Source organism: Telopea speciosissima, chromosome 3 (assembly GCF_018873765.1).
Source record: "Telopea speciosissima isolate NSW1024214 ecotype Mountain lineage chromosome 3, Tspe_v1, whole genome shotgun sequence".
NCBI lineage: Eukaryota > Viridiplantae > Streptophyta > Magnoliopsida > Proteales > Proteaceae > Telopea > Telopea speciosissima.
The window spans coordinates 67,358,792-67,502,970 of record NC_057918.1 but is presented as its reverse complement, the minus strand read 5'-3'; the positions used below and the strand labels follow the sequence as shown (position 1 = coordinate 67,502,970).

The window sequence follows — 144,179 nt, the reverse complement described above, 5'->3', positions numbered from 1 at the left end:
AGCAAATATTTATACAGCCATTAAACCTTTTTCTGAACACTATAAAGGCGAAAGTTTTCTGCCACCCATGGAGGAGGGTTCACCCACCATCCTAGGGTCTTAATTACTCTCCCATGCCCCTCTACAGTACAGGTCTAAAATACCCCCTCCCACTGTTCCCAATGCCATACCAAGGCACTGACACCCATCAGCAAAGGAATTCCTCCATTGCCTAACTTAAGATATAATTCATACTCAGTATATCATGTTACCTGGGTGATAACATAGTGTGTGCCAACAGAAATCCCTAACAATTAAGGCTTTCAACTCCTATCTAAAATCAACAAAGTGTGGCCTCCACAGTATAGATTTTATGGAGCAGTACACAGTACACTGTACACATATGCATATGGCAATGGCCATAATAATTATCGTGGCCTAATTATTAAGACAATGTAGAATACCAAACACTATATATAATAGGATGATACACTGAAATCTTGCATCAATATACAAAAACAAGAACTGACAACAGGATTTTCAAGAACTGGAAGGAGCAAGGGGGAGGGCATAACATTAAAATTTTTTATTTTTTATTTTTAAGAAAAGGCTTGGAAGCAAACATTAAGGAATGCGTGTACCGAGTCAGTCATTAGACAACAAAAATTAAGGCCATGAAACCCTCTCATTAAAATCTCAGGAAGCCTAACGCACATTAAAAATAGAAGGAAAGGTATTACTAAATTCCCAACTACATATTCAAGACTTTCAGTTCAGCCATGTATACATTTCCAAGCAACTAACATGTTTTTCCATCAGCAAAACAGAGGGGTCACATGACAAACCCTAAAGTGGTTGATTTGGGGGATATTTTTGTGTTTCAGTAGATCAGTAGATATCAGAATCATCAAAATCGTCCTCGAAGGCGTTGAAAATATCAGAACCAGCGAGCTTGTGATCGACATTGAAGGATCCCTCCGCCAACAACTCGAACGGGTCTGCATCGTCTACATCTATCGTCAGCGTGGATCCGTCATCGTCGAAGTCCCCATGGAAATAGGTCCGCAAGGGCTTCATCTCACTCTCGTCTCCTCAGTCCTCAGTGCTCACGCAGAATCCTGTTTTTCCTTCCGAGCAAAAGAGCGGGAGAAACAGCAGCGACCAACGACCTAAATAAAACCATAGAATAAGGCAAAGTCCTAAGGTTTTTAAAGGATGTTGTTCTGTTCGGTTCGGTTCGGTTCGATTTGGTAGATAGAAAATGAACCGAATCATTATTAAACGGTTCCAATAACCCAAATTGAAACCAACGATTAAAGGTTCCGGTTAAGCCGTTTTTAACTGGTACACCTTTTTTTTTTTGGGTACAAATTAAACGGTTTTGATAGATCCTCTTGCAAAGCGAATTTTTATCGTATGCGGTTCCCTAGTGCCTCTCACAAGAGGGTGGACCCCACCCGAGCAGAGTGTTCAATTAGGTGCCCTGGGTGGGTCCCACCTCCCTCTTGTGAGAGACACTAGGGAACCGCACCGGTTAGGGAGCCGTAGACGATAATGATTCCTTGCAAAGCAGGTTGTGCTGTAGTTATTTTTCTGAACGGAAAATTATATTCCAAATATGTAGCGAGCACACACGAATTAGAAATTCGAGGAGTTATCAAAAGGTTGTCTCAAGCAAGGCGATTAGAGATCACAGTCGCTACCATTTGGACTGATTGTGAGGGAATAGTGGAGATGTTGCAGCAAAGAGAGGAAGAATGGTCGTGGGAAATTTACCCTTACTTGATGTATGTTAGAAATTTGGAAGATCAGTTGAAATGTATTAACGAGGAGAAGAAAATCAGAAGTATGGTTTCAGTAGCTCGCCATTTAGCTAGGAAAGCTATAATAAGTATAAGGGAGAATGTTCTCCGTGCCGCAAGGCAACCTGCGCCCAGGCACATGGGCAACATGTGCAGGGGCAGAGTGGTCATTGCACCCACCCCATGTGCCTGGGCGCAGGCTGCGTTGTAGCACAGAGAACAGCGCCCCTAAGTATAATATTTCATGTTATGTAGATGATGCTTTACCTTAAACTTTACTTTAATGATTTTTTTTTCTTTTTCTCATAAAAAAAAATTGGGAAAATGTTCTCTGTGGGGGAGACACAAGCCACGCCCAGACACTATTGGGGGGGGGTGGTTTAGAAATGACCGCCCACGCCTCCCATGAAAGGCAGAAATCCCACCGCCAAGATGCCAGTACGTGCTCTCATTGGCTGTTGCACGTGTGTGGTCCCTATTCTCTCCCACAGAGAACACTCCCCCAAAAAAATTAAATAGTTTTATCAATTTCAATTTTGTTGTCAATTCAAGTTAATAATATTGGGCCCAATTTAGAATGAACTAATTTTTTGTTGGGCTAAAACTATGACATTTAGGCCCAAATTGTGACTTAAGAAATAAAAAGAGATTACATTAATTTACATGATGCAAATTCACTACAAAACACTAGAAAGTGCATATATAATGCTAGGACTAATCGGATTTTAATGGATTTAGTATGTATAATTGACTCAATTGCATATCGGTTGTAATAGATTCAAAACCAAACCGAATCTTTTAATAACGGTTTTACTTTTAAAACTAAAACCAAACCGATTAGTAAATGGTTTATTGGTATCGATTTAAGATTCGATTTAGTTTCAGTAAAAGCTTTGAACCCTTTTTGTTCATGCCTTGACCGGAACCAAACTTGAGTAGTCCTCTCCTTTGAACCAAACCGATTTAGTGAACAAGAATGTAGAGGAAATGCTATCCTTTACCTCTGGCTCTACATTTGTTCAATGTCTTAGAATCCCATCCCAAATCTTTAGATGATCTCCCAATGGATGTCATACTATTCTCTCAGACGCAGCCTTCTCTTCTGGTAAAAGGCAACGACACTAGGAAGCATTATTTTAAATGAAAAGAAGCTACCTTCTTGTTTAATAACGGACCATCAGTGTCCTACTTCTGGTGAAAAGTGAAAACTACTTCTCATCGAACACTTAAACTAGCTTTCACATATCAATGCATTTTGAGTTTATATCATTGAACAACAGAAGGAAGATCAGAGAATCAAGATTCTTATTGTTTTTTAAAACATTTTTGCTATTTTACTTAACTCAGTTTTTAAGTGAATTGGCTTTATGGTTTTATTAAAAAAAATAAATTAAATGTTCCAACTCTATCATGGCTCGGGTAAAAATGCTAAGACTTATTTTCTTAAACGATTTATGACAGAGTGTCGTCAGTTTTTTATCCTAACCTAGTCTACACGACGCTTGATCAGGTTTTCTAAAATTTTGACTCGACTCAGAGGACTCGGCCAAGTCAAAACCCGATTTTCCAACTATGCATCGAGGAGCACACCAATAAGGTGTGACAAAATGGTATCGTACATTGGAGGGCATTGAGGCAATTTCATATGAGGAAGAGAGAGGTAGACATAGAGGTGCTAGTGTACCCTGCCCCATGCCAACAATTCAGAGAATCTTTTCCTATATTTCATAATAAAAATCTATATTCTACAAAAAAAATTAATAATAATAATAAAAAAAATCTATGAGATCTCTGCCTAGTCTCTTGGCCCTTGCACCAGTACCGGGCAAATAAGTGCACATGCAGAGGTATCGGCATGGATGAAATTTGTTATTCCAAGGAGGCTGTTGTGGTAATTTTGCACACTCAGTGTCTAGGCACATGCTCCACGAGACTAGGCAGCGTTTTTTTTCCCCAAAAAGGAAAATTACTTAGATCCACTAGATAAGAATGGAAATTACAGAATTAGTAGGTTTCAATTTTGTTTTACATCCACTACTTTCAAAGATATACCTAATCCCCAAAGTTGGTTAGTATTCGTGCCACATTAGAATAAATAAAAGAAAACTTTCAAAATTGTCCCAACCTAATTTAACTGTTTTAAAAACTGCAAAATCCAATGAAAGTGAACCTTACTTGTAGGAATATAAATCAAAGAGATTATTATCAAAGAATAAATAAAAATAAAGCTATAACATCGAATCTTAATTGTTGGAATAGAAAACAATAGAAATATATTAAAAAATAAAATAAAATAAAATAAAAAGAGGATGGTTCACCAACCCCTACTAGGGTTTTAGTATGTTCCAAAATACCCTCCCAATGCCTATTTCCTCCTTCTCTCACCTGCGGTGAATGGGATCTCATTCACAGTTGGTGGCAGGAAACTCGATCATAAAAAAAGGAAAAAAAAGGTGATAGAAACAATAAAAAATAAAATTGCGCCTCTTTCCCTCCTATTTTTCTAATCGTGGTTTAAGATTAAAATAGATTTTTTGGGCAATTTTGGAAGTTTACTCTTATTTTATTCTTACATGACATGACTATTAACCAGAATTGAGTAAATCTTTTCAAAATCGAAAGTAGTGGCTGTTAAACAAATTTGAAACCTATTTATCTTCTAATTTCCATTTTCATCTAGTAGTTCTAAGAAAAGAATCATTTTTTCAGGCAGTAGCCTGATCTACGACCAACCTGTTCCTTCATCATCGGCTTGTTGGAGTGCCGGAGAATCTGGTACTAGCAATCCTAGAGGAGATCCGAGAGAAGTAGGAGAGGAGAGGGTAGGGGTTGACATTCGATTATGCCCTTAATCATTCCAAAATCTAATAGGATAACGGGAGAGCATTCTCCTTGGAGCAGCATAGGAACCATGTGCACGAGCACATGCTGGCATCTCAAGGCGGGATTTCCACCTTTCATGAGGGTGGGGCGATCATTTCGCCCTCCTCCCAACTGTGTCCGGGCGTGGCCGGCGCCCCAAGATCATTGTTTCATTACCTTGATTAAATATAAATTAGTTCTTTACCAAAAAAAAATAAATATAAATTAGTTCTTTACCCAAAAATTAAATATAAATTAGTTCCTTACCAAATAAAAATAAATATAAATTAGTGGAGGTCCAATGCTTGCAATGATGGGATGTGGGAACGATGAGGAACGCCCGTAGCCACGCTATTTCCGGGCCTGCAGCGACACGTGGCAACAGTAGAAGGGGGGATTGCCCAAATCTCTCATGGCAAGGGGTTCAAGGCACACCCTTCTTAGTGATCAGTGAACACTAATCAGTGAGGGCACCCATCGCATTATTGTATAACAGGGAAAGAAGGGAAGCAAAGCGACGAGCGAGAGATAAGGAGTCCTTGATTTCTTCCATGGCTACTCAAGGGCAAGTCATCACTTGCAAAGGTACTTTTGCTCTCTCTCTTTCTCTGTCGATCGCTCTTCTTTTTCAAGCTTTGTATATCCGATCGATTAATCGATCTTTAGGTCGATCTTAGTTCTCTGATTGTTCATTAATTCTGTTTCTTTGATTTTGACTTTTGATCTGGTTGTACACAATGCAAATGGTAATGATGAAACAGCTGCGGTTTCATGGGAACCCAACAAGCCACTGGTGATAGAAGATGTGCAGGTGGCTCCGCCACAGGCTGGTGAAGTCCGAATCAAGATACTGTTCACTGCTCTCTGCCATACTGATGCTTACACTTGGAGTGGAAAGGTATTACATTTTTATTTATTTTTGTTGTATCATTTACCTAATCGATACTTTGTTGGTTCATCTGCAATCACGTTTGATTAATCCATTCTGAGTTTTTTTGAGGAAGCGCATTTAGAACTCAGCATCATTCGGGTGAGATTTTGTACGGATTGGATTGTTTTTTTGAGGGGGGGGGGGTGTGTGTGTGTGGGGGGGGGGGTACATACGGACTACTGTTGAATGTGTGTTTGTGTGTGTCGCTGAAAAGCTAATTTTGGCATCTTAAGAAGCCAATTTAATTTGATTTGATATCCAACAAGTGAATGAACCCAACTCACCTCAGACATGGTTTGTGTAAGTAATGCCCTTGGCAGGGATATTTATTCAAGTCCTCATAGTTTTAACAGAATTTCCTCATTTTTAGATCATAGGAATTAGTTGCTAATTTTGTTATAAATATCCCAATTTATTCTCTTTAGTCTCTTAAAATTTTACCCACATGTGATGTAACCCTCCTGCAGAGGCAGCAATGATTTGGTATTACTGGTGAATTTGAGTGAGTTCCCTAAAGTCAATGTGCTGCTAAAGTTCTTACATTTGCCTGTTGAACTAAGGTTGTCCTATTTGTCACAGTGGCTAGACACTGATGTATTAGTTTTAAATTCGGCAAAGGAAAAGAAGAAAAAACTGGCATCAATGATTTGGACTTTGGAGCATTTAAGCTGTTTCATGTTTACATTTTGGGGTGTCCCCCCATTCCCCCTAAATCCCTAATCAGAGAAATGGCAATAGAGTGGGCCAACTACTAATGCCTGTAAATAATGCATAATCTTGTTTCCTTATACATCAAAATAGCTTACTATTGCTTGTTACTTATATTTAAATCTTGTTAAGAGTTCTTCCCTATATTCAAGTTTCTAACTATCTACTAATATCTGAAATAAATACATGTGTAAGTTCCTTATACATCAAAATATCTTAGTAATTGTATTTATATCCTGTTACGAGTTCTGCTCCATATTTTAAGTTTCTAACAATCTATGATAGCATTACTGGCAGTTAGGACATTCAGTTTTGCATGCAATACTCTTCCTTGCTGCAGTAGAGCTTGATTCAGAGTAGCAAACACTTCACTTGTGGAACATAGAATGCAAAAAAGGTTAAGTTGGTTTACCAAAACATAGAAAATGCAACAGAAGTGGAAGTGGTGGTGGTGGTGGTGGGGGACCTTGAAATGAGGAATCCTGCTAGCATTTCCATTATTTCTGGCATTGAGTTTTTATTCTTTCTTTCCACTATTTAAAGGTTGTTAATCACATTTGCTCTGCACATTTCCCCACAAGTATGCTTCTTGCTCTGGTATATGATTATTTATCAAATCTAGTCTGGTTTCTCTTACATTTTCCTTGCTTTTTAATTTTTTATTTTTTGATGGGTTCTACTGTATGTTTTCTGGAATTTGATTCTTCTGCTTTGCAGGATCCTGAAGGGCTCTTCCCTTGCATTCTTGGTCATGAGGCTGCTGGGTATGTACACTATTCGTATCACATGGCAGATTCATAATTTTGAATTATTCTATCGTGGGTGGTAAATTGAAATTGAAATTTTCCACAGGATTGTAGAGAGCGTTGGGGAAGGTGTGACTGAGGTTCAACCTGGGGACCATGTAATACCTTGTTACACTGCAGAATGCAGAGAATGCAAGCTTTGCAGATCTGGAAAGACAAATCTCTGTGGCAAAGTGCGGGAAGCTACTGGAGTTGGAGTTATGCTGAGTGATCGCAAGAGTCGGTTCTCCATAAATGGTAAACCGATTTATCATTTCATGGGAACCTCGACATTCAGTCAGTATACTGTTGTACACGATGTTAGTGTTGCAAAGATTGATCCAAAAGCTCCTCTGGAGAAGGTGTGCCTACTTGGTTGTGGTGTTTCTACAGGTGAGCCATGTGTCTCTGTTGTGCCATGTCAAGATGTTGATATTAACTGCAGAATTTGTTTTCCATGTTCTCAAGGTCATTTCTTGAATTTTGAATCCTTATGCCTTCTAGAAAATCAAGGCCAAGCTATTAGGTCTCCTTCTCCCTCCCTTTGGTGCCTGGCTAAGCCGCCAAGCTATTAGTTCAAAGCTTGTCATTTGAGATTGTCCTTTATTTCAACCTGGGAAGGATGAAAGTTCCATCCCATCATATTGGTAGTAGGTCATTATATCTTTGGTGAGTTGGCCTTCTTCCCCCTCTTGTTTGTGGGGTGGGGATAAGAGAAGCTTTTATCTGTCAGTGTTTTGTTTTAAAATGTTTTGATTGAGTATTAAAAATGCAAGCATGAATATAAAATATTTTCTTTTTTATATTGAAGGAATAAAAAATAAAGGCATAAATATTGGTTCTTATAGTAATATTTCCTGATTTTTGTGTTGGTAGTCTGGTGTTGGGTTTTCTTTTTCATGTAATATCTTAATCAGTCTACATTTTATATCTTTGTCGATTTTAATATATTTTCTATTTTCAGGTCTGGGAGCAGCTTGGAATACTGCAAAAGTAGAACCAGGTTCTATTGTTGCTGTTTTTGGACTTGGGACTGTTGGCCTTGCAGTAAGTTGTCCAGACAAAGTGACAAACAACTCCAGCTCGTATCATGATCCTCTGCTGACTTATGAATTGTTCTTTAATTTTTATGTCCATAGGCTGCAGAGGGTTCAAAAACTGCTGGTGCTTCTCGAATAATAGGCATAGATATTGACAGCAAAAAATTTGAGAGAGGTACATCTTCAATCCTTTCTACTTCTTGATGGCTTGGAATTCGTTTCTCAATGGGTTGGCCTAAAAAGTGCTCAAATCTGTGGTCTAATGTTGACCTGCTACAAATTTATCTGTGATTCTTCTTCATGTAGCTTTATTAAGTACAATCATGCTATTATTGCAGGGACTATCTACTTTAGTGTTTGGAGAGATGTTAAAATTGCTTAGTGTAGGTGATCTGATCCAATATTTTATAACCTGGGATCAGACTAGAGCAAAATAACCTGGTTTGTTCCGCTCCTAGAGCTGTACATACACATTCACAGATTGGGCCATTATATTGAGATCAACTTAACTGTTAAGCTGCTGAGTCAGAACTTATTTGTTTTGTGTCTACATGTCACCATGGCTGCATGCTCCGCTTTGCCATGTGGCAGAAATGGGTGGGTCCATGTTATAGACCTGACACTCACCTCAATGCTCAAGTTTCAGCCCAAACAAGCTGGGGAATTATCTCAGAAGTGAGTACAAAGTGCCTTTAAATTCTATTATAGTGAAATGACATTCTTTTAATTTTCAACTCACTTTTAACCCCTTCCAATGTTTGTTTAAGGCTGAAATTTGACCACTGAGATGATTGTGGGGTACTCTATCATCCACGTCCATCAACATATTCCAATTTCCATGTGGCAAGGAGAGACAAAAAAGTGATGGCATTCTAAATGCCACCATTGATTGCATTTAGGATGCTTATTTGGTTATTGCATTCTTGAGGGCGATGAAAAATGACAAGTAGCGGAAGCTGTTTAATGATTTCCAATGAGAGATTCCCAAGTTGTCCAAGCTCGTGGATTTATGTGATGATTGCATTTTTGGTGCTTGTATGCCAAAATTTTAAGAGACAGAAAATGGATATTCTTATATGTTACAAAATTGGAATTTGGAAATCACTCAATGTGAAGTCTTGCTGTATTGAAATTTATGCTTGTCAATCTGGCAAACAAAACAAATTCCATTCAGACAAGCCTGTCATCTAGATGTGTTTGCAGGTGCTAACTTTAGCGATCATACGAATTAGCCGACGCTAGTAGGTTTTAATGATCAGGAAGTTAATGTTCTCCTATTTCTGAATTCAGAATAGCAGAAAGACCGTTGGAAGGGTGGCCACTCCAGAAACCCTCTTAACTTTTACTAATATTACGTTAATCTCCTCATATGGAGATATCAAGTACCTTTTGTATGTTGAATGTACGGATACCTGCCAATTAAGGTCATGGGTTTCACTGAGGGCCCCAGCACAGACACACATAGCTCTCCAGGAAGTAGCCTTATAGTTTGTTTCTATCACTTGCCATTTCCAATGGATGTGGTGCTGTTTTCTGAGCGTGGCTTCATTCTAGGGAATTTTTTGTAAGATCACTCGCTTAATAGAGAGAACGCTAATCTTTTCCCTTGCATTGGGTATTTGAAATCAACCCTGAGATCCCTCAAGTGGAATCATATCAATGATTCAACGTTCTGTCAAATGCTTGTTTTTTGGATAATTAACTTGTCATTTTAAGCTTTCTATTTTTTCAGCGAAGAATTTTGGAGTTACAGAATTCATCAATCCAAAGGACCATGATAAACCAATACAGCAGGTTATTGTTGAGCAAACTGATGGTGGTGTTGACTATAGTTTTGAGTGCATAGGAAATGTCTCTGTGATGAGGGCTGCTCTCGAATGCTGTCATAAGGTGAGTTATCACCAGAGGGTGGCACATTGTGGTTTCATTGATGGTTGGTTAGTCCTATTATCATCAATTTTAAGACATGCCTAATTTGGTTGGGAACTTGCAGGGTTGGGGAACATCAGTTGTAGTTGGTGTTGCAGGATCAGGTCAGGAAATATCCACTCGCCCATTTCAGCTCGTCACCGGACGTGTTTGGAAAGGAACAGCCTTCGGTGGTTTTAAGAGTCGTACTCAGGTTCCTTGGCTTGTTGACAAGTACATGAAGAAGGTATTGTCTGTGAGATCCCTTAATCTTTTGGTGAGCCATTTAGCGTGTTAAAGAAAAATGGGCCCTCAAATGAGCTCTTCTCATTTGTGGAACTATCAGTCACCTAGGACCATAGTTATTAAAGCTGAACCACTTAAGTGTCAAGTTGTGGTTTCTTCTGGTTTAAATGAACGGCTATGCCAAAAACCAGGGTATGATGTTGGTGGGTGGTTTGTTCCAGTCTAACCTGGTTTGGTCCAGTTCTTAAAACATTGCCTAGGACTTCCTACTGTTGATCAGACATTCATCAACGCCTTGTTCCCTGCATATGTGGGAACAGAGCTGGTTTTACCAGATTATGAATTGTAAATGTGGTGATTTCATCCCTTTTCTATTTGTTTTGACATAAAATGGATGGAAGCAAAACTAGGCAAGTAAAATTTTTTATTTTAGGGTTTGTTTCATTGAAAATTAGTGGGGATGTAAAAATTATACAGTGGGAAGCCCACTGTTTTATGCCCAAAAGTTATAAATTAGAGTGGTGAAAGTCAAATATTTTCACGTTCTTATTTACTTGTGGACATTTTTACGTCAAAATGAAGAGAAGAGCCTTATTTGTTATTCCCTCGTCTCTTTGCATCCTATAGGAAATCAAGGTTGATGAGTACGTCACACACACGTTGACACTTGCGGATATGAACAAGGCCTTTGATCTGCTGCATGAAGGGGATTGCCTCCGCTGTGTGCTTTCGATGTTTCCATGAGGTGATCGTCCATTTACTACTATGATATTTTGGAGCTTTTGCGTGTGGTTGCAAGCTGCTCAATCCTTGAGCAATCGTTGTGTTCTTCTGTATGAAGTTCTAAATGGCTCATTAGAACAAATTCTTATAAAACATAAAATGTTCATCTGGAAAAGACAATGTCCTTGTCATTTTTTTTTTGTTGTTGTCTTTGGATCAATATGATTAATATCTTTTGTCTTTGCTAATTGCCCCACCCACCCAGCTCAAAAAATTTGAGAAACGTTGTAGTTAAATAACTAGAACACTCTGTGGATGAACATGAAATTGATTCCTTCCATGTCGGTGTCATATGTACTGAAACTTGGATGGTGAGGTAGTCCAATATGAAATGGTTTGATATCAGGTTTGAGGTAGTCCAATATGAAATGGTTTGATATCAGGTTTGCAACCAAAGAACAGCTTTGAATCCTGTACCAAAGTAATTTTGGAGTGGAAGGATTCAATCGATCAGGAAAGCGCTTTTTCACACTGAGGCTGATGGGGGACTCCACAACTCTACAGCCAAGTGTGAATGGAGTGGACCTCGCATGAGTCTTATGCCATATCTTCTGATCGTTCAAACTTACATTCAAGACCCAACCGATTTCTGCTGTGTCTGGAAAATTTGAAAACTCCAAGCCACCAACTCTCACCCAGCGAGGCAGAAGCATGAGAAATTGACTTCCGTATGAGCAAGTTTTGATTGTTCAACAACACATTCAATTTCGTCCCAACTTCCAAAGTCAAATAAAGCAACTTCTAAATGTAAATGGCCCTTTTGGAGGCCTGGGCTTGATGACTTTTGCGTACGGTTTCCAACTTTGACTGCCATTGAATTCAATGGAAGATTTATTGTCCTCCCCCATCTTCTTCTTCTTCGGATGATTGGCAAATGGCACGAGGGCACACAGCCCAATAAGAATTCAACCGTACATTGTTTGAATTTCCAGGAACAATCATTGGGACCCATGTTTTTGTTGGAGTGTAGACCCCAAAGTACGTTTGGGAATAAGACCTTTGGGCAACTAATCCTTAGGAGGGAGGATCTTCAAAGTCTAGGCCCATAGGCCATGTGGTATTTTATAGCAATTTTATTCGGTTAATTTCTGGTTGGAGTAAGTTTTCATATACGGTCCTGTAAGCATGTACGATCGTGTCCTCTCTCACAAAGAGTTGGAAAAGTCATAAACACCCACCTATTAATTAATGCCTTGTAAGCCGTGTATGAAAACTTTCCCTTTTCTGGTTTCAATCATAATATAAGTGATATAGAAGATGATATTCCACAAAAAACTTAAATAGGATCATTGTTTTAGTGCATGGTATCGGTCACTTGAAAATTGATATGATACCGGATCGGTATCAGCAAGGATTGATCATATCGAACAAATTTACCCCTGATTCTCATTTTAAAATGGGTTTTGACCATTTTATCCCTTGTCTGTATTGTGTCAGGAATATAGTATCAGGATCGATCACTTGCAAAATCGATACGTATCGCTCGATACGAGCGATACAATATCGATACCGATACCGATACCTCAAACCATTAATAGGATGGATGAAGTGGAGAAGTGTGTTTACTTTAAAACTTAAAGGAAGATTTTATAGAATAGTCATACAACCGGTTATGATTTATGATGCAAAATGTTGGAGGTTAAGGAACATCATGTAGATAAACTTAATGTTGCGGAGATGAGGATGTTGAGATGGATGTGTGGCAAAATTAGGCAAAAATAAAACAAGGAATGATCATATTAGAGCTAATTTTGGGAGTGGCTTCGATACATGAGTAATGGATGAATAATGATTTGATTCAGATTGAAGAAACTAAAAGAACTAGGGGTAAACCTAAAATGACCCTGGGAGAAGTATTGAGGAAAGCCATAAATAGCTTGGACTTTGTATCAAATATGACTTCGAATAAAATTGATTGGAAGGCCCTCCATGTAACTAACCACATTTAGTTGGGATAAAGTTGAGTTGTTGTCGATCTAGGTTTGCCCTGGTGGTTCGTTGCTCCCTTGGGAGAACAGCATTAGGAACTTGATTGGTGGTTCAAGTCTCCTTAGCGATACCTAGTCCACATTTAATTGCTTTCCAAGAAGTGTAGCCTATGGGTCCCCTCCTTGCCTCCTTGTGGGGCCTTGATGGCCGATCGGCCCTTGACTTGCACAAAAAAAAAAAAAAAAAAGTTGAGTTGTTTAGTCTGTTAATTAGCATTATTATGAGTGCATCAGTGTACCACCATTCAAATTGACAATTTTGCTTATTCTATTTTGATGTTTTGTACAATCTACATCTACAAAATTTTCCAGAGGATCTTTGATGATGACACTCCTGCCATCAAGAAAGTTGTTACTTGTTAGCCTTCCAAGAACACCCCAAGTATGTATACCTATCAAACCATCAATTTTTTGTCGGTAGTCGAAAAAAAATGGCTTATCTCCCAAAAAAAACATTTGAAGTCCTTTATTTTTCACCATGTGGCATTTCATGCATGTCTACAATACTTTTCAATTTTGTAAATCTGAATCATTGAAAAGCACGAATAATCCACAAAATCCATTCTTTCCAAGTCATCAAGAATCATCTATTAATGATGATAAAAATCCTCTGCAGTGCGCACTGCATTGAGGCTTTGTGAATTCGACATGTGAATGCGGCGACATCCAACGGTGACAAGCTCGATAGAAAAAAAAAAAAATGCAATCGAGCTTGCACCGTGCACAGTCAGATCGGTGCACTAGAGAGGATTTTTATCCTATGGATGAGTGATTTTCATTGACTTTGATATTTACATGTGGAAGGTTCACACAGGTCCAATTTTACACAAATGAACAGGGGAGGTTAGACCTTACCTTCCAACAAAGGCTATTTGTCAACCAAAATTTCAGGCCATTTCCATTGGCTCATGAACGGACCTGATTGCATAAGTAAAAGAGCCATTACCATTGGGCCATTGGCCCATTCCATGCTCTTAATTCAAGACAGTTAACCTGTTAGTTATTTTCTGTTAAATGCAGAGATGGGGAAGGTTAGCTGGAAGCAGGGGGACCAATGGTACCATGCCCACTACTACTGCCTGTAGTCCTGAAGCAGAACTTCTCTGCAAACCAAACCTAAACAAGTACGTGTTGGATGTGTTGGACAAATGCAATCATCTCAACCATCTCCAGCAGCTACAAGCCTTCCTTCTAACCCTTGGCCATGGCCAGACTCAGTTCTATGCTTTCAAGCTTGTTCGGTTCTGCGCCCTCACCCTCTCCAACCTCAATTATGCTCGCTTCATCTTCGATCACCTTCACTCCCCCAATGTCTACCTCTATACGGCCATGATTACGGCCTACGTGTCCAAACCCGATCACAAATCGGCACTTCTCTTGTACCGGAGTATGATACGTCGAGGTCGTTCTAAGCCTAATCATTTCATCTATCCCCACGTCTTAAAGTGTTGTTCGGAGATCTCTGAAACATTGGGGACTAAATCAATACATACCCAGATCTTGAATTCGGGTTTTGGTGGGTACCCAATTGTGCAGACTGCTCTGCTTGATTCGTATTCTAGGACATGTTCGGACCTCGGAACTGCACGGCAGTTGTTCGACGAAATGGGTGAGAGAAATGTTGTGTCTTGGACGGCTATGATTTCGGGCTACGCGCGGCTTGGGCAGATTGGAAATGCTGTTTCGCTTTTTGAAGATATGCCTGAGAGAGATGTTCCATCCTGGAATTCTGTTATAGCAGGTTGCACTCAGAATGGTCTGTTTCCGGAGGCCATCTCACTCTTCAGAAGAATGGTTAGTCTTGTGGATAGTGAGGAGAGGCCGAATCAGGTTACGGTTGTGTGTGCACTGTCAGCTTGTGGTCATCTTGGCATGCTTCAGCTAGGTAAATGGATCCATGGATACATCTATAGGAACAGCCTCGGCCCCAATTCGTTTGTCTCAAATGGTCTTGTGGACATGTATGGTAAATGTGGGAGCTTGAAGGAAGCAAGAAGGGTTTTTGATGAGACATCAGATAGAAGCTTGACTTCTTGGAATTCGATGATCAATTGTCTTGCTCTTCATGGGCAAAGTGAAAGTGCAATTGGCGTGTTTGAGGAGATGATTGGGTGTGAAGGAGTAGTGAGACCTGATGGTATCACCTTTGTTGGATTGTTGAATGCTTGTACTCATGGTGGATTGGTCGAGCAAGGTTGTGATTATTTTGTTTCCATGACTCAGGATTATGGAATTGAACCTCAAATTGAGCACTACGGATGCATGATAGACCTTCTTGGTCGAGCTGGTCGGTTTGAAGAAGCCATGGAAGTTATCAGAGGGATGAGGATTGAACCTGATGAAGTTGTTTGGGGTTCTTTGCTTAATGGTTGTAAGATCCATGGTCATATGGATTTGGCTGAATTTGCAGTGCAAAGACTGATTGAAATCGATCCAAATAACGCTGGTTACGGTGTAATGTTGGCCAATATTTATGGAGAGTCAGGTAATTGGGAAGAGGTGAGGAAAGTGAGGAAGTCATTGAAGGAAAAGGGAGTAACAAAGACACCCGGATGCAGCTGGATTGAGATTGATAACCAAATCCACCAGTTTTACTCTGCTGATAAGATGCATCCTGGATCAGATGAGGTATACAAGATTTTGGAAACTTTGGTTGGTTTATATTAGCTCAAAATCTGTTGCACAATACCTTACAGCTCCACCATCAAGACTCCAGCGAAATTAAGGATTCTTCCCCTGTTTGTACAATGAATTGATCTGGTGATTTCAGTGTAATATGGGAAAAGAATAAATTTTGAATTGGTTTTCTGAATACTTCAAATTTATTCCTTATGACAGTGAACTGAGATGAGGGGCTACAACTCCATACAAAATTTTTGAATTTAATTCTTTCTATTTAATTGGGACGAACTCAAATTGTTTAATTGGAATTTACAGAGAGAAATCCAACCCATTATACAAGAGAAAGAGAACAACCAGAGTAGTAGATTCTCTCATGATAAACCAAATGAAATAAAGAGAAAAGGGTTTTAGTAAGGACCAATTATCTTTACAAAAGATGAAACACCACCACAAGTCTTTCACTGTCACAGTCCCAGTGTTTTCTTGTCGCCATTCACTGCCATCATAACTTTAGAAAATCAGAGAAGTCCAAAGGAGTTATGGAGCAGCCATGTTCATTCCCCATTTCACACCACAGAGACAGAGACGACATACATGAATCCATATCTCATACAATATCTCCATCTACCAATCAAAACAAAAGGGTAAATTGATCCAAAAAAAAAAAAAAAACTAAATGATTTGACAATCAAACAACTTGTGATGATCCATTGTTAATGGTAGGTTCCACTTTTCTCAACATGAATCCCTGCTTTGACATCGGATCTTCCTCTTCGTGATACACGTAAGCGAAACCACCGTGCCTGGTCAGATCCATTCCGGCCATTTCGTCTTCTGCAGATATCCTCAACAGCTTCAATCGATGCAGAACATAGAACAGAGGACCCATGGTAACACTTACCCAACCAGCGATCACTAGAATCTGAATAATGTGAGCAGCCAATAGCTTTCCACCACCACCCATGAACAACCCATAAGGCCTTCCTTCCGCATAAACCTCATTAACGTAAGCTTCCCTCGCGAACAGTGCCGTGAATATGATCCCCCACGTCCCACAACCTCCGTGCAACTGCGCTGCTTCAAGTGGGTCATCGTACTTAAACTTCTCTGCAAGTTTATTGCAACCAATCAAGACCCAAGCGGACACGAACCCACAAATAATCGCTGCCCATGGCTCTACAACAGAGCAACCGGCGGTGATCGCTGCAAACCCACCCAAAAGCCCATTACAGACGTCGATGACGTTCCAGTGACCAGTCATCAACCGTTTCCCAAACAATGTAGTGAGCGCAGCCGTACAACCTGCCAAGGTCGTCGTCACAGCCGTTCGTCCCACGGCGCTCCATTGACCGTAGTATGTTCCGCTACTGTAAGGCTTCATGATTTGCAGAAACGAACCTGGGTTGAATCCATACCAACCGAACCAGAGCATGAAGGTACCCAGAACAACAAGAGAAGCACTATGGCCCCGCAAGGCTACAGATCGGCCGGCGTGGTCGAACCTGCCTATACGTGGACCTTCGATGAGTGCTCCCCAAAGACCTGCAACCCCTCCGACCAAGTGAACGACGCCGGAGCCGGCGAAATCGATGACCCCAGAACCGAACAATAAGTTATCAGTGTTTAAAGCACTAGCCCAACCATCGGTGGACCAGATCCAGTGAGAGACAACCGGGTAGACGAAGCCCGTGAGGAAAGCAGAGTATATAAGATAAGCGACGAATTGGGTTCGCTCTGCTATGGAACCACTGGTGATACCGGCGGCAGCGATGGCAAAGGCCCACTGGTACAAGAAGTGACTGTAGTCATAGCCTTCGGTGGGAAAAGTGTTCATGCCGAAGAAGTGACGGCCGATGAAACCATTGGAGGGCTCTCCAAACGCAAAGGCATAACCAAAGAGATAGTAGAAAAGGCCACCGGCAGCGGCGTCGAGGACGTTGGTGAGCATAATGTTCATAGTGTTCTTGGCACGTACGGAACCAGCGCAGAGCATGGCGAAACCAAGTTGCATAGAGAAGACGAGGTAAGCGGAGAAGAGAAGGTATGTGGTGTCGATGGCATAACTTGTATCATTAAATTTGTTCTGTACTTCACCAAAGAGACCACATATGTAGTCTGCCGCGGCGGTTGAGTTGGTGGCTCCGGCGAGATATTGGCCTAGCGCAGCCGCTGAGCAGGTCAGAGGTGTTGCCATTGTAGAAGAGAGTAGAGAGAGAGAGAGAGAGTTGAGAAATGTTTGGATACTCTTTCTCTCACGGGACTATTGCCAATTGGGGATCCGATTCCCATTCTCTTCTCTTTATAGAGAGCGAGAAAGAGTGAGATGTAGGACAGAAGGATTTGACCGTCTCTCATGGTTGTTGACTTCTCTCCTTATTAGTTGTAGGTTATAGTAGTATCACCAAAAAAAAAGGTTATAGTAGTTTTGGAAAAGCACGGAAGGGTAATTTGGTAATAATGTTAGCGATTTTGGTGTTTGGGTTTTCTTCCAACTCTGCTTTGATTGGTTATTATTCGATGGTGGATGGGGGTACAGTAATTTATGGAGACGTGGGTCCCACATAGCTTGTGTAACTGTTGATTCGATTTGAAAATTCTGGTAATGTTTTGTTATATACTCAAAAAAGTATGTTTCCGATTTACTCTTAACAGTCTGAAACCAAACAAGACCCAACAAGATTCAATTGAGATCATAGAATCAAACTTGTGCAATCCCAGCCTTACACCTTGTCATCTTTGGTGGAATAAAGGTTTTAAAATCTGGAATGGGACCCACTGAATCAACCTCCATTAATTTTGATGCGAATTCGGATTGGAATTGGTCAGTATCTTTTAAAAATAGAAATCCTCGAAAATAAAATCCAAAAGAAGAATCAAATATTTATTTTTATTTTAAAGATAAAAAGGTAAGTTTATTATTTTTTTCCAGATTGAAAAAAAAAATTTACATTTATAATTGATTCCAAAATGGGTTTTTATCGATTTCCAATTCGAATCAGTCGATTTCACCGATTTCGTTACAATTTTTAGATGCATTTAAGGATGTCAATTTGGGACGAGAATCGAGAACCGTCCCAGAACCATATCGCTAAAATTTGGTACCAGATCATCCCATTAATGAAATCATCTCGTTAAAAACTACACCGCGTTTGGTTTCATAAATTTGTGGGAGCATGTATTGATTTTGAATGGGAATCTCTAGATGGACTTTCTGTGGATTCATATTTTGGAAAAGATAATCTGTTTGGTTCCCCTGATTATTTTGTGAATCTGAAGATACATGCCCTTTTATACTTTGTCTCAAATTTTTGTTTCAACATGGATTTCACCTCATGAGGTGAAATCTTAAGATTTCACTTTTTACACTAAAATGATGAATCTCTAGATTTTATAAATCTTTGGAAGGTAATTCGCTTTTTTCAACCAAACAGTTTTTTAAAATAAGATTCATGTGTCTGGAAAATTACATCTCACAGAATTAGGCAACCAAACACGGTTTAAGGTTCTCTCTTATTCTACCAGCTTTAGAACTGTTTAGGAATCGATACCATCCCATCCAATTGATAATCGGGATCGGGACCTAGATTCGGTCTCGTTAACTAAATGGGACGATACAAGGATTGACACTTTTGGTACTGATACCGGTACAGACCCATCCCGAATACTGGGAACCGTCCCAGCTCCCAAGTGACACCCTTAGATGCATTGACTCCATTTTAGGGGGAAAAAAAAAAGTACATTCATAATTTATTCCAAAATGGGTTTTTATCGATTCCAATTTCGAAAAAACCGATTTCGATTCAATTTTTAGATGTATTGACTCCATTTTAGAATGAAAAAAAATTTACATTCATAATTTATTCCAAATTTGGTTTTATTGATTTCAATTCGAATCAGCCGATTTTACTGATTTTGATTCAATTTTTAGATGCATTGACTCCATTTTCAAACGCGGTGAAATTTTACCTATACCATGCCAGACGAAAATTCACTTGACACTAGACATAGCTGTCCTATTTCTTCTCTTATTGAAGCCTTTCTGATGTCAACTCTATGTCGATCTGGCTGATTCGTATCGGTATTGATGAAGATCGATACAAATCCCTGATCGATCCCGTATTAGTGGATCAGTACTCACTAGTAAAAATGAAAAAAAAAAAAAAAAAAAAAAAAACTAATTTTTTAAATAAAAACATAGCCAATCCAAACCGATATGGTTGATCCGGATTGGTCGATCCTGACCAATACGATCGATCCAGATTGATATCGGTCTATCCATATCGATATCAATTACTAAAACCCTGACCTTCTTTTGAATTGCTCATTGTCTTATTCTTGAAAATTATTTTGCCTTAAGTTAATATTAAAAAAAAAAAATAAAAATTTATATATCATTATTGCATTAAGTGCGTTATATTAAAAAAGGTCAACCATTGGGATGCAGGATCCAATCGACAATGTTGGATTCGAACTTTAAGGGTTTTGTGAAATTGTTGGATCAAACAACAAGAACATTATTTTCTATCTTCAAAATGATTGTTTATCTTCGTTTTTGCAGATTCGACTATCAGTAACATGTACAAGTACAAAAAATAGTTATAAGTATAACAAGATTTTCCCCTAACTAATTGTCAGGTCAAAAAATAGTATTGGGTTTACACTTTCAAACATGAGTTGTCTCCCTTTAAGTTAGGAGAAACATGGACAAAAATGGAAAATGTACAACGTCTACACCACAATTAGACCAATTTGGTTTTGGAAATCCATGGAAAACTTTTTTCCATCCTTATTTTTAGTACGGGAGAACAATGCAACAAGCAATGGAAAGTTGGAAACAATTTCTTTACAAAAGTAAGGGTAAGGATGCGTACATTATGACCCTCGTCAGACCCATACTGGTGTGACTTGCGAGTCTCGTGCATTAGGTATGCCATTTTTAACAATCAATGAAAAAATCAATTTTATTGTAGAAGAATATTTTCAGGGACTTTTATTAGAGTTTTATATGGAAACAAAGCCTAGAGAGAAATTCAAGCTAATGCATGGATTGCTTCTAATTGAAAAGTAGAAATAATTAGCTGGTGATCAATGGGTTCTCACTTCTAAGTGTTTCCAAGAAAACGCACGTGCGAAGACTCTCTTTATTTTTCTTAATTTTTGGTCTTCCATTATTTCTAATGGCTCTGCATTAGACAATGGTCCTTGTCAATTGTTGTTACCCGTCATAATCAAGGATTTTAAACTTGGAATTGGGAATTGGAGTTCCTGTGGACTCCAATTCAATCGGATAGGAATTGGTTGAAATCGATCCCTCAAATATGAAAAATCATCGATTTGATTAAAAACACTCTAGAATTGATCAATCTAGAACGCCCAGAATCAAGATCAATTATAGCCTATTTCAATCGAAACCATCCAATTCAACCAATTCAATTCCATTTTGTTGAACAATGCTCCTGAGGGCACAAAAATATTTTCTTCTGGTATCACAGGATATAACAAGGTTTAAATTTTCTTATCAACCCCAAAAATGTGTTTTAGTTTGTTGGGCTCCCTTGAGAAGATTATTCATTTATTCTAGACCAGGCATCACCAATCCATGATTTTTATTGAGAATAGATTGAACCCTGTTTGGATGGTCAGAAATAGAAACTGTAATATTCTTTTCTTTAAAAAACAAACAGAGGGCATGCAAGTAACAGAGTGTCTCGATGATATTACCAAAAAAAAAAAAAGAGTGTCTCGATGATGCATGTATAGGCGTGTTTAGAACTTGACACCTTTTTTTATCGTTCTTTGTCTTATTCTCAAAGTTGTTTAAGTTAAGAGTATAGAAGGGTTTTAAAATTATTTGAATGTGCTCATTTTGTTATTATCAAAAGATATTTTGAATACATATTTACATATACGAAATGGCAATATTTACCCTCGTTAAAAATTTAATATTTAAAGGATAAAAGAAATTAAAGTAAGGATTTTTTTTTTTAATAACTCAAGGGGTGTCAATAAGAAAATCCCTTTAAATAAATAGAATAAAATTATTTTTTTTCCTTCTTCTTTTCTTGGCATCCAAACACAGCCCTAATGTTACACTTCGTTTGCAACTTCTAACAAGGATCTATTGTTTCTTCTAACAAGGATCTATTGTTTTTCAACCTAACTTAATTAATACCTAACATCACTGAAAAGTAAGTTAAAAACCTCAGCTTTTCAAAGAAGAGTAAGTCAAAGACAATACCTTTGCCTTTGCTCATAATCAACTTAAGGTAAAAGTAAAACTGTTGTCTTTGATTACCAAAAAAGAATAGACCTGTCATCATACTATCCTGTTTTAGCCGAATCAGACTAATCAATTAAAAACAATCTAGGCATTAACAAACAAACATGCTCACCTTATTATTGTTTATTTTCTAAAGAGGTACATTATCTTTTCTAGTTAATTTATTTTAAAAAACTTTAAACTAATTAGGGGGAGACTGTTCTCTATGGGGGAGCGTGGCCCTTGCATGTGTGGGGAACAATGAGAGGGGACTTAAAGGCATCTTGGGGGTGGGGCGGTCATTTCACCCCCTCACTATGTGGGCATGGTCAGTACACTCCCCCACAGAGAACTTTTTTCCATAATTGGGAAAATGAAGCATGTGCCGACTTATCCAGTTTCCAATATACCTCTCACATAGTGAATAGTGGGGTTTATACTGATACTCTCTCTCTCCTATCCTGATCATGTGAGCCCCATTTAGATCTCATATATATGATACCATGCTTCATATCCTCATTAGTGTAGCATGCAGATTCCTTCTTACACTAAATTGTATGGAAATCCTCTCCCCTAAATAATTATAGGGAGAAAGAACGTTACTTGGGCGCGCATATGGTGCACTACCCTTGTGCCCAGACACAGAGATGAGCGAAACGACCACCGCACCTTCATGGAAGGTAAAAATTCTTGGGGACACGACGATCATTTTGCTCATCCCTATGTCTGGGTGCATGGGCAACGCACCACACTTGCCCAACTAGCTTTCTCTTTCTCATAATTATATCTTCAATTCTTCACCCAACCTTTTTATTTTATTACTTTGCTTGTCAAAAATAAATAAATGACACCTAGGTTAAGTACTAAAAGATGGCACTAAGTGGTTTCCTTCTCCGACGTTGGTTTTGAATAGTATATTTTTTTAGGATAAAGTTGCTCCATTGCGACCTAGTGATCGTACATTTGAGTCGAGAAATAGTCTCTCCGCCAAAGCAAGGGGTTAATGAGGTTAACCCTCCTTACACACTACAATGGGGAAAGCCTTGTGGACTGGGTATACTGTTTTTACTCTTTTAGGGTTGGAAATTCATAAATAAGCTACCTGATTGCTTCGTCTAATGTGTTATTCTTTTAAATCTTATAAAAAAAGTCTGAGATTTTGCCCCCCCCCCCCCGGTAAAAGTGATCTTTTGAGTTATCAAAAGCAAGTCTTGCCAAAAAAAAAAAGTTTTCAAAAGCAAGCACAAATACTAAAATGTAGTGGTCACTTTTTCTTGAAAGATAAATGATCTTACGGGAAAAAAAGTAAGCATGCGCTTGTGCAGATTCCAATATATTTCTCGCTTTTTTCTTTGGTAAATAAATTTTTTTTTTTATTGAAGACGTAGACATGAGGAGCTCTGAGCATCCTGATTACATAGATCAATAAGCCAAGAAGTGGATATCGGCCAATTTGTCTTACATGCCATAAACATGGCCTTCTGGGCTAAAGGATGGGCAACACCATTACTCTCCCTAGAATTAAATTTAAAAGAGCAGGAGTAGAGACCAGAGGCCAATACATCGACATCGGAAATGATACTGTCCAGACAAACAGGGTGAGGGATGGATGACTGATTAAGGAACTCAATCAAACTTGAATTATCGGACTCGATCATCAGCTATAAACAGTGGGGTTCATACTAACAGAAAATTATCTCCTCCAATTTCCCAATCGCTCTAATAAAAGAAGGGAGGGTGGACCCCACTTGGACAGAGTGTTCGGACAAGGATAGGGTGGTCGTTGCACCGCCCTTGTTAGGGGGATTGGGAACTAGGCCAGACATGGATCTAGAGGGGTTAAGGATCCTCATACTAACACTCTTATTCTGACCATGTAGGTCCATGTGGATTTCATATTGACGATATCATTCTCTAAACAATCATTGGTCATTTAGATTCCTTCCTACATTGATGTCGTGGAAAACTCTCCCTCTTAGTTCTTATTCTTACATGGATGTTTTTCAAACAAAAAAAAAAAAAGGTGGTGGAAGAAGCCTAGGAGAGGGTCATTGGTTATGAATCTAGGTTGCAGGGCTTCTTTCTTTCATTATTTGATATAGAAAAATCTTGGTTTCAGGGTTTCTCACTCTCATGTTCAAGAGTGACTCAAATCTCATAGTTGGAGGAGATAATTGAAAGTTCTCAAACCACAAAGTGTTAGTGGTGGTGGTGGTTGATAATGGATGATGATCCATCTTGTCTGTAAATGAAGGACTTATGTGATGGTCCACGTGGCGCATTCGTGTACAATCAATGTCACGGTTCCATGTCAGTACAAAAATTTGATTGGATAGAGCAATTGTGACCGTGAAAATATGGAGAAATAGAAAGAGAAAAGACCCCTATTCCAATGTCCAAACACAGGATTCTCATATATTGCTTTATAGCAGCATATTTTGGTTATAAACACTGGGCCTCCATGGGCATTTTACAGGAAACCCATATGTGGGTCCCTAAGAAATTTTGGGCCAACTTTTAACCTCCAAAGTCAAAACAGTGGTTAGTTTTCCATCAGCCAACCTTGCAAGCCAAACAGGCCCTTATTGAAATATACGTAGGGTGCATCCTCATGTCAATCAAAATTTGAGTCAGTGGCAGATATCTAGAAAACGAGAATTTAAACGATGCAGAAAACGAATGAAAATTGCAAACAACAATCACCACAAATCGCATACAAAAATTGACATGGTTTGGCAAGATTGTGTATGTTCAAGGTGAGATGAGATCTACTTTACTATCAATGTAGAATTGAGTTACAGCTGCTCAACTTTGCATCTCTCTCAGATTCATTATAGAAAAAGAACCCTCACTACAAATTTATAGTGAACACTATACAGGAAAAAACTCTCGAGGCCTCTGGAATCAGCCGACTTATGCAAGCGATGGAATACAAAACTTTGTACCCCAACAAGATAAGCTGGCTTCGCTTCGTCTCTCTCTCTAAATATTTATATACATACATACATATACATATACACACACATACAAACACATATGATGCAACATGAATAAAAGTAGACCCATGTATTATATAATTCTTCAACTTGCATATTTGCCTTGGTTTTGGTTTGTACGCTACTCACAAGAAGAATTAATTTTTAATCAACTTTCAGTCAAAATATTAACTAAGATTAAAAATAATGAACTGTTAACTATTTTATAATTTGATTATTTATCTTTCTAATTTAAAAAATTTATAGAGAAAATCACAAATATTGAGACTGTGCAAATTGACAACCATACTTGTTGACTTGTCATACCACGGTCCAAGGTTACTATTCCTAACATAATTTAACATGGATTCCACTTCAATTAGCAGTTCGAAACCTATATTAAGAACCGACAAAGCCCATGAGTCCAACAAAAAAATCTACACAATACTTAGCAGTGTAGTACATTTTATATTCTTTAAAATTAGGGTAAATTATAAGTCACCCTGGTTTTCAAACAAAACTCAATTCACCCCTTGTTTTTGAAAATACTCAAATCACCCATGTATTAGATCTCAATATGATAAATTAGTCTCTACTGTTAGTTTTATGCTGTTAAGATGTTAAGTGATGATGTCAGCCAGTTAAATAAATTCAAATCCCTAAACTACCCTTGACATCCAAACATAGATTTTGAAGGGTAATATTATAAATTTAATTCTAATGTTTTAGTACAAGGGTAAAATAGTTCTTTCACACCAATAACTAACAGCAGACTAACACTGTTACTGTTACTGTAGAGGGGGATGGATGAGTATTTTCAAAAACCAGGGGCTGACATGTAATTTACCCTTAAAATTATGAAAGGTGCATCTTGTTGTCACCAAAATGATAAAGTGAAAGCCCGCTGCTCTTTTGATTGCCCCTGTCTGTTCTTAAAATTTATTTAACGTAAAAATTAAAAAAAAAAAAACTTCAAAATAATTTGAAAGTGGTTTATTGGTCTTGTAGCCCTTACATTAGCGTGGGGGACTAATGAGAGGGCATGCAAGAGCATCAACATGGATAGGATTTTAATTTCAAGAGGGTGCATGATGCTACTCTCACAGGCTCTTATGTCTGAGCATAGAATCCACATGACCATGCGGCGTTTTTTTGCCCTATTTAAAATTGCACATTTTTTATTTCGACACATTAAATAACACTAGTTGAAAAAACATGTGTTATACTAAAAGGGCAAAAAAGAAAGATTACAATTTTTTTTTTCCACTAACCATGATTACAATAAGATTTTTCTCTTTTTGTTTTAAAAACCCATATGTTATTTTAATTGTAAAAAAAGTCTAATCCATACTTCTTAATCTTATCTTTTGCTTTCTTTCATTTTAAAAAAAAAAAAAAAAAAAAGGGTCTAATTCATACCTCTTAATCAATATGCAGCGGCTCGTAATCACAAAAATTCTATACAACAGGCCAAATATTTTAATTTTTAAAATAAGTCATTATATACTTTTCAACCATTACCAATGTCAAATTAGAGATTATAAAATCAAGTTGCAGCGGCTGGTAACTTCATACCAACAGATCTTATCATGTTTTCAACTCATATGATGTAATGTAGAGAAGTCAAAATGATGATGCATCATATTTGAAATTTAAGTAAATATATCCTTTTTTTAGGGCATAGAAATGTTTTTGCATAGGAAGGGTTTTTTCAACGGTCCATCTTATTTAATTTTGACTATTGGATAGAAAATACATATTTTGGATTAACCATATGTCAACTTTCATAACCTAATTACTCATATGCCTTTGTGTATTGGCATGTATGTCTTTGTTTGTCCACGCCGAACCACCATGTGTGTTCTTCATATTCCTAATCTTTCAAAACTCTGTTTTGTCACTTGACAAACTCTGCTCAGGCTAAAATTTGATACTTGGGCGTTGGACTAAATGGCTTGACGGCAATATGGCATGAACAGAAAACAATTTACTAAAGATTTGGTAAACCTGTAAATTTAAATTTACGGTCCATTTGGGAGAATGCTAACTTAAGAACATACTTTAAAACTAAGGATAAAAGATCTCTACTTGGTGGTGTTTCCTATGCTCTCCAATGGGTGAGCACACCTGGGTAGCTACCCAGGGAGCAGAGGCGTCATCCTACGGTGCCCTGTGAGAGGATGTAGGAAACACCACCAAGTAGAGATATCTTGCCCTTAAAATAACTCTAACTTATGAGGGTGATGGTGTTCCTACTTATTAATTAATACAAAACAAGAGATAATATAAGCTAGTTCTGTGATTTGAAAAAAAAAATGAAGCATATTTCATGTGATTGAAATTCATATCTTATTATAATATTATTAAATATATGTAACATTTGTTAGTTTTTTTTTTTGGATTGCTTGGAACCGTTTAGGTATCGGATTCCGAATTGACCCACCCATTAATTAATGGTCTTGGATCTCAAGATTGGAACCGATTAGCTTATTAATCCGATATTGGACCTGACTCCTGACCTTTTAGGGCTGGAACCGTTAAGGAAACTGACCAATAGCCCAAAACCGGACCAATTGACACCCTTAACCAGGACCTTCCTATGTTGGCCATGTAAGATTTATGCATTCCTTTTTTATTATTATTATTTTTTTTGGTAAATGCATTCTTTTTTTTTTTTAAAACAATCATATAATGGGTTAGGGCTTAAACTAATTAGGACAACTGAATAAGAGGCCTGCTTCAACAATCGTTTTCTTTTTCAATCAATTATAGGCTATTTATCCACCACATTTTTAGAATATATAATACGAGGGAAAGATGCTTGTTTGGGAGCGTGACTCCAATACCCAGAAACTGGCCCCTATGAAAGACAGAAATCTCACCCCCATTGATGCTTTGCATGCGCTCCAATTGGCCCCCGCACTGGCCACCTTCCTAGACAGAAAATTCTCCCCCATATAAAATGAAAAAACCTTAGGAGGCGTTTGGAGTAATCTAACTGACAGTAATGCTTCCAATCTGTGGTCTTCTACATTTTTTATATTTACCAAACAGGTCCAGAGAATTTCCTGTACCTCTTTCTGCTCCCCTCCCCCGGATCTGGCTCCTCTTCTTGGAGCGTGCCAGCCAAATGAGCATCCGATGGCTGGGCTGGTTGGCACACATCCCTGAGCATGTGCGCCGGGATGTGTTGCAAATAGCCTAACCGTCAGATGCCTCCAAGGAGAGAGCCTGACACCCCCCCTCCCTCCCCACTCCCAAATCCACCCCCCCCCCCCCCCAAAAAAAAAAAAAAACAAACAAAAAGACTGGCCAGGTCCAAGCCCATCACAAGATTTAGGTTGTGTTTTGTACGGATTCTTCACAATGGAAATGTGCATTCCTATTCTCCGACTGTAAAACGTGTTTGAATGCTCATCTGGTTGAAATGTATTTTGCACAGACCGTTGCCATGATTGTGGCTAGAATTCAGGGGAAAAATTGACGAGCTAAATCAATCTCCTCAGCTTTCACATACTCACGGACAAACATAATCTGATACCAAATCCAGCTCAGTAATTTCATAAAAAAACCCTTCCTTGAAAATCAACAAAGCTGTTTGAAAGAAATACAAATTCGTCTGGGTTTTGGACATTTAAGTAAGCCTGGATCATAGTGCTCTCGATGAAAGCATCGAGTGGTTGGATCCAATCAACTAAGCGAGCAGTGTAAAGATCTCACTTGCATCCTCAACTCCCCAGCACTGCTACCAACGATAACCCCCACCCCCAAAAATTCAGCCGTGTTCACCAAAGACATACCACTCAACACCACCAAGAACACCTATCTCTACATTTTCCAACCCAAGCAACTTCCACCCTCCACTCTGAAGCTCCTGTAATAATCTACTATTACGGGGTGACTTCATCGTCAGCACTGCAGCCTGGACCAACTTCAATAATTTCAGCTCCAACACTACCATTCTGTAGAACAGACCATCTGTGTTTCCAGCCTTCTTTCTCCTCCCACCCCCTCCCCTCCCCTTTTGGAACAAGTATAAAACAGATGATAATTCATGTTTTACAGGCAGATAAAGACTTCTAAATCAGTACTTTAAATCCTATTTAAATAAAATTGAATGTCCATTATACTAAATGCATCTCAAACTGGGGGAGGAAAGGTCATGGAGAAAGCATCAGAAAATTCAAACCAATGAAGCATATTACAACATCAGATTAATAGTTCTTTCACATATTACTTTTGCTCTTCTCCAAGGAAATTAATAATAAAATAATGCCGGGCAGATGTCATTAGGTAACAGCAAATTTCAGTGACCATGAGCACATTGGTCACTACCATTACGGATTCTGGGCTCCATACCCCAGATTATCAGCATTACAGATGTGAATCTCCAGTTTGCATTTTCCATTAATATATGCTTCGTACACAATCCACAAGAAGCATCTCAGAATGATAAAACCTGTACTTCACAAATAAATAGCATTCAGATTTTGGTTCGGTTCAATCAGGTATGAACTCTGAATCGGTCAGTTTGGTCAGTGTGACTGGTTCGGGCTGAAATTTGACACTCTTACCATGATGGAGATCTTCTCAGCTTCAATATTTATTTGTGGGATGGAATTTAAACTGAATATGGACCGTACTTAAATTCATGACAATTGGTTCTGAGTGAAAGAAATAAGAGGGAAATCTTGCACTGTTAGGAAACAAACAGTAAGACCTCACACAACCTTCTAAGTTTAGGAAACTACTAAGAGATCAAAGAATTGAGGATAACCACAAAGTTGTGATTGCATCTTGAGACACGAGTATTTTGACTTTTGTTGATTCATTAAACTAAACTTGATGTCTTACATGCGCAAGACATCAACAGCGTACAAATATTTGGAGGCATGGTTTCCTGGAAGTCTTAAGTTACAGTAACAGACAATGAGAGCCAACTTGTATGCAACAACTGGATGGTGAAAGATGCAGAAATAGTGAATAATTCCTTGATAGAAACAAGGTAGCCTATCTCTAGGCAATATCACATGATCTATCCTAAACTTGATGAGCCGAGGCATGAGTAACAAAAATAATTCAAGCTTCAAGGGATGTCATTCAACAGTAAAACATTCAATAACATGGCATCTTAATCAAACTGCAGCTGTCCAGGCTGCCAACAGACACCTTGTTTCCTATTCTCCCAACTCGCTGACAATGGCATACCTAAAGTCAGAAGTATGATACATGAAAATATCACAGCAAGAAAGCTGAGTCAAATGGATGAAAATCTCCATCACAAGCTGAGAATCTCAAGTATGCACCAGTAAATTGATTAGTAAGCTTTGTCGTCTGATATCGTCATCACTCTGTTGCTTAATTGGCAAGTCCACAAAGGCATGCTTATCAGCACACATGGTAAATTCGTTCACATCCAGTAATCATGGGAAATCTATACATAATAGGGGACGATTTTGAGAACACCAGTAAACAAATCTGAGATTGCAACTCACTTGACGAAGCCACTTTGATTGCGCCACTGATCCTGCAAAATCATGGTGGAGTCCACTTCCCAGATCTAAACTCCCGATAGAAGGTGGAGCGTTTTGAAACAACATAGAAAACTGCAATATGGATAAAAAAGACATAAGAACAAATGAATTACCACTAGTACATATAAAGACAGAAGAACAAATGAATTACGGCTAGTGCAACGATGAATCACAAGAAATGTGCCACATGATGATGAATGGGTATTTTGGAGGGAAAACACACACCTGGGATTCCAGGGATAACGAAATCTGCTCGACTCAGGACACTGTGAAGTGTTTTCTTCTCTTCTACCTTGACCCATTTATGGCCTTCACCTGAGGAATTTGCATTATATACAAAGTGGTCATATATTACAGCATTTGAACACCCCCCCCCTCTCAAAAAAAAAAAAGTTGAATAAACAAAAAAATTAGGCCTTTTCGCAGCAGACAATGAAGCAGAGATGGAAAAGTAAAAGTTGCAATAAAATACACGAATGCATACATTCACTCACAGACTGATGGCAGTGTAGTCATGTAAGAAAGTAGTTTACCGTAATGAACTGTTGTTGCGACTGCCAAAATGAGCAGTATAAAATATAAATTCTATAGAAAAATAATCATCAAAACCCTATATGAACTTAGACACCACTAAAAGTAATTAACTTATGCCTCAGTCCTATCATCCGACTTTTAAAATTTTATCCGAACTACTGAAACATAGAGATTTACGTCTAAGAATATTATGATCATTTCTAAAATTTGAAAATTTGGAAAATTGCTATGGTGTAACCTTTACCATTACTCATGGTTGAGTTTAAGAAGACATATAAATGAAGTCTCATTTGTTTATGTTGTTTGTAAGCAAGTCAGCAATGTAGTTTTGATAGACAAGGCTCAACAGGGGGTTGAAATGTCTAGTCAGAACCATAGAGCAATTCTCTAGAATTAAAACGCCTCATGGTAAAACAGGACAAATACGGAAAATGTGGACTGTGGTGCATGAGTTTCTTGACTCAAGGACTACAAATGTCATACCAAATGAAAATACTAGGCTCACTGAGCTGCAAGAGTTTGACAAAAAACTTATTTGATCCCAAAGTCAACTTATTACACGCAGGATATCCATTGCATTAAATAAACATATTTTGTTGAATTCTTGGTTTACTAAGTTGGTCAAATTTCCATCATCAAATTCTTATATGCCACCTCATCCTTGAACGATTTAGGGCTTTAGGAGCATCCAGAATCAGAAGAAATAATGTTGGTAATGAAGGGATAAAGCCAACAAGTTCACTGTTGTACAGTTTCATCAGAGAATCCAACTATTATCATCTTTTTGTCTGTCCTTGGAAGTTATGGTGGTAGATAGGGTATGGGAGTAAGGGTTTTTCATTTCAGGTGTCTAGGGTTTGTTTTTGTCTTTTTGTCTTGGATTTCCTTTTTACTAGAGGTAAGCGTGTTTTTTTTTTTTTTTTGTGCTGCAAGCAGAGGTGGATTTGTTTTAGCTGTATTTTCCTTCTTTTTGTGGCTAGCTACATCTTCATGTATGTATCATAAAGTTTTCTGATTTTTTTTTCTTCATTATTTATTTATTTTTTTTATTTTTTTTGGGTGGGGGGGGGATAACACCTCTTTCGATAAATGAAACGAGAAATATATTCTTGTTGCTGATAAAAGAAATCATGTTGACTTGCCCAACCCTAATCAAACCCAAGCAAAAACATGTTGTGCCAGTGGTGTTCAAATGAAGCCCAATCCTAGAAATACCCCTATCTAAAAATAATTACAGCATATAATTATTAAAATTACAAGTACGAATAGAATTAATTCGTGACAGCTATCTTGATTTTTGACCAATATCAACTCCAATTCTCGGCCCTCGTGAAACACCAATTCTTCGACAACCAAAATAAAGAATCTCTTCTTGACATCAATTCTCCTTTGAGGCGATATATATGGACTCAAGAGCAGTGATAGTCATCTCAATAGAATTTTCTTCTACCCAAAAAGGAGGGGGGGAGGAATGGGTATTACTAAATCATCTCTCTCCCTCCCCCCCCCCCCTCCCACACCCCAAAGAAAAGCTAGCACAGTCTCCAAGTTACACTTAAACATCCATCTCACTGTTCTAAAAAATATACTGACAGTAAGGCAAGATAATCATGCATCTGCTCTCTCACATGGGTGTATAAGTAAATGAATGGGCAGGTAAGTAGTGTCACCTGCAGATACGCCACGGTTTGACTCCTGTGCATCTTTCTCTTCGACCCAGATTCCTTCTGCAAGAGAACCTGCAGTTCCCTCTAGGAGATGTCGAAGAACCTCATTCTTTGATAGAGGAACTCCTGAACCTACCTGATGAATCAAAGATCAAGAGGATTTAGTATTTATAATGGAATGAGAAGTTCAAACTAATGGGCAAAATGCCAGTCAAATCTTGTTTACATTGAAAGGTAGCAGTTCCAAAGGATTTTTTAGGTATAGTGGAAGCCGAAAAGATGCCCAAAACCATGACTAGCAGCAAATAATTTCACAGGAAATCTAAAATGCAGAAGCTCAGGTGATAACTGATAAAGGTTGATTCCTGTTTTGGAGGCCATCTTAAATTTGAAGAGAACCCTTTTACGAGAATTTATTGGTCTGTAGACTGATTTACTTGAACCTCGTAACATCCTATAGATAAGGAATTCTTTCCTATAATTTCCTGATTAAAAAATAACTCATACAATGATGACATGCCCATCCTATGTCTAAGTGAGGACTAATTGATCTGATGTAAAGCAAAAGGACATTTGAAGCTAATTTTGTTTAAGCACAGCCGATAACCGCTGAAAATGTGTCAAATAAGCAACGCTGTCCTTATTGAATGCCCCACATTAATAAAGGGCATATAAACAAAGAATAAATTACTAAATGGATATATTTCTTAAGTATAAAATACAGAAAAGGGAAAAAAAAAGATACACCCGGGGGGTGGAGGAGCAAAAGCATTGATAAGATTGAACAGAATATACCATCAGTCTTTTCAATAATATCTCGTTCGTACCAAGATAGGAAAAATCAATTGAGGCATTCTCCTGATATGAGCATCTATTGCATATATCACCAAATATTTCAGAAAGTGACAGCAAGCAGATGTTTAAACAGTCAGCTAAATTGGTCAAGCTCACAATAACTCATCAAGATTAAACATCATGAGAAGCAAAAACTAAGCCACTGTATCTTTAAGTGAAAGACACCAACTCAAGTAGCCATCCTTGTCAATTATCTAGGTGATCTAGCATAAATCAGCTGGGGCATTAAGCAAAATGGCTGTCACTCTCATTTTCAAACCAAGTGGTTGAGCTAATTTTCTTTGTTTAATGAACCCCAATATTTTATCAAATTAAATCTATATAAATTTAGAGAAAGAAAATTTGAATCGCTTATCAAACACAAAAAGTAGCACACTCAAACTCACATGTCAGGCATACCTCATAATACAGTTCAACAGCGTCACGGGTGTAAGTGTGTTCCTTATCCCAAGGTAATGGAGGACAACTTTCTGAAAACATGTTTGAAGCTAAGGATGTGATAATGATTTTATGCAATCAAATATTAAATTCAAGAAATGCATGATTAAGATATAGAAATGGCAAATTTGACTGGATATCATGTCAAGATGAGGAGAGAACATATCCGTCTCACAGAAATCCTCAATAAAGTCGCTGGACATGACCTCTGCATAAAGAAAAAGAACTGGCCAGTGAAGAATACTATCTTTATCTAGCATTGGCTTTCTTATTCCAGTCAGTTCTTGATACAATGCCTTCCCTAGCTTCAACTCTCTACTCTCAATGGCAGATACAAGATCCTGCAGAGTTTTTGGGAGGAAAAGATTAAATTCATGAATATCCCAAATATGCTATCCACAGACATACAAATATCTAACCTTAGTAGCACCCACAGCCTGCGATACTTTAGCCTCATGTTGTTCACGTTCAGATTTTCGCAAATCAATTTCCTTCAACAGATTTTTCAGCTCATCATTACTCGGGAACTGCTCTAGTCCCATTTGGCAGAATGATTTTGCCTCAGTCAACAGATCTAAAGACAAGGCAGCTTTGGCAGCTCGATAAAGTGCCTAAGAAACATGTTGATTCCTTCAAAATTTTAAAATCATAACTCCTCCATAGTGTACACACATTGCTCCATAATAGAATCAAACACAAACACCAGCGTACTTACAACCTTGACATTTGTAGGACACAACTTGATTGCCTCTTCAGCATCTTCAAGGGCACGTCTGTAGTTTCCAAGGAGAAGATTCACATGGGCACGATTTGCATAGAGAATTGAACTCTCAGTGTCATTTAATACCTTCTGTTTGATTGCTCTAGTATAGCAATCCATGGCTGCAGAATAGTGGTTTTTGCCCATCTTCACATACCGATTACCTTCTTCCTGCATCAGCATTGGTGTAAGATGAATAGAAAAGAAAGGGGTGAGCTAATAAAATTTAAGCAGACCTAAATTTTCAAGCATGTAAATGAAACATAAATCAAGTATGTTACTAGGATACTGGCACCCAATCAAATACAAACTGCATTGAACGACAAGTTTCTCACTTCCAAAAAAATCCTCAATCAACAATCGCCCTCCAACAAAAAAATAAATAAATAAAAAATAAAGGAACAAAGAGATTCGGTGCCAACTGAAAAGCTCTACACCTCAAATGCAATTTGTGATTCCTCTGTATGAGATTAAATGCCACACAGATTAGTATGCAAAGGAACCAATTATGCCTGGTGTGGTGCAGGGTCAATTGACAATTATTTTCAGGGATTTTTTCTCCTGGTTCAATTTTCAAAACTCCGATGGAAGACTAGAGGTTATGCAATGAACCCAAAGGGTCTGGTCCTCCAATGAATTCAAAGGGAAGCCTTCTCTAAAATACCTACGTTACCAAAAGCAGAAATTTAGCAGTGAAAAAAGAAAAGAAGTGAAGTTCTCAGTTCGCATAAGAACAAATGCTGAAGTTATTCCATCACTTCAATGATTATGAAGACTAAATTCCTCATATATGGCAGCAGTTTGGATCAGAGTATGTTCCCTATTGGAATCATATTGAAGAAACAAGTCAATACATGAACTGACTCAGTCAATTAAGTAAAAAAGGAGCTTAATCTTTCACAATTAACAAATACTTCTATAAATAATTCTATCATTTAAAAGAAGGATGGTTGACCTCAGAAACCGAATAAGTGGACCCTAAAAATCAAGATGACTTGCACAAGTCTTACAAACCAAATTCAGCACTTCATCATCCCGTTACCTAAACAGTCTCATCTATTCATAGAACAGCAAACTTGTCACTTCATTTCCTACAGTTTTGATATCCTCCACTCCGAACAATCATGGTATTCCAAATTACAGGCTCTCTATGGAAAACAAACATAAATCCATGGAACCCATGAATCCAAAAGGGACGCTAATTGAAATTGAAATTAAAATTAAAATGCCAGCTTAAGAATTATCTCTAAATTCGTGAGGGAAATCTTGAGACCCCAGAGAAGAAAGGAAACAAGGGCAGGGGTAGATATTGAAAGTAATGAAAAGAGGAGTTAAACCTTGAGCTCGAGAGCGGCGGATTCCTTAAGAGCGGTGATAGCATCGATATCTGCACTTTCGGAATCGGTTATGGGTTTGGAACCTGATTCCATCCAAAGCGCCATTCCTAGAGAAACTGATACTACACAAAATGATTCGCAGACTCGCACTTGAACTCAAACAACGACACAAATGCAGCAGCTCTTTCACATTCAATGCCTCAATTGACAGTTTAGTTTTCAGTTTCAATGTAAAAAGCTTGGAAGTTGAAGCAGATATCCGAGCCTCCGAAGGTCCCGAGGGAGAAGAAAGCTTCAGACCACCAGTCACCAGAGAAACCAGAGTTTACTACCATCCAAGTCAAACTAGAAGAGAAGTTTCTAGTTTCTTAGATCCGGTTTAGAATCTCCAGGTGCTGCTTCACGATTGCCTGTTCCGATCCTATTAATACCCTTGTCTTGCAGAACATCGACTCATTCTCCAGAAGAAGTTTGGGGAAAAAGTTTTCCAGTAAAAATTGCTATGTTTTATTTATGTAACTTTCCTGCATCAAACCCTAAACGATTTGGAGATGACAGCAATTTGATCACTTTACTCTTTAATTTTGGTGGGTTTTTATGATTAGGGCATTTTGATTATTAGATTCCCTAAAACTAACGTCTAACATCTCATACTAAGACTGTTACAAAATTTGGTAAGTAAAGGTGCATTTAAAAATAATAAAATTTCAAAGATACATTTATACAAATGGCCAATTTAAGAAGGGCAGTTGGAAAAACACCTAAAATTCATTGTAGAAACTTCCAATGGTCCACCAAAAAAAATACCCTTTTTCACCGGATTGCTGGATTGCAAAGCTTCATTTGCACAAGAGTGACAGTTTGCGTTGAACATTAGCAGGTGAGTTGGAGACTTTGGGGTCTTAGCTAACAACAAAATATAAGCCATAGCAGATGATGCTTTGCTGTTTATGGTTTCCACAATGCTACAGTCATCCTCGAAGACCGCTTAGATAAAGAAGAAGAGGGGAAAAGAGGACACTTTTGTCGAGAAACACATTGTTTTCCGGTGAAAAACATTGGGACAATTCATCTGTTTGGACATCCAGAAATAGAAAAATTATTTTCTTATTTTAGCTTCAATTTCGTGGATGTTGGACAGTTACCTTTAAAGAATATAAACCAATAAATGACTAGGGCAAAGCTAGTATCATAAGACCCCAAGAAAAAACAAAAAAAAAAACAAAGAAGAAATCAGATTATAAGTTCTGAACCTAGGGATGTGGATAAATGGAAGGGTGCAAGAAAGAGAAAGAGAATATCAATGATATATGATTCAAAAAAGAAATTTTTGTCTGAATCATATCATGAGAAGCAGTGTAACAAAGCATCAATTCAATACCAATTCGTCCACAACCATAATTAGATGAATCTGGAAAAATAGGGGGAAAAAAACAGAAAGAAAGATGGCTTTAAACCGATAGGCTAGAGTAGATTGACTCGAGAACAATTTTTTTTTTTTTGGGTGAATGACTTGAGAACAAATTTGATTAGGAGTTCCATTGCAAAGTTCAGGCGTAGTCGATTACTCATTTCCCCTACTATTTCAATGTTCCCACACACTACATTCCTTTTCCTCTCCTATCTCTCCTCTTCTATCAAAATCGAGGATAAAACAATTCTATAAATTGGATACAAGCAATGAAAAAGATAAAGCAAAATAAAAAAAATAATAATAATTCGATAACCCTCTTAAAATACTTTTTCCCAATGGCACAACTTAAGATTAAAAAAAAAAATCCAGATAACAAGGATAACATGTTGCCACTTTCTCAATTTTCCTGCTATGGATCTGTAGAACCAATCTATCTATTCAGTGCTACATCTGAGTCTCTTCCTCTCCTTTCTTCGCTTCTCGTGTAAACCTAACAAAAGGAGAAAAATTAATAAACAAATACTTAAAAATAATCTTCCTCTCAATACACATACACACATGAGAGAGAGAGAGGAGAGGAGAAGCATACGTTTTCTTTCTTTCTCGTGTAAACCTGACAAAAGGGGAAAAAATGAATAAACAAATACTTAAAAATAATCTCCCTCTCAATACACACGCACGCGCACACACACACACACATGAATGAGAGAGAAAGAGAGAGAGTGAGAGAGAAAAACAAGCATACGTTTTCTTTCTTGTTTTCCCTTGCTTAGCTTTTTTGTCTTTCTTTGCTTCTCTGCCATCTCTTTCACATCTGTGTGTGCCTAGAAGTAGATGAATGCAAAGAGAAAAAAATTGTGAGATACAGATACTAATGTGTATGAAGATTTCCTTTTCACAAGTCACAGGTGGAAATCGCATAGCACATTCTACTAAAGTTCCCAACAATTGAAATCAAAATGAGCTGTCATAGCAATAGATTCAAATGCCATCACATTTAAGTGACTAGATTAGATCGAGTCTACAATAAATCCACAAAATAATAATATATTAACATCTATCAAATAATAATAATAACAACAACAATAGCAATATCTCAACACACAGAATCATTAATCCTTCATTTAAGGTACCTTCTTTGTAAGAAAGTCAATGAAAGAACTATCTGCACTGAGAGGAATATATCTTATGCAGTTGACAGCAGAATATGGACACCCTCCATAGGAAATTTTCAGTTAATGAACAAGGAATAAGCCAGAATGAGTGTTTCTGTGGCCATACCTCATGGCCAGCACTACGAAGTGCCTGCAGTGGCTCCACGCAATCCTGACCAATGTCCATGAGTTTCCCTCTTTTACTTTCCCCACAACTCCCATTTTCACCCATTTTATGCTCAGCCAATTCTTCAAATTGGTGTTGAAGAAGCGAAGAAACACCAGCCTGTGGGAACATCAAACAGGAAAAAGTTACAATTCCTCAAGGATTTGTGCATGTTAAACTGAGTGTACGGTATATATATATATATCCATAAATGTGACAAGAACCAACTCAGATGTAGTACTGTTGACAAAAATCTCATGCCTGGAGGTTCAAAGCAGAAGAAATGAAGACATGCTCAGAAAGATGAAAAGACATCATTTATAAATATATAAAAAAAAAAGGCCATACCCAGTGCACGATGGAGGGTCATGCTTCCCTATTCCATATACTTTCTGAAATTTAAAACTGTCAACTATTTGGTGTCAATTGCGAATACCAATCTGGGGGAATTTGTATTTGGCAACTTAGATATAATGGGATATCAAGAGACATCAAAAAAATGCAAATTGTCTCCTATTTAGGCCACTGCATGTGACCTATACAGGTTCATTCAAATCTCAACAACGAATAAGCCAGTATGTGTGTGTTTCTGACTTTCTGAGGCCATACCTCATGCCCAGCACTACGAAGTGCCTGAAGTGGCTCCACGCAATCCTGACCAATGACCATGAGTTTCCCTCTTTTGCTTTCCCCACAGCTCCCATTTTCACCCATTTTCTGCTTAGCCAATTCTTCAAATTGGTGTTGAAGAAGGGAAGAAACACCAGCCTGTGGGAACATCAAACAGGAAAAAGTTATAATTCCTCAGGATATGTGCATGTTACCCTGAGTGTACGGTAAATATGTATTCATAAATGTGACAAGAATCAAACAATCAGATATAGTACTGTTGACAAAAATCTAATGCCTGGAGACATACTCAGAAAGATGAATAGACATCATTTATAATGCGACAAAAAAAAAAAAGAAACGAGCCTATAACTCCTTTCTCTTAGGGTCTTGTTAACCTCAGATTCTCATCAACAAAAATTGGGGCCCAGATGGTATCATTTCCCAATCTTGAATCCCCAATCGATTTGACTGTAGAGGTTTCCTATTTGTTAATGGGGCTACGTGCTGGTTCTGGAACAGACGAAGCAATTTCCAGTAACTTGCAGCCAATATCTCTTTGCAAGTTGAAAAATAAAGATGATTCCCCTACAACAAAGCAGAAGTGGCACATTTTTCTTGTTCAGATCCTCGCAAAAGGACATGCGACAGTATTCCTGCACACCACTACATTTTTGGAGGGAGGGTCATTTCTTCTTCTTTACAGAGACCCGACAAACTAACTTGAAAACTAATCTTTGTTGGAAAATCCCCATTAATTGAGCCTCAATCCTACAATTATCTCTATCCATGATTTCTAATTTTGGTAGGGGCTATATGTGACTCATTTGAATTATGGGAGAACCAAATCTCCTATGGAGGGTCATGCTTCCCTATTCCATGTACTTTAAAAGGGCGTACACAGTGCATGAGGCTCCCGCCACTGCGGGGTCTGAGGAGCGTCATAATGTACACAGCCTTACCCCTGCTTTCGCAGAGAGGCTGTTTCCAAACTCAAACCCGTGACCACTTGGTCACAATGGAGCAACCTTTAAAAGGGCGTACCCAATGCACGAGGCTCCCGCCACTGCGGGGTCTGGGGAGCGTCATAATGTACACAGCCTTACCCCTGCTTTCACAGAGAGGCTGTTTCCAAACTCAAACCCATGACCACTTGGTCATAATGGAGCAACCTTTAAAAGGGCGTACCCAGTGCACGAGGCTCCCACCACTGCGGGGCCTGAGGAGCATCATAGTGTACACAGCCTTACCCCTGCTTTCGCAGAGAGGCTGTTTCCAAACTCGAACCCGTGACCACTTGGTCACAATGGAGCAACCTTTACCATTGCACCAAGGCCCGCCCTCCTATTCCATATACTTTCTGAAATTTAATACCATCAACTATTTGGTGTCAATTGTCAATAACAATCTGGAAGGAATTTGTATTTGACAACTTAGATATCATGGGATATCATGGGACATCAAAAAAATGCAAAGTGTTTCCTCTTTAGGCCACTGCATGTGACCTAAACAGGTTCATACAAATCTTTTGAATTATTTGCCTACCAGAAGATCCTCCTCCTCTATTCTTCATTAAGCTTTCAATTCTGATGCCGATACACTACCTTGGACCGACCCAAACCCAGATGAGTATCCAGTCGAACATGAACCGGGTCCAGTTTGAGTTTTAGTTCAGTAGGATATTTTACTTTATGGTCTATTTTGTAAGTGGGTCCATTAGGAATTTGATTTATTTCATAATTTCTTTTTATTGCTGAGTCGTGGTAGAGTTAGAGTTAGGATTTTATTTCTAAAGTCCAAGATAAAGTCAACTTCTATTTTAGTTTTAAAGTTAGCATAGGAGTGTTTTGGTTCCTTTTATTTATACCATGTAATCGTGCAATTAGAACTCAGATTGAATAGAATGGAATAGTTGACTTATGGTTTGAAGCCAATGTGGCTTTGCGTGTGCACTCTTCTTCCTCCCCTCCCCCTCCCCCTCTTCTTTTCTTCTTATGTGATTTCTCCTTCTCCCCCTGCAACTCTGATTTTTCCCAGCTTCCTTTCTTTCTCCTAATCGGCCCTCCACCAAATTGGTATCAGAGAGGAAGAATCTCACCTTCCTCCCTCCTTTTAGATCCTTCTCCCCATTCTTTTCTTTTCCTTCCTTCCTATTTCACTGTGGTTGTGATCAAACAACACCAGCAGCAACCCCACCTTTCCATTTTCGTTCTTCCCTGCTGTAATTGCGAACAAAAAAAAAAACAGAAAAGTTAATCTTTTTTTTTTGGATATTATGTGTGTATATCATACTATTATATATATATAAGAATGATTGTAAAGCTTAGATCAACAGTATGGTTAAGTAAATACTTATGTTATCATTTAGTACTCTCTGTTATTGATGTTTATAATAGTATTTTGATCTTCCGCTGTATTCTCTGATTTCTTTATTGATCATTATGATTTTTAACTGTGAGGTACGCCACTGAACCGAGATCCTGGTGGTTTTGGGAATGTCAATGGACATTCAGTCACATAACCCGGGTTCGCTACGGGTGGGGTGTGACACAAGAAGATTGTGGATCAGATTACAATGGCCTCCAATGCAGTGAAAGTTATTCCACGTCATGAGTTCGTACTTCCCCATGATTTTCCAGCCATGGATGCACCCCCAAAGCTTCATATTTTGGATTTTCTTCCAGTTGCAGACATGGAACCTATAGCCCCTGCTTGTGAACTTTTAATTCTTCTGTTCTACAAAATTCGCAATCAAGTTTTTCTCAACACCGGGGGAATTGATAAAGATACACTACCTTGGACCGACCCAAACCCAATTGGGTATCCAGACGAAGATGAACCAGGTCCAGTTTGAGTTTAGTGCAGTAGGATATTTTACTTTATGGTCTATTTTGTAGGTGGGTCCATTAGGAGTTTAATTTATTTCATAATTTCTTTTTTATAGCTGAGTCATGATAGAGTTAGAGTTAGGATTTTATTTCTAAAGTCCAAGATAGAGTCAAGTTCTATTTTAGTTTTAGAGTTAGGAGTGCTTTGGTCCCTTTAATTTATACCATGTAATCGTGCAATTAGAACTCAGATTGAATAGAATGGAATAGTTGAGTTATGGTTTGAAGCCAGAGTGGTTGTGTGTGTGCACTCTTCTCCCCCCCCCCCCTCTTCTTATGCGATTTCTCCTCTCTCTCCCTGCAACTCTGATTTTTCCCACCTTCCTTTCTTTCTCCTAACCAGCCCTCCACCAAATTCCCAAGGCTTCCAACTCTGATCTTTCTTCTTTGTATACAAGACTCTTGACATAATATTTAGCTTCATGAATCATAATTGTAGGAATATATGATTTAATTTTATGACCTACCACTATTGAATCATGACTTACCATCAGCAGACTCTCTAATTCAAAGGGGGATGCTGATGAGTTCTCGTACCTGGTTGAGAGAAAAACCTTTCATATGAGCTGGCTTTGAGATCACTGCTTGGATTGTCTTATTAAGTTGCAAGTTGGAATATAAAATTGATCCCAAGTTAAAACACTTTTATTGTGTACAAGAACTAAAGACAAAAATAAATAAAGAAAAACATCCAAGGAATAGTTAAGGCATTCATTATCTTCTCCAAATCAAAATAAGTGTGATGACCCAACCAAAATTTTAATTAGGGGTAGAAGCTTTATAAAGACACATCCAAGAAAACACGTTCTAACTCGACGTTGTCGAGTCATGTGACCATTTGCCAAGAAAAAAAAGAGAGGCAGAAATGCAAAAACAATTTATGTATGACCAACATATGGCATAAACAATCATTACTGAGTGATAGTAGCTTCATTCACCAAATTGCAACTTCGGAAGCTTTAGAGCAATCACGATCTAGTTATAATATAGTTGTATGTTGGAGAAGCTAAAAAACTGAGAAGATTAAACATAAATACTTCAAAGCTTATAATTTGTCTTGTATCTTCGCATACTGGAACTATCACGAAACTAAAAAGCTATTAGAGCCCTTTCATCATTCAAAAACGAAGCAGCAGTAGAATACTGACTTCAAACTACAGTGTGCTTTAAAACCAACCAAACTGGATCGGTGAACTGTTGCCGATAGAAGGATTTATGAAATATAATGTAATAACAATTTCAAGTTGTTAAAATGTCATATTTATAATTTATTATCATAGTAGTTACATACTCCATTAATATATTTATTTATGGCATCATAGTTTGGACCCATTGAACCATGAATTACTGGATATCCACTATACTTTCAAAACAATGATATAGATGGTAAACGCCCAAGAAAAGCAGTTGAGAGCAAGAAGGGTTATCAACATAAAAAAACACAAAGATATAAATATTACCCCAGCCAGAAAGCGTCGAGAAAATGTTTTTGGCTGTAAAGGGCATGAAAGCAGCTCTTTCAGCTCCTGCAATTTGAAACCAAAAAGTTATTGATAATACTAGAAATCCTTTTAGATAAGTTCCAGATTTCAGGCAAACCTGCTGCAACTTCTGCAGATGAATAGATTTGACTTTCGTTTGCTTATGGTTGTTGACTCTTTCTTCCTCACTATTATGGTCCTCTAGAATCAACTCAACTGATTCAGCACTTCGTTCCACCCAACTTTTATTTGCTTTATCCTGGAAAGTAAATGAAGCATTCCTACACATTAATCAAATTTAAAGTAGTTGACTAACAAAGTAAATATACCATCAGAAAGATTTTCAGTTCGATTGTGAACTACACAGCAGTACACTCAATAACATTATCAGCACCTAGCATTTTTACACAAATCAAGGGCAAGACAACTTCTGGTGAAGAATAATACTCGTAAGCAGTCCTATAAACAAGAATGGAGATGGAGGGTCCCCTCGCCGCATCTTCTAGAAGAACCAAACTAACCTTCAGAAGTACCATAAATAAGAACAGACATGTCCAAGGAATAGTAAGGATTAGAAGATCCTTTTACACTACATGTCGCAGAAGAGAATAAGAGCTTTAACATATCCCCTTTGTACACCACTCCTAGGTCCCACTTCATAATCAGAAAACTATTGAGATCAAGCCTCCCTTGGTGGCTTGGTCCCTTTCACACATGGACCCTGTATAGATGTAATCATAGTATCTAGCACTGCTCTTAGCCCAGAGAACACCTTTGAAAGTTTCTATTCCTCCTTTGACATTTGTCCACAGTTACCCAAAAGAAATTTACAAGTTACAGTTTCTGCAATTTAAATCACGGTGAAAAGATTATTCCAAAACATTTGACTTCTAAAAGGTTACCTAGGAAGCCCACATTTTGCTTTTGCTGAAAACATTAGAAAATTATGACAGTAGCATCCTTCTTTATATTTATTTTTGTTGGCACAAGGGCTCAAGCCACTGACCACATGGGGAAAAAAGCGCGTCCCAGTGCACGAGGCTCCCGCAACTCCAGGGTTTGGGAGGGGCAAATGTACGCAGACTTACCCCCGCTTCGCAGGGAGGCTGTTTCCATGTTTTGAACCAGCAACCTGATGGTTGCAATAGCGCAACTTAACCGCGTCCAGGCTCACCCCCCGACCACATCAAAGCAGTGCAATATACAAACAGTTGGACTATAAGCATAAAACATATCTAATCCAATTTCCATTATTTAGAGATTGATGAAGTAGGATACAATGACATAAAACAGGAAGTGACAAAATGTTCCACTGTTTTTTACGGGTATAGTCATGGAAGTTGAGTGGAACTATTGATGACTCGGTATAAAATGGAAATACTCAATTCAAGGCCCCTTCAGTGACCAAATTGTAGCAGTAATATACATAAACAGCTGGGCTACAGGCTTAATTTGTCTTTAATCCAATGTTCACAATTAAGATCATGTGGCATAAAATGATGTGGAACAGGCAACTACCAGAATATATGAAGCTTATACTGATAAATCTACCTAGTGTACTCTCTTTGCTCCACAAAGCCATCCTTTGATTGAAATTTTATTTATCAGCTCCCTCCACCACCAAACGCAACCCCCCCCCCCCCCCCCCAGCCCCCAAAAAAAATGAAATGGGAAAAAGAGATATTCCAATATAGTGAAGAAAGCTACATGACACCTAGTCATGTTGGACTACAAAGGTGACAATAAGACAAACTGGAAATAGTCAGATCCAGCTGCTCATGGCAAGTTTAACACACTGTGGTCCTAAAAAGAATGCCTGCTTTGGAAATTGGGTAGTATCCTGGTTCAGATATGATACTCAAGTTCAGACCAAGTTGAATCTGGAGACGGGCCTGAACCCACTGTTGGAAATTCATATATTTACAGAATCTATAAGGATTTGATCCTTGTTCTGACATAGTCATAATAGTTGAGCAAACGACCTCCCCCCCCCCTGGATAAAAAAATTGTAGAGACATGTGCAATATAAAGTCTAAACTACAAATATGGAATAAGACAAAAGGCAAAGGCAACTGACCGAGTGAGGTACCAATACAATAACAGAATAACCAAGAAGTCTCTTCTACCCCTACAATTGGACCTCCACAAAATCTGCAGTAAAGAAAAGGTCTGTTTACCTGTGAATCCTTCCGCAAAATCTTGTCTATTTGACGTGCAAAGGATAATCGTTTCATAACCTCGGGCATGTAAGAGCTATCTAGAGGAAACCGCTGAAGACTTTCCTATTACCAGAACAAGGCAATTAGCATTCATCTACATAACTATGAAGGGGCAGGTTTAGAATAATGATTTTAAAAGCAAAAAAAAAAAGTCTCAGAAAAACACTCAAAAATCACAATATAGTTTCAATTGTAACTATTTTGGATGGAGAACTACCAAGAGAAAATAAAAGTGTCAGTCCTATTGTTTCTTCTAATGTTTTACTCCTATCTAGCTTTCAAGAGCAGAGAAAAATAATATAGCGACTATATAAAACAGCAAAAGGATTAAAACCAATGTGGCTTTTGACTGGTTCTCTGATAATAACTGAAAAGTTCACCCCAATTACAAGCATGTTGGTAATATGCTGACTCCAATCTCAAATTTTGAGCCTTCAATATCAACCATGACCAGTAAGAATTAATTAACAGATCACAATTAATATGAGAATTGCAATAAACAGAGACAGCCTTTAGGTAAGCACATAATCATTTCATAGCCCAACCACCACCAGCAGAGGATTGATCCAACAGCTATCACTCCATCAAAGACTGAGAATTCCACCTACGAATAAAGCTATGATGCAACCCATCTGTTACCCAGTGGATCCTGAACTAGCATGTCAGAAATCAGGATCTAATGGTGAAGTAGTTGAGACAATGGTTTTAGGACCATCTGAATGTTTCTTATAATTTAATTTACTTAGGCCCTCTTTGGTATAATTTCTATTCAATTTTCCATTGATTTCTTGAAATATGTTAATAAAAAGGTTTTGGATCCTGAAATTGAAATTGTTTGATTGCATAAATTGAAAATAATTACAAAAACAAAAAATCGGTTTGGTAGTCCACTTTAGAGAATAGATTCTCTCTCTTTATGGTTTTCTTCTTCCTTTGCAGAACCAACAGGAAGGGATAGGGAATGTTACCTGCAGAATGGTCTATGTTTGATCATTTCCACCATCCAATGTACGCAGGGCATGGGAGCTTGTCTAACTAAAAACCAGAGCTGATGAAATGGCAATCAGCAACACATACACAGAAGCAGTGGCAGAACCACAGCAGTATAGAAACAAGCTCGAAACATATATAGAGACGACCCTTCATTTTGGTCCATTAAGGAAAGGGACTCCTGTGAATAATGATTGATCAAGGCTGCTTCATACTTCAAGTGGTTGTGTTCTATTAGATGTTTCAGAGAAGCTGAATTAGGATTTGAGCAATCATTATTCAAAGGAGTCCAGCTCAGTTTCCAGAATATTGGATTGTTTGGGCTTGGTCGCCTTGGACGCCATGGTTCAGACCTGATTCTGTTCTACCGCCAGAAATAATTTCAGGGATCTTTGTTTAATGAATCGAAGGCTGTCTAGCTGGATTAACACTGATCTTGTAGAGTGGTGCATTGCAGCTCAGTTTCCAGAATATTGGCTTATTTAGGCTTGGTCGCCTTGGACGCCTTGCCGCCATGGCGCTGTCGCCTTGAATTTTGACCCACTAAAACGCCATGGTCGCCTTCCCGCCTTGATAACTATGGGCGTGTGTGAATTCTTCTCATCGCAAATTTCTCCCCTTCCGCTGGCTGCTACCACTGTCACTCAAAAGTAGGAGATGACCGATTGTTTTTTTTTTTTGGTTTTAAAAACCCTTGATCTTGTTTTTCCAATTATACCCTTCCTTGGTTTCACTATTACTTCTTAATTTGTGTCCCATTCCAAGTATACCCCATTCACTTGTTTTCTCTTTATATAGTTTGATTCCATTAAATTACAATCCTGTCACATCTGAATCCCAATTTATAGAACCCGGGTTTGCATTAAGCTTTTAGTCTCTTCTAGAGATCACCACATAGCTGCCCACCTACTGGAGTTTGATCACTGATCTGTGGCACCAATCAGACCTTGCAGCTGGGTTAGTTTCTGATTTCCTACTGCCTGGTTCAAACCAGGTTTTCTCTGCAACTAAGGAGACCCTGCTGCTGCAACTGAAGGAGCCATATCTCAACAACTGCCGGTTGGAATCATCCCAGATTTTGAGGGTTATCCTTACACCATAAGAGCTACCTTCGATCCTAATTTGGTCCTCTTTCATTGGCTGACCTGCGGCAGTGCTGATTAGACTGCTGGCTGGCTGTTGACCCATTGCGTTTGGAATATAAGGCCATATTGTGGGCTATTGTTGAGGGTTAGGAAACCTATTTATTCTACTGTTTCAGCCCTGACTTCAATATTGCATCATCGTTTCAAATCTGAAACTAGTACCTATATTGGTGTTCACTTCTTTGTGATTCTGACTAGGATTGGACAGTTCCTATCTAGCCTTACATTAAAATCTGCTGTTTATCTTTGCTAACTAGGCTATTTAATAAAATTATGAGCACAAGAAAAATGCCAAATGCATGGAGGAGAAGCATTGTGGTTTCGATTTTAAAAATAAAGGTGACACTCAGAGTTGGTCCAACTATTGAGGCATAGAACTAATGAGCCATACTATGACATTATAGGAGAAAGTTATTGAAACTCACCTGAGACAAATAAACTACTACTATGGAGAAACAGTTTGGCTTTATGTTAGGAAGATACATGACAGAAGCTATTTACTTGCTTAGGAGACTCACGAAAAGATTTAGAGATTGCAAGATGGATCTCCGTATGGTCTTTATTGACCTAGAAAAAGATTATGATAGAATCCGTAGAGAGTTAATCTGGCAGGTACTAGTGTTTCAAGTAAATATGTGGACATAGTTACAGATATGTATAATGGTGTCGACCATGTGGTGACTACTAGTGTAAGAACTGTGGGGGGTCAAGGTAGTGAATTCTCAATTACGATTCAGTTGCACCAAGGATCAGCTTCAAGTTCTTATTATAGATGATTTAACCAAAGACATTCAAGATCAGGTTCCATGGTGTATGTTTTTTGTTGATGATAATGTTTTGGTGTATGAGACAAAAGCAGAGATTAACACCAAGTTGGAGTTATGAAGATCAACCTTGGAATCTAGGTTTTAAGTACCCTATTGTATTCACCGATAAGTATCGTACACCTAAATACCTGATACATCTCCTATAAACTACATAACACGATCAGTGGCTGCAAAACACTTACCGAGAATTCCTACAAGCCATTCTAATCTTCAACTTGATTCTTGCTTCTACAGACAAGCGACTCTAGTAGTGTTGCTTTCATCATTATTTGGGGATTAAATAGCCCGCAATCAAGGACCATAACCAAATTTTTGCAAGAACATTTATCTATCAATACTTTGAATTTTTTTACTCAAATATTGATTTTCACACAACCTGAATTATTGCATTAAACTATTTTTTTTTCCAATAATGTGTGCATCTAAACCCTAAATAATGCAGATCCGGGGTTCAAAAGACCAGATCGGATCGCTTGTGGGCCCACTAAAACATGCAATAGCCAAATAGTAAGGAATGATGGCAATTCAGTAAATATGTGGAAGTTTAGAGAACCAATGGCAGAATCGAAAATAAACAGAAGTTTATAATAGGATGACAGTATCGTAATTAAACATAACTATTGGGTAGAAACAAAGGGAGGACACAAATGGTATTTGATTTATAGAGTTAGGACTTAGGAGTAACTTGGAAGAAAAAACTAATTAAAAAATAGAAGGGGTTAATGAAATTATGGGAGGGTAAAATTGGAAAGTGGGGTAATAAAAGTAAAGAAGGAAGAATCGTTGGTTGAGGGAGTCTTCTTCAACCTTTGGCCACAAACGAAACCAGAAACCAGACGAAAACCTATCTTCTTGAGGAAGATAGATCTCCCTCTAGAGAGCTTCAATCGACGAAAGACTTCAGGGTTTGTTCCGCAACACATTGCCCTCCATGAATCAGTTACCAATAGACCTGACGGCTCATGAAGGAAGGAGATTCTAGGCCTGCTACTGAACCTATCGGTGAGTATAAATCCAGATCTGATTCGGGTTCGGTGTTCACAGCAGGTATGCCCTTAGAAACTGAGATTATAGGGTCAAATCGCAACGCAGACCTGCTAAATCTCAGTAACAGCAACCCTGTTCCAAATTTCAATCAGTAAAGTAAACTTTGGTAAGATACTCGCCACCAGGAAAACAGAGATGCTCTTAATGGCAGCAATCGGTTAAAATAATGAAGGAGCGTTAAAGAAGAGAACTGAAATAAAGAGGGAGAGAAAATAATGAGAAGGGGATATGGTCACACGACCTTCTTTGTACCAATCCAGTAACAAAACCACTCAAAACATTCATTCATTCAAATCTGAAACTGCCGGTTACAACCTTGTATTTAAAGAAACAAAAAAGACTCCTAACTAAGACTGATAACTGAAATAAAATCCTATCTAAAACTCTATCAATAATTCAATACCAATAAAAGGAAAATATTAATAACTCAAACTCCTAATCGACTCAGTTTCAGATAAACCCAAGTAATAAAACAAAAATACCCTACTAAACCCAAAACTTAATTGGACCCAGTTCGTCTTCATATGGGTCCCCCAATGGGTTTGGCCTGGCCCATGGAACAGCTCCTGCATCACTAAATCTTACCCAAACTGAAAATGACATCTTTTTTGTATTAGTACATGTAAGAAACGTCATCCTTTATACATAATCAATTGAATGCACTAGTCTTGTCGTACTTTGCTGCCTTTTATACATGATATATTTTATATATTACTTATTTATCGTGCTTTACGCTTCAAAACTGTATTTTGCCTGCATCCTATGCATTTCCATAAGTGTTTTGATCATTTCCCAGTGTATCTTTCACGTATCTTGCGTCTACAATACACGATATTGATACTTTAAATCTTGCTTCGAATCAAAAGGTTTTAAGATACATAGAACGAAAACAGAGTACATAGTGTGTAACTTTACTTACACTAGGAAAGACAATGAGGTGGTGAAAATTGATTAGAGGGTAGTGTAAGACTAGTTTGCATAGCCAACTAGATACTAATCTCACAGTAGGACCACTCTATAACAATATAAACCAGATTACAGCAAGTACCAAATATTGGGTTGACAGAAAACACCAGCAATAATTAAATATCAGATTAGGTAAACTCCTTGGAAACCTAACAAGGTTGATAAAACAAAACCTCAGACAAGAACCGGCCTATCACAGATGGAGAATTAGGGTAACCACCTATCAAGGCAACAAACGAACTTGGATGGCCATCAAATTCCCATCGAGTATGGGTCTCAAAAGGACTGAATAGTTCCAAAGAATCTCGAGCCAAATTAATGGACAGATGCTGAGAAATCACAGTATCACTAATGAGAATAGACAAACCCAACCATTGGATCAGCACTAAATCACTACCGAAGGGAAGGTTTTGAGTGTTGATTTTGTCCTCCAAATATCAGCAACAGCTGATGGTCAGCTATGTAGATCGAAGGGGTTGAAAATCTTAGCAAAGCCCCTTGAAATAACTGAGCCAGAGGGACTGTTTTAGGGTCCTCCAATCAGAAACTAATGAAGTTCTAACAGAACATTCTTCCAATGATCAAATAAGGACCCAGCAACAATAACACACCTTCGGTTGGGCCTCAACAAGCAGCAGTAACAGAGTAACAACTGGGTATCAATTGGGAGATAAAGAGAAGAAGATAGGAAGGTGATATGGTGGATCAAGCCCCCCCACTCTCTCTCCTAGGTATCTCAACTATAAGTTCTCTCACCTCACTGCATCACACAGCCATTAGCAAAAGGAGACTCTAAGGTCTCAATTACATACAGTTGCTGCTGCTACTAAGAAAATAGAAAGTCTCTAAAACAGCAATACTGAGACTTCTACACCAAGTAATTTAACTTCCTAACCTTAAACACATCAAAATAGAAAATAAAACAAAATAACATATAGCTGTCCCCCACAATCTGGTTTTGAGTGAATCAGTAACACCCAGCTGCATGGGCTGGCCCAGCCAAGGCTGGTTGGCCTAATGGCCCATGAGTCTGGCCCATTATTTCAAAACATGTGTCTGACCCCTTAGGTTCCTGCAGATGTATTTCTGGCCAAGGAACCTGTCTACATCAGCTCCCCTGGCTTAGAATCATTTGACTCCAACGAATGAAAGAAAGACATAGCATTCGTAAAGATCCAGGTTAAGACGTCTGAAATCATTGGCATCTATGTACAATCAAGCTCGGGTCATCCCTCTATTTGATACGAAAGTAGTAGTAGCCTTTGCCGCTCTGCGTCTTCTATCTCATCTTCGACTGGGGATGCCAATTGGTAAAGCCAGAGTGTGTGCTCTGTGTCACCCTCGTCTGAATGATATCCCACATACAAAGTGAGCTCAGACACATTAAAGACGTTGCTAATCTTCATATCAGGTAGCAACTCGAGCATATAAGCATTAGGTCCGATGAGTTTCAGCACCTTGAACGGACCCATTTTATGAAGGTGCAATTTCTGATTGGTAACCAGAGGAGGTCGTTATGAAGCTATACGAACCATAACCAAATCTCCTGGCTGAAACGACGATGTCGATAAACAGCTGCCTTGTATCCATCGTTACTAATGGCAATGCGACGACGAACATCGGTGTGAACTTATATGATGTGTCGTAGAAACTCATCCCCATCAACACTCACCCGTACGTGAGGGGGTAACGGTGCCAAGACAACAGGTCTCCGTGGCAAAAGACCTAGCATGATCTCAAAAGATGTGCGACCCGTGGTGCAGTTGAAGGAGCTATAATAGGTGAACTCAGCAATGTCAATCATCGAAGGCCATGTCTTCTCATGATCACGAACAAGACAACGTAGACGATTGCCAAGGCTTCATTTGACAACCTACGTTTAAGGGTGTAAATCGATCCGAAACCAGATATTCGGTTCGGTTCCAAGTAGTGGCAGCGGGATCCAGATCCAGACCAAGTCCCGGATTGGTTCGAATTGTATACTCTAACCGAACTTGGTCAGTTCGGTTTGGATCTGGTTACGATTCGGTTCTTATCTGTTTACTTTATCTGGTTTTATATGGATACATTCGAGTCTCATGAATCATTATTTTCTACAAAGCAGTGATACCACAACAACAACAGCAACAGTACATCATACAAGGACTAAGAACAAAGGCAAAATGGCTGCAATGGCTCCTGTAGACTAGAGACCATCCTACACATAATTGGAGAAATGAATATTCACTTCTCTTATTCAGATGCCCACCATCTCAATATTCTCCAATAACAGAGCAAGGGTTTGTGTGCTCAGCTCATTCAACCCTCCAGGTATCCCTGCTTCTACCACGCTGTAATTTCAAAATAGCCTGAAACTTATTACCAAGTTAGCTTCTCACTGCATTCCTCTATTCTGGACATCTATGAAACCCTCCTTTTCATCTAATCCACACTCGTTCCATATCCATTGATTTTTTTTAATCCTTTTTTTTGAGTATCTAATTTTTCAATCCTACATTATTGATTTAAATTCTAGATCGTTGAATTGCTGTTTGTTCTTTGTGAATTTTTTTTGTTCCCGGTGATCATGGAATTATTCTCCCTATTTTTTGAGGTATAATTGGATATCCAAGTGATGCAGATTCATCATCGAAATGGGCTTATTTCTTTAGAAATAAGTCTAGGGTTGGGATATATATATGTTGGGCCTTTGTTCCCAAGGGTTTTCTATGTAATAGGACACTTTAATGAGCCTAAACTAGGGGTACATAGGAGGCATACGGGATTAGCCCAATAATCAGTTTTTTTTTATGTTTTTTAATTGAAACAGTTCAAATTGATTGCATCCAATTGGTTCAATTTAAGTGATTTTAATTAAGTCTTTTATTTTAAGTTGTTAGGGACAATTAGGTCTTTTTACTGTTTTAAGTTATTAGCTTTTAATTGTACTTATTCCCTTCCTCGATTTAAGTGAGGGAAGTGTTAGATTGTATTAGGATTTGGCTATTAGCCTTTATTATAAATATTAAATCGTGGGAGGCTCTCCCCCACAAGTTTTATGAGTTTAAAAAAATCGTATTGCTGCCTTGTTGCTGCTGCTGCTTTTGAGAGTGTATATCCTTGTGGTTCTATCAGGGTGGAAAGGGTAGGTAGATCTCCTATGACTCCTTACGCCGTGACGGCTGGAAGGATCTCCATTGAAGGTGGTTCTATCCATCTTCATTGCTCAATCCAGTAAGTATTTAATTTTCTGCAATTCTCTTCCTCTCCTAATCCTCTACAGCCTATCTTACAGCTCCCCTTATATTTTTATTTGAATTCCCTAAACCCTAGTTCAGTTACAGCCTCGACCAACCGTCAAAACTCATTCATAATTCAGTCACAGCCCCTTTACATCATCCCCTCCACTCGATATTCGTCTCAGCCCTATCCAACCATCTAAACCCTAATTCCTTATTAACCTCCATTAAACCTAAAACAGTCTATAACCTATTCAGACCTAATCTGCCATCAGAACCCCACCATATTTGGATCGAACATCCCACTCCCTGTTTGGGAAACTCGATCCCAACCCTAGCCTAAACTCCCATTAAAAACCCTAATTTTAACCTAAATTCTAAAACCCAAAACCCGAAACCCTAACCCTAATTTTCTGAATTTTAAATTTTCATTTAAACTTCATTCAAATCTATATTATTAGCTTCTCCTAGACCTGCCTATTAAAACCCTATAAGATTTAGCTCCATTCTCATAAACCTAACCCTAATTCTGCCCTAAATTACCCAATTCTTCCCATTCGAACCAGCAACCCCCTTTTGATCTATTGCTTGGCCTCTAATAGGATCCTTCTCCTATCTAGAGCTACATTACCAAGATTGGTTCATGAAGCTACCAGTGGCCATGGCAATTTGCCTTGCAGTTTGGTTGCTCCCGCAGGCAGCTAGCTGGTGGTGGCAGGGGGAGGAAGGGGGAGCAGCGATTGGTGAAGGTATCGATGGCGAAGCGGAGGTGCTTGGGGACGTCAAAGGACAGGGTGATTTGAGGAAGGATAAGAACTTGTGAAATTTACTTTTTGGCCCTTTTAACTAGTTGGCACATGGTTCTACAGGGGTAAAACAGTCTGGTTACAAAGAGATGCACCCATATATATATATATATATATATATATATATGTATAAGAGAGAGAGAGAGAGAGAGAGAGAGAGAGAGAGAGAGAGGAGAGAGATAAGGGTTTTTTGAGTGTTTAACGAAAAACTACAATTTCACCCATGCTTTGAGCATGTTCTCATTAAAACTTTAGCGCAAAATAGGCTGAAGTGATTTTCAGCCTCTGAAATTGAAATAGCCCCTCAGCTATTTCAAGATTCCTATTCAAACTGGTTTCAATTTAACTGAAATTGAGTGCAAAAATTATACCAACCAGCCTCAGAAATTGAAATAGAAATCATACCAAAGAAGGCCTTAGTTTATAGTGTCTCGGCAATCACAAACTGTACAGGATTTTCCCATGAACTTTAAGTCACATGAAAAGGAAAAAATAAGTTATTTTTAAAATTTTTAAAAAAAAAACTTCTATGTGATCGAAGATCAAAATAAAGTTTTCTAAAGTGTTCTTTCCGGGATAAAAACCTTTGAAAATGATCTGCATAAAGAAGCAAATTTTGATCTATCACTTGGTGATATTAATGCAATGCTGCACCCGTCAGCAGAAGCTCTAGCAGTTCTTCCACTTCTATGAACATAAACCTAACAAGTTAAACAAATTTTAGTCAGAGAATACAAAATTCAAACCCTAGTTCAACTGGGAAAAAATCCTTTAAATCACTTACTTCTGCAGAATGTGGAAGCTGATAGTGAACAACAGTTCGAACACCAGGAATATCAAGGCCTCTTGCTGCGACATCAGTGGCAACAAGTATACCATGTTCATTTCCACGAAAACGATCAACTGCCTATTATAACATGAAAAAGAAGGGGGGGGGGGGAAATCAGTTTCTGCATTCAAACAGTGAGGAAAGTACACCAATCTTGAACCAAAAGAAATGATGGAAATAAATAGAAAATAGAACGAGGAAGGCTTAAAAAGAAATAACAAATAAGTACTATAAAAGAGAGATAGAGAGTCTATCACAGTTTAATAGGCAGAATGAGTGATATAGTTCCTATATTGAAAAAAGGCCTATTTACCATGATACAAGTGCCCCAACGATCACAAGATATGACAGAAAAATTGTTTCATTTTCATTGCAAACATATAGTCCGTAAAAAAACTGGAAAAAACAAATGGCTGTTGCTTTAGTAGGCAAAAGTGCTATTCAACAGGAGAATTAAGTAAGCCCAATAAACACTTAATTAGGGTTCCTAGAAAAAAGAACTCCAATTCAATAGCTCAATTCAAAGTTCCAACTAAAAATATAAAAATCATTATTCACGTGTACACTTGAGAAAAAAAAACAAGAACTGAAAAAGAAGACTTGCAAAATCATATCCTAAGATAAATTAGTCCACAAGAAGAAAAAAAAAAAAAAAGGAAAATGTTTCCTTCACTGCCTTTAAAATAAACCTGATGCAGATTTATCACCAAATTGGGCTTTTTTTTATTAGGAATAAGTCTACGGTTGGGATATATATATGTTGGGCCTTTGATCCCAAGGGTTTTTTATGTAATAGGCCACTTTTATGGGCCTAAAGTTGGGGTATATGAGTTGCATACGGGATTAGCCCAATACTTGGTTTCTGTTCATGTTTTTAATGTTTTAACCCAGCCCAAAGCTGGTTTGAACCAGTGGTTCAATTTAAGTGATTTTATTAGTTTTTCTTTTAGTTGTTTAGTTGGGCTGGATTAGGACTCTATTTTGAGTCTATTTCAGTTTCCTAGTCAGTTTAAGTTACCTAATAGGTTAGGGATAGGGTTAGGCTTTTCCTTTTTAGTGTCTAAGTCTATTTTTGAGTCTTTTATATAAGTGTGTACGGGAGGCCAGCATTGGACACGAATATGATTAATAAAAAGCTTTTGTTTGCTGCCATAGCTGCTCCTTCGCTCCATTTGAGTGTGCATCCTTGTGGATGTCAAGGTGGATAGGGTGGGTGGACTCCTCCGACTCCTTGCATTGACAAGATCGGGAGGTTTCTTCAATTTTCAAGCTACTGCCTTTGAATTCTTCAAACCAGTAAGTTTGATTCAGAATTTCTGTTTACACCTTCTATTTCTTACCCTTTAACCTAGACCTACCCTCTTTCCATCGATCCCAACCAGATCATTAAACCAGACTTCTTTTCCCCTCCATTAAAACTGCAACAAGTAAGAAGTTTTGCAACTATTCTTCTCCCTTCTAAAAGGTCACATACTAGGTGATTTTTGAGATCTACCAAACCAGCCATCCGATTGAACTCAGATTTTCACCATACCTCTATTAACCCTAATTTGGGAAGTGATTCAAATTTGACCTAATTCCTGTGGCCTGATTTGAATATATTCTCATATTTTCCGTTCTGCCCCTACCTCCATTAAGGCCCAGTTGCAGACCTTCAACCATACTCGATTCTGATTTCATGATCAGAATAAGTAGTTGATTTCATAACATGTTAATTCTGAAATTAGTAACCTAATCATATCTCTTAACCCTAGTTCCAATACACCATAATACCCTCACTCCTACCCTAACTAGGTTCCTCCATAACTTCAAATCTATCCATCAGTTTCAAACCAAACTTTCAGCATACATCCCTTACATCATTATTGACACTCGATCCAAGTTTCATCAGACCCCCACCACCCTGAACCCTAGAATCCCCTTCTCCTACCTCCATTAGGAATTGTCTCAAATAACCTTATCTTGCTGCCCAACTCACCTAATCTACTTCCATTCACTCAAACATCATAAAACCTATACCATTAGACTTCTCTACACCTGCCTATCATTACCATATAAGACAACCCTAACCTAAACCTAACTTTAACCCTAATTTTGACTCATTCGGATGACCTGTTCAGATCAGATCCTGGTTGAACTGGCTCCTAGTAGGTCTCCTACCTATCTAGGACTACATTAAAACCTTTGTACAAGACCCACCTTTTTAAGCCACATGGAAGGACCAAGATTAGCAAACCAACCATTGGATGAGGACTATATTAGTAACGCGTTAAGTTCAGGGGTCCCATCTCAGCCATATGGCGACCAGTTTTTTACCTTTAAATCTCGTCTTTTCAATATTTTAAACCACTCAACCAAAGCTGATTTTCAACCACTGTTTGAAGCTTTACATCTCCACACGGGAAAATGAACATGGACAAAGCTAACCAGATTACCAGATATACAGATGGTGATGTGGAAATGTCCATAAAATTTCAGCACCAATTACCATGTGGGCCTGTGGCAGATACTAAGACCATGTAGACAAGATTGTATGCACTGGCCCATGCAAAGGACCCCCCTCCCAAAAAAAGTCCTTGATAATGAATTTCTTATGTCAACATTAAACATTCCCAATCACCTTAGAATTCTTACTTATCCAACCCCATTAGAAGATTATGCAAAATATATAACTTCAATTAACAAATTAAAGTTATTAAACATCAGCCACTCTGATTGCATAATGCACCCATCTGGTTAAACTGAGTAGCATAAAATAGCCCCTGCATCAACAGTTTTTGAGTATTTGTTTTCACGAGGATAAGTTGGAACATAAGAAAATTGAAGCATGTAAGGCAATCAAAATCAGGTTTGACATTTAGCATGCTCAATTTTCTTCAAAAGGATATTTTAATATGGGAATGGCTTCCACTGCCCAGTACCTGGCACTACTTCCATCATGTCTCAAATAACAGGTCTATTTGAAAGCAAATAATCAGGGAAGCTCTTAATCTATTGTTCTATTATAACAAATCTAAAAATATATCCATTGTAACTATGCATACTGTTACAACCGCTTATCCTAAAAGCTCAAGCTGTTAAGTAAGGGCCACAACATTGTACATCAACACCCAACAACACCCCTCACACGTGCAGGCCCACACACATGGCTCTACACATGATACCATAACGTGGTGGCACCAAGGGTACAAAGCGTAAGGGCACAACACAAACCCCTCGCACATACCAGGGTTCAAACACCCAACCTTCTAGACCTGATACCATGTTACAACACTTCTCCTAAAAGCTCAAGCTGTTTAGAGGACCATAACAATGTAAATCAACACGCAACAACCCTTACACGTCAACTGACAATGAGCAGGAAAATAGTGACAAAGAAATGAGGCAAACACCTTCAATCTAGCTCGTTGTTGCATTTGAGCATGTAGGGTCCAAACACTGACGCCAAGGATGCGTAATAGGGATGAAATGTGACGTAAAGCTGCAATTGATGTACAGAAAACAATTGTTTGCCCTTGTCCATGAACACTCAAAATATAGTATAAATACGCATCTTTATCTTCTTCCTTGCATCTGCAACCCAACATATTTTAACAGCACACCATGAGAACAGTAATAATACTTTAAGAAAGGTTATAGAAGACACCATTGTCCTTTTTTGATAGATTAGCAGGTATAGTAAGAATTACAGCCAAATAAAAGTTTTAACAAATTAAGATCCTTCAGTTTAATCCACATTTCACCAATGTCTTCTATTTAATAATTCAAGAACTATGAGCTTAATGAATAATAATAATATGAATAATAATTTGCTGGCAAAAATATAGAGAATGAGAAATTGAGGGTGCTTTCAGCAGTTACCTCTTTATATTATACCACCATTGAAATTACTTCAGTGTAAAATTAATCTCTTTTTGTGGACAGATTTAAAATTAGGGAAAGCTTGGATAATCTATTTATCCCAAGCACTCTTTATTTATAAGAGTAATAAAATAGTAAACATCTGTATGGTAGCAATGTGGGACTAAACCACATAATACAAAACTAATAAAATAACAAAGAAAAGAGCTTGCTTAAAGGGGGGGGGGGGGGGGGGGGGGGGGGGGGGGGGGGGGGGGGGGGGGGGGGGGGGGGGGGGGGGGGGGGGGGGGGGGGGGGGGGGGGGGGGGGGGGGGGGGGGGGGGGGGGGGGGGGGGGGGGGGGGGGGGGCGGGGTGGGGGGAGGGGGGGGGAGGGGGGAGGGAGGGGGGGAGGTTGGTTTTGGGGGGGGGGGGGGGGTGTGGGGGGGGGGGGGGGGGGGGGGGGGGGGGGGGGGGGGGGGGGGGGGGGGGGGGGGGGGGGTGATGGGGAGGGGGGGGGGGGGGGGGGGGGGGGGGGGGGGGGGGGGGGGGGGGGGGGGGGGGGGGGGGGGGGGGGGGGGGGGGGGGGGGGGGGGGGGGGGGGGGGGGGGGGGGGGGGGGGGGGGGGGGGGGGGGGGGGGGGGGGGGGGGGGGGGAGTGGGGGGTGGGGGGGGGGGGGGGGGGGGGGGGGGGGGGGGGGGGGGGGGGGGGGGGGGGGGGGGGGGGGGGGGGGGGGGGGGGGGGGGGGGGGGGGGGGGGGGGGGGGGGGGGGGGGGGGGGGGGGGGTGTTTTTTTTGGGGGGGGGGGGAGTTTTTTGGGGGGGGGGGGGGGGGGGGGGGGGGGGGGGGGGGGGGGGGGGGGGGGGGGGGGGGGGATTTGTGGGGGGTTGGGGGGGGGGGGGGGGGGGGGGGGGGGGGGGGGGGGGGGGGGGGGGGGGGGGGGGGGGGGGGGGGGGGGGGGGGGGGGGGGGGGGGGGGGGGGGGGGGAGGAGAAAAAGAAAGCAGTAAAAATAATCAAGAACTGCTAAAGCGAAAAATTCACTGATCCACTATAAGGTAAGGTCAAATTACAAAGACTGAGATAACCATAATACTAAGTTTATTATGGGTATTTAAGATCTAATTCATGGTAGCTCCATCAGATTGGAAGTGAAACTAAGGGAAGGACAATGGAATTAAAACAAAACTAAAATGGAACCTTTTCTAAACCTTACCAACAAGATTCTTGTAACTTGTTAAAAGAGAGATGTAGAGAATGCTTGAATGAATAAATCGATCATTCAGGCCCTGTTTATATAAAGAACAGAATTACAACTGACAATGGAAACTTAACTCAGTCCTAGTCCTACTAGGAATTCCTAATACAACTAGGAATCCCAAACTAGGACTCGGCTGGGGAAAAACAATAAAAGGAATAAAAAATAAAGAAAAAGAAACATAAATAAAGTGGGACTAACCACCCTAAGTTCCTAACTCGACTAGGACTAATCCTAGTAAGCTAGGACAGGTAGGACCAATCCTAGTGGAACTAGGACTGCTTTTGGGGTAAGCAGTAAGCAGCCTATTTCAACACTCCCCCTCAAGTTGGAGCAAAGATGTCGATCATGCCCAACTTGACTAAATTTGGGATGAAACAATTTTCCAGACAATCCCTTGGTGAAGATATCAGCAAGTTGATCCGCAAATGTCACAAAAGGAATACAAATCAGCCCATCTTCTAACTTCTCTTTGATGAAATGCCTATCCACCTCAACATGCTTGGTACGATCATGCTATACAATTGTATGCTATACTGATTGCAGCCTTGTTGTCACAGTACAACATCATAAGAAGACGAATAAGAACACCAAGATCTTGTACCAACCCTTTAAGCCAGAGTAACTCACAAATACCCTATGCCATAGCCCAAAACTCAGCTTTGGCACTAGAACGGGCAACAACATTTTGCTTCTTGCTGCGCCACGTGACAAGATTTCCACCTACAAAGGAGCAATACCCAGAAATAGACTTGCGATTTGCAGAACCAGCCCAATTAGAATCAGTGTATGCTTCTATCCGTAGATGACCATGCGTAGACAAAAGAATTCCTTTTCCAGGAGCTGACTTCAAATAGTGTAAGATACGAAGAACAACCTCCATATGAGAAGAATAGGGATCATGCATAAACTGGCTTACAGTACACACGGCGACAGCAATGTCAGGACGAGTGTATGAGAGATAACTCAACATCCCTACAAGTCTTTGGTACTGGCCTTTATCAACAGGCTCCCCTTCTTTCTCCTTGAGTCGAACAGTAGGGTCCATAGGAGTATCTGAAGGATGGCAGCCTAGCAACCCGGTTTCAGCTAATAAGTCTAGGACATTCTTCCTCTGGGAGAGAAAAATGCCTTTAGAAGATCTGGCCACTTCAATCCCAAGAAAGTATCGTAATTTCCCTAGATCATTAATCTCAAATTCTTGTCCAAGGAAGGTCTTCAATCGTTTGATCTCATCACCATCATTACCAGTAACTACTATATCATCGACGTAGACTATAAGAATAGTGAGTTTTTCACCAGTCCTCTTTATAAAGAGTGTGTGATCAGCATTACTCTGCTTATAGCCCACAGAAATCATAACTTTGTGGAACCGGCCAAACCATGCTCGAGGTGACTGCTTCAGCCCATAAAGTGCACACTTTAGTTTACACATTTTTCCTTGGTTTCTGTCACAAGAGAACCCTGGTGGGACGTCCATATACACCTCCTCATCCAGTGCTCCATTTAGGAAGGCATTTTTTACATCTAGCTGCTGCAAATCCCATCCAAGGTTGACTGCACAAGATACTAACACACGAACAGTATTCAACTTTGCAACAGGTGCAAAAGTTTCCTGGTAATCAATGTCGTATGTCTGGGTAAACCCCTTGGCCACGAGCCGTGCCTTATACCTATCCACAGTGCCATCAACTTTCTGTTTCACCACAAACACCCATTTGCATCCAACGGTTTTCTTCCCAGGTGGAAGAACCACAAGCTCCCATGTGCTATTTTTCTTTAAGGCCTCCATTTCTTCCATCATAGCTGCCTTCCAGTTTCCGTCTGATGGAGCTTTCTGCCAATGGTTAGGAATACGAACAGAAGAAAGAGAGGAAACAAAAGCATGAAAGGATGGGGAAAGTGAGTTATAAGAAACAACATGAGATATGGGATGCTGAGTGCAAGTCCTGACACCTTTGCGAAGAGCAATAGGTAATTCAGGAGAAGGAATATTACCAGGTGGAGAGGCAGGTTCTGGATCCGGGTTCGGCAATTGGATGGATACTGGAGCAACAGTTGATTGAACCTGCTTATGTTTCCTTCCATAGGTCTTCACAGTACGGTCATCAATCCTCCTTTGAAATTCACTAATAGTCCTCTGGATAGGAGTTTGGACCGGGGTAGGTTGCTCCTCTTGAATAGAGATAGTCTCCCCCTGTATAGGAACCTCTCCCCCTGAGTCAGGGGAAGTACTGGGGACAGGCCGAACCGGTTCAGACTCATGGTAAACAGACTGAAGTGGAGGTGGAGAGTCAATAGTCAGCACATCTTCACTAACACTCTCCCCTTGAAGAGGTTGGGACACATAATATGAAACATGTTCATGAAAAACAACATCCATGCTAACAAAAGTCCGGCGGGAAGGAGGGTAATAACACCTGTACCCCTTCTAGGTAGCAGAGTAACCCAAGAAAATGCAGCGAAGACTACGTGGGTCAAGTTTACCAGGGGACCTTGTATCCCTGGCATAACAAGCGCAGCCAAACACCTTAGGTGGGACTATGAAGGAAGAAGAGCCAAGTAATAGCTCAATAAGGGCCTTGGAAAGAAGAACCCGACTGGGCAGCCTATTACTTAAATAGGTTGCAGTAAGAACTGCATCTCCCCAATAAAGGGAAGGGACATTGCGAGCAAACATAAGAGCTCTAGCCACCTCTCAATTTTTCCTCTCAGCCACACCATTTTGGGCTGGAGCGTCAACACAGCTGGCCTGATGGAGGATTCCATGGACAGCAAGGTATTTTTGGAACTGACCTTCCGTATACTCTTTCCCATTGTCACTCCTCAAAATTTTAAGAGTGGCAATAAATTGGGTCTTAATTAATTGATGAAAATGCTGAAAGCAAGAAGAAACTTCATTTTTTTTGTGCATAAGGTATACCCAAGTGAACCTAGAATAGCAGTCAATGAAAGTGACATACCACCGATGGCCAGTCAGGGAAGCTTTCCTACTAGGCCCCCATACATCAATATGAACAGTATGAAATAAGGAAGAGGATCTCTTATTAGAAATAGGATAAGTTGAACATGTCTGTTTAGCCAAGACACAAGGTTCACAAAAAAAATCTTCCTTATTACGATCCTTAACTAATGCTGGAAATAAATTTGATAAAGTTCCTAAGGGGGGATGGCCTAGTCTAGAGTGCCATTTATGTATTTCAGAAGAGAAAGATGCCAAAGGTAAAGATTGAGTAGGTGTAGGATCTCCATCAAGCAGGTACAATCCGCCATGCACTTTACCCGATCCAATCGTCTTCCCCGAGTCCAGCTCCTGAAAAACACAGTGAGTTGGAAAAAAAATCACTTTACAATTTAGGGATTTAGTGATACTGCTAATGGAAAGAAGGTTAGTTGTAAATTTGGGAATATGCAACACAGATGACAGGGTAAGGGAAGGAGAATAACTTATGGATCCTTTCCCTGAGATGGAGGAGAGGGACCCATCAGCAATTTTGACTTTATCCTTACCAGAAGCAGGAGAATATGTATCAAAAAGGCTAGAAGAACCTGTCATGTGATCAGTAGCAACGGAGTCTATGATCCATACTACCGATGCACAATGACCAGCAAAAGAAATACCTGTACGGGCAAAGAAGGAACCTGAATTGGCAGCAGACGTAGGAGAAGCAGCGGATGTGTTCAACATACGACGGAGAGCCTGGAGTTCTTCCTGGGAGAAACCGATGTCAGCAGTAGGAGTTGGGGCTACACTTTCAGTGTGATTGGCTTTGCTTTTAGACTTAGCACGTCCTCGTTTGGCCTCAAAATCAGCAGGCTTGCCATGTAATTTCCAACACTGAGCCTTCGTGTGATATGGTTTGTGACAATGCTCACATTTCACAGGCTCTTTAGTAGTGCTAGCACCAACACTGTCAAAAGAAGTAACGGGAGTGGAGGCAGCAGTCAGTAATGTAGATCTCTCAACTTTGGGAGTAATCATCATGGCAGCCCTTCTTGTCTCTTCACTGTGAACATAAGAAAAAGTTTCCTCCGAGGTGGGGAAAGGAATCCGACCAAGGACTTGTACCCGGATAGGATCATAATCATCATTGAGGCCAGCCAGGAAATCATAGACCCGAAACTAATCAACATAGGAATGATAGGCAGTGATGTCAGTAGTAGTAGTAGGTGAAAACCTAGCATAGTGATCCAATTGCTGCCATAAACACTTAAGGGCAGCATAGTATTTAGTGACAGACAGCTCCTGCTGAGTGGTATGTTGGAGTGTCTTCCTGATGTCATACACCTGAGCATCATTACCTGAACGGCCATAAGTTCCCTTGACAGCAGTCCAGATCTGGGTAGCGATGTCAAGGAGTAGATATTGACTGGAGAGGTCAGTGGTCATAGAATTCGTAATAAAGGACATCACCATAGCATCATTAGCAGCCCATTTAGTACGGGCAGCACCTTCTTCAGTAGGTTGTGTGGTGGTGCCAGTAAGATGGCCAGTGAGTCCCCTACCAGCCACAGTCAAGGAGATAGATCTGGCCCAGATGAGGTAATTTGATCCCTCAAGTTTAATAGCTGCAGCATAAGGGAGAAATGCTGTCCGCGGCTGAGAATCAACTCCAGAGTTGGCCGTGGTTACATCTGATTCCCCCATATTGCAGACAAAACAGTATAAAAACTGAAGGATGAGTCCCTTCTGTACCAACAAGAACCAGCCCTAAATAAAAAATCGATAGGTAGGGTTTTGAGGAAACCCTAGAAGAGAAGTCGATTGAGATTCAGGGGTCTTCAAGTCGTAAAAAAAATTGCAGAATCTGTCTTCAAAGTTGATGCAAATCTATGCAACAAAACTGCCCACGCAGAGAGGAGAAATAAACCAGATCGAGAAGCAGCAGGTCTTGAATATTTGTTCAAAAAAACCTGGAGAGTGATATGGATATATGCCTCAATGGTAGGAAGAGAAACAGAGACAGCAGCTGTCCAGAAAAACCTGCAGTGTTGGATCCCAAGAAAACCAGCCTGTAATTGTAAGAGAATCTGATCTTCAATAAGGGAGAACTCCAAAAAGAATTTGCAGAAGTGTGGGCAGCAGCTATCGATCAAAGAACTTCTTAAATCATCAATTGTTGAGGTGAAAAATTAGGGCAGCATCTACAAATCACCTCATTAGATCTGCCCTAAGTGGAGAAAAAACCAGAAAAAGTGAAGAGAGTTGAGTGGGGGGGGAAGATGGAGATCGAGTGATAATGGAAGGAGGGTGGGGGGCTAGGAACCAGGCTAGATCTGAGAGACTAGCTCTGATACCATGTTAAAAGAGAGATGTAGAGAATGCTTGAATGAATAAATCGATCATTCAGGCCCTGTTTATATAAAGAACAGAATTACAACAGAAAATAGAAACTTAACTCAGTCCTAGTCCTACTAGGAATTCCTAATACAACTAGGAATCCCAAACTAGGACTCGGCTGGGGAAAAACAATAAAAGGAATAAAAAATAAAGAAAAAGAAACATAAATAAAGTGGGACTAACCACCCTAACTCGACTAGGACTAATCCCAGTAAGCTAGGACAGGTAGGACCAATCCTAGTGGAACTAGGACTGCTTACCCCAATCGGGTAAGCAGTAAGCAGCCTATTTCAACATAACTAATTCAAAAGACTTCTTTAATCTAGTACTTAGATTTGACTTCACTTTTCAACCAAAATCCTAGGATTTAAATAGGAAAAGAAGGATCCACTCTAAGTTTAATTACCATATTTGTAAGATTTTTTTTTTACAAAATTATGATTACAGGAGTCTCTATTTTTAAATTAATCTCTTCTCCCTTCTTGTAACCACATAGACCCTACATGAATATACGAGCATTCATTGGAAATAATATAAATAATACCTGACAATGATCTAACCAACATAAAAAAAAGAACTAGCCTGTATGTTTTTCCCCTCAATGAAACAAAATAAAATAATAACAAGGTTCTACACGATCAAATTGCCAAGGTACATCACACTACCCTAGAAGAACAGTGTCCTAGGAAAAAGACAAGATAGAAAAGAGAGTACATACTCAATAAATGACTCTTCAAGTTTATTTGCCACAATTGAAGCATTTGTCAAATCAATAATAGCAGCATCAGCTCTCATCCCTGCTCGCTCAGAAAGAGTTTCTATAGAACTAATACCATCATTTGTGAAATGCTTCGATTTGAGCGATCTATGCTTTAACTTTTTCCGAAAATCAGCTGACAGAGATATAGTTGCAGAAAAGACGAGCGTTTGTCTTTTCTTTCTCTGGACGTTAGAATCTGTCACACAGTTCTGTGTAGCTCGGTTATGTCCTTCAACAGAGCCAATACTCATGGGCAGCATGTCAATAATAGACTGCAACTCATGAAAATGTCCACTCTCTACCATTCGATCAGCCTCATCCAATATAAAGAAAGACAAAGAGTGCAACTGCAAAACAAAATATTTGGAACTAATTAAGAAATTCTGCATAATGTTCTAATGTTTAAACAATGTTATAAGAACTTGGCCCACCACCTTTTTTTTAGTGAGGTGGTTTCCTTTTGAGATATTCATACTACTTTTCCAACAGTTTTAGTAAGAAGTTCTTTAATATTATCCAAAAAGTATATTTTTGTATTCCTCTATATCTGTGCATCATATATGAGATGTAATGCAGTGTTAATCTCAAACCAGTGAGATCCCATGGGAGATCAGCTTGCGACAGGATCGCAGGTAAGGAATGAAACCAGATTTTAAAAGAATTTTAATAACAGAAAATCAAGGAATCAGTTCAGCCTAAATTCTGGTCAAAGGCTCTAATTGGATGGCAGAATATAATATAGGAAATCAGGCTTGATCCAATGGTCATATCCTTGGGACCTGAAGATACCTATTTGAAGAAGAAATTTCCAAAATCTGAGAATCGATTAAAGTTTTAAACAAACCAGATTAGAAATTAATTTCAGTACCAAATAACAAGCCTACTGATAGTCAGAAATCTGAGATCAGACATAGAAAACAGAACTTGAAAATCAATTAAACTGAAATCAGACTTGTGGTAGCAAAACGGGAAATCAGTTTCAAGTTTGAGTTTTGAAACTGTAAGAAGGTTCAGATCATAAACCAATTGCTAAGTATGGAAGCAGAATTGAAATCCAATGGTTAGATTTGAAGTTTCAGAAAATTCCTAGTTTGAGTAAGAATTCAAGAAACCAGAAAAGGATAAGAATTTTATGTTACAAACATAATCAGAACTAATAAGTGATATGAAGAAAGAACAGAATTGCAGAAACCAACTTTGTAATCAATGGAGAAGAAGAGAGAAAAGAAAAGAAATCAGACTTGGCATACCAATCTCGTATGCCAAGCTCAACAGCTCCAAAACTCTTAACAAAACTTAAATTTCAAATCATCTCCAATTGATGGGGGTGTATTACATATACAAAAACCATCTAAAATTCTTAAATTGACTCATAAAAGGATTCCTAAACACTCTTTTATATTGACTTAATGTAAATAGACCCAAAACAGAACTTAAAATCTATTAAGCATCCTAACTAACTCAAACAACTCAACTCAACTCAATGCAGCATTATCCCAACTAAATGGGGTCGGCTACATGGATCCTTTCCCTCCAATCAGCACTATTCAAAGCCATACTCATAACAAGGCCTAAGCTGTGCATGTCTTTCCTCACCACTTCTCCTAGAATCATTTTAGGTCTACCTTTGGCTCTTTTAGCTTCTTCAATCTAAATCAAATCACTGCTCTGTACTAGAGCATCTAAAGGCCTTCATTGCACATGTCCATGCCACCTCAAACGACATCCTTGCAATTTATCATGTATCGGAGCTACTCCTAAATCAGCTCTAATATGACCATTCCTTATTTTCTCCTCTCTACTTTTACCACTCATCTATCTCAACATCCTCATCTCAGCTACACTAAGTTTATCTATATGATGTTTCTTTACTGCCCAACATTTAGCTCCATACATCCTAACTAACTCAAACACTTAATTACTAATTTCGTGTACTTACTTTACCCCCACTTTATGGGATTATAAATTAAGCCCATTTCAATAAAACCCAAGAAAATAAAAGGCCAATGCTTGTTTTCAGCCTATAGAACTGCCACTGGCACTTTATAGGCCTCCCAAGCTTGCGCCTAGGCCTCCATATGGGATGACATTGATCCAACCACTCCAATGCAACTGCATCCAAGTGAACACCTAAAGTAGGAGCATCCAAAATGACAGGCAATAGTTCTCCTTTCTGTGAAAGTTCTAATATGTTCATCCATCAAAAAAAAACCAAAGGCAACTTTACAATAGGCAATAGTTGTAATAATCCAATGAGCTTGATTGCAATCTGGAATGGGAAAGGATTAAACTTAGAAATTAACAGCCACAGAGGTCTAATGATAATTTTTTTTGGGTGAGTAAATATGTATTACCATACCCCAGGGTGGGGGGCAGGGAGAGAAAGAATATACAAGGGAGAAAGGGGGGAGGGGGAGAGACAACAGCCAACCTACGCAGAGGTGGTAAGAAAAATAGAGGCCAGATCAAGGCCCCAGTAGACTGCAATGTGCCTGTTCCTAGGGGTGTCCCTGACAGCGCGGAGATGAGCACGGCTGAGCTTGGAAGAGACTTCAAAGGAGATGGCTTTCCAAATCAGATCGAAGGATCGAGAGTTGGAAGTCCATCTCCTAAGGTTACACTCCATCCAAATGTGGTGAATAGCAGCTCCAAAGACCAGCTTTCCAATGGTGTCACAAATCGAGTTCCCAGAGAAGGACTTAGCCACCCAAAGCCATTCTCTATCAAAGGGGAGAGGTCTCTACTACGGTGCCAGACGGAGGAAAGGGCTTTTTTCCAGATGGTAGAGGTGAAAGGGCAGTCAAAGAAGAGGTGGGGGATGTCCTCAAGACCATTCCAGCAAAGGGAGCAGGCAGGGGAAACATGGATGTGACGGTGAATGAGGAAGGCTTGGGTTGGGAGGCAAAGGCGGAAGGCTCTCCAGGTGGTAAGGCTATGGCGGGGAATGTGGCCTTTGAACCCGACAAGGTTGTGCCAGGGGACAAAGGGGGCGGATGGGCGAAAAAAGTTCCAGGCTGAGGAAGTGCTGAAGAGGCCATTGGAGGAGGGCAACCACAAGAGTCTGTCAACAAGGGGGGGAGGGGAGTGGGGGAGGGGGGGGGAGAGCAGGCCAAATCCGAGCAACTATGGAGGGATTGAGACAAGGGGGGGAAACCAAGAACCAGCGGAAATGAGGCTGGAAAGGGGGGCATTTTTAGGAAGACCAGAGGAGTAAATGGACCTAGGACCGAGGACGCGGAAGAGGATACCAAGGGGATGCCAGGGATCAAGCCAAAGGGAGGTGGAGGAGCCACAAGCAATGGAGGAAGAGATCCCTCTGAGGGCCAAGGGGCGGAGGGCAAGAATCTTCCTCCAAATCCAGGAAGCATCAGAGGGGGAGGAGACAGTCCATAAGGCGTCGGACTTGAGAAGGTGAGAGTAGACCCAGTTAACCCAGATGGAATCATGATGGGTGGAGATTTTCCAGATTAATTTGAGAATGCCAGCAGTATTGGAATCTTTGATACGACGAATCCCAAGACCTCCCGCAGATTTAGGAAGGCAGATGGACTTTCAGGAGACTGGGTGGAGGAACCTGGATGTATCAGCCCCTTTCCAGAGGAAAACGTAGAAGAGGCGCTCCATCTCCTGGGAAATAGCTTTTGGTAAGCCAAAGATCCCACACCACTAGATGTAAGTAGCTTGGAGGACAGAGCAAATACAAACAAGACGGTCGGCATAGGAGAGGAGTTTGCTTTTCTAGAGCTGGAGGCGCTTGCGGATGTTGTCCAGCATAGGAGTGCAGTGGTGCTTGGAAAGTCGGGCCGGAATGAGGGGAAGATCAAGGTAATTGACTGGGAGGGAGCCCAGGGAAAAACCAGTCAGGAGTAGAAGGGAATCTTTCTCTGGATCGGAAATACCAGAGAGGAAGATTTTGGATTTAAGGAGATTGATGCGGAGGCCGGAGAGGGATTCAAAGAGATGAAGGGAATCCAAGATTGCAGATATAGAAGAGTGAGAAGATCATCAGATCATCAGCAAAAGTGAGATGGGTGAGATTGATATGCTTGCATTTAGGGATGGGAGAGATGAGGTGGATGTCCGTTTTGGATTGGAGGCTACGGGAGAGGACTTCCAAGGCGAAGGAGAAAAGGAAGGGCGAAAGGGGGCATCCTTGGCGGATACCCACTTTGGAGTGGAAAAAACCAGCAGGAGAGCCATTGACCAGAACGGAGAAGGAGGGGGAAGAGATGCAAGCATGAATCTAGCGGACAAAGGCAAGGGGGGGAAGCCCATTTGAGAGAGCACTCCGCAGATGAAGTCCTAACGAAGGGAGTCAAAAGCTTTGTGGAGGTCAATCTTCATAAGGGCGGCTGAAGAATGAGACTTGCGGTCGAAACCCCGCACAATCTCGGAGCTAAGGATAATGTTGTCCGCAATGCTACGACCAGAAATGAAGGCTGATTGGTTAGGACTAACCAGAGAGGGGATCACAGTCTTAATTCTGTTGGCAAGGATTTTAGCAATGAATTTGTAGATGAGGTTGCAGAGGGAAATGGGCCTAAAGGCCGAGAGAGAGGTGGCTCCCTCTTTTTTAGGAATGAGACAGATGAAGGTCTGATTGACCTGGGCCAGCTGACTTGGCTTATAAAAGAAGCTGCGAATGGCTTTGAAGAGGTCTCCTCTGATAGAATCCCAGCAACTCAGGAAGAATCCCATACTGAACCCATCAGGGCCAGGAGCTTTGCTGGATTTATGGGAGAGGATAGCCTTGGAGATCTCATCATCCGAAGGAATGCTAATGAGGGAATCCGCGAGCTGGGGGGGGAGAAACTTATTGATAAGGTCCAGGGGGATCGAGAGGGCTGAAAAGGGAGGCGGATTGAACAGATTAGAGAAGAAAGAGATGGAGGCAGCTTTGATGTCATGAACTGAAGTGAGGGGGTAACCATCAGAGGAGTGAAGAAGGGTGATGGAGTTAGAATAGAGACGAGCCTTCAGAGATCTGTGAAAGTAGGCAGAGTTAGAATCTCCTAACTCAAGCCACTTGATGCTGGCCTTCTGGCGCAAGAAGCTTTCCTCAAGAGAGGAGAGGGAATGCAATTCCTCAGAGAGGATCTTTTCCTCAGAGGCAAGAGAAGGGTTGAGAGGGTCAGATTGAAGTCTGAGCTGGACGGAAGAGAGATTGGATTTACAAGAGGAAAGCCTGGAATTGATGTTGCCAAAAGTGGAGAGGTTCCACCTTTTCAGGGCAGCTTTGGTGTTGCGGAGCTTCCTGGAGAGGGCGATGACGGGGAGGGAAGGGGAGGAGACCGGGGTACGCCAAGCCTTAAGGACGGTGGGAAGGTAAAGATGGTGAGAGGTCCACATGTCGAAAAATTTGAAAGTATTGGGGCCAAAAGAAGAGTAGGGGTGGATCTGGATGTAGCAGGGGCAGTGATCAGAGAGACCCTGAAGGAGGAAATTGGCGAGAGAGTGTGGGAAGGAGGAGAGCCAAGCCTCGTTAGAGATGAAGTGATCGAGCTTGCAAGCGATGCGGTCAGGGCTAGAGCGACTGTTATTCCAAGTAAGGGGGGAACCAGTCCACCGAAGGTCCTTAAGGCCGAGATCTTCTAAGCACTCATTAAAAGCAAGAACAGAGGGGGAGTCGATCGGTCTGCCACCAAGCTTCTCATCTTGGGAACGAACCACATTGAAATCACCACCTAAGCCCCAAGGGACAGAGTCCGAGGAGGGCTTGAGGAGGGAAGGTCATGCCAAAGAGAAGAGCGATCAGCAGCAACGTTGCTGGCGTAGACAACCGTCAGGATAATGATAATTTGAAATCATTAAGATCATATCCAGGTTTTTTATGTAGTCTTAGGTTTGAAAAGTCAAACTAGGAGCCAATTAACTAGGATCTGAACTGAATAGTAAATCGGGTAGGCCAAAAACGGGGTTTTTAGTCAAATTAGGGTTAGGGTAAGTTGATGTAGGGGAGTCTATCAGTGAAGGTTACGTTAAGGTTTAATGGTAGGAAGTGTGCCAAATTGAATGGGGCAGCAAGTTAGGGTTTTGGGGTTTTTTTTTGGGGGGGGGGGAACTGGAGGTGTCCAGCCTTTGGCCGACTAAATCCCCCAAGGCTCATGCACGACCCCGCAACACACATGAAGCGGGAGATACTGGGGCCCTCATGTTCACCAGGGAATTTCCTCTCAGGCGGGTGGCCCCAAGGGGGGAGGCGGATGAGATCGATCTTCTTGAGAGAAAGAAGAAAGAAGAAGAGAACAGAAGAGAAGAGAAGAAATCAGATTTGGGATACCTCCCCTTTAATCATGAACTGAAGGAAGGGAAGGGAAGAGAGATGAGATCGATCTTCTTGGAAGAAAGAAGAAGAGAAGAAATCAGATTTGAAATACCAATCCCGTATGCATTGCTCAACAACACCAAACTCTTAGAAAAAACTCATTCTTTATTCAAATCATCTCTATTTAATGGGGATGTATTACATATATATAGACCTTCTAAAATTCCTAATTTGACTCATAAAAGACTCCTAATCACTCTAATACACTCAATAAAGTAAATAAACTCAAAACAGAGTTCTATCAAGCTACTGAGTATCACGCAATTTAACTACTAATCCTGTGTACTAACACTATCCCCACTTTATAAGCTTGAAAATTAGGCCCATTACATCAATAAACCCAAAAAAAAGAAACCTAAGGTCTATAGAACCCAACCATGGGTCAAAATAAAGTCTTTTGAGGCCTGATTGACCCAATTGGACAATCTAAACTGTTAGCAGATTTAGAATTAGAGTTTACTGCTTGGATGATCAATGACTAATCCCAAGCTTTGTATTTGTAATAAACAATCAAGATTACATGGACAAAATTGCCCCTAACATAGCCGACTCTAATATAGAGTCGGCTGTACATAATAAAAGGCATAATAAAATACTGAAAAGTCCAGAATACCCCCACGGTATTCTGTCCCATACAATCCAACACTCCCCCTCAAGTTGGTGCATATATGTCATACATGACCAACTTGACTAAAATAGGATGAAACATTTTGCCACTGATCAGTAGACTTCACAAAGGAAAGACCATGGGGGTACCCCTAGGTGAACACATCAGCTAACTGATCAGTAGATTTCACAAAGGAAACACAGATGAGTCCAGCTTCAAGCTTCTCCTTGATGAAATGTCTGTCAACCTCCACATGCTTAGTGCGATCGTGTTGGACAAGGTTATGAGTAATGCTAAGAGCAGCCTTATTATCACAATATAGTATCATGGGAAGATGGACAGCAACACCAATATCTTGCAACAATTAAGCCATAACAGGTCATAGATTCCTTGTGCCATGGCACGAAACTCTGCTTCAGCACTGGATCTTGCCACAACATTTTGCTTCTTGCTACACCATGTGACTATATTCCCACCCACAAAAGAGTAATATCCGGAGATGAATTTTCCGTCGGTAGAGCTAGCCCAATCAGCATCAGTGTAAGCTTCGACCTTTAGATGACCATTGGGGGATAAAAGAATCCATTTTCCTGGAGCAGACTTAAAATATTGTAGGATGCGAAGAACTGTCTCCATATGAGAGGAATAAGGATCATGCATAAACTGGCTTACCAAACTCACGGCAATAGCTATGTCTGGCCGAGTATAAGAGAGGGAGATTAGTTTGCCAACCAATCGCTGATAGCGACCTTTGTTAACTAGTTCACATTCTTCTTCCTTGAGCCTTGTAGTAGCTTCCATGGGAGTGTCTGCAGGATGACACCCTAACAACCCAGTCTAAGATAATAGATCTAGGACATATTTTCTTTGAGAAAGAAAGATGCCCTTGGAAGATTGAGCAACCACTATGGCTCTATCCCCAGATAATATTTTAGAGTTCCCAGATCCTTTATTTCGAATTCACGGCCAAGAAAGTACTTCAGTTTATTGATCTCATCACCATCATTTCCAGTTACCACAATATCGTCCGCATAGACTATGAGAATGGTTACCTGATCACCAACTCGTTTGATGAACAAGGTATGATCAGCATTGTTTTATTTATATCCCACAAAAACCATAGCCTTGCGAAACTTGCTGAACTAAGCTCTAGGTGACTACTTCAACCCATAGAGGGCACGCTTCAATTTTCAAAACTTGCCCCTGGTCTCGTCATCAGAAAAACCTGGTGGAATATCCATATATACCTCTTCCTCTAGCTCTCCATGGAGGAAGGCATTCTTTACATCCAACTGTTGAAAATCTCATCCAAGATTTACAGCACAAGATAACAATACTCTTACAGTATTGAGTTTCGCCACTGGTGCGAAGGTCTCCTGATAGTCAATTCCATATGTCTGAGTGAAGGCCTTTGCAACCAGACATGCCTTATATCGATCCACTGTCCCATCAACCATCTGTTTGACCACAAACACCCATTTACATCCCACTGGTTTTTTCCCTGGAGGAAGATCCACAAGATCCCATGTATGATTTTTCTTCAAAGCTCTCATTTCTTCCAACATTGTTGCCTTCCACTTTCCATCTGTAGAAGCTTCCTGCCAATTTTTAGGAATGGAAACAGAAGAAAGAGAGGACACAAATGCACGAAAGGATGGAGAAAGAGAACTATAAGAAACAAAACGAGATATGTGATGCTGAGTGCAAGTCCTAGTACCTTTGTGATGAGTAACAGGTAGGTCGGAAGGAAAAATCTTACCAGGAGAAGTAGGGTCTGGATCCAAAGTCGGCAACTGGATAGGTATTAGTGCTACAGTGGATTGAAGCTGCCCTTTTTTAGAACATCCTCTTTGATAGGTGATGATGTTGGAGTTGTCAATTATCTTCTGAAATTCACCAATGGTTCTCTGGACAGGAGTCAGTTCCCCCTGAGTAGGAATTTCACCATCACTATTTGTCATGATCTCCCCTGTATAGGATTCCCTTCGGCTAATGAAGGGCAGAGCTTGAAGAGTAGGATCTGTAAGGAACAGAACAGGGGAGGCAGATTCGGTCAAAGAAGGGGAAACCTCAAGAGGCTACAACACATCTTCACTAGGACTCTCCCCCTGAAGAGGTGGTGAAGAATAATATGAAAGGCTTTCATGAAAAATGACATCCATACTGACTAGAGTACGACGAGCAAGGGGATAGTAACACTTGTAACCTTTCTTGGTCGGAGAATAACCCAAAAAAAATACACCGTAACCCACGGGTTCAAGTTTGCCAAGGGACTTGGTACCCCTGGCATGATACACACAGCCAAACACTTTGGGTGAGACCACAAAGGAGGAATTCCCAAGTAAAACCTCAACCAGACTACAAGAGTCAAGGACCCGAGTAGGTAACCAATTAATGAGATAGATTGCAGTGAGAACAACATCCCCCCAATATTGAGGAGGAACATGTCGAGCAAACATCAATGCTCTGGCCACTTCTAATAAGTGGCGGTTCTTCCTCTCAGCCACACCATTTTGGGCTGAGGTATCCATACAACTAGTCTGGTGAATAATGCCATGGTCAGCAAGGTATTTTTGGAAGTGACCATCGTTATACTATGTTTCATTGTCACTTCTCAAAATTTTGAGAGTGGCCTAGAATTGAGTTTGGACCATCTTATGAAAATGTTGAAAACATGCAAATGCCTGATTTTTTGTATACATAAGATATACCCTTGTGTTTCTAGAGTGACAATCAATAAATGAAACAAACCAACGATGACCAGAAAGAGAAGTTTTACAACTAGGGCCCCAAACATCATAATGAACCACATGGAAAAAAGAACTTTTATTTGAACTAAAATAAGTTGAACGTGTCTGTTTGGCCAGAACACAAGCCTCACAAAAAAATTCATCCTTGTTACAACCTACTAATAAACTAGGAAACAAACAAGATAAAGTACCTAATGGGGGGTGACCTAATCTAGAGTGCTATTGGTAAAGTTCAGAAGAGACCAAAGAATTCTGGTGGAGTGGAGAAGGACGACCATCATCAAGCAAGTACAATCCACCTTGCACTTTACCACATCCAATCGTCTTCCCTGTCACCAAATCCTGAAAAACAGAGTGGGAGGGAAAAAAAGTTACTTTGCAATTAAGATCACGAGTAAGACAACTAATGGAGAAGGTTAGTAGTAAAATTAGGAATGTGTAAAACAGAAGACAAGGTAAGGGAAGAAGTGCAGTTAATGGATCCTTTTCCAGAGATGAAAGAAAGAGAAACATCAGCCACCCAGACTTTATTTTTCCCAGAAGTGGGAGAATAGCGAAGAAAAAGACTAGAAGAACCAGTCATGTGGTCTGTGGCACCAGAGTCTATGATCCAAGGATGGGAGGCTACGGAAGCACAGGGGCCACTAAATGAGATACCTGACCGGGCAAAATATGAACCTGAAGGAGCAAAGGAATTGGCAGTAACTGATGTAGTAGAAGCGGCAGTAGCAGAAGACTTTAGCATACGTAGGAATGCCTGTAGATCATCCTGGGATAAACCAATATCAGTAGCAGGGGCCGTAGGAACAGTCTCAGGGCCTCTTTGGTATCACTTTTTATTTTCATTTTGGCCTATTTAAATTTTAAAAAAAAATCATTACTAAAAACCATTATGATAAAAAATGAAAAACTGTTTGGTAACTACTAAACATAATAGATTGTAGAATGAAAAATGAGTTTGGTAACTACCTATGAGTAAATAATTTTCACAATAGATAGGTGAAGAAATTCTCCCATTACCCATCTTCTTCCTCCTCTTCTTTCTTCTGTCTTATCTTTAGACCTTTTGGGTCCTAAAATATAACATCAATCTATGCTAGATTAACTTCAATCCTGCAATTTGTTATAATCCAAGTCAATTAACCCAATCAATTTGTTACAACACAAAGCAATTAATCCCTTATGCTAGATTGTACGATGCAGCCCCAATCTGAAACCTTCTTTATCTCTCTCTCTCAAATCTGAATGGTATTCTTCAATGGATTACAGCAGATGGGCAGAAATACAACGTCAACAACCATCAAACCCTAATCCATGAGGTGAAGGGGGTTATCGTCTTCAACCTTGGGACGAAACTGCAACTAGCAGAAACCAGATTTGGTCTCGAGGGAACTTACTCAACTAAGCTTTGTTTACTCTGATATCTCAATCAAAGAATCATACCTCAAAGCCCTCATGAATTCAACAAGTATCATATCCAAACAAACAATATGTTCCAAGCAATGAACAGCTGCAACAGATCTGGTGGAATGGTCTCTCAACCAGATATGATTTCTGGGTTTACTCACAATAGGAAAGCCGAATGGGATAGGGGGTTTTACTGTTTGAATCGCCCAAGAAAGGGGTTCCTTCAACCCTAATCACAGGGAGAAAGAAGGAGAAAGAGATAACAGAAACCAAGGAGGACTGTTGTTACTGCCTAGAAAAAAGAAGGAACAGTAAAGGTAACGATAGCTACGAAGTTGGCCCTGAAGCTGGCCTTCGTCCTACAGGAATCGACTCCTATGCTGCCTTTAATTCGTACCGTCTTCCTCCTCCTACCCATGTAGGTTTGGAAGGGATGGGCGGGCGGCTGCAGGTGGGTTTCTCAAAGAAGAAGAAGAAGAGAAGAGGCGGGTGGAGGAGGAAAAAGAAGAAGAACTCAAGGAGTGGGGAAGGGGGATTGCAAGAGGAGGAAGAAGAAAGAAGGGGTAGAGGAGGTCGGGACCTGCCTTTCTAAAAATAAAGCAAATGACGCTTTTACCCTCGACTTTGAGGGTTTAAGAGCACATGCTCATTAAAGAGCGAAGTGAAGGAAAAACAGATTGCCATAATCCATAATGGACTCTTGAGTCCATTATCATTTTGGGGGTGTTTTCAATTATTTTGATGTTTTGTAAATAGAAATAGGGTCCATAAATTGTACCAAACACTTGTGAAAACATTTATGTGTCAGAACATGAAAATGAAAAGTAATACCAAAGAGGCCCTCAGTGTGATGAGCCTTGGTTTTTTATTTTTTCTTGGCAGCCCGTTTTGCTTCAAAGTCAGTTGGTTTCCCATGAAGTTTCCAACATTTCTCTTTGGTGTGGTAGGGCTTATTACAGTGCTCATAGGTAACAATGCCCTTAGGAGAATCACCAGAAGAATGATTCCAACAATTATAGGAGTAGCCGTGGCAGCAGACTGGAGGGTTGATCAGTCAGTAGTAGTAGGCAAGGATTTAAGTATCGGAGCGTATCGTATCGTCTCGGCCGATACGTCTCGGTATCGGTTGTGACCGAGACGAGACAGGTCAAGACGTATTTTTTTTTAAATGTAAATGTCTCGAATGTATCGGTATGTATCAACCGATACATATCGATACGATACGTACGATACGTATCGTCTGAGAGACATGATTTAAACCATTATTTTATTATTTTTGAAATAACAATACGTATCGAGACGTCCTCGGTATGTATCGATCGATACATATCGGCAACTTATAAACCACATGGGCCCAAGTCTTCTCAGAACAGAAAACTCGAGCAAGAGCAGGCTGGCGGGAAAAACAGTTCTAGCTTTGAGAAACCCATCAAAAACATCTTTAAACTTGGTTTTTGCAAAGATTTGTTGAGGGCTTTGATTCCTTTGCCAAAACGATCCTAAAGGAGGTCAAATCTCATCATTTACTGCATCTAACAGCCCACATTCGAAATCAAAAGGTGTTCTTGAAGGGAAAGGTAGGTTTTTGAAAAAAACTTGATTCTTTTGTTTAAATCTTTGATTTTTGGTATTTTTTTGCTATGATTCAAAGGGAATATGTTAAACTAACTTAGTATTGCATTCTTTGTATACATTTACAAAGATTTGAGTTCAAAATCCATGTTTCTTTGCATTTTTACCCAAAACCGAAAATTGCTTCTTTAAAAGATTTTTTTATTTTCTTCTAAAATTTAAAACAAATGCTAATGTATATGTTCGGTCAAGACACAACATCATCCTAGTCGCTCCTATTGTTGAAGACCCTTACAGACATGACTTTGATCCACCCCGACATTCTTCATGGCAATAGAGTGACTCTACATGTAAGAAATTTCATCTTTTAATCTTCTATAACAATTTCAATGTGCCACACTTGTCTAGTTATTGATTATTCACAATTCTTAGTATATATGCACGATATATGACACAAATTGCTTGTTTATATTGTTTTTATTGTCCAAAAGTGTATTTCCATGTGTATTTTGATCATTTTCATGCGTTTTTGCACCGGTCGATAAGTATCTTCGATACGATACGATACGTCTCTTAAAATCGCCCGACCGTCCGATACCCGATCACGACTTAAATCCTGGTAGTAGGATACAACATAGAAGCCCTACGATTTTCTTGAGAGGAGACCAAGGCATAGGACTGTTCAAGTGTGGGAAACGGAGCGTGGCCCAACACTTGAACACGAATCTGGTTATACTCCACAATTAATCCAGCCAGAAAATCATAAACCCGTATCTTGTCCATATTCTTCTTATAGGCAGCAATATCAACAGCTGTAGTGGGGTGGAAATCGGAAAAATGATCCAATTGTTGCCAAAGGTTGCACAGGGTAGCATAATATATGGAGACAAATAATTCCCCCTGAGTAGTGTGAGTGAACTTTTTCCGGAGTTCATAAATCTGGGCACCATTACCAAGCTATCCGTACGCTTTCCTCACTTCTCGAGAGCGATGAAGAAGTAGAGACTCCACAAGGTTTGGTTGCATTGAACCAATTAAATAAGACATGACCCACCATTAGGTTTGGTTGATCCAACCAATTAAATAAGACATGAGTACACCATTATTGGAGATCCACCAATCTTGAAGAGGACCAGGGACAGTTGGCATAAAAGTGGTGTCATTAATATGGCTAGTAAGCCCACGGCCAGCAATGGCAAAGAATGCAGATCTAGACCATAGTACCATCCAGTTTAATAGGATTAGGAGGAAAATTATGATATTCAGTCCTACCTTGTCCATCACTACCTGAAGTACTAGTAGAGATGTCTAAGTCACCCATAAGTATAGCAGAGACAAACCCAAATCGCTGAGAAGAGCTGTTGTGATGAGAAACCCAGAAAACACTCCAAGAGAAGGTCCAGAAAGTGCAGGAGAGACCCCTTGAAAGAGGATAATAAAGTTCTCCAAAAATCAGCAGCAACAAGCAGGCCAATCCCTTGATTTTGGTGAGATCGATATAGGGGATAAAGCTTAAAAAAAATCGATGGATGAAGCTTTAAAAATGGCTCGAGTGTGCTTTGACGAGTGCTGAATCACCCTTCCAAAAAATAGCACCAACAGAAACTAGTAACTCCAAGATTGATATTTCCAGGGTTTTGGGAAAAAATCAATCTATGAGGAGGTCTTCAGTATGGCTGTAGATAGAAGCTTGTCCAAAAAATCTTCCGCAGTTCTTGACCTTCAATAAGATGAACTGATTCCTTCTAGTTTAGATTGAATCAGTCCAAAAACTTGAAGTTTTCAAATATCGCAGACAGGGTGCAAGTTTTTATCGATCAAAATTCTTGTATCATTGAATGAGGTGATGGAGGGCAGCAACTGGATCTATGGATCACCTCATCAGTGCTGCCCTAATGTGAGAATGAAGAACAAAAGGGAAATAAGAGGAGAGGGAAGGGGGATTGAGAAAGAGAGAGAAAGAAGAAACCGAGAATGGGAGGGTGGGAGCCCTAATTTGAATTCTGCTCCGATACCATGTTAGCAGATTTAGAATTAGAGTTTAATGCTTGGATGATCAATGACTGATCCCAAGCTTTGTATTTATAATAAACAATCAAGATTACATGGACAGAATTGCCCCTAACTATAGTCGGCTGTACATAATAAAAGGCATAATAAAATACTGAAAAGTCCAGAATACCCCCACGGAATTCTGTCCCATGCAATCCAACATTAACTGCATCAGTTTTGAGTGAATATTTGTGATTAGGTGTCTTTTACTTGATAGTTCACACATGCAAGGCTTTTGTAAATTGCAGTTACAGAATATTCTCTCTACATGAAGCAGTAAATATGCTATAAATTCCAAAGGGAAAGTAGATGCATCATACATTAGCTTCAAATGTAAAACAAAATGCAAAATCACTAAACAAAATACAACCAACCACAACTTAATTTACAACAGAAGCATTTAACGCCAACCTCAACAAGGTGTTTGTCTCCTCCTGACATAAGCTCCCATAGCCTTCCTGGAGTTCCAACAACAATCTCAGGTCTTGCTTTCAGAAGTCTCTCCTGCTTTTCTGTTGACATCCCACCAACAATGGGAACCACCCTGACATTGATAACTTTGGTAACTTCCTTGAGATGATCAGTGACCTGCAAAAATAAAAACAGAAAACCCAAAGGAGGTTTCAAAGTCCCCTTAACCAGGACAAAGAACCTATATAACCTAGAAATAAAGGAAAAACCAACCAAAAATATGCATACGAACTTAATGATAATGTACATTTGTTTGCTTCATTGCCATTGTTAATGACATTCCTATTGCACAGAAAATGCTGGCTCCCAAGAACCTCCAGCTGGGACCAAACTAGAGCTTTAAGAAAGTAATTCAGCAAATGTTTCATTCAACAAGCTTAGTTATTGCAAATTCTTAAGACCAACTTTGGCAAGCATGCAAATTAGTACCACTCTTACCTGACAAGGAGAAAACTCAAGCTTCAAAGGTAGTTATAGTACAACAACAATTAAGCCTTATCCCATCTAAATGGGGTTGGCTACATGGATCCGAGCAAAGACAGAGTATACATAGAAAAAGTAAAATGAAAGGAACAAAACAACCTCAACAAGAAGTCAGCAAAATCCCACCTAAATGGGGTCGGCTAGATGGATCCTTGCTCTCCAATCAACTCTATTCGAAGTCATACTTTTGACAAGACCTAGACTATGCATGTCTTTCCTCACTGTTATTCCTTACTTTGTCCTTCCTAATTCTTCTACATATGCATCTCAACATCCTCATCTCTTCTACTGCTACACTTAGTTTATCTATATGACACTTCTTAACTGCCCAGAGGTAGTTACAGTATACATTGTAAATTTATTTACCATGAGTTTGCAACTTCTGCAGACACGGAAGTTGTGGCATGCTTTACAAATGATTATGAACTTGTCAGTTGAAATACTTTCTCAGATTCCCATCTTAAAATAACATCAGAAGATTTAGTTTGATTCAATTTATTTTGAAATATTACAGCCAATGCAAGACTTAATTGCTCCATTAGAGTACTATATTAAATAAAATCAACTGCCAAAGCACTTATAATTTATGAGTACCTGCAAGGCAAGCTCCCTTGTAGGAGTCATAATAAGAGCCCGAAGAGGACCTTTCTCCAGTAAACTGCCTTTCTCTGAGAGTGATTTTGCAGCTTTCTCTCGCTCCTCGAGGAGACGTTGCAAGATGGGCAGCCCAAATGCAAGTGTTTTACCAGATCCCGTCTCAGCAGCACCAATGACATCCTATTTGAAGAACTGTTATGGAATAATGTCGGACCATAATTCTTCAATTTCAATAAACCAACTCAAACTAACCTTGCCTTGATGTGCAGCAGCAGGAATACAAGATTTTTGTATGGGTGTGGGTTCCTTGAATCCAAGCCTGTATATTGATTTCATGATCATAGGATGGAGCCTCAACTCATGCCATGCATAAAACTCAGATTCATCAACAACTGATTCTGCTTCAATCTCTTTGTTGGCACAGGCCTCTGGTTCAACTGCTGAAACAAAAGATAAAGTTGACAACCCCAGTACTGTAAATACAAAACTAGCACCAATAGAAATACAGTCTCAATGCCAAACCAAACGTCCAGTGAAATCTCGCACTACATTGAAGGTCATTCCTAACTGTATCAAGAGTGAATCAACCATTCCACCAACATGCAGTTTGATAATTTCTGGTTTCTGATTCTCAGTCATAGCTTGGACAGAAGATAATGCGGTGCTGTCAAGGCGTCTTCCACTGCTTTTCTACATTAACTTCATAATAAAACCAAAAAAAAATGAAAATGCAAGTATGACTAACCAGCATCTGGTGCTATGTTTTGCTGCTTCTTTTTCTTCTTCTTGTTTTTCCTCTTTGTCTTCTTCTCTTCCTCCATTTTCTCCTCTGAAGTAACTTCAGAGTCGTGGACAGAACTGCCATCAGTATCTTGAAATTTCTGCTTCTTTGATTTGGAGGGATGAACAGGTTCTACTACTTCTTCTTCTCCTCCTTTTTCAGGTTCAGGAATCACAAAACCATACTCGGATTCATCAATCTCTTCAAGGGAAAGAAAGCCTGCCATCCATTATCCAATTAAAAAAAAAAAAAAAAGATAAATCTGAGAGAAAAAATAGAATCCAAAACCCTAATATGGAAAGAAGTTGATGAACTACAAACCGCCGTCGAGCTCATTAGATCCGGCCAACAGCGCAAAGGGATCATCGTCGGGCACAGATGGGTTCCAAGGCAACACATCCAATTTTTTCGGGTCAGGTTTTACTGCAATATTCCTCTTGCGTTTCAAAGATGAAGAAGTTTTGCCGGCCATTGAATGTGACTGGTGAGAGTGGAAAATCAAGGAAAAAACAAGTGAACACTTAGGATGGAAAGAATGGACTGCAACGGTGGTGAGCAGTTGGAGAGAATCAATAAAGGAAAAAAAAAACAAAAAGAACACTTAATATCTGCAATAGTTGCAGATAAGAGGGGAAAGGGAAGGCTGAAATGCTGGTGACATAGTTGTCACGGCAGCATGGCGGTCCAAGGCGGTGGAGGCCTGTCTAAGCGCTTAGGTGGTAAAGCGGCTGCCTAAGCGGAGCTTAAGCAGTAAAGGCAGTCTAGTGTTAGTTTCCCCCTCCCCCCCCACCCACAAACACTCAATACATGATGGCATGATGCATCATAGTATCATACTTTATATCATTAAAAATTAAATTTAAGCCACCTCAAGTCATCAAAATGAAAAATCCATGATACATAAAAATTCAGAATAATCGGACATCATAATGTACATAAACTAATAAACTACAAAGAATTTTATTACCCAAAAAAAAAAAAAGATTACAAATGTAGATGTATAATCCCATTAGTGATCATAATTCAGTGATTCATTCACTGATTCACCATTATTCCATTACAAATAAAACAGAGAAGAAGCAGCAGCAGACAAAGAAGAAGAAGAAGCAGCAGTTTAGTGCGTTACAGAGAAGAAGCAGGCAGCATTAAGTCATTAACCAAACAAAAAAAAAAGAACAGAGAAAAAGCAGCAATTAAAAAAAAAAAAAAAACAGAGAAGAAGAGAAGAAGCAGGCAGCAGTAAATCAAGCATGCAAGCAAAAAAAACAGAGAAACAGCAGCAGGTTAATGTGTTAAAGAGAAGAAGAAGCATAGCAGCTATCCAAGCAGAAAAGAAAAAGAGAAGTAGCAGGCAGAGCAGCATGCGTTGCAAATTACAGAGAAGTAGAAGGGCAGTTAACCAAGCATTCAAGCAACGAAAAAAAAAACCAGAAAAGCAGAAGAAGCGGAGCAGCTATCCAAGCAAAAAAGAAAAAAGTGAAGCAGCAGCAGGCGATACCAAAAAAAGAAAAAAGAAAAAAAACAGAGTAGAAGAAGAAGATGACTATGGAGTAGGGGCTACTAACTACTTACCTTGCCGGAGACGGAAAGATAGGAACTAGGAAGAAGCTTTGCGGCCTTCGTGACTTCGTCTGAGTCTAGTTGCCAGAATAGCAGTGCCGCAAAAGAGGAATTAGAAGAAGCTTTGCCGCCTTCGTTTGCTCAGAGTCGGAGTCTCAGACTCCGCAGAGAGAAAAAATGGTTTAGGGATTTCAGTTTTGTATGATCCCATGTAGCAGCATTACACGAAATACTTGTACATCAACAAATAAAAAGTAAAGAAACAGAATAAAGGAATAATGCATGAAAAAAAAAAAGGAAAATTACATGATTAGCTACAAAACTATACATTCAATGTTTAGGTTTACAAAAATAGCCAAAACATTGACTCTCTCCACCCCTGTATTTTTTTTTACCATTATACCCCTAAATTCTTCCAACTTCTTCCTCTCCGGGCCGCCACTCCCATCCCGTGACCATCCCACCTCTCCTCCTCCTCTCCTCATCTTGCAACTTCTTCTTCTTCGACCGCCTTCATCCCACCCCTAATTTCCCTTTTTTGTTTTTTTTCGTCCTTCTTCCTCTGATCACTTGCGCAATGAAAACAGAAATAGGTATCTGTAGGAGTCAATTATGATCCTCCGGTTTCGTATACGCCAGATTCTTAATCTTTGAAAATGAAGGGACGAACAAATGAGACGGAAAAGTTATTCTTTCATCCATCTCTCTCTTCATCCGAGGTGAGCGTCGGGTTTTGCGGAACCCTCTCAAGTTTTTTGCCGTCCAAGGAGGAAGATGGTATGGAAGAACCGGCATAAGGTTGATCAGCCCAGATGGATAAAGTACTCGAAATTATAAAGAGAGAAAAAGACGAAGATACTAAAAAATGGAGATCGATGATCGATCCTTGTATAGATATACATTTATTTATTTTTCTTTTGTTTTTCTTCTATTTTTTAAAATTGTCGAACTCTTTTTCTTTGGACTAAGGAGACGAATTGGTCATGGTGATGACTGTTAATGTGATTGTTACCCATTTGAGAAGAAAGACATGAAATCGAACATAATATCTTGAGTCCCATGGATTCCAATTTTTCCCCTCTCCTTACAATCTTGGCTGAATCATTTCCCTTTCGTAAGAGTGGGATTTCTGGTTTCGTTTATGTTCTTGTTTTGTCTTTAGATCGAGGCGATGCAGTTGACTCTCGTTGCTAGTTGGAATCTGTTGTGCTTGGCTCTGATGTCGACGAGGTGTGTTAAAGGAGAAGGTGTGGGGCGGGAGGGATTGTAGGGGGTTGCAGGGAAGGGATTGTAGGGAGTTGTTTGTGTTATTCGTCGAAGGATAGAAGAAGAACAGGAGTGGATGGGGGCAAAAATGTCAAAAATTATAATATAAATGAGCGATGAACACTGTTTTGGATAGTTTTGTAAACTCAAACTCAAAACATTGTATTTTTATTAATTGAAACAATGAGTGGTTAATTTTGTAAACACAAACCTAATACTAGCTAATCAGGTAATTTTCCCCACAAAAAAAAAAAAAAACCACACAAGAGAGGCGGCCGACTTGACCACATGACGCACCAAGGCGACGCCTAGTTGGTCAAGGCTCCCGCCTTTCGTGAGTCTCATAAAGCGTATCATCGCTTATCACATGGATTCCTGTGTGGACGCCAAGGCGATGCCTTGACAACTATGGCTAGTGAAAAGTTACAGAGAATCAAGCAATAACAAAATGAGGCATGTAGCGGCAGGTGACAATCGTATGAGAAGCAAAGGGGTTCAACGCCCGGCCCGCCCTGAGCCCGAACAGGGTTGGGCTAGATTTTCAACCTTAGGGCAAGTTAGGTTGAAATTTTCATTTTACCAAAAAAAAAAAAAAAAAAAAAGGGTTGAAATTTTCAAGCCCTTGGTCAGGGTTGGGCTAGACTAGGGTTGAGGCCTCGGGCTAAACCCAGCTCGACTTGGCCCAGGTTCGGGCTAGACTAGTGTTAAGGCCTCGGGCTAAGCCCAGCCCGATTCGGCAAGTGTTAGGTTATGTTTTATAATATATTATTGGGTAAATTACACGTCACCCCCTGGTTTTCAAATGAAACTCAGATCACCCCCTGGTTTTTGAAAAAACTCAAATCTCCCCCTGGTTTAGACCCTAATATGACAAATTAGTCCCTACCATTAGTTTTATGCTGAGAAGTGATGATGTCAACCAGTTAAATAAATTTAAATCCCTAAACTACCCTTAACCAATGTTGAAGATGGAGAAAGGGTAGTATTGTAAATTTAATTCTAATGTTTTAATACAAGGGTAAAATAGTCCATTTAGACCAATAACTAATAGTAGACTATCACCGTTACTGTAGAAGAGATGATTTGAGTTCTTTTAAGTTTATAATTTACAATTTTTGGTAGTATCTAATTATCTATTGGTTTACCAAAAAAAGACTACTTATCTATTGAAGGAAAATATTTATAATTTTAAGATTGAACTAAAGTTTTTTAACCCAAAGAAAAGTTTAATAGTCAATTGAATATGAAACAAACCAACACTCAATCACATGTATTTCATTGTTTTAATGCATAGAACTGAATTAAATGGCAAAAAAGCTAGGCAAATCAAGGTCAACCAGGTCCTAGCCCAGTCCATTCAGGGTCAATCAAGCCTGGACTGGACTGGGCTAAGCCCGGCAGAGTTGGACCTGGGCTGAGATATCTCAGCCCCGACCTAGGGCCAGCTTGGGCTTGGGTTGATCTAAGAGGACTTAGGATTGGGCTAGGGTCTTAAAGAACCCGGGCCAACCCGGCCCTGTTTCACCCCTCACTCAAGTCGCGTTTTATCAACTGTATTAGGATATTTGAGTCCCATGCAATCTCAACTACCTATTTTATGTAGTTTCCTTTGTAACTCAACTCATTGATTAGGGTTCTCTTGTAAAAGCTACATAATGGCCATTATATGGTCTTTGAGATTAAAAGTAAATTATTTATAGTTTTATACACCCCTTATACTATGGTTCGATTACTTGACACCCCTAAAGTTTGAAACTATTTCTTAAAGCCCCCTACATTTTAAAATTTCTTACAACTAACCCATGTCCGTTAGTTAGCCGTCGTTTAGTGATGACGGCATGGGTTAGAAAAATCCTAAATGCCCAAACTACGCTTGAAGGGAAGTGAATTGACCATTTTACCAAACAATTTCATCGTTGAATAATCCTCTCTCTCTATGTGTGTTGTTGTTGTGGTGATGCAGTCAAAGAATAACGAAGCAAGCACTACTGTCGCCCATCACTTGCAAGTTACTATTGAATGGAAACACATTTCTTTCCTTCTTTGTTTTTCGTCCAACATGCTCGAGAACCCTAAACGCCCAACTTAGGTTCCATCCCCATTCATGATAGGTCTATGAATTACCTAGAATTGAAATTTGACAACTCTTATAGAATCCAATGAAGTATGTTGTTAAGTAGATATTGATTAATTGAATCACTAACAGAGAACCCTCAAAGTTTTTGAAAATGTTGTTGGGTTTTATGACTTCGTGGAGTTGGCCTCAGAGACGGACATAATAGAGATATTTCAAGATCTCTTGGAGAACCATGACTACACTTGGTTTGGAGTCCGGATCAAGAAATATCAGGTGGATAACTCAATTGGTATTAGAGGATTTGGCCTTTCATTAATGTCAGGCTGCCTTGTTCAAGAGGGTTTTATTTTGAAGTGTCGGATCACGAAAGCCAAACCCCCTCTTTCTTTACTTTGCTCTTGTCATGCCTTCATTAATTATCATGTTGTCACTCAATTAATGTTGCAACTCGGATGAATCTTAAATTTTGTGAACAGTAAACACCCCAAAGTCTCTTGCTTACATGTGAAAAAGGTTGACTCAAATATATATTTTTTAATTAATTAAAGGGAAATGGTTCTCTGAGCTATTAGGGTAGGATACACTAGAACCTAGGGATGTAAATGGATCGGATTCGGCTCGGATAGTGCTATATCCGCATCCGATTAGCTTTCGGACGGATTCGGATAGTGCTAAAACGGATACAGACACAGATACGGATCGGATATTTTATCCGTTTACATGTGAATATAGCTTTGGAAAAATTATACTGTCACCCCCTGAGGTTTATACTAAATATAGAGTGATCCCCTGTGTTTTTAAATTATACAATCGCACCCCCTGATTTCCCACTCCGTTGATTAGGTGATACGGTGTTGGTTAAGTTCGCCATCAAATGACTAATATACCTTTGCAGGGTTTCTGTTCATTTCTCCTTAGATTATCGACACATGACAAATAAAAATCCGACGGTTAGATTTGAGTCATGACTTTTACCCATCCAACCCTAACCTAACCCTAGTTACCCATCCCCTCCCTCTTTCTCCCTCTCTCTACAGCAATTCTTCCTTCTCAGAGACGACGGAACTAACAATGAATGCCTCATCCTCTCTTTTTTTTTTTTTTTCACAAAAAAAAAAAAAGTGTTTCTATTTCTCTCTCCTTCTATAAATAATAAAAAAGGTAAATAAATGGGGGGGGGGGGAAACAGGGGGTTTAATTTTTTTATCGCTCAAATAAGTATCCTTGGGGAAGAACAACTCAACAACTCCAGAATCATGGACAGAATAGGGATCCAAATCCATGATAAATTAAGCCTCTAACAGTTGAATAATCGGTATTAGAAAGTAGGAACAGAACAGCCAAAACAAAATCGGAAGATTTAACAAATCCTAATTTCAATAGGATTTCTAATATTAATTGGGAAGTTCAGATTTTGGAACCTTCATAAGATTCTGAACTAATAGCAGAACAGAGAACTGAGATCAGAATTCAAAGATCAATTTTAAATCAAGAGATTTGGAGAAATCCAAGTTGAAGTATGAAACTAGAATTAGATGGGAAAAAGAGGATTTTTAAATCACTTTCTGAAATAAAGATTTAATAGGGATGAACAAATTTGAAACTGAAACTAAAATAGATTATAAAACCATCACATCTCTCTCTCTCTCTCTGTGTATACCTTCTTCTTCTTCGGCTTCTTTCAATTCTCACTCAAATGAACCACCTTCTCCCTTGTTTTGTAATTTGATATCGATAGTGTTTCAACGTAAAGATATATATATATATTTTTTTTCAAAGACCACCTTTAAATTCAAATCGAACTACTACTCGATTTCTGAAGAGAAGAACCTTTGCTTTTCTTTAGGGTTTTAGAAACCCTCGCTGTGGATATGGGTATCTAGGGTTAAGTTGGATTTATCAAGGCTGGCGGATCTGCCTGGCTTCCGCATCTCTCTGGAATTGAGTTTTAGTTTCTAAGCCAAGGAGGTTTTAGTGTCTGATTTAGGGTTTGAGTCGCCGATGTGTTTTTTCCCTAAATTCCCATAGTCGAGCGTTCGTGGACGTTTTCCGACGGCTTCGAAGGGTTCTTCGTACTCAGGCCGTTCCATTGTTAGTTCTGTCGGCTGGTTGCCGTCGTCTCTCACAGGAATTGCAGTAGAGAGAGAGAGAGGGAGGAGAGAGGGTGGGTAACTAGGGTTAGGTTAGGGTTGGATGGGTCAAAGTCATGATTCAAATCTGACCATCGGATTTTTATCTGCCATGTGTCGACAATCTAAGGGGAAATAGACAGAAACCCTACAAGGGTATATTAATCATTTGACGGCAAACTTAACCAACACCTTTACACCTAACTACTACAAATCCGGGGTGTGGCTGTATAATTTAGAAACACAGGGGGACATTCTGTATTTAGTACAAACCTCAGGGGGTGGCATTATAATTTTCCCTATAGCTTTTCGGATAGCTATGGTCTATCCATATCTGTATTCATTTAGCTTTCGGACGGATTCGGATAGTGCTAAACGGATACGAACACAGATACGGAAACGGATTTCAGCTATTCATTTACATCCCTAGTAGAACCTTTATGCCTATCTCTCTCTTTTTCATATGAAATGACCTTGCTGTCCTCTTAACATAAGATATTGTTTTGCGGCTTTTGCCATACCTTATTAGTGCATTCCTTTGTGTGCCGCTTGCTCAGAGAACCAAAACGCCCGTATTGTTCATTGGCAAGAGAATGTGTGAAAACTAAGACGTAGGAAAAGAGTAACGGTTACCATCAGTTTTAAATTCGATTAGTAAGATGGGTATAGGGCCGCCTATGTCTGTTATGTGCTAAGATGTTACATTAATGGATGTAACTGTATGGAAAAAAATGGTTGGTAACTCAACAACACTTGCAATAGTTCCCTCTATATGGCTACCTTCTGAAGTTTCACCTTGGGTCCTACATGTAAGTCAACTCATGTACAAGGCACTGTTTGCAACAGTTTCAAGATGTGCTCCTGCTGCTCCTACTGTTCCCAGGTTTTCCAGAAACACCAAGGATCATTGCTAAGAGATGAATGCATCACATCCTGTGAACATTCCCAAACAATAGAAAGGGGCAAACCATGACTCATTAGAAGAGAGTTTATTCATATGGAGTTACATTAACCTAATCACACCATGGTGGTGGGGAGGGGGGGAGGAATGAAATGCTTATGAGCCTCGGCAGTGTCATTGTTTCAACGTATCCGGACTCTCAAACCAGAAGATTGAAGAGGCCTCATGAAAGCTACACTCACATGAAAAAATAAGAAAAGGAACACAAAGTGCACAAGGCCTGAGGTCCTCAGCCTCACACAGGTATGTAAGACAAATACTTTCCTAAGTTTTTTCTTGAAGAAAAAAAGGGAGGGGGGGGGGGTGGAGAGGATGCATGCCATGATTGCAATTTAACTTTCCTTGATTGCTTCTAGATACACAAATTAAGTAAATACATTGTCAAACATAAGCAAAGGAAAGGCTGATAGATCTTAAGAGTTCACTGCTGCTCTTTCGACTTTAGCTGTATTCCGAGTAAGATGAGTCCCACAGAAGCAAAGGCGGACAAGAGAGTGGATGAATAACAAATTGCAAGTAGGGCGCCCCTCAGTGACTGATTTCAAAAACAGTTTCTTTCTAATAAGTACCAGCATTAACATAAAGCGGTACGTAATGAGTAGTGAGGAAGGAAGACAGAAATTTGCAGGTTTTCATACCCACGTACCTTAGCTAGTAGTAACGCATTATCATTTGCATACTGCAGAGAGCTCTCTGGTATGCTTTGAATACCTTGGCTTAATTCCCATGAGAGAATCCTAAATTGCAAAATTTGTGGGAAGTCAAAACTTTTCTTCTGTTGCATGCAATTCCTAGAGAAAGGAATGATCGTATAGAAGGAAGACTCAAGGTTTGAAAGGGATGACTACCCAAAAGCAAAACCAATTGCTGCTCCAATATTGGCACCGTTTGAAGTTAATTCAACCTGTAGTTCTCCAAACTGCAATTGAAAACATGACACATCTTACAAAATCAACCTTTAAAGGCCTCAAAAGAATTTATTTAGCTTTCATATCTAATGCAGAATCTGTTACCTTGAACATCCTACTTTCTTGTTTGGGTTGTTCATCCGTAGTAGTCATTGGGTTGGCAGACAGTAGCCTTCCAGTCTTAATCATTACTTTGGCTATCTGCAATGCTCATCAACCAACATTCATACAACATATCACTATTTAAAATTCGATTAGGAGCTATGTTTAACTTAAGATCTGAATACATGTTCCACTTTCAAAACACAAACACCATCATGCAGGCATCAGCATCTCTACCATAAAATCATGCCTCAGCATTCTAAAAGCATTTCACAACCATATCACTTATAATCTGATTGTTTTGCTTCTCCTCAAGCATAAAAGGAAACCAGAGATAATGGTAGAAAGTAATCAGAAGTATTGACTTTGCTTAAATCCTGAACCAAGAATAGAAAATGCCTGTGGCCCCTAATTGATGAGCAACCGTCAACTTTGTAGATGGAAGGTGGGCAACGGTAGTATGGTGAAAGATTGATACCACAGGTGGAAGAACAAGATGACAGGAGTTAGTGAGTGAGACTATGAGAAGATTTAAAAGAAGGTGATTTGTGTTCTTTAGGTTGTTATTAAGAAGAAAAGGCACGGTGAAGAGGTAGCCAACCATGCAGTGGAGAATGGTTGATGAATCCTTGACCAAGAATCATCTATTTTTTCTAACTCAACCACGTTAGATGTCAAAAAGGTTTACTTCTCAACTTGATCCTATGAGAGCTTATAGAGTTGACATGAGAACGAGTAGTGCAAGTTAGTGCCTCTAGTTAGAAGGAAAGAAGAAAAGGAGAAAATGTCAAACAAACCCACCCCTGCATGGAAGAGGGGGGGGGGGGGGGGAACATAGTCTCCATTATGTACGCTATACCAGTAAGGTGAGTGTTAACAACAGTTTATCATTGAATCAAATTAATTGGTCGTTTCATTCTTTGTGACTAGTTTTGTTACGCTTAGAGCTGAAAGAAGCAATTTACACACATTTTTCCATTACTAACATATATAATTGTTTTGGTGCCAAAGCCTCCATTTCTTGCATAAACAGGATATTGTATCATATTAGGCTATGTAGTGGAGCTCAGTTGTCAGATAACAATTGAATTTAGAATCACATTATCGTTAAGAACACTGGGTTATAGATAATGAACGAAAAGCACATCAGAATGGTAGTCTAACAACTTGCCTTACACTATGGCACATGAAACCTTTTTCCAAAAAAATAATCATCCTAATATTATGTTTAGATCTAAAATTTTGTTTTTCTTTTTTGCATTATCAGCTGCTTATGATGCTGGAAAAAAGGTCAACTTCATACAATGCATGGATAACAGCTCTTTTAAAAAAATATATATTTATCCTATACTGATGAATGACCAAAATGTTTCAATCTTAAGAAAAAGAGAAATGATAGGCTCTTGAAGGCATGAGAATAAAGCAATGCAGAAATTATTTGCAATAAGTTCCAAAAGAGTATAAAGACTACAACAACAAGAACAACAACAACATCATAGCCTTATCCCAACATAATGGGGTTGGCTACTGATAGTAAAAAATACGAGAAAATCTTGTTGTAACCAATGTTGGTAAAAAACAAGTTGTAACCTTATTTTTTTGCCCTTATAGTATAACACATTTCTTTTTTTGATGAGGGTAAATTCTGTCATTCACATGGGCAATGACAGCTCTTGCAAATGACATACTGATAAGTCACATTCACATTATTTTGAAAATCCTTTTTTACCCCACTTAAATAACTTTTAGGTATAAGACAATGGGCAATCAAAACAAGGTTACAACTTCTCACTTCATCACTTTGGTGACAACAAGATGTACTCAAGAAATATTTTGTTTGAAATTTACCCTTTGAAGCTCGCCTTGACCATACTGTCCCATAGATTGAAATCTCCTGCCAGCAGATACCAAACGCTTGCCAAATGCTACACCAGTTAAACAATTTGGAGTTGGAGATTAAAACATATTTAGAGAATTTTTAAGTATTCATAATTCAAGAATTGATAGTCTGCTTGAAATCATTGCCTGATTTGGCATTGTTTGTCAAGGAGGCCTCCAAAGAAGGAAGCTTGCTCACTATACTACATGATGTTGATGTATCAGCTAGTTCCCATGATCGAGATAGGTTCAGCAATATCTCTCCCAGCTCTTGACCACACTGAAATAAAAATTAATATTCATTACAAAGTCCCACATAACTGACTTCACCAATTAATTACACGTTTTCTAAGTATTACAGCCTTTTAGGAGACCTCTAATGTGATCAGCAGTTGGAAACTTGATGTCCAGATGGGTTTCTTTGGGGAATGGGGATCCACTAATCAAAAGATAAAAAGTAGTCAGCAGTTTAGAAACGGTGATGTAGAATTCCAGCAGAAGAAAGAACAGGAAGAAGAACCTGTGGTTCAGAGTTGATTCAGTACTTAGTAGAATCAATTTTAAGTCCCAGGTAGGTTATACGGCCCATAGGCTAAGTACTTTCAGGTTTTCTATTGTAAAGGGCCAATTCCATAAGCCCAAGTATGAGGGATTTGAGTCCTATATGGGATTAAGTATTAGATTCTAATTTCTACTTTAGTTTTCTAAAAGATTTAGGTTAGATTGGGTCCATATTGCGTTACTAATTTGGATTTTTTTTTTTTTTTTTTTGTTTAAAGAGCTGTAGAATTTGATATTAGAAACTCCAGAAGCTTTATAATGTTTCTATTTGCAGATTCCTAGGTTCTCAAGTTTAGGAATTTAGGAAAGTTTCTAATTAGTAAGTTGTGTTAAGAATAGAAAATTGATGAATTAGTTAGCCTATAAATTCGTGGATTGATATACTATGTAATGCAACGATTTGATTAATGAAAAGTTTGGCTTCAGCCCTTTGGTTTTGGTTTTGTGGTGATTCAAAGCTCCCTGCTGTGGTGATTCAGTAAGATTCCTGCTGTAGTGATTCAGTAGGTTCCCTGGTGGTGATTCCAGCCCTACAGATCAAGTGGTGATTTTTGAACAAATCCCTTTCCTATCGTTTCTTTTATTATTTTTTTCCTGTCCAAAATTTATTTATCAGTTTCAGTTTATCGAGTTATTTTGCTTCTTTCAATTTGGTTCAATTCCTATAGCTGCGATCATCTCGCTAGCCAATCTTCCATTAGCATACACCGGTTTGAGGTCAGCAAGCGCCTAAGACAATACGGTGTTACTTGGCAAGCAAAGCATGATAATTGAAAACATAAAATTTGGCTCTATGTTCATTTTCATGTCCATATTTCACAAGTATAATGACTAATTTCAGGAAAAATTTGCATTGCAAATACTAAGGCAAACAAGACTACACAGCTTTGCAACACAGAATACTTGGTTGCTAAATTATTTTGGAATGGAGATAGACCAAATGCCATCCTTCAGATGACCATGATCTCAAATATGGGTCAGAAATCAGATGAGACAATTTGAGAAGGTCAAAAGACCAGCATTGTAATTGAAGTCTTATTAAAGAGTTTAGATCAGATAGAAAAGATTTTCTGCACTATTCACAAGGTTCATGTGGTCCAAACATCTCGAGATCTCCAAGTTTCACACAAACAAACCCTTTGGGAGATGACTTGAGCTACATTTTGACAGCTCTAGTATTACTCGGCATTGTTGGCTCATAGGGGCAAGTTTAGTGTACTGATCACAGATTCAATGGGCTCTCTGACCCTTAGAGAACAAATCATTTCATAATTCATCGATAGCCAATACAATTGGCTAGCTTAGGATAGGGTTGTGTACAATCCTTGGCCAATCCCAAAATCCATGTGAGGCTGGATTAACAGGGCAGTCTCAGTTTCACAACATGCAAGTGAACTTAACTCGTTGTAGTCATATGAAACAGTCATTCATCTCAAATTCTCTCAGCATCACCAGTAAATTAAACGACTACAGGACCCAAAAATGAAGAAAAAGAGTCACTGATTGGACTAAGTTACTAACCTCATCAAGAACAGGTCCATTGGAAAGATCGAAAGCAGCATCATTCAGCTTCGCATATTCCCAACCAAAATTTACAAAACTCTATCTGAATCAAAACGACTTAATCTGAAATTGCAAACGAAAGGGATAAAAAGGGATTGCGCTTACGTCGATACGAAGATCGTCCGGGAGCTGTGCCAAGTAATCAGGTGGAAGAACAAAACTATCCTGCAAGACCCAACAAAAAGTGAACAGACATGCATTAATTCACTCAACCCATAAAAACGAAAGTGAATTGAACAAAAAAAACTACTAACGGCGAGTTCTTGGAGGAGAGATTGGGCATTGAGTGACCCTGGAGATTCTGATTCTGCAAGTGCAAATGAGACGGTTAGGGGTCTATTTTGGCGGGATTTCTTCTGGAAACGTTTGAGATGAAGCGTGTGAGGAATTGGATAGGAATTCCGGTTAAAGACGATGGCTGGAGCGGAAGAGAAATTGATGACGAGGGAACGGAAATTGAGAGTGACAAAAGCCATTTTTAAGTCTCTTCTCAGTTTAGTTTAATTGATGGCTATCAGCTATGCTTTCGATTATTGCCAGAATGCCCGTACCACCGAAATTGGTCCTTTTTATTCATAATTTTCCATTTTTCCCCCTTAATTATTTCCATTTGTGGGTAATTTAGGGTTTTTATATTTCATGTACGGGTAGTTTTTTGTTTTTTGTTTTTTTTTATAGAAGACAGAAAATTATAGGGAAAACTACACTGCCACCCCCTTAGGTTTATACTAAATACATAGGTTTGTACTAAATACAGAGCAACCCCTTGTGTTTCTAAATTATACAACCGCACCATCTCCTACCTCTCATCTTCCTTGCAAAATCTCCTCCCCCCCCCCCCCCCCCTCAACGCCATCAAAGAGAAGAAATCTGATATATCTCTTGCTATGAGGTGGAAAGGGCGTGGTGGAGTTTTACAATTAGGGAGGGTGAAGTGAAAATTGAAGGGAAAGAGAAAATTCATGCTCGCACTTGCAATTTGGACTTTAACTTCACCAACATCTTTCTCCATCTATGATATGTCCAATTTGTCCCAATTCAATTTCATTTTTTCTAACACCTCGACTGAGTCCTCGGCTGGAGATACATATACTTAGGTTCTTTATCAACCATGGTTTCAACCCCTCCTCCATTATTATCCATCTCAACCTCCCTATTTTCAAGCCTGGAAGAAGAAGTAGCTGCTATTTTGGACAAGACAATGGGCCTTTCCTCCCAATTACTATCATAATAGTCATTTGAGAAAATTTTGAATAAGGAAGCTTTTTTTTGTTTGTGATATTGGAGATGAAAATATACACGACAATAGCTGCAAACCTGTGTTTGGGCCTTGTTGCTAGTGGGGAATGGTGGAGCCTAAAGGGAGAGATGAAGAAAATTGGAGGGGTTATCTTATGTGATGATCTTAGTTTGGACTGCTGTGGAATGGACAGTTTTAGTTGTTAGCAGTAGGTTTGATTTTGAGGAGTCTTTCACTCTCTTCATGTCATTAGTACATGATATTGAGGTGTCTTTGCCCATTGTTCCGGTCTTTGGTGATATTTTTTCAAGAAAAATGGATGAAGAGAAGGTGGATGCTTCATACTAAAACCATGATAGCAACCATACTAAAATCATGATTGAAGTTTCAATTTTATTGAAACAAAAGTTCTCTGATGGCATTGACGGGGGAAAAAGATTTTGCAAGGAAGATGAGAGGTACGAGATGGAGGGGGGGCATGGGAGTGATGGGGATGCGAGGCGGGAACAAGGGAGTGTGGGGATGACAGGCGGGGCGATGGGGCGGGAACAAGGGATGAGAGAAGTGGGAGATGGGGGCGGGAGATGGGGAGTCAAGGAAGATGAGAGGTGAGAGACGGATTGGAATTTTGCGTGTGAGAGGTTAAAAGAGAAGATAGGTTTGATTTGATATATAACAGTAAAAATGAAAAAAAAAATATATATGATCAACAGGTTAGTGTTATCTTGGTTTAAGCACCCCAAACATAATATGTGAAACATTAAGAACCTTAACTGTAATTTCTTGAAACGACAGGTTCCTTTAGATGTCATTTACCCATTTTTATTTGGCATGTGGATCTTGTTGCTGTTGAATTGGTTTGTCCAAAGAAAATCACAATTTTAGTGGAATGACAATTAGAATTTTGATTCTTGACTGTCAAATTTCTCCTTTCTGTGTCGCCAATACCATTAGACGAATTCAAACTTGGACCACAAAAATTAGGTTAGGGGACCGTTTTCCATCCTTTCGTATGTTTTCTCCTTCTACAGTCAGTCAAGAATCGCATCCACTACAGCTCCAATGTCATGTCTGCAATGAAGTCGCAAGTCACAAAAGGATTATATGCCCAGAAGCTAAGGTTAAAAAGCACCTCCTCACACAAAAAGCCTATTTTTAACTCAAATCTCCAAGCACAAAGGCCTTCTGGTAGTACTTATGGAATGAAATACCCATCATGTTCTGTTGTCATACATCAGAACCTGTAACAATTCTTATGTCCATACACCAGAACCTTCAAAAATCTTCTTACTTCTCTGAAGATGAAGTGGTCTTCAGGTAATATTTATTGCCTTGCACTGCTGACTTTAAGATTACATTAACACAAAATTTTGTGAACATTAAGGCTATAACAATAAAATAATATACTCATTGCAAGGTCACCAAGTCCTGTACAAACTATATTGAAACTGTGAAGGTGATTGGGGTACACTTGCCCCCCTCAGTTGCTACAACTCTACATAAGAACTGATAGTGGAGAAGAATAGATTAATTTGCTAAACATGTGCAAGAGCATTCCAAGAGCTTTCAATATCGTAATACGGCATAGCTGTCTCTAAAGAGTCGGGCTGGACAAAAACCAATTCTGAAAGCACAGAATCTTTTGCAATCTCTGAATTGGACTCGTGTTCCAGAGAACTAATCCAATTATCCAAATGGAACTCTGATGAACCTGGATTTGGGCTCCCTGTATACTGAGAACTTGCAGCACTAACCAGGGGACTTTCATTCGGGTATAAACTTTGTACAGGTTGCAGATCAGATGTCAGTTGTACACCTTGAACTTGGGAAACTTCTGCTGGGGAATGTTGAGCACCCTGGATTGAACAGTCTATCCAACCTGAGTTGAAGTCCAATGCACTAGGATTTGCAGCAGCAGGAGCTGGATTCTCATGTCGGTACAAATTTTGGTTCTCACCTGATTGAGGAATTGGCTGACTATAAACTTGGGGTTGAGAATTAGTATATGACTGAAATTCTGAGAAGATGCTGCCAGTTTCTAGCTGGGAGGAATTCTGACAAGAATCAAAGTTTGGCTCACTTCCCGCTTGCATTACCACTGGATGTTGGTTCCTCGGGGGATGTGATGTGAATCTGTTTCTGCTATTAGATGACCCATATCCATGTTGGTTCATTGAGAAAACTGTTGGCGCATAAGCTACCCTTTTAAACAGCTGTGTACTAAATTGAGGCCCCAAAGTACCAACAATATGGTTTCTCTCTCTTTGAATGAGCTCATTTGTGCCAAGCATCACCTGTGATCTGCTTAAATTCTGTGGGCATCTGTCTCTACTCAGGGTGGGTCCTGGTTGCTGATTACTTCTAGGCATACCAAAATTGGTCGTTGATGGGTAAGCACATACTGGGGGTGAGGAGACTGAATGTGTTGCAGAACCACCATTGGGGAGTTGCGTTGGATTGAATGCTAGAGCTTTGTTAGACAAGGGAGGAATCATTGAAAAAGTAGTAACAGGAAGCTTCCGGTCTGGTGTTGGTGGTAATGTACCTTGCTTGAAAATTTTCCTCTGCATCCGCCATATTTCCTCTTTGTCAGTAGAATGACAATGGTCAGTAGTAGAAACACCAGTGCCCCAGTAGATGCATGGTGCACGCGAGTCACAGACATAGCAGTGGCACTGCATTTTCAGAGAATAGCAAATAAAAAAATGGCAAAAATATCATATTTGAAACATAAAGTAGGACAAACTATGAAACAGCATCGTTAAGTAAAAGTCGCTGTTTCACCTTAATGAGTGAAAGATCATACCACGTCACAGTACTTGTCATGTGGAGTTGAACTGAAAGGAAACTTAGCACACAGGTGTCGTGGGTGAGGGTAGTCTCTGCATGCTAACTGCCAAAATAAGAAAGGAAAAAAAAGACAGAAATTTGAGAATCAGCACAACTTGCTAAGAGAGAGGAACAGCTTGGTAATGGTATAGCTTCAGAAGTTTCAAAACAATCATAAACAAGGACAAAATGCTCACTAAAATGCTTGAAACAGTAATAGTAATGCCAACTATGTTGCAACTCTAGAATATTCTGGAACCGTACTAGGAATAGCAAGGAACCAGCATCACAAGGAGTAAATATCTGGATAATCAATGTGTTCTTGAAAGCCACAACATGGATTCCTAGTGCGCAAGAGACAATCAAGAGTTTTCAAATGTAGCTCACCAACTCTTATTATTTTATCTCTTAAATATCAACATCAGTGGATAGTTACAAGAAAATGAGTGGATTAAGAGACACAATTGCAGATATACAAGAAGATCATCCCTAGCAAGTCATCCCATTGGGCTGAGAACTTCTAAGCATGCAATCATACAAAACATACACATTATGTGAAATATCTCTTGTTATATCTAACACATTAGTAACACGTCAAGAAGCTCTCTTTGCACATTACCCATTGCCCATGAAAGGAAAGAAATAATCCACTTCAGTTATTATGTGACAGGTTAAAAAAACAGGTAGAAACTTTCGAGCAAGAACTCAGTTATATTGAATTTCTTGATGCCAATCCAACTTTTCCAAAAAAAAAACATTTTAATTGGAAGGGGGGGTGATGCAGATTTATCACCAGACTGGGCTTCTTTGATTAGGAATAAGTCTAGTGTTGGGTTATAATGTTATATACATGTTGGGCCTTTGATCCCATGGGTTTTCTATGTAATAGGCCAATTTTATTGGCTTAAAATGTGGGTAATTAGGTTGCATACGGGATTAGTTGTTCTAGTTTCATACTTATTTTTATTTTGGAGTTTTTGTTCATAAATTGAACCAGTTCAACTAATGGTTCAATTTAAGTGATTTTAGTAGTTTTCTTTTTAAGTATTCAAGTTGAGCTGGATTAGGACTTTATAAGTCCAGCTATGTTTTAAGTCTATTTCTTTTGTTATTTCACTTTCCTAGTCAGTTTAGGTTACCTAATAGGTTAAGGAGTGGGTGAGGCCTTTCCTTTTTAGTCTAGGTGTCTATTTTTTTATTCTTTTATATAAGGTTGTAAGTGGGCAAAGCATGGAACATGAATTTTGATATTAATGAAAAGTTTTTTGGCTGCTCTTCTTCTCCATTGAGATTTTTGTCTTGTGTTTTATTAAGGCGGGTGGGATTTGTGTTTGATCCGATCGACACCTTGCGGTGGGAAGTCTGGGTGGTTCATTGGTGAGATTGGTGTTTGATCCAATTGACACCTTGCGGTGTGAAGCCCGGGTGGTACTTTTGAAGCTCTCCTTCAAGTTCTACTTTCTAGGTTCAGTCAAAGATTCCATTTTTATTCAAGTTCCTCCATCAACAAGCTGCTATCAATAACTTTCTATCATTACAAATAAGTTGGAAGCATCCCCCATCTCCATACTTCTTCTCCTAACCCTCTACAGCCCCAAACCCTGGCATTCCCCCTTTGTTTTTAGTTTTCCCAAAACCCTAAAACCTGCCCAGCTCAAACCAACCGTAAGAACAGTCTACAAATCTGACCAATTATACCCTTCTAAGAAAACCATTCAAGTTTGGTTAACTTCTGTCCAGCCAAACCCTAGGAATTCATCTTTTCCTCTTTTCCAAAACCCGAAACCCTAACCCTAACTTGTTGCCCATTCAAGTTTACATACTTCCATCCATCAAAACATCTCAAGACCTTCACTGATAGACTCCCCTACCTCAACTTGACATAACCCAGACATCAAACCCTAACCTTAATTTCACCAAAAACCTACTTTTGGCCTAGCCAATTCACCTGTTCATAACAGATCCTAGTTGATTGGCTCCTAGTTGGTATCCTACCAATGTAGGACTACATTAGGGAGGACCACCAGGTGTTTTTCCTGTCCCAGAAGACATCCCAGCCACCATTTGGTAAAAACAGGGTACAGTTGGGCTCACCACCGGGCACTCCAGGCATCCTTCATGCACCCCAGACATCCCCTTGAACCTGTGCAAAATACCAAGGATCACATACCAATTCTGACCTAAGTCAACAAGTCAAATACCTTGAAACTCTTTTAAAATGAGACCCAACTGATAACTGATCAGGATACACTCAAACAACCTGGGACACAACAATGGGATTGTCTTGCAAAATCCACCTATGTTCAAGACAGAAAGGAGGAGCAAATAACAAACAAACTTCATAGAGTTCCAAAGAACAAGTATCTGGGTCTGAATTCCATCAATTGACTTAAAGAAAATTTTAAAAATCAATTGAGAGTTTGAGAAATTTGGGCCGGAGATCCCTAGCAAGTAGCAACAATCTAGCAAATAAAGTGGTGTGTAGGATGGTGGCTTCTCGATGAAATACTTTTTCTGCTCAAGACAGAAAGAAGGAGCAAATAAACAAGAGCATTACGGACCAGAAGTCAGGATGCACTGAAATTTAAAGCAAAGAAGGACTAAAATCAAGATAAACAACCTGGGTGCATGAAGGTTTCTACCATCAGGATAAGTGTAAAAAACAATAAAAAAAATTATATTTTTTGTTCTTGGTTGTGGTATTTAATCTGGAGAGTTAGGATTGAAAATAGTTTCATCAGACAGTTGGGTATAGTAAATAAAGTTGGAGGCTTGGAGATTTATGAGTTGGGTCAGGCTTTAAATTACCCCAATCCATACCTATGTGAATTACCGAGCATGCAGTTAAGGCAATTTTGATAAATTGACTCAGAGATGCATCATTAAAAGAGATCTATCAGGGTGCACAATTGAACGCTTAATGGAAAGCATTAACATTGGATTCATGGTGGGGGAGAAAAGAAGCACTTTCTCTTCAAAATTTCGTTCCCCACCCACCAAAGAAACACAAATTTTCCAAAGGTTTTAAACTAAAGCTCTTCAGAAAAATTCAGAAACCATTCAAAAACCAAGTAAACAAAAAGACCCAAAAAATAAATAAATAAATAAAAACAATAAAAAATGCTATTAACTGAACTCAAACATAGTGCAACCGAGTAATAACGAAGAAACTCAGAAATACAGAATGCGATACCTGTCCCTTCTCACTGACAATGAGCAACTCATCCGCTTCATCCGCTGAGTAATTTACAACTGCAACTGGATTATCAGGGTCACCATCCAATATAGTGCAATCATCGTCAGAATCATCCTCAGAAGCCAGTTTTGGTCTTTCTGCAGGCTTGGAAATCCGTCTCTCGCTCACAAAAACCACATCATCAGAATCTTCAGTTTCACGACCACCGGGATCAAGCAATTCAGAGAGCCAATCAAGATTATCATCGCTGTGCTCGCCCCAAGCACCGTCTTCATCAGAGCTAATTTCAAAGATTTCCGAATTCGGATCCATAGCGCTCTAAAAAGCAAGAAAGGGTCAGCGAATAACTGGATTTCCTTTCATGGGTACCCAGAATAAGTATAGGGTTAAACGTAATAAACCCTATTGACTATTTGCCCCAAAAAAAGCACTGGGTTTGGGGCTAGCAATGGATTCTGAAAATGTTTACAGTGAAAGGCCATCAAAGCCACCATGAGAGGTTGCGTTATAGGGAAGATAGATAGGATCGGAGAAATATAAGAGCAGAACAACAGAAATAGAAAGTGGAGTTGAAGAATCTGATTAACAGATGGGTTTGTTCGCTTTATTGCCTTTATCCCCTGCTTCTTCCTCGTTTAGGAAATCAATAAAATAATTGAAAATAAAATCCAATGGGTCTATGAATTCTGCAATACTGATTTCTGCAAACAAAACTGGGAAAGGTTGCTAATATGTGAATACGACAACGAGTTGCCGCTACTTGGACCTTGGGCTGGGCTGGGAAAGGTCACAGTTTCAATTTTCAACCCAGCTTCTATTAAGCCCAAGAGTATTAGTTGGTCGTGGCTGTGGCTGTGGGTGTAGCTGTCGCTGTGAATGGGTTAATTAGGCTTAGGATCAATGACCGGAGGTAAGGGTGTTCAACGGTTCGTTTTGGATTAAACGGTTTTAATATTGAAATCATAATTGAAACATTTATTAAACGCTTTCAGTTTCAAAAGGTGCAGTTCAATTTTGGTAAATAGTTTCTGTTTGATTTTGGTACATTTAAGAGCGTTGAACGATTCATTCGGTTAAACGGTTCGATTTAATTTAAACCGTTTAATTATATGGTCTCAATTTTGAAACTATAACTGAACCATTTATTATCGATTTGATTTTGATAAACAGTTTCAGTTTGATTTTGACACACATTAGGTGTGAAAGGGTAATGGAAGTTCTAGTCATCATGTCCTTGTGATTTTTCAGTTTTACTTGGGGGGTTAAGTGGTAATTTTACAGTCATGTGTCTAGCGTGATCGATTTGCATTCTTTTTACCCCATCCCACCCCTGTTCCAACTTCTAACCCCGTGATCACCCCACCCCCACTCACCCTGCAAACCCAGTTGTAGAAGCATTGTATCGTTAAGAAGTGACACGCTTTGCCCTATTTTTTATTTTATTTTGTATTGTTTCTAGTCAATTCTTCAAATTTTCTCCAATGTATATTGCTGTCTCCTCCCATGGTTTGAGGTATTGGATCGGATCGGTCGATTTTGGCTGGATCGGTCGATTTTGGCTGGATTGATCCCGATATCGATCTGATCCAACTGTACGGATAGGGGTACAAATGTAAAAAAAAATTGATTTTTTCAATAAAAAAACAAGGACAAAAATGTCATATTTACCCGAGTATCCGCCGATCCGATCCAACCAATACCAAGATCACGAACCATGCTCCCTCCTTGCTCTTTTGCAATTCTCCATCTTTGTCGGTTCATCTCTCTGCACGTTTTTCCATCTCTTTGTCTATCGTCAATCGATCTAATCTATTCCATCTCTATATCAGTTTAGTGAAAGATCCCTCCGGTAGGGACCTTTATCCGTTCTATCGCGATCGGCTGCTATGCGCATCTGCGGTGTAGCAACGGCCATGTCTGCACAGTGGGGCCCGCTATGCACATGTGGCCGCTGCTGCGCCGCACGATGCGTACAGCAGCATTGCTTGGACAACAGTAGATATAAATTCCTCTGACTGGTGCACTACCATATCTCCTTGTGTCTTTTATGCCATCCTTTTCCACTCTCCTTCCTCCTTCCTTTTCCATAGCATTGCCGGTCTTTTAAGCATCATAGAAAACTTGCCAGTCGGTCTTTGATCTAGTGCATCTCTCTCTCTCTCTCTATGTAGTTCTTCTAGCTCTGACTCCGGCTTTTTCTCTCCATTGGATTAGAAACATATTAAAAAAAATAAAATAAAAAAAGAGGATTGTTCACCTACCATCCTAGGGTTCACCAACTCCTCCTAGGGTTTAAGTATGTTAAAAAATATCCTTCCAACACCTATTCCCGTCCTCTCCCATTCGTAGTGAATGGGATCTCATTCACAGTTGATGGAAGGAAATTCGGTCATTAACAAAAAAAGGGGAAAGGTTTCGTACCTGTACGAAACCTTTCCCTATTATATCCCCAAATAATTGTTGGGATAAGTGCGAAAAACCTTTTCCACCTGTATGCAAAGAAAATTGGAGAAAATACGGCAGTACATGAATAGTAACCATGTATGGGACCCACCTTAACACAAAATGAGAGCGTATAAAATGATAAAGCAAACAAACTCACAGACACAAATGTTTACGTGGTTCGACAATGGCTACATCCACGGGCGTAATTGGGACTTCTTCAATATAAGAGAACTGAGACAATAATCGTACAAGTAATAACACTTGGATTTAAACCAAATCCAACCCTGTATCCAAAGTCGGATACCCCTTGTACACCCTCTCTCAACTCACACTCTCAAACCCTTGAAGAGATTGCACTAAACCCAATAACTCCAAAAAACACTCTCACCTTCACAGCTCTTGAACTTGTGTGTTCAACTTGTATATTGAGTCCTTGCTCTTAACCCCTATTTATAGGAAATAGTAGAGGAGCGTTCACCTTGTTCTTCATGTTGTTGACCCAACCAAGGTAGGTGGGAGGCACCCCCTCCCCATTTTTTCTTCCTTTCATTTAATGGTTGATTGCTATTTTGACCATTAGCTTATTACTCTCCTTTCTTTCTTTTTCTTTTTATTTGTTTCTTCTTGATTTTTTTATACAATACACCACCACCCAACCCATTTGTCAAGGGTGGTGGCTGGCCCTCATAAATGACGAGGACCCAACAAACTCTCCCTCCGACTCATAAGGAGGGACCTGCCATGCCTGCAATGCTTTTGCAAAAATAGTACTTTACTTTGGGTAAAGCTTTTGTCATCATATCTGCTCCGTTCTTGTCAGTATGAATCTTTTCAAGCTGCAAATGTTTCTGTTCTAGTACATCTCGTATCCAGTGATACCTTACATTGATGTGCTTGGTCTTGCAATGGAAACTAGGATTCTTACTTATGTGGATAGCATTTTGACTGTCGCAATGAACAACGTACTTGTCTTGCTTCAGTCCTAGTTCTTGAGTGAACCATTTCATCCATAACATCTCCTTACAAGCTTTTACAACAGCTATGTACTCAGCTTCTGTGGTTGTTAAGGCCACACATTTTTTGCAACTTAGATTGCCATGACACTGCTCCCCCTGCAAAAGTAAAGAGGTATCCCGATGTGGATTTCCTCGAGTCAATATCTCCTGCCATATCTGCATCTGTGTATCCCTGCAACACAGGTTTTTCACCTCCAAAGCACAAACAAGAATTAGTTGTACCTTTAAGATATCTCATAATCCATTTCACAGCTTCCCAGTGCTCTTTGCCTGGGTTAGCAAGAAATCTACTTACAACTCCAACTGCATGTGCAATGTCCGGTCTTGTACATACCATGACATACATCAAGCTCCCTACCGCTGACGAGTAGGGTATATTCTTCATTCCAATTCTTCCTTCTTCAGTTGAGGGGCTCTGGTCACTGCTCAACTTGAAGTGGCATACAAGTGGGGTACTTACATGCTTTGCTTTGTCCATATTGAACCTTTCAAGTACCTTCTGCACGTACGTTTCTTATGATAGCCATAGCTTGCCGGCTTTCCAATCACTGGAAATCTTCATCCTTAAGATTTGTCGTACATGCCCCAAATCCTTCATGGCAAAGGACTTTCTCAATTCTTACTTTAACTTGTCAATTTTACTGACATCCTAACCAACAATTAACATGTCATCAACATAGAGCAGTCATTTTTTGAAAAGTTCTTAACAAATACACAACGGCCTAATGTTGTCCTTGTATACCCGTGATCCATCATGAATTAATCAAATTTCTTGTACCATTACCTTGGTGCTTGTTTCAAGCCGTACAATCTCTTTCTTAATCTGTAGATCATGTGTTCCTTACCCTTGACTTTGAAGCCTTCTAGTTGCTCCATGTAAATTTCTTCATCCAGATCACCATGGAGAAAGACTGTTTTTACATCAAGTTGATGAACTTTCAAGTTCGTACTTGCAGCTAGACTTAACACTATTCGTATCGATGACATTTTTACTACGGGTGAAAAATTTTAATCAAAGTCAATACCTTTCTTTTGCCCAAAATCTTTCACAATAAACCTTGCCTTGTACCTTGGTTGAGGGTTGTTCTCTTCGGTCTTTAATTTGAAGGGTTTTTTACAATTACCACCCCAAAATCTTTACTATCTACTATTACCCCCCCCCCCCCCCCAAAAAAAAACTTTCAAACAACTGTTACCCCCCTCTGATGCATACTAACCACTAACTGACCCCCACCGTTACATTTTCGTAACGGTGGGGGTTAATCGTGACAGTGTACCATTGTCATGAATTTTCTAGGACCAAAATACCCTTTTGGGTGGTAATTGTAAAAAAAAAAAAAAAAAAAACCCATCACCGTCCTTCTCCTTCTTCTTCCTCCTCTGCAACCCATCACCGTCCTTGCTGAACAAAGAAAGTTTGGGTGATCGAATGCAAGATCCGCAGGGTCTATCCATGCTCTCCCCTACCATGAACCTGAAATACAAAGATACTCTGTTCTCCATCCCAAAACAACAAAACCCATTCAAAGATTCCTCCCGCTCAGAGTTCGAACTCCTCTCCTCTGATTCTCTCTTCAACCCATTGCAAATAGGTAGTTCAGGTTCCTTCTTGAGCAGCAGCAGAAACTTTGGTTCTTTGTCCCCAAACCTTAACGACAAGGATCCTCAAGCCCAACAACATAGAGTTTCAGATCTTTGCATTTCTGGATTGGTATTTATTGGCTTTTGTTTAGAAAATCTCTTTAGGGTTTGAAATCAGATTTGGGGATTTCAATTGAGACTGCTTCTACGAGGGTTTGAGTTCTGAATACATACCTAAAAAATAGAGTTTTTTTTACTCTATTTGTTTTCGGAGTCACTTGAACTTAGAAAGGTGGATTTGGGTTTGTTTGAGTGTTTTAAGAATGGGCAGAGCAGACTTTTCCTGTTTCTTTCTCAAATTCAAACGGTTCTACACATACTCCCATGCTTAGAGAACTGTAATCATCGGAGCAAAAACCGCACAACTCTTCTTATTGTAAACATAGAAATAGACAACGAGAATAAATTATGAGATATCAATGATCGCCAACTACACAAAATCCACCATTAAACATCCTAGAATTGAAAACAAAGAATAACTTCACGGGGAGAAAAAATCGCATTTTACAAGATTCAAGTTCTTTGGAAAGAGTAGAACATCGCATCAGTCAAATGAAATGAAAGAAAAAAGAAAGAAAAATTGTTTAACCATTCGGACATATGTTCTCTGTAGACTCTTAGTTCTCCAAGACGAGGTTTGCCATGAGAGACTTCAAATTCTTTTGCAATGAATGAATGCAATTTGGGGTTGCAGAGGAAGAAGAAGGAGAAGAAGGACGGTGATGGGTTTTTTTTTTTTTACAATTACCACCCCAAAAGGGCATTTTGGTCCTGAAAAATTCGTGACAATGGCACACTGTCACGACTAACCCCCATCGTTACGAAAATGTAACGGTGGGGGTCAGTTAGTGGTTAATATGTATCAGAGGGGGGTAACAGTTGTTTGAAAGTTTTTTTTGGGGGGGGGGGTAATAGTAGATAGTAAAGATTTTGGGGTGGTAATTGTAAAAAACCCTAATTTGAACACCCATTTATTTTTTAGTGTCTTCTTACCCTTAGGTAAACTTACCAGGTCATAGGTATGATTTTTATGCAGAGAGTCCATCTCCTCTCGCATAGCTTTTAACCATTCAACCATGTGCTTATCAGCTTTTGCTTCTTCGAAGCACTCTGGTTCTCCTACATCTGTTAGTGTAACATACTGATGAGGTGGATACCTGGTAGATTGTTGTCGCTCCTTGGTGAATCTTCTTAATTGGGACTCAACTGGTAGCTCTTGAGTCACCTGCTCCCCCTGTTCACCATCATCGGTACCATCTGTAGGAGAATCATTTTCACCATCGACATCATCGGTTGCATCTTCAATGCCTTCTTGCGCATCTCCCCCAACATCATGTGCCATGGGTGGAGAATCTAGATCAGAATCCACAAGGTCATCAATGAACGACTGAGATTTTTCAATCTTGTCAAAGCCTTCAATTGTTTAGTCTTTTAGAAAGACCACATCTCTGCTTCTGATCACCTTCTTCTCAACCAGATCCCATAACCTGTAACCAAACTTGTCATTAGCATATCCTAAGAAAATGCATTGTTTAAATTTGTCATCAAGTTTGGACCGTTCGTCTCTTGGAACATGCACGAACGCTCTGCAATCGAACACCTTCAGATGATTGTAGGATACGTCTTTTTCACTCCATACATGCTCGGGAATATCTCAATTCAAAGGGGATGATGGAGATAAATTAATTAAGTAAACGGTTGTCCGCATGACTTCTCCCCAGTAACATCGTACCAATTTTGCATGTGAAAGCATGCATTTGATTCTTTCTATAATGATGCAGTTCATCCTTTCAGCTACACCATTATGCTGTGGGGTCTTGGGAACTGTTTGTTCATGCCGAATTCCATGGTCTTTGTAGTACTCTTCAAATGGACCAATATATTCACCACCATTATCAGTATGAATGCATTTGAGAGGTTTTCATGTTTCTATTTCAACAGTAACATGAAATTATTTAAATACATCAAAAACTTGATCTTTAGTTTTTAATGCAAATGCCCACACTTTTCTAAATGCATCATCTATGAAAGTAACAAAGTAAGACGCACCCCCAACTGATTTTACTTTCATAGGTCCACAGACATCAGAATGTACTAATTCTAAAATGTCTCTTTTCCTTTGGGGAGAACTTTTGTTGAAGGTAACTCGGTGTTGTTTACCGACTAAACAATGAACACAGTGGTTTAGGGACGTACCTTTAATATTTTGTAAAAGATTACCTTTTGCGAGAATTTGCATCCCTTTCTCACTCATATGGTCAAGTCGCCGATGCCACACGTCCGTAGTGGACTCATCCTCCGCTGTGTTTATTTCAACCTTACAAATTTGCACTTTTGTTTTGTACAAAGTACAACACTTACTTCCCTTTGCCATCACAAGAGATCCTTTGGTAAGCTTCCATCGATTGTTACCAAAGTGATTGTGATATCATTCTTCATCTAATTTTTCTGCAGAGATCAAATTTAAATGGACGTCTGGTATATACCTCACGTCTTTAAAAATCATTTTACAACCAACATTTGTTTCAATATTCACATCATCCATCTCCATAATTTTTAAGGTGCCACTGTTGCCCATTTTTACAACACAAAAATCACTCATTTTAAGAGAAATAAAAAATTCATTGTGAGGGGTAACATGGTAAGATGCACCTGAATCGATGACCCAGTCTGAATCATTGCATGCGAGGGTGAGACAAGATTTTTCACAGCTCGAGATGATGACAATGTCTCCATCTGAGCTCACGGCAGTGGTGTCGTTTTCTTCTTTCTTGTCATCATGGTTCTCTCTTTTTGCTTTGAGCTTTCTACAGTCCTTTTTCATATGCCCTACCTTTTTTGCAGTAGTAGCATGTGATTCTTCCTTTTGACTTGGATCTTCCTTGTGACTTCTCACAATCTTGTGGTCGTCTGGTTCTGCTTCTCCCTCGGCTTTCCATGACAAGTACCTCTTGCTGAGACGGCCTCAAGGATTTTCTTCTTATTTCATTTTCCAATAAAGCCGTTGTCACCTCATCAACTTCGAGAGTGTCTTTTCCAACCAATAAGGTAGTCACCAATGTGTCAAATGAAGATGGAAGAGAAGCCAAAAGAAGAAGAGTTTTATCCTCATCTTCAATTTTTACTTCAAGGTTTAATAGTTGAGTAACAATTCTATTAAAAACATTCAGATGATCCATGAGGTTAGTTCCTTCTTCCATCCTCGATTGATATAATTGTTTTTTCAAAAATAATTTATTTGTGAGGGATTTTGACATATATAAATTTTCAAGTTTTAACCACAATTTAGGAGTAGAGGTTTCATTCAACACATTATATTTTACCTTAGATGCGAGACATAAGCGGATGGTACTTACTGTCTTCATTTCAAGTTCTTCCCAATCATCATCAGACATGGATTGTGGCTTCTTGGCTTTGCCAGACAATGTTTTGAACAACCCTTGTTGCACCAAGATGTCTTTGACCGTGCTTTGCTATAAACTGAAGTTATTTTTGCCATAAAAAAGCTTTATGTCGAACTTACCCATCGAGATTCTTTTTCCAGTCATCGTACTGCAATCAAGTTTTTACACACGTTCACGCGAACCAAGGCTCTGATACCACTTGTTGGGAAAAGTGCAAAAAACCTTTTTCACCTGTATGCAAAGAAAATTGGAGAAAATACGACAGTATATGGATAGTAACCACGTATGGGACCCACCTTAACACAAAATGAGAGCGTACAAAGAGTGTATAAAAATGATAAAGCAAACAAACTCACAGACACAAGTGTTTACGTGGTTCGACAATGGCTACATCAACGGGCGTAATTATGACTTCTTCAATATAAGAGAACTGAGATAATAATCGTACAAGTAATAACACTTGGATTTAAACCAAATCCAACCCTGTATCCAAAGCCGGATACCCCTTGTACACCCTCTCTCAACTCACACTCTCAAACCCTTGAAGAGATTACACTAAACCCAATAACTCCAAAAAACACTCTCACCTTCACAGCTCTTGAACTTGTGTGTTCAACTTGTATATTGAGTCCTTGCTCTTAACCCCTATTTATAGGAAATAGTAGAGGAGCGTTTACCTTGTTCTTCATGTTGTTGACCCAACCAAGGTAGGTGGGAGGCACCCCCTCCCCATTTTTTCTTCCTTTCATTTAATGGTTGATTGCTATTTTGGCCATTAGCTTATTACTCTCCTCTCTTTCTTCTTCTTTTTATTTGTTTCTTCTTGACTTTTTTACGCAACACACCACCACCCAACCCATTTGTCAAGGGTGGTGGCTGGCCCTCATAAATGAGGAGGACCCAACAATAATATTGTACAGATTGAGTTAAAACGACTCTTCTCCTTTGTTTACTGTTCGTCCTCTATGATTACGGTGCCCGCAGCCAGCCTCTATCATTGACTCCGACGCCGCAAATTCTCCTGTCCCACTTATTATATACCTATAAATATACGGATAACGCATCCCGACATTAGAAGAAGATCATTTTCACCATTATTGACCTGAAATTCCTTCATTCTTACACAATACACAGACAGAGAAAGTCCGGGAAAAAAAAAAATCAAGCTCTGTTTCTATATTTGTGGGGTCTCTCACAAATAAATGGCAACGGCCCCGCAAAAGCACACCTACGCACACACAACATCAGATAGTCAAGACTCTCTCTACACAAATGAAATGGAGACAATACAAGAGAAGCCACATGCTGGCGCTCACATCGAACTGTATGAACATATGAAGTTCCAACTCAACCCAGACGGCATATAGCAGTGAATGCATTAGAAAAAAAAGGATTCTAATTACACATGATGTGATTTGTCTAGAATTTGATCAAATTTCTTGGTAAATCAATTACTATTAACAAGATTTTCTGCAACTCCCATCTTCTTCATTTTTTTATTTTTTTTGGTTTTTCGTTCTTGGTTCTTGGTTTTTGGTATTAGGATTCTATTTTCTTAAGGTTGCAGAATGAAGAGATAGATGGATAGGAAAGGGAGAGTGAAGCCGTGAGAGGAGAGAGATTCAGGAGAATCAAAAAAGAAAAAGGGGGGGGTGTGGAGATATATTTTGGAGAAGAAGAGGGTTTCAAGGGTTTGGTTTTGTTCTCAGAAAAAAGGGGTTGGAGTCGTTGGTGAGTTAACTGTTAAACAAGAAGAAGAGGTTTAGTGGGGTAAAATTGTCATAAAATGGGGGTAAATAGGGAAAAATACCTTCTTTAAGAATATTACGGGTATTAAATTAAGGGAAAAGGTTTCGTACACGGTTTACACGACTGTGTACGAAACCTTTCCCAAAAAAAAAAAAACAAAAGTGAAAGAAATAATAAAAAAAATTATATTAGAAATAAAAAAAAAACAGGTAGAGAAACGTGCACGCCCCTTTGCTCCTATTTTCCTCATCGTGGTTTCAAATTAAAACTGAGTTTTGGGATAATTTTGAAAGTTTACTTTTATTTTATTCTTACATGGCATGACAATTAACCAACTATCTGGATTCAGTAAATCTTTTTAAAATGGAAAGTAGTGGATGTAAAAGAAATTTGAAACCTACTTATCTTGTAATTTCCGTTCTTATCTAGTAGATCTAAGAAATTGTCCCTTTTTTTTTATGGTAGAAAGTGAGGAACAAGGCAGAGAGAAGGTCCCCCTGCCATGTTCTTTAATTTATTAGGATTCATGTAAACTCATGGCCGGATTAGAACTTAAATCCAAAAGTCATGGAACGGAATTGGGCCAAATTATCATACATGAAATTGATGATATCCTCCTAGTCAGGGAGTTAGCGGGGTTGCTTATCTCCCTTAGAATAGAAGAAAAAGATATAGAAGCAAGTTGGGTACAAAGATGAAAAATGTCTTCTATAATGCTACGGATGTGTAAAGGAGAGTTTTTATTGTTGGACTGGGATCTTCTCAGTCCTTTTTTTTTTCCATAAGAATTAGGGCAAAGACAAGAAAATTAAGAAAAACATTTCTTTTCGTCTTTCAATGGAAAAGATAAACATCCTATATCCGAATACACAGTGTAAGGAGGTTGATTCGAGTTTCTTTTGCATCCCAAGAATATCAAACTACATAAGATTAACCACAAAAGAGTTAATTAGATTTGCTAATCTAAAGAGTCTCAAGTTCTTCCTCCAAATAGCGGTTCGTTCTCCAAAGAACACATAGAGAAGAACGTTTTTTATACTTTCTTGGTGCAGCCAAGATTCTCCAAGTCAAGACAAAATCTCTTCAAAAGTTTCAAGAATTCCAGGGTTTCACCAAACCCAAAACCCTCAAAATCAAGGGAACAAGAGAAAAGACAAGAAGAGAGAGAGAGAGAGTCAGTGGAGGCGACCCAGGCTTGGACATGCACGACTCCCTCCTCTGGCCGATCCTTTTATATGTGTGGGAGTAGGTTTAGTCCCCACTTCTTCTGAGATGTGCCTCTCTCCTCCTTCTGACTTGAATGGACAATAATAATTGCACCAAATCCATTAAATTAAATAAAATCAGTTATTCAATTAGAAAATCTCAAAAATACTATACCCTTACATAATAACACTTTATTATATACCAATCATCTACTAAGCAACATCATGGTTATAAAATTTAGGGCACGTGTTTATTATTGGATATGTGTCAATCAAACTCGATTCATATTAATAAAGTATTTTTTTTTTTTTTTGTCACACATGACATGTATTTTATTGGGTTCATAAGTTGTTCTATGGGTTTTTACCCAAAACTGTTCTCGATTAGGGACATGACTGAACATCCCGTAAATATGGTTGTCACATTGTATGTTACCAGAAATGAGTTTTCGGTTCATAAATGTGATTACACACATTCTGTGTGTATAGAAAAAAATCTGATAAGAATCTTGCATGTGTTATTGTCAATTGTGAGAGGACGAGATTCAAACATGTCTTCTGACCTTTGACTTGGGAGTTCTTTTTCATTACAAACCAATGGTTAACGTCCTACAGACTAAATACCGGTATATTGGACACGTGATCCCGCATTGTTAATGAAAGAGATGCTCAACATGGAATCTACTACCGTTGATTCAGGATATCAATGAGAGAGAAAGTCTATGACCAATCGGACAGAAATCTGGTACCAATGTCGTTTTTGTAAATTATTTACAAAATTATTTTGTAATATGAAAAATAATAATTTATGTATTATATTTTAATTTTGAAATATTTTTTGACATCTGATCACGATCATAGAATCTCTAAAATAAACTTATACAATGAGTTGACGGTTTGACAGTATTTAATTACATGTCCTATAGCTCATTACAAGATATTAGAAAAGTGGAAGTTCTTGTATGCAAATTAAAGAGTTTAATTGTGCACGATAATTTTGAGAATATTAAATTGGTTAATTATCTTTTTATTTACGGTGATAAATAATATAAAATTGGATTATATAGTTGACAATAATTAAAGACAACAATTCATTTAAGTTTCTACATCTTCTCACTTTAGAAGCGAAGATGTTAAGATATATGAAAAGTGACCAAAATCTCACCAAATTGAAAAGTCTATGTTTAGGAAACTAGACTTGCACAGGACAACAAAAACCAAAAAAAAAATAAAAGGGTTTTATATATAAAAGGAGGAAGGGGAGAAGGCTCCATGTGTTTTTTTATCCTTCCTCTCTCTCTCTTTTTCTTATGTGTGTGAGGTTTGAGAAAACTATTATTTTAAAAACTTTTGTGTTTTGGTGATTTTATATTGCGCGGGATTGTTAGGTTCAAGAGTTGAACAATCGCATATTTTATTTTAGGTTATAAAAAAACTATTATCTAGAGGAAGAGCTTCGATTGCGACTCTAAGTTATCCAAAGATTATTTGATGCAGACCCAGAATTGCGTCTTATTATTTATTTTGGCGTATGATTAATTGTTTAATGTAATTGGGCATAGTTTTAGGATTCTTAATTATTTTAGAGTTTTATTTGGTTGATGGGTCAGCCCAAACCCATGAGTAATTTATTTAATTAATATAGGTCCATCGTTAAGTAGGTTTAGGATTTATATCGTTGCTTTTAATCTCAATCGTAAGAGTTTAATTAGATGAGTGGTTGAGATTGATTAGGGTTTCATTAGTGTTTATTTTTCTTTAAATATGTAAGGGCTACGCCCATTTTAGTCACTTGATTATTGAATTGAATTTTGGAGTTTCTCATTTTGAAGTCTTGAAGAACTTCTTCCCCTTCCAAGCCTTGAAGAGCTTAAAGACAAGCCTAGAAGAGCTTGTATCGTGCCCGTTGAGTACACCCCACCCTTTATCGTTCCTTGAAGAGTACGGTAGTCGGATTCACGTTTTTGAGTCTGCATTGTTTGATACATGTTCATCGACATCCGCGTCCGGGTACTCGTCAAACATTGGAGGTTTGCTAAAATCAACTTGAATGATGAATCAATCATCTGTAACTTGTTGGCAAAGTTGTCGAATCTCCTCTTCAGAGTTGATCGTTTCATCTGGAGCTGTGTGGTCGCCTCTACACGTGGGTGCCATGACAGATCTCCAGTTGGCTCTGATACCAAATAATGTAGATTCCTTCTCCACATGTATGGGTTTGCCTTTCTATTTTTGTAGATTTCCAAAAGAGAAAGATGCAGCTTTCGTATCTTCCCTTGTTTCCATATTTGTAGGTTGTATGATGGAAAAGGATCCACAGAATCCAGATTCAATTTTAAATTACACTTCAGCGCCTGAAGAGTATTTCAAGAGATTTGATCTTATTTTCAATTGTGCAAATTCTGTTAGCATATTTAACGATTTTGCAGGATTGGTAATGGAGAAGATCCCATATGTTGAAAGATTTGTCGCCAACTCATTTTTCGTAAGAATAGAAGGAATAACTTCTAATAAGGAAGGAGAAACAGTGAAGGATGGAAGATCTAATTTGGGTTTCATGTTTGCATGTGCCGTTACAGCTTATATTTTCATTTTTGAAGAATATTTCACAACAAATGACAAGAGTTACGGGAAAGAGAATAGAAGGAATAATGCTCTTATAAGGTTTACTACAGTGCATGACAGTGTATGGTGCATGTTGTACACTCCCCCATTGGATCAACTCCTTTAATGTGTTTCATGATCCATTCTTAGAAAAGTCTGTTTTGCCGTCTCAAATTCAACTTCTTCAAGCCATAAATTTCATCAACAAATCAGAAGTGATAAAATGGGATCTTTTTCGTCTAGTGTCCGATTTGATTACTAAAGGTGCCAAAATGATTTCTAAACCTCGAGGACGAGTTTTTTTTCACCTGGGGAGTATGATGCAGGCCCAGAATTGCATCTTATTATTTATTTTGGCGTATGATTAATTGTTTAATGTAATTGGGCATAGTTTTATGATTCTTAATTATTTTAGAGTTTTATTTGATTGATGGGTCAGCCCAAGCCCATGAGTAATTTATTTAATTTATATAGGTCCATAGTAAAGTAGGTTTAGGATTTTTATCGTTGCTTTTAATCTCAACCGTACGAATTTAATTAGATGGGTGATTGAGATTGATTAGGGTTTCATTAGTGTTTATTTTCCTTTAAATATGTAAGAGCTATGTCCATTTTGGTCAGTTGAATATTGAATTGAATTTTAGAATTTCTCCTTTTGAAGTCTTGAAGAATTTCTTCCCTTTCCAAGCCTTGAAGAGCTTGAAGACAAGCCTAGAAAAGCTTGTATCGTGCCCGTTGAGCACACCCCACCCTATATCGTTCCTTGAAGAGTACAGTAGTTGGATTCACGTTTTCGAGTCTACATTATTATTCTCTCTTGTGAATTTTATTTTATTTTTATTTTTTTTAAATCTAAATAAAAAAATTTGCCTCCCTGTTCCAAATCCGCTGCGTTATGGGGGCAATTTTAACATTTATATACTGCCAAACCCCATTCCATACTATATGACTAGAGTGTCTATGTACGTGATCGAAATCCACAAAACACTATCAAATATTTTTAATCAAAACATATATATAATATATCATTTTATGTGAAAATAAGTTTTGTAAGCCATTTCTAAAACGACACATGATCCTGATTCTCATTCGATCATCCACATACAATCTCTCTCTTGATGTTTTTCAATTGGGCAGTGGAGACCTTGTTGAGTGACTCGTTCACTCACAAAATGTCACACGTTCCCAATACACCGATTTTGGTTATTTGAACCTCAGTCATTGATGAACCAAAGTGTGTGTTTACATTTTACATTGAGAATGTCTTCTCAGATACTGGGTCTCGATGACACATGTCTATCCCAAACCTACAATTGATAGTAACACATGAGGGAATTAACATAAATAGACTCTTTGCCAACACACATCCAAATGTGTGTTCGCATTTGTACCTTAAGATCAATATGCATAGGTGTACCCAATACGACAACCATATGATAAGGTCGCCAATTGATGCAGGCTTGGACCAAGGCCACTTGGACCACCAAATAATTATAAAAGATCGACCCGTATTCAAGCTCAAAGTTCAAGTCCAGTCCAAGGCCTAACACTTAGGCTTGACCCATAATGCAAAGCAAACCTATGACTAACATTTTTTAGTCTTTATTATGCAATTTCAATGTTTAATCTAAACCATTAAAATTCAATTGGAATCGACGGCAGAGATATCGTAGAAAATTTTAAGGTTTGATATGTAGAAAACTTTATAATGGAAGATGATATAACATCCTTCTTGGTAATTATTTCAATTATCCTAGTAGAAAGATAATGTGGAAGCACTTTTTCCAAAGATTCTTTTAGTCCAAACTCCTTCAACTCCCAAAAATCTTTCTTGAAGACTACAACACTAGAAACATCTTTTCTAGAAAAACATGTTTTCTTGTTTTGCAAGCTTATGATTTCAACTCTTTGATTGTGAGGGTATGATTGTCTTTTTATATGCTTTGCAAGACATATAAATAGTGATCTATGCTCGTGTAATAGATGGTGAAGTTAATAGAATTTTGATAAATAAAAATCATTGTTGCTTCATTGAGTGCATACTTGAACCATGATGAGTTATCCATAAAACCAAGATGAGTTTCACTTCAATCAAGTTGAATTGAAGTTTTACTTGTAGCCTAGAAGAGTTGTAGCAATCAATCTAGAATTATTTATGCATATACCTTATTTGACAACCTAGAAGAGTTGATTCATTGGGGTTGTTATCCTTCTTCTCTCTATCTCTTTATTTTTTCAATTTTTATTATTTTATTATCATTTTAATTTTTTTGTCCTAAACTACAATACCTACTTAGCGGTCCATTATCACATTTTTTGGTTCAGAATCTGTAAAATCTTAAGGAATTAAAGTTGTATATCTCTCTGTTATCTTGAATCTACAATTTAAATCACTCTAAACCGAGTTGTGTGTTAAAAGTTACATCTATTTTATCGAGATTACGCAAATCTATTTTTTACTCGGGTTTGTTGACCTAGTTGAGTGTGACACCCATCTCTTTCCTGATCCAAGTTCCTAGCAGCCTATATTGAGACTTACATTACCAACCCAAGCCCTAGCCATGACTAAGGGTGTCAAAATCAAGCCGAAACCAAATCGAATCGTTTAAATCAAAATCATGAAATCGTTTACTAAATGGTTCGATTATGGTTTCAAAATTAAGGTCGTTTAGTTAAAGGGTTTGAACCGAACCGTACCGTTTATCTGAATAAACTGTATAACACTCTTAAATATACATAAATATGCCAAAAGCAAATAGAAACCGTTTAAAACAAAACCGTTTAATAAATGGTTTGGTTATGGTTTCAAAGTTGCAAACGTTTAGTTAAACGATTTGAAGTGAACTGAACCGATTACACCAAAATCGACCCGATTAACTTCTTTAGCCATGACTTTCATTTAAAATATAGTCTTAAGGATCCATAATGTTCAAAAAATTTATATCATATGTGATAAAATTAAATCAAAACAAATAAATGATTCAATTCAAAATAAACCAAATTTGATAGACACTTAAATCCAACTATTACCCCTATCTAGATTTAGGGTCACAATTCCCAAATTATCAGGTTCGACCAACTAGTTACCAAAGCCCTTCGAAAGCTCCTCCAACAAAGCCGGCCCTTATTGCCAAAGTTTCACCAACTATTACTCCCCAACCATTAACGTCCTAAAATGTCACCAACTATTACTCCCCAACCATTAACGTCCTAAAATCTAGAGCGTCCCCCCCTCCCCCTCCTCTAATTTGTTATGATGCAATGTGGCCACTGGCCAAGATGCAATATTATCAAATAGGGTCGGAACGGTTAATTCCCGATCCAGCTTGTGATAGCGACTGTTCCGTTTCATAAAGTGGAATCAGGGGCATGGTTCTTAATATCGGTCTTGAATTGTTGGATTAATCCAGATTGGATCGGTATTGACTGAGACCAATCTCGATTCTTGATTGATCCACTAGTACGATTAAAGGGTAAAAACGTAAAAAAGGCATATTTTTGTTAAAAACCAGGGGCAATCCATACATTCATCCCGATTCAAGGCAAGAAATCCATCAAATTTATCCCGATTCAAGGCAAAACTGAGACCGATTCCGAGACCAATCTTGATACCAATTCAGAGCGATCCCGATTTTACGAACCATTATATGGGAAATAGAAAATAAGTGACGACTCGGATCCGATTGGATCGGGAATCCGAATTCCTCGATCAATGCCCACACTCCCTCGCCGGATCTTTATGCCCTCAATTTCTTCAATTACCTCAATCTAATAAGGGGACAAAAAATGATCACCCTACCCCCTGTCCGAACACACTGCCCGGATGTGATCCACCGTCCACATCCACCTCCCAGATAGAATTGAGGAAATTGATGGACACGCAAATTGGGGTGATAATTTTCCCTCCCCGCCCTCTTTTTCTTTTCAAAACAGAATAGAAACGCCACTTACAACTTAGGCGCTATTTTCTTTACTCTGCAGTTTTTCTTCAGATTTTGCTTACTTCATTCGTTGTTCTAACCTCGATCAGTGCTTTTAGCTCGAATGGCGGTGAGTTTTTCTTCAGTTATTTCTATCTGCCTATTCTATATATAGGAACTTTCAATTGGTGTGTTTGAGCTGTAAAAATTTAAGATGGTCTGTTAGGGTTTATGATATCCGGTTTAGACTCCATGAAAAATTTCCTACAATGAAAGGAACTCTGTGGTTTGATGTTGTATTGTAGCAACAGGGTAAGGTGTAATCGCTAGCACTCTGGACTTTGAATCCAGTGACCTAGATTCGACTCCCGGTAGGGTTAGTGTCAATCAATAAACTGGAAGAACTTCGAAAGCATATCTTCGATTTCTTGTAGTATATGATTTCTTTGTGTTACTGGCTTCGGACTACAAACTGAAGATCTAAAGTTCTTGAACATGAAAGTCCCGAAGTATATATTTTATTTGATACAAACTGTCTCTTTCTCTTTTTGTGGATCCGCCATGATAATGTGAAATATTTTTGCATATCCGACAAATCCCGTATGTGTTTTTGTTATCCATTTTTCTCCTGCCCTGCTCCTTCTATTCACGGGTTGCGGTTGCAATTGGTCTATCAAGTATCAAGATGAGTTCTGGGTTCAGTTTAGCCAAGACCAGTGTCGAACCTCACTCCTTGCCATCTTTAGTTGTATTTCCTTGAAGCAATGTGGAGACTCTGCTTTGTTTTCAGTTTATCAACGGAACTTACTTACAATTGTCAAATTCTCATGCCAATTCACTAAAGCAGTGGATAAGAATATGCAGATCCACTCACAATTGTGACCTTAAGTAAACACAATGGGGAGAGGATTAGACCTATGTGGCAAATGGAGAAGAAGTAGCCTATGTGAGGTTTAAAGTTAGGATTAGGGATAGGGTAAGTAGATGTCGAAGTATCTGAATGAATATTCAAGTTGTGGAATTTTATTAAATTCCTGATCGTCTCTTACCAAGTGTTTGAGAAAGAGGTGGAGGGCCTTTTTCATGTCCATTAAGGAAAGTTACAGGAACAAGCATTTCTCAAGATAAGAAGGTGACCATCAAGATGAAAAGATTCTAGGTTATACGTAGTCTTCTAAACAAAAATTGGGCCCCACATTAAGATAAAAAATTAAAATAAAATATCTTAGGACTAAGGTTGTTAAAGATAAATTGTTGGCCACAAATCTAAATACAGTTGTGACATTGAGAAATATTTAAAGAGAAGTATCTCTTGGTCACAGGTTCTTCACTTGTTTGCTATAATCACCAATGTTTTTTTTTTGTTTAAATTTTTTTTTTTTTTTTTACCACATGACTTACTTTGATGGGTGTAGGTGGGTCTATGTGATGAGGACCATATACCCACTTACCAGGTCAATTTTGAGCCTGAAACAAGCATCAAGTGCTTAAAAGGTGAGCAAATATTTCACCAAAAAAAAAAAAAAAAAAAAAAAAAATCCCATTCAGGAGTAGTGCAATTGAGTTGAATATCCAATGTCCTGATTAGTGTATTCAGTTTGCGGCTCAATGTTATTTCAGTTTGAACTATTGGTGCTCTCGATATGATTTTTAGAATGGGTTTTTTTCCATTCCACACTATCTGGTGTTGTTGACTGGTGCATAACATGTAACTATTCTATGGAATGTCATGCCATGATAAAGAAAGAATCCTTATTATAGTAGAGCTGTGTAGGAGTGTTTTAGAAAGTATCTTGGTGAGCTCTGCTGTATCTTTCCTTATAAACTAGAACAAAGTGAAGTAAATTGTATAAGGTAAAATTAACTCACAATTATGCAAGTCGAGAGGGAAGCATATAGCCTTGTACAATGAAGTGCACTTAGTTGTACTGCTTGATGCTGTTTGCACAATGTATTGATTGATCTTTATGTTTATATTTAGTTGAATTTATGTTAATAAAAAATATGTGTACACTGAGAATATATCTTGATAATTGAGTTTCTTTTGGGCCAGTGACTATTGAGGTCTGATATGTTAATTCATTTCGGTCTGTTCTTTTGTTGATTTGCAGACTGTACCAGTGAACCCAAAACCTTTCTTGAACAATTTGACTGGAAAGCCCGTCATTGTGAAGCTTAAATGGGGAATGGAATACAAAGGTACTGTGACAAATTAGTTATATTTTCCTTTCTCCTTACCTTTCCTGGTTTGGATCTCTTATTTGTACTGCTAAAATATTTTTATCTAGTTGTATTTTTTTTTGGTGTGTATAGGGCTTTGTAGTGCAAGATCGGTTTTTTTTTTTTTTTGGGGGGGGGGGAATACTTCATTCCTTTATATCATGGGTACTGGACGGTGGTACATACTTGGTAAATGATTCCTGCATCAGTAGTTTATTATCTACAAATTCAAATCCATTCCCACAATGACTTTGGGTAAACATGTTTGTTGGATAAAGGCAAATCAATTGATGTTGCAGTGAAAAGAAACGTACATAAGTTACTAACATGATGCAAGATGATGAATGGATAACATGAAGAATATGTACATATGATGAGCAATCAGAATATAAAAGCCTAAGATTCAAAACTAATACCAAAAGAGACTGAGGTTCTCCCCATCTTCCTTTCAATTTGGAATTATATATATGATGTGTCACTAAAAAATTCACCAGCATCAATATATATACACATACGTTTTTTATTCTTTTTGGAAGATTTGCCTGATAGAACTTAAATTACTTCTCCATATGTATTCAGCTTCAATCCATTCATGGAAGTAGGAAAGTTGATTGACATAATTAAGTAGTTTGTAGATAACATTTGAACTTTTGTAGCTAGGGGTAATAATGAGCACTAATCTCGGTCCATTGAGATCCAGTGGGAGATCAGCTTGCGACAGGATCATAGGTAAGGAATGAAACCAGATTGTCATAGAATTTTAATACGTGAGGATCAAGGGATCAGATTCAGCCAAACTAGTCAAAGGCTCTAATTGGGTGGGAGAATATAATATCAGAGATCAGACTTGATCCAATCAGATTGTTAGGATCTGAAGATTCCTACTTGAAGAAGAAATTCCCAAATCTGAGAATTGATGGAGAAATCCTATTTAGAAGTCAGTTTCAGCACAACATAACAGTTCTAGTGATTATCAGAAATATAAACTCGGAGAATGAACGTAGAACTTGAAAATCAAGTTGATTGAAGTCAGACTTGAAATAGGAAAATCAGAAATCTGTCAAAAGATGGAATTTTGAAACCGTAGGATACTTTAGAACAGAAATCAATTGCTAAGTATGGAAACAGAATTGATATCCAATAGTTATTAGAAATCTTACAACCCTTGCAAATATCCCAACTCCTAGTACTATGAAAAGCCAAATAACTCTCAACCAAGCCTTGAATGTCTTCTTGACAGCTTCAAGTAGGGCCCAGGCCTGATGAGAAAAGATCTTTTCTTCCCTTTTCCCTTGTCTGAAAGGTAGGTTGAGTCTTCAATAAAATCTCCCAACTACCAATCTCTTGAGCTTCAATGGTGGAGTTAATTTTTTGAAAGGTAGGTGAACAAGGCTTATTGGTTTGGAACTGTTCCTCTCTCATTCTCTCTTCTTTTCTTCTTCTTTCAAGCCCTAAAACACTTTCTTAATCTTCTCTCTGTTTTTCCTTAGAGTTCCTACTCTTTTTATGGACAAAACCCGTACTTAAACATGCCAAAACCGAGCTTTATTCCTGCCCCCGGTCGGACCGTGCATGGTTCGATCACCTTCTGTGTACTGCTAGGAAAAGGCTATAACTCTTTCTCTCGATGTTGGATTGACCTGATTCTGGAGCCATTGGAAAGTGGACCCAGAGCTCTACAAATTTTATGTTTTGAGAAATTGTGCCTCTTCAACTATCTAGGCCACTTTACCCTGCCTTTGCTTCTGTCCACACATACCAGCTCATGACATTCCACAACACATTCCAATCACCCTAAGCTCATCCACTACCATCTCCAAGTGCCGGACACTCATTTGAGAGTGTTTTGACTGACAAAACTTCTTGAAGTAGGTTGGAAGGCTAAGATTTGAAATAGATCAGTAACTGGTTTAGGGGTAGCAAAGGGGTGCTGCAGGGATGAGGAAAGATGATGGGTCAGGTGGAAGATGAAGGGTCAAATTCAAGAAGAGAAGAAGAAGACGATAGGTTGAAAGTTAAAGAAGATAAGGGGAAGAAAATATGGGAGAGAGAAAGAACTCACCAAAACGTGAGAGGGGGAGGAGATGCTCAATGCATTACTTGGGCCAGCAATGCTTCAGTTTCATGTCTTCAATTCATTTTCAAGACTGCTACAAATGTTGGATTACAATAGGTATTTAAAGAAATTGTAACTCTTGACTAAATAAATGCCTATAAACTAACTCCAAGAAAATTAATCCTTAGCACACAACTATTGGACTCCCTAGACTAATAACTCACCTTGAAACTAATACCAATAAAGTATTAAAGACTTAGGACTTTAACTCTTAAACTCCTAATCTAGGAGTTTTAAAAGTTACATTAATACACCTAGGAATGTGAAAGACAAGTACTGAAAGAAAAGAAAAGACACATAACTAGAGACTTTAAAATTCTGGAAGGTTCAAGGATTGGACCACATAGGCCCCACAATCAAGGGAAACACAAGGGTTTACCATAGGTGGCAAGGCGTCGACTAGGCGATGCCTAGGTGTCCAGGTGCTTTGGTCGACTTGGGCGCCTTGGTCGCCTAATTGGTGTTGACTTGATTTTTTACCCTCTCCAACGCCATGGGTCGCCTAACCGCCGTGACACCTATTGGGTTGACCCCTGGCCAGCATACACCACGGCTGGGCTAGGTTCTTGGCCCTACGGTTTGGTTCTAATTCTGATGTGGACCAAAACAGTAGGAGAGATCTTCTTCAAGCTTGATACTGCCTCACTTCTTAGATGTTGTGCAGGAGGGGAGTTGCCAACAATGACAACACAACTGAAGCTTCTCTCTCAACACTGACAGATCAAAACATACAACACTCCCAACTCATTACCAGCTCACCGACTTCCTCTTGCTCAACATTTATATATGAGTCCATGTTCGAAATTTCACTGAAATGAATCGAAATTTTGTTGAAATATAGACTTCCCTGTGTTTTGCATAGGGTTTCGTTTCGAATCATGTCGAAACCTAATTATTTAGCCAAAATTTTGACATTTCGGTCGAAATTTCAAACCATGCATACAGGCTCTGAGGATCTGGATCCAAGATCTGATCAATAATCAGCTGACTGGATCCGGATCTGATCTTGGTTGCCTAATAATCCTTGATGGAAATGAAGAAAGATCAGCCAGTCTCTTGATACCGAAGGATACAAATTGGCCTAGAGTCGATCCAGCCAATTCATTATTGATGCTTAAAACCATGGACGCATAGTTTCTACTTTAAGTGAATAATCAAATCTATCCTCAAGTATGGTTCAGAAGGGGCTTTTCCATTGAAGTGTTGAAAAACTTGTGATTTTCATATTCATATGTATTATGTATGATACCTGGTGATGCAGTATCAGGCCTGAAGAAGATCCCTCATGCTATTTTGGTCCACATCAGAACTAGACCCAAACCACAGGGCCAAGAACCAAGCCCAGCAGTGGTGTATGCTGGCCAGGGGTCAACCCCTGTACCCTGTGTTTCCCTTGATTGGGGGCCCATGTCATCCAATCCTTGAAGCTTCCAGAATTTTGGAGTTTCGAGTTATATGTGTCTTTTCTTTTCTTTCGATACTTGTCTTTTCATATTCCTAGGTGTTTTTATGGGTGTCAATCAGTTCGGTTTCGGGCATTCGGTTTGGTTCCATGCCTTGATGGTGTGAACCGAAACCGAACCGAGAACCAACTCGGTTCTGGAAGTGGAATCCGAATCCGAACCTGCTCAGTTCGATTTGGTTTTTCAATACGGATCTAATTCGGTTCTCCAATACGGTTCCAATTCGGTTCTCCAATAAAGTTCCATTCTACTAGGCTCTTAATATTGTTGCCTTGCTGTGTTCTCAAGAAACTCCATTTGTATAAATAAAATGCTCACAAAACCTTAAAGGAACCAGAAATATTAATAAATAAATAAGAATCCCAAGTGAGTTCTCCACTTTCAGATCTTATCTTTTAACTTACCCATCAATAAAGTAAGAGAAACACATCAAAATTATAGTTGCAAAAGGAAAGGCAAAACCATTAAATTTTTTTTTATAGGGTTTTGGATTTAAGTGTGGTATTCAGTTCGGTTTCGGTTCAACAACGGTTTCTGAAGTGAAGCCGAAACCGAACCAAATTAAATGTACATAAGCCAGAACCGAAATCAAACCGAATTTATTTGGTTCAGTTAATTCGGCTCGGTTTCAGGTTCGGTATTCGGTTTCGGTTTGGTTTTGACATCCTTAGTGTTTTAATATAACTTTTTAAATTCCTAGACTAGGAGTTAAAGAGTTAAAGTCTAAGTCTTTAATACTTTATTGGTATTAGTTTCTAGGTGAGTTATTAGTTTAGGGAGTTCAATAGTTTGTGCTAAGAAATAATTTTCTTGGAGTTAGTTTCTAGACATTTATGTAGTCAAGAGTTAGTTTCTAGACATTTATTTAGTCAAGAATTACATTTTCTTTAAATACTTATTGTAATCCAACGTTTGTAGCAGCCTTGAAAATGAATTGAAGAAATGAAACTGAAGCCTTGCTGGCCCTAGTAATGCATTGAGCTTGAGCATCCCCTCCCCCTCTCACGTTTTGGTGAGTTCATTCTCTCTCCTACCCCTCTCTCTCTCTTTCTCCTATATTTTCTACCCCTTATCTTTAACTTTTAACCTTTCATCTTCTTCTTCTCTTCTTGAATTTGACCCTTCATCTTCCACCTGACCCATCATCTTTCCTCATCCCTGCGGCACCCCTTTGCTACCCCCCTAAACCAGAACCTGATCAATTTCAGTTTTTAGCCTTCCAACCTGTGCCGCTTGGTTACTTGAATATGATTAGTGTGTCCATGTCAATGCATCACCAATCGACAATCATAGTTGTCATGGCTCGCCGGGAGGGCTGCATGGCGACCCTCTTTGATTTCTTCCTCCGACTCTCTTCCCTCTTCGATTTCTTCTTCCGTCTTCGATTTCTTCTTCCCTCTTCTTCCCTCTTCGATTTCTTCTTTCCCTCTTCAATTTCTTTCGATTTCTTCTTCGATTTCTTCTTCCTGTCTTCTTTCCCTCTTCGATTTCTTTCGATTTCTTCTTTCCCTCTTCGATTTCTTCTTATTTCTGAATTTTCTTCTTAAAACTTGAGAAACAATAGAGAAAAAGAAAAAAACATGGCTTGAGTATACATCTATTAACACATTAAAAATAGAGAAAATAAAAAATAAAACATGGTCGACATGCTCGCCATGGCAACGCCATGGCGGGCGACATGTCGATATATCGACGTGACACCCCTCCAACGACTTGGATCGCCGTGACGCCGTGACAACTATGCTGACAATGGATACTGCATGAGAGCATTTATCAGGGGAAAAAACATAGATACTGCATGAATACTTCTAGTTTATGGCTTTCTAATTCCCTGTTATATCAAGTGTTGTTCTATTTCTTCCTAACAATTTCTTTATTTGTCTTTACTAAAATATTAAATGTACATTCTTAAGAAATTTACTGTTGGGGAAAAAAGCTTAGATGAGTTGAGTTATAGTGTAAAGAAATTTTCTCTAAGAAACTTTGTAATTATTTGACGATTCACCAAATTTGCAAGATATAAATACAAGAGAAAGGATGCATAGCTTAAAAATAGGTGCACAAGCATGTTATTTGCATATTGAATGAGATACTTGTATCACCATCCATACCTAGGTTTATGGAAGTCAATAGCCCTTGTTCCTGTATTAGTGTTCATATTCATATCTGTATCTGAGCATATTGGATTGTTTCTATGTTTCTTGTAGTTCTTATCTTTTGCTTTTATTTTGTTTTTTTTGTTCTTTTTCAGGTTATCTCGTCTCAGTGGATTCATATATGAACTTACAGGTAATGCTTTTAGGTCCAAAATTTGATTCAATGCATTCATTTAAGGTCTTTATGTAGGTTTGTTCCTTGTATTTATTATGAACTTTGCTAGCTTGCAACCTATCATAATGAATAGCTATCTGATGAATAGTACATGCATCTTTCAGTCAATTGTATTTGACAATGGTTTCCTAATCCCCTGAAACACCCTGGGGTGGGGACTGGGTTGGTGAATTTGCTGTCAAATTGTGGAGTCTTGCCCTTATATTTGCAAATGGTTTGGAGTACCGAACAATGCAAATCAAACTGGAAAAGCCAATTAGGTAACCATGCTTTTTGAACCATGCCGGCATAAGCAATACCTTTCCTGGTTGCTTTGAGTAGGTTAGCCAAGACTGCTGTTGTGCCATTGGAAGAGAATTCCAGTCTTTTTGCCATATGTTTTTCTTATACGTTCCCATTACAGTGTACTCATTTGAATATCGATTTCTATTATCACTAAAGAGATCCTTTCGTGCAGCTGGCAAACACTGAAGAATATATTGATGGACAGTTCACAGGAAATCTGGGGGAGATTCTGATCAGGTAAGTGCCCCCAAGATCCAAGTGTAATTTTCTTTCATTCTTTTCCTTTCCTTTTCCTGTGCCCAAACTAGAAAAAGGGGAACGGAGAAGAGGAGAAGGGGAATTCCCAGACTAAATATACTGATGCGATTAAAATGGGAGAAACATGGCAGCATTAAGCATGCTAAAAGAGGGTGGTTCCTTCTACATGAGAGTGGGGGCATGAGTATAGACTTTTTTTCAATGGCTGGTTGTCTCAACCTTAAACTATATTCAGAGGAAAAATCTAAGTATTAGCTCTAGATTGCACTAAGTTGGGTGGTAGCTTTTGTTCTTTGACAATTCCAAATGGTCCCTTTTCATTCAGGTACCGTGGAATGAGGTTCCACCTAGTTTTATGATGACCCCTGCAGTACCATGCATTTCCTGAACAGAATTATTTACTAGATCTAGCCCTGAACATTCAGATCAGTAATGGTCTTTTTGTTTCCCTGCATTGTGCCTGCAGATGTAACAATGTTCTTTATCTTCGTGGTGTACCGGAGGATGAAGAGATTGAAGAGGCTGACCAAGATTGAGAGGATAATGCTGTGGTTTTTCGATGTCATCCTACTTGAGAGATCCAAAATATGTTTTCAACGTGCTTCTTAGGTCTTGGGTAATTTTGCTAACAATTAGAGTTACTGAGTTTAAAGTTTTGAGATTAGGATGGTTGATTTTATAATTGTGGTCCTCAGCTTCTTGTTTGTCTATTTAATTAGTTCCTGCAAGACCATCTGTCTGCATAAGACAATTGTATTATGTCATTATAGTATTATACAAATCTTCCAATCCGAAACTCACAAAAATAACAATAAACAACAATTGAAGCTAAAGAGATTTGAAACATCTTCTTTGGTGGCATCTTTGGATAAATATTGCCAGTATGCTAGATGGCATCACTTTTCATGTGGCTCTACGTAGTCTAAAAAATCCCTCCAGAAAAATGTAAAAGATTAGAAAATTTTTGTGCGAAATGACCTTAGAGCGGCATGCATTGGAATGCCTTTCTGTGTGATACATCTTTGTGCTATGTGGACAGATGTAGCTATTCTGATCACTGGATGGAGAGGAAATGATTTGGTTCAGCCATGAGCCTAATTTCATAGTAATTCAATAGAGGGGGATTGCTGTCAGGTTGCTTGCTGCATGGCCTGCACCAGTGCAGGGGCCAATGAGAGTGCGCCTGGAAGCATCCAACATGGATGGGTTCATGGGGGCAGTGGGACAGTCATTCGCCTTTCTTTGTCTTGGCGTAGGTGCCACGTTACCTAGCAGCGTTCGTTTACCCTAAAATGAAAAATCCACTCATGTATTGACAAGCGTCCTCATGTCTGTCCATGCATGCCTATGGTGCTCAAATATTGACCTCAGGCTGTTCTAATTTTTCAAAGCCTTGTTTTACTCCTAGGCAAATTTGTTTGGGTTGATTTTTTATTTTATTTTTGGTAAAAGGGATTTTATTGAATAGGAGAAAACTAGGCCTCATTTTAACAAAGACATACTATGAAGCCAAGGAGTGGAATTTGGCCATACTGTCATAGAAGACAAAGACAGAGCCTCCCTTGCTAGAGGATGGATTATATTGTTTGCCTTTCTAGGGACAAGAAAACCCACAGGATGAGAAAATAAAGATCATTGTGGATCTGGTTCCAATTTCAGGAAGAGGGGGGGGGGGGGATAGCTCTATTTTGAATCAACCGAACCACCTTGCTGCAATCTGATTCAATCTGAATATGAGAGAGGCCTAGCTGAATAGCATGGTTCAATCTCATACGAATAGTCAGGGCTTCGCCAGTACTTGCTTCAATGAAGTTGGTTGGAGAGGTAAGAGCAAAGATCTGTGCACCCAAAGATGATCTTGCGATGACACCAAGGCCGCCAGAAGAAGAGCCAACAAGAAGGCTGGCATTAGTATTGATTTTGTAAACACCTGATCGAGAGGGGCACCAGTGCTGGGGAATGTCATGTACACTGTTGTTCTGCGATACTAAAGATGGGTTATTTGCTTGCCTGAATTCCTCAAAAGCATGGACTGCGGACTGAACAACATTGATAGGAGTCCAATTTTTTTCCCCAAAGACCAAGTCATTTCTAGCGATCCACAGATACCAGAGCATGAAGAAACAAAGACGAAGAGTTTCATTTGCTGCTTTCTTGTTTGGTAAAGGAATTCTGTCCCAATCTTTTAACCACAATTATAACTTAGGCTCTTCACTTAAAAGACTGCTAAAAGACATGGGACTTCCAAACCAACAGGCTCTGGCGGAGGGGCAATCAAGAAAAAAATAGTCTGCTGTTTCTAATGCCAGTCCACTTCGAGTGCATGAAGGATCCACTTCGGAAAGAAGACCTTGACCAATTGCTAAGCCTTGAGCACACGCTCTCTAGATCAGGGATTTGATTTTTGGCAGCGATTTACAATGCCAATACGTTTCCAAACGGTAGTGGGAATGATTTTCCACTCTTTAACACGAGAGTTAGATGCCTGCAGATCTTGCTATTCATTCTTTTCATTGCTGAGCAGATGGTAGGCTGACTTGAACAGTTGCTAAGCCCAAGCAAGATAGAATCGTTTGGACTGAAATTTGGTGTGTAAGGACTTTAGGGCCTGCCTGTTCGCATATTTTGGCCCCTAACTGAACAATGGAGTGGTAGATATTTGGATCACCTCGGAAGACCTTTCAAGGTGGGCCATGCAAGAGAGATGGCCTAACAAAACCAACATTTAGCTTGAATAAATGTTTACAAATTTAAGAGCTACAGGTTTTTGTCCACTTAGGAAGGGTTATTGTGGGGCCTAAATATTTGCCACATTGTTACCTTAGAGTGGAAAAGTTACTAGACAACCATTTTTTTTTGTCTACTGGGGTATCCTCCATTCCACCTCTTTCTAAAGTCCCACCAAAATAGTGGAATTTTTGCACTATTCACGGAATGGAAGAGTCTACTTTATGTGCTAAGGGTGTCAAAATCCGAACTGAAATTGAACCGTTTAAGTCGAAATCGATCGATCGTTTAATAAATGGTCCGATTATAGTTTTAGAAATGATACCGTTTATTTAATCAATTAGATTTGGTTTAGACCGTTTAATCCAACAGTTTCAAACCGTGTAATTCAATTAAAACCGATTATAACCAGACCGTCTAACCATTTAAAAACCTAACCACTTTTTTTTGGATAAACAAAATGTCAAAACTAGCAAATAACAACTACTAACTACTAAGTAGCCACGTTTCTTCAATAAATGATTTCATTTTTCCAAAAAAAAAAAACTAATAACTTAATAAGTAATAAGTAGTATTCGTAAATAGAGTAGTAAATGTAAATCGGTAAACAATTTTCTACCAAACAAAAAGAAAAAGAGTAAACAGTAAACCCCAACGGCCTAACTTCTTCTGGAGAACAGGAGAGGAGAAGAAACCAATGTAAATTAGTAAATGGTTTATGAAATTATTTAGTAATCGTCTAACCGTAACCGTGTAAAACCATAAAGAACCATTTAACCGAAACCGTTTACCAAACGGTCTAGATTTTGATTATGAACAGTCTGGTTATGGTTTCTACCATCAAATAGCTAAATCCGAACTGAACTGAACCATTTAACCAAAATTGGACCGTTTAACACCCTTACATGTACGTGCGCAGATGAACCATACATAAAAATCTATTGAAATATTTGAAAAGTCAAATTTTCTTACGGAAAACTACTTAAAAGTAGAAAAAATCTCATTTATGATCCTCCATGTGGTTGAGATATGCCTCTAAAGATTGTGTTAGGTAAGGGTGTCAAAATCAAACCGAAACTGAACCGAGCCGTTTATATCAAAACGCGAAACCGTTTTTTAAATGATTCGTTTTGGTTTTAAAAAATCGGGACCTTTTAGTTAAGCGATTTAAATTGAATCGAACCGTTTAAACCATTTAAACCGAAAATATTAGTAATATGTAATGGCCATTAGTGCTTAATATAATAGATTGTTGCTAAATTTGAAAACAATGAGAGTCAAACATGGATCGGTAGAAGTGTATATGTGAAATTTGTAATAAAATAATTGGGCTGAATTCATTCAAATACATTAATATAATAGTATTCAATGTTTCTATGAATATTTTGGCTTTTCTATAAATTAGAATCATATCCTTTTCAATGTGGTTTGTTGAGTACATTCAACAAGCATTAAATTTTGTGTAAAATAGGCAAAATCGTTTAGGAACCAAGTATCTAAAATCGTGACCAAAATCATTTAGGGCCAATAAACCAAAACTGCTTAAAAACCTAGAAAATGCTTAATAAACAGTTTGGTTTTGGTTTCACCTAAAAATCCTTGTACAGAACCGAACCGTTTAACACCCTTATTAATATGTGCTCTACATTAGTCTCTCCCTTTTCCCGTGGAACGCATTAAACATTTGCATTGTTTATGAGAATGGAAAAAATCTACTTCTCCTCCGGTTTTCCATTATTGTCTGGTTGAGGTATTCTCCATTCCACCCCTTTCCAAAGTCACACCAAAATGGTGGGATTTTTGCACTATTAACGGACTAGATGAAGGATCTTTATCCTCTCAATTACACTGCCCGTACTTGACGTCAAGTACATCTAATAGAGGAGGCAGAAATGACTATCCTACCCTTGCCTGAACGCACTGCCCGAGGTGGGATCCACCTCCCTCTATTAGATGTACTTGACGTCAAGTACGGGCAGTGTAATTGAGAGGATAAAAATTCGTAGAATCTACTTTATGTGCTTTACAATACTCCTACCATTTTCCAAGAATCCGGATCCTCTCCAACTACTTGGGCGTCAAACTCCTCTCCACCCATACATCCAACGGTTGGGATTGAAGGGGATTTGAACATACATTCCAATACCTATCAACACCTAGGGATATGTGTCCAAATCCTCCCTGCCGTTGGATAGATGGTTGAAGATGATCTTTTTCCTTTTTCCCATGGAACCCACCAAACATTTACATTGTTCAAGGGAATGAAAAATGGCAATTTTTCCTCACTTTCCATTCTTGTTTTTCATCCATCAACAAGTAATAATCATTTGTTTGATTTTCCCATTCCATACTCCCCGCTAAACAAATGGAGTTATTTAGACTATGAGAGAGTAGTGGTAGTCTTCCATTTGCATATTTTATTTTTAAGATTTAACTTGAGAATTTATAGATTCAATTATTTTTTTTTAAAATCGAGTATTGGTCACTTGCAAAACCGATAAGACACCAATATGGTATTGGAACGGATCGGCTGTATCAGATAAAATTATCTTTGAATCTCCTTAAAAAATGAGTTTTTCGATTATTTTACCCCTTGACCATATCGTGTCACTGATACGATATCAGCAAAATATCAGGATCGGTTACATGCAAAACAGGTAGGTCTTTTTCTTTAAATTCAATTACCTGTATCTACGGATAGAAACACTTTCTCAATGTTGGATTGGAATCCCAAGTGACATGACTCTCTACTTGCATTCAAAAGAAGAAGGGAAAATATCTACCCCCTCCCCTCTAAGTTTGCCTAATATCAATCCAGTACCTAAGTTTTGAAAAATATCTACCCCCTCTCCTACTTTATAAAGATTATATCAACCGTACCCTAACCATGTAACGGTGTTAAAAAAAACCTGTGTAAAGACAAAATTACCCTTTTTAATATCTATGGAAAACATTTGTCTTTCTCCCTTAATTATGAAAAGACTATATTACCCTTATGTAGAGTTAAAAGGCAAATCAAACGAATCTTGACTTTCATCGATCAACTTCGACAACTCCGACTTGGGTAACCTTAATTTTACCCTCACCATGCCGGCGTAGGTCACGAGACTTCTTTCCTCACGGACAACAAATCTGAAGTTGCCGGTCGGGTTAACATGAGGCTTTCCATTCTCTCTTTTGCACTCATCCGAACCCCTGGCCTCACTTTCCTCTGGAGAATATTCTTATCTTGTTGTTGAGGAAATTTTGTTCTTTCCAAGAGGAAATAGAGTTTCGTTGGCTTCAGTTCTTGTTGTGGTTCCAAAGGTTTTGCTTTGATGCCGAAGTGCTTCGCAGCTTCTGATTCTATGAGGATATGGCCTGGGTAGTCTTTCGTTACTTCCCCTACTTTTAATGGCGTTTTAAACTTAATCGTCTCGCCATCTACGGTCATCACCTTCGCTAACCTTCTCCTTGCTCCTATTGTATTTCCCATTTTTTGTTTTGTGAATTTCGAATTCGAAACTCAGGCTTCTCTCTTGTTCCAGCAAGAGAACGATTTGGGAGAACTAACTCTGTTCTTCTATTTATAAGAAGAAATGGATAGATAGATAGATAGATAGATAAGAGGGAAGAGAGAGAGAGCCCGTGGTATGTGGGCCGAACTCGTATTTGGAGGTGTTGAAGGAGATGGATTTTCATAATTAAATATTGATTAACATAAATAAAATATTAATGTGAAAAAGATGAGAGAATAAAGCTTCTCAAGTCTTCCTAGTTCTCGTGTGAATCTGTGAAATTTGGGGAAGATTCGTCTGCTGCTGCTGCCTTTGTCGCTGCCGATGCTGTTATGATGGTGGTGCTGGCGCTACTGCTGCTGCTACGGTGGTGGTGCTGGCGTTGCTGCCTGAATAATACGAAGAAGAAGAGGCTCTGCAAGAGAAGAAGAAACCAGAGAAGCAGAGGAAGAAGAAGAAACGGAACAGGCAGTTAGAGACAAGAAGAAGGTGGGGCCAGTTCGGTTGTTCGTCTTCTTTGTTTTTTTTTGTTTTTTGGTAGAACGTCTTCTTTCCCTTGTTTATTTCTTCATTTTTTAGTTGCAGGTAGGTCTTTGGCTTTTGGGGAAAAACGATAAAAAATGCCTTTGGGGGGGGGGGGGGGGGAGCGATAAAAAAAGCCTTTTTGGGATTGGAGGGGGTAAAATTAGAATTAAAATAACTTAAGGGTAATTTAGGATTTTAGATAAATTAGATCTGTCCACCTCATCAGTTAATAGTCATTTTTACCGATTAGGGTACGGTTGATATAATCTTTATAAAGTAGGGGAGGGGGTAGATATTTTTCAAAACTTGGGTACTAGATTGATATTAGACAAACTTAGAGGGGAGGGGGTAGATATTTTCCCAAAGAAGAATTTAGAAAATCTACTCTCTTTCTCATTTCCTGGGTACAACGTTACTCTTCCCACTAGCGTGTCCCGTGGTGTTTATCTTATTAAGTTTGGGGTGGAAATGCCAATATATGGCAGTTCGGACATCCAACAATGTCAAGCTCAACAAAAAAAAGAAGAAAGAATAATCAATGAGCTTGGATCTTTGGATGTCCAAACTGCCGCACTGCATAGTTTAGGGAATTGGAGAGGATTAAAACCTGAGTCTCCAAAGCCCTCAGCATTTAAGGGTGTCAATTTATAATTGAAATCGAAAATCAAAATAAAAACCAGTTGTGTAAAAGTGAATCGAACCAAATTAAACCGGTTCAATTTTAATATAAAAAACGAAACTATTTTCTTGGTTCAATTTGATTTCGGTTTCATGACCAAGTCATTAAACAGAACCCAATCACTACCAAAAAAAAAAAACCAGAACCCAATTATCTAATAAATTCTATTCCTTTTCAATGTTTGGAAATTTTTTTGATAGATTTATCAGCCTAACAAGTAAGGTTTTTTTTTTGTTTTTTGGTTGGTGAAGATGTAAAAAGTTGGTTCAAAGACCAAGTAAGAAACCAAAAAAAATTGAAATAAAACCAAATCGAAGCAGTTTGATTTTGGTTTTTGCATTTAGTAGCTTGAATGAAACCAAAACCAAACGGACTGAATGACAACCTCATCAGCATTTATGCAAGTCACATTATTGTAATTTAATTAAGGACCGAGTTTCCCTCCACCCACACTGAATGGGATCCCATTCACTACGGGACAGGAGAGGTCGGGAAAGGATAAGGGTATCGGGAGAATATTTTGGAAAGTACAAAACCCTTGGAAGGGTTTTTGAACCCTAGAATGGTGGGCGAACCCTCCTTATAGGTGGAGGGAAACTTTTTTTGTTTGGTAAGATAGGTGCAGGGAAACTTCTAGTCCTTTAATTAAATTCAGAAATGCAGAATCCAGGTATGAAACAGCTGGGGCTTATTAATAGTTGCAGACCCTGTCCTCCATTACTCTTCCACCCCTAGGAAACTTCAGGTTAGGGTTGATCTGCATATACTGTTTAAGGATCAAACCCATACCTTCCTGGAAACATCCACCAAAACCCAACTACAAGAGACAAAGAAAGGCAGCCCAGAGTAGATTCCAGACTGGAGCAGGAACGAAACTTCCTTCAATGGCACACATTAGGTGACCACCATTCTTTATATATTACTTAATTCAATTCTCAATTTCTTGCACAAAAACTTGCTTCATCATGGAGGCACACTGACGTTGACATTTATGATTCAACCCCATATGAAAATTAAACAATTCGATACCAATTTGATGTCTTCATTATATATATATATATCTATAGCACCAGAGTTCCAAACCAGCTTCTCATTTCCTATTTCCACTCTTGTTTGATCTCTCAGAGCAATCTATATTCTATACCATCTAGTAATGGCGAAGGTCGTTTCCTCTGCTTTAGCATTAGCTAGATTTGTTGGGTTCTTAATATTTCAGAGAATTCTCATCTGGGTTTTTAGAATTCAGAGGTTCTACTCAAGTTCTCTTTCTCTTCTCCAATCCAAACATGGGTTTGTATTGGAACAATCGAAGGGTTCAAAGGTTTGGTCTGAGATGACAAAGCAGAATCTTGAACAGAGAGATGATGGGAAACTTTGCAGGGGAGAGGTGGAGAAGATGATGGAGAATTTGGGGATTTTTGTTAGCAAAGATGATGAAAAGCTTCAGGAGAGATTGGGCTTGGAAGAGCTTTCAGCTCTGTTTGAGGAGGAGCCCAGCATAGAGGAGGTGAAGGAAGCTTTTGATGTGTTTGATGAGAACAAAGATGGGTTCATAGATGCAAGCGAGTTGCAGAGAGTAATCTGTAGTTTGGGTTTTGGGGTGGGTTCAGAGGTGGAGGATTGCAGAAGGATGATTAAAACCTTCGACATGAATGGAGATGAGAAGATAGATTTTGGAGAATTTGTGAAATTTATGGAAAATAGTTTCTAATGAATTATATTCTTTTGTACAGTTGAGATTCAAATGTTGATTCAGTTTATACTCTTTACGATTCAATGGTTTTGTATTTTTGTGCCACCTATGGTGAGGAGAGAATCTCTTCACCTTTGGTGATTTGATAATATGATCGAAAGCCTGGAATAGTAAATGTCATCACTAATTTCTTTTTCTTTTTCTTTTTTATTTATTTACGAAATTTTTTTTTTGGAGGGGATAGGGTTGAAAGCAAACTTATTTATTAAAGTGTGTCCAAAACAAGACATCTAAATTACACAAAACAGATAACCAAGGAATGGCAATTGCCTAGCTTGTCTACGAATGTGGCTCTCCTCAAGTCGTGGCGGGAGCTGGAGGATCTAGCATCCCTTCAAATAATTACATTTGGCACTGATAATATCCAACGGTCTAGAAAAATATGGAGATTTTTAAGCCAAAAAACCAGCCTGGAATGGACAATTCAGATCCTCTACGGTGCGCTGTCCATAGCGGCCTGAGTGGCACAGACACATGGGTGCACGCAATGACCGCCTTACCCCTCGTTTGGGCAAGGCGCTAGGACAAGGGTAAGGCAGTTAATGCACGCGCCCATGTGTCTGCGCCGCTCAGGCCGCTATATTATTTTTTGTACAGTAAAGATTCAAACTTTGATTTAGTTTATACTTTATACTCTTTACGATTTAATGGTTTTGTGTTTTGTGATTTGATAATATGATCGAAAGCCTGGAATGGACAATTCAGATCCTCTACGATGCATTGCCCATAGCTGCCTCAGTGGCTTAGACACATGGGTGCAAGCAATGACCACCTTACCCCTCGTTTGGGCAAGGCGATCAATGCACGTGCCCATGTGTCTGCGCCGCTCAGACCGCTATATTCTTTTTTGTACAATAGAGATTCAAATGTTGATTCAGTTTATACTTTATACTCTATACGATTTAATGGTTTATGTTTTGTGATTTGATAATATGATCGAAAGCCTGGAATGGACGATTCAGATCCTCTACGATGCGCTGCCCATAGCAGCCTGAGTGGCGTAGGCACATGGGTGCACGCAATGACCGTTTTACCCCCTGTTTGGGTAAGGTGCCCAGACAAGGGTAAGGCCGTCAATGCATGCGCCCATGTGTCTGCGCCGCTCAGGCCGCTACGGACAATGCACCGTAGAAGATCTGGATCCTGTAATGGAATAGTAAATGCATCATTTTCTTTTTCCGAGAATAAATGTCATCATTCACTCCTTCCTTCGATTTACCAAAGTTCAAAGTTCAAACTGTTCTTTCTCAAGTAACGGGAGGTTCAAATTCCATGTATTAAAAGGTTTATTTATTTATTTATTTATTTGGGTACAATAAAAACTTATTGGAAATTAAAAAGGAGTACAAGACTACAAGCTAGATAAGTTATCTAAGGCATTACCACATGTTAATAAAGTAGGGGACTTCCGTGCAATCAATCTTTGTAATGTGTCCTATACAATAATAAAATAATTGCTTAAAAGGTTCTCTAACGATGGATGAAGAGAAACTCGATCTAATAAATAATTTTCTATCACCTTTTTCAAGGTGGGTTGCTGAGTCCGTGTGAAATCTTAGTCATGGTTGATTTAAGATTAAGACAAAGTCATCGGAATCTAGATCATAGTTAATTCGTATTTTTAAAAAAAAAACCTTTTAAACACCTATTAGTAGCACCAAAGTTATTCCAATCAAACATCGAAAATCAAGTTCATTTGGGCTTTGCATTTTAAATGTTTACCATTTTTTAAACGAAAAAAAATCAAAGTTCAAAAATACTAATTTAAAATAAATTAAGGAAAAAGTCTCTCTGAACATAAGACTGAGAAATTTCTATACATTTGATTTTTATTATTTTTTCTCTCATCTTCTAAAAAATGAATAAAACAATCTCATATTAATAGCGTTCGACACGTGAAAGATGCTTCATTCAATGGTGCGAGCTCGATTGATCCAAAATTTTTTTTTTCTCTTTCTTCTTTAGCTCAGCACTGTTGGATGTCGCCTCTTCCACATGTCGAGCTCTCGGCCCGAACCGCAAGACACCACAAAGATTAAAGCACTGCAGATGATTTCATATCTCTGAAGAGTATTAGGCGTGGTTTTTTAATCGGTCGATCTGGATTGGAATTGGCGAGGCGATCCCGATTCCTACTGATGTGACTTGGGGAGGTACGTATAAATTTCCCTTTAAAGATTGAATTGTCTAAACAACACCTCTATAGGTGTATTTAGAACTTGGCACCTTCTTTAATTGCCCCTTGTCTTATTCCCAACAAGTCTTCAAGTTTGGGGTATAAAAGGGCTTTCAAAAATAACTTAAAATTTTTTGAGATTGTCCGAATGACACCTCTATAGGTGTATTTAAAATTTAACATCTTTTAATTGCCTTTTGTCTTATTCCTATAAAAGTTCTTTAAGATAGGAGTATTAGAATAATTTGAAACTGACATATCATTGTGCTATTATCAAAATGTGCATTGTTATGCACCTGTTTTGATTATACATGAGAAATGACACTATTACCTTCATTAGAAAAAAAATTATGTAGGTAAGAAAGTACAATTACAAATTATTTGACACCTTGACGGGCGTCAATAAAAAAATCCCTATATCTAGTTTCATAAGCGTCTAATTCAATTATAATAGTTCCCATAGATTGGTATGGACCCTCTTTATAATCCTAAGATTTAAAAGTTTTTGTTGAGATGTGTTACCCGATATTATAAGGGTATTTTTGGTTTTTTATTTATGCTTTATTTATGTACTTTTGAACAAGGGTAGGATTATAATTTTGGGCTGTGACAGTGTTCACGTGAACAGTATCGTGAATAGTGTCATGAATAGTGTAGTGAACAGTGTTTTCCTTTGTAATCTCTTTTATTATTATTATTATAAATAGAGAGCTTGACTGATCTCATTGATCATTCAAGCCATTCACGAAATTCCTGTTTTGTTAACATAGTATCAAAGCAAAAGGAAACTCACTTCTTTTATTTAATGAAGAATAACTGGAACGAGTCTGTATGGCCAAAACACAAGCGTCACATAAAAACTCATTCCTATTACAATGCTTAATTAAGCTCGAAAACAAAAGAGACAAAGTACTAAGGGATGGATGACCAAGTCGGCAGTGCCAGAGATGAAGGTCAGGGGACGAGGTGGACTGTAAATGATGAGCTGTAGAGGAAGTCGAATGCAAAGTAGAAGGTTGATCCGGGTCAAGTAAGTAGAGACCACCCTGCATCTTACCACCCCCAATCGCTCACCCCGTTTCCAGATCCTGTATGACACAATGAGAAGGGAAAAAAGTCAGTTTGCAGTTTAGATCTCTAGTTAGACTACAAATAGAGAGAAGGTTGGTAGAAAAGGACGGAACATGCAAAACAGATTTTAATGAAAGGGTAGGTGAGCAGCGTATGGAACCCTTCCCATTAATAGGAGAAAGGGAACCATTAGCTACTCGAACACTATCTTTGCCAGAAGATGGAGAATAAAGATGAAATACACGGGAGGAGCGCTATGTGGTCAGTGGCACCGAATCTATAATCCAAGGATCGGATGCGCGATGCACACAGACTAATCATCGATCGGGTACCGAGGCAAAATTAGAACCAGGGGGCAGTGTAGATGCCATAGTGGAGGCAATGAAGAGGCCTGTAGCATGCGACGGAAAGCTAGGAGCTCATCCCGAGTAAGCCCAATGTCAGATGAAGGGGCAGCAACAGCAGTAGTAGGAGAATTAGCCATATGAGCCTTGGGCTTAAACTTCCCACGGGCTTTCTTTTCCACAAAATCAACAGGCTTCCCATGGAGCTTCCAGCATTGAGCCTTAGTATGATAGAACCTGTTGCAGTGTTCACACTTGACAGGACCTTTAGGGACAACAGTACCACCATTAGTAGTGGTAAGAGAAGGAGTACTAGAAGCAACTTGCAAGGCGGAGCGATCAATAGTAGAGGAATGCAGCATAGCAGCCCGACGAGATTCCTCATTATGAACCAAGGCAAAGGCCTGCTCTAGGGATGGAAAAGGGGACTGCCCAACTACTTGCACCCGAATAGGATCAAACTCCATAT

General features: G+C 39.0%; 9 protein-coding genes across 11 annotated transcripts; 4 read left to right on the top strand and 5 right to left on the bottom strand.

The window, feature by feature from the left end:
• The first annotated feature begins 5,125 nt into the window (after positions 1-5,125).
• LOC122653646 (alcohol dehydrogenase class-3) lies at positions 5,126-11,332 on the top strand. Its single transcript, XM_043847552.1, has 9 exons — positions 5,126-5,228; positions 5,405-5,541; positions 7,000-7,046; positions 7,135-7,460; positions 8,032-8,114; positions 8,207-8,282; positions 9,840-9,997; positions 10,101-10,262; positions 10,889-11,332. Exons 1-9 carry the CDS (start codon positions 5,195-5,197, stop codon positions 11,003-11,005), a joined length of 1,140 nt encoding a protein of 379 aa, XP_043703487.1. The 5' UTR covers positions 5,126-5,194; the 3' UTR covers positions 11,006-11,332.
• Positions 11,333-14,031: 2,699 nt separating this feature from the next.
• On the top strand, positions 14,032-15,749 carry LOC122653643 (pentatricopeptide repeat-containing protein At1g33350). Its single transcript, XM_043847548.1, has one exon. The coding sequence runs from the start codon at positions 14,047-14,049 to the stop codon at positions 15,697-15,699; it is 1,653 nt and encodes a 550-aa protein (XP_043703483.1). The 5' UTR covers positions 14,032-14,046; the 3' UTR covers positions 15,700-15,749.
• A 578-nt stretch (positions 15,750-16,327) lies between these two features.
• LOC122653645 (ammonium transporter 1 member 2-like) lies at positions 16,328-17,888 on the bottom strand. Its single transcript, XM_043847550.1, has one exon. It carries the CDS (start codon positions 17,846-17,848, stop codon positions 16,343-16,345), a length of 1,506 nt encoding a protein of 501 aa, XP_043703485.1. The 5' UTR covers positions 17,849-17,888; the 3' UTR covers positions 16,328-16,342.
• A 12,074-nt stretch (positions 17,889-29,962) lies between these two features.
• LOC122653647 (tetratricopeptide repeat protein 4 homolog) lies at positions 29,963-36,278 on the bottom strand. Of its 2 annotated transcripts, none has more exons than XM_043847553.1 (8): positions 36,014-36,278; positions 34,632-34,847; positions 34,336-34,527; positions 34,057-34,257; positions 33,878-33,958; positions 32,627-32,759; positions 30,648-30,737; positions 29,963-30,494 (listed from the first exon to the last, which is right to left on the bottom strand). In XM_043847553.1, exons 1-8 carry the CDS (start codon positions 36,116-36,118, stop codon positions 30,424-30,426), a joined length of 1,089 nt encoding a protein of 362 aa, XP_043703488.1. In that variant the 5' UTR covers positions 36,119-36,278; the 3' UTR covers positions 29,963-30,423. The 2 variants fall into 2 exon arrangements, with proteins under 2 accessions (XP_043703488.1, XP_043703489.1); XM_043847554.1 differs by having other exon boundaries at positions 34,635-34,847.
• Positions 36,279-37,744: 1,466 nt separating this feature from the next.
• LOC122653641 (DEAD-box ATP-dependent RNA helicase 13) lies at positions 37,745-84,519 on the bottom strand. Its single transcript, XM_043847547.1, has 16 exons — positions 84,333-84,519; positions 83,976-84,230; positions 83,483-83,667; positions 83,228-83,410; positions 82,091-82,267; positions 66,925-67,313; positions 59,165-59,345; positions 55,728-55,850; positions 55,528-55,644; positions 45,903-46,007; positions 43,844-43,984; positions 43,705-43,770; positions 39,357-39,515; positions 38,709-38,867; positions 38,171-38,251; positions 37,745-37,915 (listed from the first exon to the last, which is right to left on the bottom strand). Exons 1-16 carry the CDS (start codon positions 84,481-84,483, stop codon positions 37,862-37,864), a joined length of 2,526 nt encoding a protein of 841 aa, XP_043703482.1. The 5' UTR covers positions 84,484-84,519; the 3' UTR covers positions 37,745-37,861.
• A 7,807-nt stretch (positions 84,520-92,326) lies between these two features.
• Positions 92,327-97,532, bottom strand: LOC122653648. 2 transcript variants are annotated; one of them, XM_043847555.1, is made up of 9 exons: positions 97,271-97,532; positions 97,122-97,181; positions 96,975-97,022; positions 95,040-95,172; positions 94,863-94,939; positions 93,018-93,113; positions 92,853-92,923; positions 92,651-92,741; positions 92,327-92,539 (listed from the first exon to the last, which is right to left on the bottom strand). In XM_043847555.1, the coding sequence occupies exons 1-9, from the start codon at positions 97,490-97,492 to the stop codon at positions 92,426-92,428; spliced, it is 912 nt and encodes a 303-aa protein (XP_043703490.1). In that variant the 5' UTR covers positions 97,493-97,532; the 3' UTR covers positions 92,327-92,425. The 2 variants fall into 2 exon arrangements, with proteins under 2 accessions (XP_043703490.1, XP_043703491.1); XM_043847556.1 differs by lacking the exon at positions 96,975-97,022.
• A 2,236-nt stretch (positions 97,533-99,768) lies between these two features.
• Positions 99,769-104,687, bottom strand: LOC122653644. Its single transcript, XM_043847549.1, has 3 exons — positions 104,279-104,687; positions 101,063-101,149; positions 99,769-100,931 (listed from the first exon to the last, which is right to left on the bottom strand). Exons 1-3 carry the CDS (start codon positions 104,591-104,593, stop codon positions 99,792-99,794), a joined length of 1,542 nt encoding a protein of 513 aa, XP_043703484.1. The 5' UTR covers positions 104,594-104,687; the 3' UTR covers positions 99,769-99,791.
• A 17,603-nt stretch (positions 104,688-122,290) lies between these two features.
• On the top strand, positions 122,291-131,671 carry LOC122653947 (probable small nuclear ribonucleoprotein F). The gene is made up of 5 exons (XM_043847912.1): positions 122,291-122,395; positions 124,377-124,464; positions 130,316-130,353; positions 130,853-130,917; positions 131,405-131,671. Exons 1-5 carry the CDS (start codon positions 122,390-122,392, stop codon positions 131,472-131,474), a joined length of 267 nt encoding a protein of 88 aa, XP_043703847.1. The 5' UTR covers positions 122,291-122,389; the 3' UTR covers positions 131,475-131,671.
• Positions 131,672-139,455: 7,784 nt separating this feature from the next.
• On the top strand, positions 139,456-140,155 carry LOC122656756 (probable calcium-binding protein CML46). Its single transcript, XM_043851394.1, has one exon. It carries the CDS (start codon positions 139,520-139,522, stop codon positions 140,075-140,077), a length of 558 nt encoding a protein of 185 aa, XP_043707329.1. The 5' UTR covers positions 139,456-139,519; the 3' UTR covers positions 140,078-140,155.
• The last annotated feature ends 4,024 nt before the right edge of the window (positions 140,156-144,179 follow it).

What these genes read in the sequence shown, in the direction of transcription:
- LOC122653646 (XM_043847552.1), top strand. Translation starts at nt 5,195, where the DNA reads ATGGCTACTCAAGGGCAAGTCATCACTTGCAAAG. An exon ending in GCAAGTCATCACTTGCAAAG is followed by an intron (nt 5,229 to 5,404) that starts GTACTTTTGCTC and finishes ATGATGAAACAG; the next exon opens with CTGCGGTTTCATGGGAACCC. An exon ending in CTCTCGAATGCTGTCATAAG is followed by an intron (nt 9,998 to 10,100) that starts GTGAGTTATCAC and finishes GGGAACTTGCAG; the next exon opens with GGTTGGGGAACATCAGTTGT.
- LOC122653643 (XM_043847548.1), top strand. Translation starts at nt 14,047, where the DNA reads ATGCAGAGATGGGGAAGGTTAGCTGGAAGCAGGGGGACCAATGGTACC.
- LOC122653645 (XM_043847550.1), bottom strand. Translation starts at nt 17,848, where the DNA reads ATGGCAACACCTCTGACCTGCTCAGCGGCTGCGCTAGGCCAATATCTC.
- LOC122653647 (XM_043847553.1), bottom strand. Translation starts at nt 36,118, where the DNA reads ATGGCGCTTTGGATGGAATCAGGTTCCAAACCCATAACCGATTCCGAA. An exon ending in CCGCCGCTCTCGAGCTCAAG is followed by an intron (nt 34,848 to 36,013) that starts GTTTAACTCCTC and finishes ATGCTGATGCAG; the next exon opens with GAAGAAGGTAATCGGTATGT. An exon ending in CGTTATCCCTGGAATCCCAG is followed by an intron (nt 30,495 to 30,647) that starts GTGTGTGTTTTC and finishes TCCATATTGCAG; the next exon opens with TTTTCTATGTTGTTTCAAAA.
- LOC122653641 (XM_043847547.1), bottom strand. Translation starts at nt 84,483, where the DNA reads ATGGCCGGCAAAACTTCTTCATCTTTGAAACGCAAGAGGAATATTGCA. An exon ending in CAAGGGAGCTTGCCTTGCAG is followed by an intron (nt 82,268 to 83,227) that starts GTACTCATAAAT and finishes TTATTTTTGCAG; the next exon opens with GTCACTGATCATCTCAAGGA. An exon ending in AACAACGAGCTAGATTGAAG is followed by an intron (nt 55,851 to 59,164) that starts GTGTTTGCCTCA and finishes ATGTTATAATAG; the next exon opens with GCAGTTGATCGTTTTCGTGG.
- LOC122653648 (XM_043847555.1), bottom strand. Translation starts at nt 97,492, where the DNA reads ATGGCTTTTGTCACTCTCAATTTCCGTTCCCTCGTCATCAATTTCTCT. An exon ending in CTCTCCTCCAAGAACTCGCC is followed by an intron (nt 97,182 to 97,270) that starts GTTAGTAGTTTT and finishes TGGGTCTTGCAG; the next exon opens with GATAGTTTTGTTCTTCCACC. An exon ending in ATGCGTTACTACTAGCTAAG is followed by an intron (nt 92,540 to 92,650) that starts GTACGTGGGTAT and finishes TTTTGAAATCAG; the next exon opens with TCACTGAGGGGCGCCCTACT.
- LOC122653644 (XM_043847549.1), bottom strand. Translation starts at nt 104,593, where the DNA reads ATGGATCCGAATTCGGAAATCTTTGAAATTAGCTCTGATGAAGACGGT. An exon ending in TTGTCAGTGAGAAGGGACAG is followed by an intron (nt 101,150 to 104,278) that starts GTATCGCATTCT and finishes TTATTTTGGCAG; the next exon opens with TTAGCATGCAGAGACTACCC. An exon ending in ATGACAAGTACTGTGACGTG is followed by an intron (nt 100,932 to 101,062) that starts GTATGATCTTTC and finishes CTGAAAATGCAG; the next exon opens with TGCCACTGCTATGTCTGTGA.
- LOC122653947 (XM_043847912.1), top strand. An exon ending in ATTCATATATGAACTTACAG is followed by an intron (nt 130,354 to 130,852) that starts GTAATGCTTTTA and finishes CCTTTCGTGCAG; the next exon opens with CTGGCAAACACTGAAGAATA. An exon ending in CTGGGGGAGATTCTGATCAG is followed by an intron (nt 130,918 to 131,404) that starts GTAAGTGCCCCC and finishes TTGTGCCTGCAG; the next exon opens with ATGTAACAATGTTCTTTATC.
- LOC122656756 (XM_043851394.1), top strand. Translation starts at nt 139,520, where the DNA reads ATGGCGAAGGTCGTTTCCTCTGCTTTAGCATTAGCTAGATTTGTTGGG.